At 52.1% G+C, this 124275-nt stretch overlaps 3 protein-coding genes and 2 long non-coding RNA genes across 9 annotated transcripts; 2 read left to right on the plus strand and 3 right to left on the minus strand.

The window, feature by feature from the left end:
* Positions 1–8117: 8117 nt before the first annotated feature.
* On the minus strand, positions 8118–23187 carry SLC2A10 (solute carrier family 2 member 10). Of its 3 annotated transcripts, none has more exons than XM_019458259.2 (5): positions 23072–23187; positions 14709–15989; positions 14134–14256; positions 11789–11924; positions 8118–9525 (listed from the first exon to the last, which is right to left on the minus strand). In XM_019458259.2, the coding sequence occupies exons 1-5, from the start codon at positions 23073–23075 to the stop codon at positions 9447–9449; spliced, it is 1623 nt and encodes a 540-aa protein (XP_019313804.2). In that variant the 5' UTR covers positions 23076–23187; the 3' UTR covers positions 8118–9446. The 3 variants fall into 3 exon arrangements, with proteins under 3 accessions (XP_019313804.2, XP_019313805.2, XP_019313802.2); XM_019458260.2 differs by lacking the exon at positions 23072–23187 and adding an exon at positions 18584–18801; XM_019458257.2 differs by lacking the exon at positions 23072–23187 and adding an exon at positions 17618–17888.
* Positions 23188–28869: 5682 nt separating this feature from the next.
* On the plus strand, positions 28870–31969 carry TP53RK (TP53 regulating kinase). Its single transcript, XM_019458265.2, has 2 exons — positions 28870–29210; positions 30781–31969. The coding sequence occupies exons 1-2, from the start codon at positions 28928–28930 to the stop codon at positions 31257–31259; spliced, it is 762 nt and encodes a 253-aa protein (XP_019313810.1). The 5' UTR covers positions 28870–28927; the 3' UTR covers positions 31260–31969.
* Positions 31970–32364: 395 nt separating this feature from the next.
* Positions 32365–37107, minus strand: LOC109272326 (uncharacterized). Its single transcript, XR_002082411.2, has 2 exons — positions 37037–37107; positions 32365–33937 (listed from the first exon to the last, which is right to left on the minus strand). It is a non-coding gene; the product is annotated as an uncharacterized LOC109272326 (long non-coding RNA).
* Positions 37108–39412: 2305 nt separating this feature from the next.
* Positions 39413–45214, minus strand: LOC109272325 (uncharacterized). Of its 2 annotated transcripts, none has more exons than XR_002082410.2 (3): positions 44991–45214; positions 40650–40706; positions 39413–39525 (listed from the first exon to the last, which is right to left on the minus strand). It is a non-coding gene; the product is annotated as an uncharacterized LOC109272325 (long non-coding RNA). The 2 variants fall into 2 exon arrangements; XR_002082408.2 differs by lacking the exon at positions 44991–45214 and adding an exon at positions 43711–44228.
* SLC13A3 (solute carrier family 13 member 3) lies at positions 44319–118644 on the plus strand. Of its 2 annotated transcripts, XM_053890194.1 has the most exons (13): positions 44321–44492; positions 72161–72426; positions 75053–75213; positions 85334–85400; positions 88455–88637; positions 91313–91438; positions 94067–94165; positions 95137–95241; positions 99252–99349; positions 104380–104492; positions 110797–110958; positions 114154–114291; positions 117066–118644. In XM_053890194.1, the coding sequence occupies exons 1-13, from the start codon at positions 44382–44384 to the stop codon at positions 117240–117242; spliced, it is 1806 nt and encodes a 601-aa protein (XP_053746169.1). In that variant the 5' UTR covers positions 44321–44381; the 3' UTR covers positions 117243–118644. The 2 variants fall into 2 exon arrangements, with proteins under 2 accessions (XP_053746170.1, XP_053746169.1); XM_053890195.1 differs by lacking the exon at positions 99252–99349 and having other exon boundaries at positions 44319–44492.
* Positions 118645–124275: the final 5631 nt, after the last annotated feature.

The raw sequence follows: 124275 nt of genomic DNA on the forward strand, positions 1-124275 counted from the left end.
TAAAAAAAAAAGAGAGAGAGACAGAGAAGCAGGTCTTTACTGACATAACCAAGGCAAGATGAGGTGCTGCATTTAGGTGGAGTCTCGATCCATTGAGAATGTCCTTCCTTCTGAGAAGAGGGAAATTTAAAACAGGGACATAGCGGGAGGGAGGCAGGGATGGGAAGGACGCAGCTACAAACCCAGCAACACCAAGGTTCGGGGACAAGCAGCAGAAGCTGGAAGAGGCGAGGAAGGATTGCTCCCGAGACCCTTCGGAGGGAATTCGGCCCTGCTGACACTTGATTCCAGACTTCCGGCCTCCACAAATTTCTGTCGTTTGAAGCCACCCAGTTTGTGGTGCTTTATAAGGGCAGCCCTGGGGACATTAATACAGCCCTCGTCGCCACCTCCTGCTGATGCAAGCTGATTTGCACCCCCCTTCTCCCCGCCCACCAGGACTGGCTCAGAAATGGACGATTAAGCCAATCGGAACCAACAAAATGCTGGAAGGTGTTTGCTAACGTTCCCAGAGCACATGAACCTGGAAGGACGCAGCCAGAGTCGCTGCTGGAAGAAGAGCCTCTGGCCGGGCCCACCTGTGACCTTCTGAGCACAGATTCCCTTGTCACTTGCCTGTTCAGTTTCAGCTTCTGTGTAAAAGCTTTCCAGCCGCTGCAGGGAGTTAGAAAGCGTTGAATGGGGATGTGGCCCAAACAGCCCCAACGAACTGGGTTGTTATTTTTCCTTTCCTTGACCATCTCCTTTAAATTTTTTTTTTAATGTTTATTTATTTTTGACAGAGAGAGAGAGAGACAGAGCATGAGCGGGGGAGGGGCAGAGAGAGAGGGAGACACAGAATCGGAAGCAGGCTCCAGGCTCCAAGCTGTCAGCCCAGACAGGGGCTCGAACTCACAGACTGCGAGATCATGACCTGAACCGAAGTCGGAAGCTCAACCGACTGAGCCCCCCAGGCGCCCCCTGACCATCTCTTTTAATGAGCCTAGAAATGAATTCTGGATTCTTCTGGCCATTCCCCAACGCTACTCCTAAAGAGGGCAAATAATCGACGAGACAATGTCACAAACATGGATTCAAGACTTACCCACTAGTCCTAGCTCACCCTGGCCCCCGGAATAAGGGCCGGGGGGCGGAGATGGAGGGGATTCATTTGCTGGAGGGAACTGTAAGGGGCTCTCCTATGCAGAGACACTAAGACACGTTTTGGAGGAAATCTCCCACCCGGCCTGCTAAGCCACAAAAATTGGTCACCAGAGCCTCCTGTCACTGCCACTTCCGAGCTCCAGGGTTTGGCCATTTCTGTGGGATCCTGGGGGCAGCTGGTGGAGGGAGGAAGGGCCAGGGCCCGTTCTCAAGCTGTGGCTCCAAGGACCAGAGGACACTGAGCTTGCAACCCTTCTCCCGTCCCCAGTCGATCCAATTTCAGGGACTCTTACTTGGACCGACCAACCAACCAACCAACCCATAGTGGTTTTACAAAATATGGTTCTGAAATGAAGTTTGGAAGGGAATCTTTCTTTCAAGCAAAGAAATCGCCATAACTCTGGCATGTCAAAAAAGCTGGCATTGACCACAAACACCCAAGACTCAGGAAAAGCAACGAGTTATCGATCGTGTTGCTATTATCTTCCCGATCCTTCTCTGTTCTTCTTTTACTACATTGTTGAGACACACTCCTTTCTTATGACCATAATTTCATGAGACCGTTTTCTCTAGAGACGATAAAAAGATTATGAAATCTTTTCTGTAGCACGGTGGCTTGAAACTTGTCTTGTTATTATTGAGGTTATAGAAAAATTCTTTGAGATTCACAACTTCCTGAGATGCCGTGCTGGTGCCTTCCTCCACTGGGCTCGAGGTGCTCCCGGTCTGGGGCGAGTGCAGGGGAACTGGGGCCCCTCGACCTCCATGGGCGATGTTGTTCCTCTCTCCTCCGGCTCCACCGGACTCCCTCCAGCCCTGGTTCCATCTCCCTTCTGGCCTGGTCTGGGGGGACAGGCCACGGGTGGAGTGGCCATGAGGACCTTGACAAAGGGGCCCATTGGCCAGAACTTGGTCACATGACCCTTTCTCTTGTAAGGGAAGCTGGGAAATGTCATCTTAGGGGAATGGCCATGGAACCAGCTAAAACAACGGGATTTCTGTTGCCAAAAGGAGCAAAGAGAGAGGGGATTTGGGGGAACAGTTAGTCTTGTCTGCCACAGGGCTTGCTCGGATATCGTACTCGTCACTTTGGCTCGCTCACAGTGACCTGTACTCAGTCACTTGGCCACATCTGGCTGCAAAGGAGTCTGGGGGCTGCAGTGTTGGGTCCGGGCAGCCATGTTTCTAGCTAAACATCGGGGCTCTAGTGCGAGGTGTAAAAGAGATAACAGATATTGGGGGGCAGCATCTGTCCCATTTCTGACAACTTCTGCTCATCTAGTGAGGTATACGGCCAGGTTAGCAGCTGACAGTGGGGGAGACAGAAGGGATGGGAGAGAGTTCAGTCGGGGGATCAGAAGAAGCCGCTGAAGGAGCAGAGAAGTGTGCCTGGGCGCATTTGGGGGTTTTGGGTTGTTTTTTTTTGGTTTTGAGGGGTCTTTTTTACTTTATTGACAAATAATTGACTAATCGTTGTACCTATTTAAAGTGATGATTTTAGGGGCGCCTGGGTGGCGCAGTCGGTTAAGCGTCCGACTTCAGCTCAGGTCACGATCTCGCGGTCCGTGAGTTCGAGCCCCGCGTCGCGCTCTGGGCTGATGGCTCAGAGCCTGGAGCCTGCTTCCGATTCTGTGTCTCCCTCTCTCTCTGCCCCTCCCCCGTTCATGCTCTGTCTCTCTCTGCCTCAAAAATAAATAAACGTTAAAAAAAATAATAAAAAAAAAATAAAGTGATGATTTTATATACATGTGATACAGCGTGATGATTTGACATACATACGTGTCGTGGAATAAAAACCAGGATCGAGGTAATTACACACCCATCACTCACAGAGTTAACACTTTTACGTATGTGTAGGGACAATGCCTAAGGTCTACTCTCGGAAACTTTATTTTTAAACACTTTTTAAAAATGTTTATTTGTTTTGTGAGAAAGCAGAGAGAATGAGCAGGGGAGGGGCAGAGAGAGAGGGAGAGAGAGAGCATCCCAAACAGGCTCCACACTGTCAGTGCAAAGCCCGACGCGGGGCTCGAACTCAAGAACCATGAGATCATGACCTGAGCCGAAACCAAGAGTGGGATGCGCCACCCAGGCGCCCCTGTCAGCAACTTTCAACTACGTGATACGGCGTTATTAGCTCTAGGCGCCAGGATGTAAACAGAGCCTCAGAACTTACTCCTCTCGTAACTGAAAGTTGGTGCCCTTTGACCTCCATCTCCTTATTTCCGCCCAGCTCCTGGCGATCACCATTCTACTCTCTGTTTCCGTGAAATGGGCCTTTATTTCTTTTTTTTTAGATTCCACGTATAAGTGACCCCATACGGTATTGGTCATTCTCCGTCCGGCTTACTGTGCTTTGCATGGCGCCCTCCAGATTTAGCTACCTTGTTGCAAATGGCGGGATTTCCTTGATCTTCATGACTGAATAAGAGTCCCTTATGTAGATACATATACTGTATTTTCTTTATCCACTCATCCACTGAAGGACATTTAGGTTGTTTCCATATCTCGGCTATTGTGAATGATGCTACCTTGTCTCTTGGACACAGAGATTGCATTTCCTTTGTGTACATCCAGGAGTAGGATTGGAGGAACCCATGATAGTTCTATTTTTAATACCTTGAGGAATTTCCAGACCGTTTCCAAGGTGGCTGTACCAATTCACATTCCCGCTAACGGTGCACGAGGGCTCCCTTTTCTCCACATCGTCGCCAACACCTGTTAGCGCTTGCCTTTCTTATCACAGCCATCCTAACAGGTGTGAGGTGCCATCCCATTGTGATTTTGACTAGCATTTCCCTGATGAGGTTGGGCACCTTTTCATCTACCTATTGGTAGTTCATATGTCTTTGGAAAAAAGGTGTATTCAGGTCCTTTGTTTATTTTTAAATCGGATTATTTGCTCATTGGTTTCTAGGAGCTCTTTACGTATTTTGGAGGCTAGCCCTTTTTCAGATGTATGGTTTGCAAATAGTCCCTCCCATTTTGTCAACTGCCTTTTAAATGTATCGACTGCCGTGCAGAGGGAGTATTTGGAGGGGGAGTGTGAGGTTTGAGTTCAGGAATTTCAAGCGAAACCTCTTTGTCGCGTTGTAGGACTTCTACGTCATTCTCTGCCCACACACGAGCAGAGAGAGGATAGGATTAGAACGGCGGGGTCTGCAAAAGGGCGTGTGCGGGGATTGATTATAAGGTTGGGATGTGGGATCTGGGTTGGACGAGACGGACAGTGAAGGCTGTGAACTTTTCCGTGGATGCTGAAAAAGCAGTAAGGTTGGGGACTGGCATGTCGAGGTCAAAGGTCCCAGTGAGGTCAGAGAACTGTTGCCTTGGGGAGCATTAGAATATTAGCAGAAATGTTAGGATAGGGTGATCAGGAAGTGGGACATTTGAAAGAAAACATTGAAAGTATGCGTACTGTTGGGGCGCCTGGGTAGCTCAGTCGGTTAAGTGTTCGACTCCTGAAATCAGCTCAGGTCACGATCTCGAGGTTGCGAGACTGAGCCCTGCGTCAGGCTCTGCTCTAAGCAAAGCCTGCTTTGGATTCTCTCGGCCCTTCCCCCATTCATTCTCTCTCTCTCTCTTTAAATAAACTAAAAAATATAATGAAGCACGTTTATTGTTGAATGTGTTTTTGATGGAAGAGGTCGACATGGGACCACAGAGACTACCAGCCAGGAGGCCAGCCTGGCGAGGGGTCATCCAAGCGGATGTGGGGTCACGGGGAGGCCGGCAGGAGCCTAGGGAGGAGAGACTCAGCCATCTGCCTCCTAAGCCTCAGCTCCCTGACCCGCAAGACAAGCATGGAAGTTCTCCACCCCTCAACCCCGGTGTGACGATCTCAGGTGCGGCAAATGTTTGGTTTCGCATCTTGTCTCTTCTCTTCCTCCTCACCTCTCCCTCTGGATGGCCAGCCCTTCGAGAGCAGCAGGGAGATAATGGCAGCGTCTACACAGCCTTCTCCTCTAACCGGAGGAACCCGCGGCACTCCTTCCTCAGAGGACCGCGGAGACCTCGCTCTAAACCGGGTCCACAGTGACACTGAGAACGCTGCTCTCCGGGACAGCGTGTGATAGGAACAACAAAGGCCACCTGTCTCTGTCCTGATGTTACGGGTCCCTGACCGTCGGCACCTACCTGTGGTATCACCCGTGGCACGTGCAACGCTCCTAGGCTCACAAACGCCACGTAAATATGCGGCGTCCTCCTTGACGCCCCTCCAATATGGGAAGCTCAGACTTACCTCAGGGCCTTTGCACATGCTGGCCCATCTGCCTGGGATGCTTTCCCCCCTCCAGATCTTTCCATGGCTCACTCTAGTCCTTTACGCAAGTCCCTGCTCGGATGCCACCACCGCAGAGGCTGTCTCTGATTCTCCCAGCTAAAGCTGCATGCGAGCACCCCCGTCTCCCCCTTATCTCAGCAGTCCTCACTTCCTGACACACACCTGTCTCTCCATCCAGCCATCCATCTACTTTTCCTTCCTCCCCGTCTTTCCTCCCCTTCACTACTGTGCCCCAGGGTCTGGAACAGCGCCCGGCACACGGTAGAATTCAGTAAATTTGCATTTGATTGGAGAAATAAATTAATATAGTTTCTTTTTACTTTTTTATTGTTTTTTAATGTTTTATTTATTTTTGAGCGGGGGGGCAGAGCATGAGCAGGGGAGGGGCAGACAGAGAGGGAGACACAGAGTCTGAAGCAGGTTCCAGGCTCTGAGCTGTCAGCACAGTGCCCGATGCAGGGCTCGAACTCACGAACTGCGAGATCGTGACCTGAGCCGAAGTCGGACGCTTAACTGACTGAGCCACTCAGGTGCCCCCATATGGTTTCTTTTTAAAATACATTTAAGCTGAAAAGCAAATCACTTTTAAAAAAAAGTATTGGGTACGTAATCTATGTAGTGCCATTTGGCAAACAGCAGGGAGGTACTTTGTGATGGGCCCACATACGAAAAGGCTGTGCCTGAGACTGGGGTTTGGGAAATGCTTCCCTGAAGCTATTCTGAGATTATCTGGGAAAAGAGGAGAATTTCTCACTCCCTGCCCTGAACATCTTTGACCAGTCCCTGTGTCTTTTCTAGTGGTGCTAAAGACCCCTGATCACCTAGTAGGTACCGCACATTCTTCGATTTCTTTGGTGTCCTCCCCCCCCCGTTACGAACGGCCACCTGGTTCTCGCCCTCTCTATCCTCCTCACCCAGGGCCAGACGCTCCTGGGGGCTGCTGGGACTCAACCACTTCTGAGCACCTACTATGGGCCCAGCTCTGAACTGACGTATATCATCTCTAAATAGTAGGTAGTATTCTCCCCATTACACAGATGAACAATTACCCAAGTTACACACCTACTTGTGCCCGTACAACATGTCTGGGATACGAACCATTCTTCCCTCCGTGACGCTTTCCTCCACGTTCAATAACGCTCCCTCCAACTTACTCAATTCATGCTGCTTTGGCTACTCGATTTGCTTGGCATCGACTTCCAAAAGCCGCGACCCTTTACAGAGATTACGCTGGGAGCCCCAAGAATCCAGACGCAAGGGGGGCCTCAGAGGGAAAGGCCTCGAGAGCCGAGGCACGCACAGAAGGCCGTGAGTTAGCCACAGGCATGTCTTGTCGAGCTTAAACGCTATTTTTTCACTTAAGCATCGATTGTCACTATTAACGAATCGGGAAGTTTGGCACCCAAGTCTGAGTTGCTGGATTTTCTTGAAAAGCCAGACGGTCGGGCCATGACAGGCCCACAGTCCTCCACGGCAGCCACCAGCTGGAACTGGATGCCAGACGTCCCCTTTGGAGACAGCCTCTGTTTGCCCGGTTCCGAGGACAACAAGCATTCTCTATGCTGATAGGAAAGGGGAATTGAGAGAGGCTTGAAGACAGATTTGGATCTGAACGGCCCTCCAGGACAACAGATGCGAGCGGGTGCACATTTTACTGGGCTAAAGGATGTGTTCGTTGCACAGAAGTCACCAATAATCACACCTGGTTGTAAATATTCTTTATTACAAACTCCATACCCCGCCAATTAATTCCCACACGAGGGTTTTGCCAAATTCTTGTATCCAAAGCCAACGATCACTGCCCTGCAGCCACGACTTGACAAGATCACACTAGGAATAAACGCCCGGCGACAGAGGAGCCCCCCCCTCCCCACAGCCCTGAAGAACGAACGAGTGTAGTTTCGACATGAAACGCGGGCTGAAATTTTTGTTTACGAGGGCAAAGCAATGAAAATGCAGGTCAGATCGTGTTTGTTGTGTGGGGTAACAGCCTTCGAACACGGGAAGAATATTCCCTGAATTTGTTGTGCCACTCACGTGTCAGCCACAGACGCGACAGACGCTCGCAACGTGCATGGCTAACATTGTATCCATCACGCCCTTAAGCCTGGGACACCAAGGAAGCGGTAAGTCAAGCCCCCACTGGCAGCGCTCCCCCAACCCCCCCCCCCGGTGCCAAGACACCCCCCACGTGGGCAGTTTTGCGTGACCACGTGACGTCCTGCAGGCAGCATGGGGGGGGGGGGATGTCCCCATGTCTCTCGTAAGATACACGAGGAACCTCCAGGGCAGAGCGAGATGTAGCGAGATAAGGAAGTGATGGGTTTTTAGCATCTATTACTTTTGTTGTTAATAGAATTTATTGAAGTGTGAGCTTAAATAATTTAATTTCTCTAAATGGCTTTGTTCAACAACCAGCTGGCAAGAGTCCTAAAAACTTAATGACGGGCTCTCACAAGCTAGGCTGAGGGGCCTCCCGCACACCACTGGGTGCAAGAGAAGCATCTAGAACAAGAGGAGAGAAGCCGAGAGTCCAGAGTCCAGTGGCCACGGAGCAGGCACAGATGACCAAGGTCGTCCCACGTCAGCGCCCTGGGTCTGCGTTAGCTTTTCATTTGCCTCAGCATCCGGGAACTCATCTTTTTTGGTTTTTAATTTTTTAAGTTATTATTTTTGAGAGAGAGAGAGAGAGAGAGAGAGAGCATGCGTGTGAGCAGAGAAGGGGCAGAGAGAGAGGGGGACAGAGGATCCGAAGCAGGCTCTGTGCTGACAGCAGAGAGCCCGATGCGGGGCTTGAACTCACGAACCATGAGATCATGACCTGAGCTGAAGCCGGACGCTTAACCGACTGAGTCACCCAGGCGCCCCGGCACTCACTCTTGCCAGGCCCTTCCTCTGGTGACCTCTGGCCCGAGTTCCTTGCTTAATCTCTGACTCACCCCTCAGGGGCTGACCCTTAACAGTGTCTCAAAGGTGGGGGCCTCGGTAACTGAGGGTGAAGAGAAACCCCCCCAGGCCCTGACTAGCTGGATGGGACCAGCTGGAGACCCTCCTGCAGTCAGACAGGGGTTAAATACACCCCCGGGGGCCCAATCATCCCCATTCTGTAGATGTGGAAACTGAGGCTAGAGGGAGTTGTTACCCAAGGCGACAGAGGCAACACCAGCATCCAGGCTTGTCAGCCTCCAAACCCATCTCCTGTCCGCAGAGCTGTCCTGCACCATCCTGGAAACAGCTCCCAGGGCTTGCTTCACAGACCATGTCAGCTCTTGAATTCTAGTGCATACGATTCTGGAATTCTATTTACCATTCCCCTAATTAAAACTCACATCCCCTGAAGAGATGGCCGGCAGCTTGAGAGCAGGGCTCACGCTGAACCTGTGTTGAATTAGCAGCATTTAGAATTCCAGCTCATTGGCATCGGATGTGATCTTAAAGAACTCCTTGGTCCAGGTCCCCCATGGTACATATCGGGGAAACTGAGGCCCACGGTCATGTCGCGATGACACCAGGGAAGCGGGACTAGAACTCAAGCAGCCTATCACCCAGTCTGAGCTGCTGGTGACAAAAGCAGGCTCCCCTCTCACCAAAAAGTCCCAGCCGGCTGGAAAAAGAGAGCTGAGAGTATAGTGTACCCTCATCTGCATTTGGGGGTGATGCCAGAAGAGACTTCCTTCCAGGACTGGTTCCTTAGAGGTTCTCTGAGAAAGCCCAAGGAGCAAAGGAGACTCCATGAGATGTTGTCAATATAGGTCCTGCAGGGACGTGCAGAGACAATGGGGAAACCGAGGCAAGAAGGCACATCGTCAGGGGCCCTCAGAGCCTGAGATTCAAAACGAAGACTTCTAGGTTCTCAAATTTTCTCCTCTTTCACCCGGGGCCAAACAGACCTCTTCTAAAGCATGGGTGACTCTTACAGGACCACCTAGAACTTGTGCCCCAGGGGCCAGGCAAGCAGGAAGCTGGAGACTGTCTGCTAAAGCCATGGTTCCAGCACCTTCCCAGGCAGACGGATTCCTCAGGAGGCGGCAGCGACCTCGATGCGGGTGTATGGGATGCCAGCAGAGCTCTGCCGGGGGCCAAAGCTCAGGGCGAACCTGTCAAGGAGAGTCGCAGGGCGGGGGGGGGGGGGGGGGGGGGGACAGCGAGTGTCTCCATCTGTCTCTGATGCCAGGGCTTGATATCTGAACTCTAGGGACTAACTAAAGTGAGGACTGCCAGACCCTGTCAAAGCCCCTCACTTTGACCTGTCTCCTCCTGAGGTCATGGCAGACCCAGCTTCCTTTCCCCACAGGCTGGTGGTCCAGCCTCCGCCATGTGACCCCAAGTTACCAGCCTGCACTCCCCTCCCTCAGCTGCAATTACGTCCTGCTTTAGCCCAAAGCCGGCTTCCACCTGCCTGTCTGCCTCCTTAGCTCCTCATCCCAGAGGAGGCGGCTGGAATCTTCTCCCAGGAAAGCCCGTATGGAAGAGATGCCAGTGGCTCCTTCTATCAGATTAAAGCCCGTTTCGTGTGTGTGTATGTGTGTGTGTGTGTGTGTGTGTGTGTGTGTGTGATCTTTTTTTTTTTTTTAATGTTTATTTATTTTTGAGAGAGAAAGAGAGCGTGAGCAGGGAGAGGCAGAGAGGGAGACAGAAGATCCGAAGTGGGCTTTGCGCCGACAGATGTGGGGCTGGAACTCACCAACCATGAGATCGTGACCTGAGCCGAAGTTGGACACTCAACCGACTGAGCCCCCCGGGCGCCCCTAAAGCCCCTGTTTCTCAGCCTCCCCTGCAGGTGGGTGTCGCCAGGTTCTGTACAAAGGATGTGGGTGGAAGTGACAGGTGCATCTTTCCAACTGTGTCCCCCTCTGGCCCTCCCCTCTGCCGGGACTGTGGCGGCTCACCGTCCCGGGCTGTGTGGGAAAGGTAATACGGAAGAGAAGGCGGAACGAGCAGAGAGAAGGAGCCTGGGACCCCGGATGACCTCTCGGAGCACAGCTGCCTCCCCAGCCGTGTTCCGAGCAGCCAGATCCGTTTCCTAACCGACAGGGTTGGGCTGCTGAGGGGTCATCCAGAAAACAGGGGGTGTTCCCCTTGCAGAGAACAGTCAGGGGCGGGTTGGAGCAGGTTGGAGGCCGTTACACTGGACTAGTTCTGCATCCCTTCGGGGACCAGGTTGGGTGGGACTTGGCAGGCCGGGCAGCTGCGGGAGGCGAGTTCTAACTCACTATTAGAATGACTTATTTTTTAAAAATCGTTTAGGGCCTCCCAGGAATAGAACGGGCAGTCAGGTGCTGGGGACTCCTTTTACTACAAGAAGTAACCAGGGACATTTGCCAAAGGCATGTAGGATTACAGGTCCCTTCTGATGCCCCTATTCTTCTCTTCGCTTATTTGAATGGCCCAAGGCCCCACGAGGCTGAGATTCTCAACTCCTCGCTATGATCTAAAGACCTGCCACGATCAAGCTCCTACCAACTTGGATGGTCTGATCTTCTACCCCTCCTGCCACCCTCCCTCCCTCTGTTCCAGCCACTCTGGTTTCCTCGTTGTTCCTTGCATATGCCAGATACGCTCCCAACCTCAGGGCCTTTGCACTTGCTGTTGTCTTTGCCTGGAATGCTCCTCCCCCTCATCTTTACATGGCTGTCTCCTTCTCCCGAACTTAAATCGCACCTCCTCAAGGAGGCCTCCCCTCTCTGACCACCTACTCTAATTTGGCCACAACGCCTTGCCCCTCTGTCCCCCTCTCTGTGAAGCAGGCCTTCTCAACAGATTTCACTGTTTCCTTTTCTTCCAGCTACATATCACTCCCCAAAATGCTCTTGCTGATGCCTTGATGGGCTTGTTTATCTTCTGTCCCTACTCTCAGCCTCCTTTCTGCTTGTTTATTTAAGTCCCTACTCTCAGCGGCTCACTGTCTGTTTCCGAAGGCCCAGACACTGCCTGGCACAGAGTAGGGACTTAATAAACACCCACTGAACTGAGTAGATTAAGCCCACAATTCTCTGTCTGTGACTTTAAAAGGCCACCATTATAAAATTTTCCTCTATGCTTCTCTGATTCTAAGATGCTGCGACATTAGGATTTTACTATTCTAAGCTCATGTGATCCCATAACGACATGGTTTTAAAATTCCCATGAGCCGGGCCTTAACGTCACATGAAATTCTGCTGTAGGTAGAGATCAACAACTCAAGGGAAACAGCTCCTGTATGAGGCCAAGACAAAACTAACCGCACGCAGGCACTAAGAGGGTCAGGAAGAGGAGAAAAACGCTCCCTTGCACACAGAAAGTGTGAGGCCTAAATCCTGAACTGATTTGCTCAGGATCTGATGTGACTCTTTCCCAAGGCCCAGCCCTGTCCCCTCTCACCGTCTCCTCTGGAACAGCTGGTCTATCTCTGCCAGCGACTGGCCTTTGGTTTCGGGGACAAATACATAGATGAAGCCCAGGCCGAGGACAGCGGTCAGCCCGTAGAGCAGGAAGGTCCAGGACAGGCCGATAGTGCCTGGGAACAGGAGGGCGGGAGTGTGGGCAGGGGCCCAGCCCCAGCCCCACCCCCACCCCCACCCCCACCCCCGACCAGATCCTCAGAAATTCCACAAACTGGTTATTGGGTGAATGGATTGAGGATCCAGGGAATTGAGTTTTGCACCGCGTGGCCTGTGTCTGACTCCCAGACAGCTCCCCTGCCCTGGCCTCTCCCCCAGCCTCACCCAAGCCTCGAGTGAGGGCCAGGGTCTCGGGGCCAGCAGCCGGGACGCCCGAGGTGACCCTCGCTCCTTTGAAGCCTGTCAGCCCAAGCCGGGGAAAGGAGACGATGAGGGAAGGGCTTTGTTGAGGAAGAAACACAAATTATGTTCCAGAGCCATTACCATTCTCACCTCAGAGGCCATGACCTCTGAGCAACCTCCCTGACCAGCTTGGCCTCCATTTAATCCCCATGCCAGCCAGCAAGGAGAGAGCTGGCCTGGGAGTCAGGAGGGCTCGGGGCCAGTTGTCTCCCTACCTGCTGGCCTTGGGAAGGACGCGTTGGCCCATATGTGAAATGGGGGTGGTCAGGGTATGATACAATTCTCATCACTCCCTCCCTCGCCTCCCCCACCTCCCCATCCTCCCTCCCTCCCTTCCTTCCGCCCATCCTTCCACCCCTCTCCTTCCCTCCCCTTCCCTCTCCTTCCCTCCCTTGCCTCCCCTCTCCTCCCATCCTCTCGTCCTCCCTCCCTTCCTTCCTTCTTTCCTTCTTCCTTCCTTCCTTCCTTCCTTCCTTCCTTCCTTCCTTCCTTCCCCTCTCCTTCTCCCCCTTTCTCTCTCAGTTATTCCACATAAAGGGGATGCTCGAAGGCTGAGGCAATAGGAAGCAGCCTGGCTTCCCTAAGACTGGGGGTGGGAGACTGACACTGTGGGCAGATCCTTCTATCAGCCTTTCCCACAGGCCCCAGGGGTGGCTGTGCCTTTGAGGAGGAAATGCTTGGCTGCAGAAATGGGAAAATAACTGAGCCCTAAGAACTGTGCCTTGGGGCTCACAGTGAAGGAGTCCTTCTCACTTTGGCCCCGGTGACCAGTGGTCTTGGGCCAGGAGCATCTCAGCAACTCGGAGGTCCTTTCTAGGTGTTCTCGGCCCAGAACACTACCCCCCCCCCCCCCCCCCCCCCCCGCCCAACCCTACCATGGCTCAGACTGGGTTCGAATGCCAGGTAGGAAGAGATAGTTGTCATCCCAACTAGATAGAAGACAGAAGAAGCTGACAGGTGTGCATGAGCCTGTTTGAGCCGGTTTAGAATAAAAAAGCTCACAACTCCTATACGCCCCGGTCTCAGACACATTCTCACTAGTGTGGGTGTAGACTGGCACCCAATCAAGCCTGGAGACTTTTACATTCTGCACCAAGTCTGATTTAGAGAATAGTTGTCTTGCTACAAGTAGGGACTTTTCAAAAACTCCCCTGCTTTAACGGCAAGGGCCTTTGGGCTACGGTGAAGAAAATGGGCTTGTTGGGGGGGTACCAGAGCCCCACACTCAGGTCTCCAGACTCCCCCATCCCCCCACCGGGGGCTCGTTCCCTCCACTCCCACACCAGTCAGATGGCTTCCAGATGCAGGACTGGACGTTTCAGCTCTTCCCTCCTTCAGCCCCAACTCCCAACTGCCATTCAGGCCGGGCTACTCACTGATGGGGCTGGAATGGAGTAGAAGCTTCAAAGGGCGTGTCTTCTCTCGTCGTGGTTGCCTTGTCTCCTCCCCCCTTCGCACTAGCCCTCCTTTGCGGAGCCGCCCCTCCAACCTCTGTCCAGGCGGTTGGGTGAAGCGGTCCCCCACCCACCCTGACTCCAGGGGGTGGTATACACCCCAGGACGGGCATCAGAATCTTACAGCCCTCCAGGCAGGGATGGGCAACCCAGGACTTGGGTCAGAACACCGGGAAAGAAACGCTCTCCTTCCGCGGGGGTGCCCAGCCACGACATCTGCAGGTGGCCGTCTCGGCCACCACGAGGCCAGGCTGCCTGGGAAGGAAGCCCACCGCACGGCAGACAGAGCGGAAAGAGAGTGGAAGCTGGTGACAGCTTTGTGGCAGCCCGTGGGTCGGGGGTGCCTGACACTGGCCACCCTCCCGCTCTCCGTGACTTAAGACCAAAATCCTCCCTTTGGTTCATAAACTGGTTTGCACTGGGTTTTCTGGCACTTGACGGGACCTCGGAATTAGGTCACAGGACTCACCGATGAGGTCGAGGAAGGAGAGGCTGACGAGGAGGTTGCTGGCCCAGTTGAAGCTGTTACAGAAGGCGAAGGCTCTGCCCCGGATCTCCGCGGGGTAGATCTCGCTGAGGACGAGCCAGGTCACTAGGACAGGAGAGCAGGGCAGACTGGTGGGTTGCGGCGGGGACCGGGGCCTGGGACCCCCCAGTCCAGCGGGCAGCCCCCAACCACAGAGTGTCAGGCCCCCGACACCCACTCCGCCCGCTGCCTCCCTCCTACTGCGGTAAGAACTCCTTCTGAGTAAACCCCGAGTGAGCTATCCAGGGGCAACATTCAGGTCTTCTGAGGCTCGAAGCTTAAATAATTTGGGGGCCTTTGTAAGGAAAAAAGAAAAAAAAAACAACTAGGAACAGGAAATTAGGCCCCACCCTCCGAAGGAGTGCCCACCAAGGGGCACGGCCAGTGGAAGCTTCACTGGCCTCACGATCAAGCCACCTCTGCTGTCCTTCTGAGACCCTGACTGACGCGGTCCCCAACCTTTCCCGCTGGGTGGGGTAGAAGGCCGCAGAGTCACCTGCGAGAGAACCCTCACCTACCTGGTCCAAACCCAAAGGAGAAGGCGCTCACAAAGACCATCATACAGACCAGCGCGGCCCAGTGCAGCAGGACACTCTCTGGGGCAGAAGGGGGTGCCGGGGAGGCGGTGCTTAAGTCCGGCAGGGCCGGGGCCATGGGGTCCCCAGCTCCGGGAGGAGGCTGGATCGTCTCAGAGGTCGACAGGGCCGGCCTCCCTTGGTTCTCACTGGTTGTCGGCGGTGAAGGGGGAGCCATGGCCCTCGGCAGGCCGGAGTCCCCAGGGAGGCCTGACAGCCTGGTGGCATTGGGCACGGCCAGGCAGCTTGGGCCGGAGGCCATGGGCACGGCAAAGCTGACAAGGCCTATGCCACTGACCGACAGGGCCATGAGGGCACAGCCGGCCAGTAACAGGGCCCTGCGGCCCACTCGGTCCACCAGCCCCATGGCAGTCAGGGTCGCCAGCACCTTCACGGCCCCGAGTCCCACAGAGGCCAGCACCGCGGAGGAGCCTCCCCGGAAGCCCACCGCCTGGAAGATGGTGGAGGCGTAGGACAGCACATTGGGCTGCCCCGTCAGCTGCTGGAAAATCACCAGCCCCAAGCCCACGGCGGTCCGGCCTCGCATGTTCTCCCGCGCCCTGAAGAGGTCCAGGAGGGAGGATCTTGGCCTCGCCAGGCCCAGCTTGGAGGTCCCACCTCCCTGGAGAGGAACGAGGTCCTTGGGCGCTGGAGTCTCGGCGGTGCCAGCAGGGAGATAAAGGAGGCTGAGGGACTGGAGGAGGGCAGGTGCAGCGGCCCAGCTGAACATATGCCTCCATCCCCAGGGGGCGCCAGCCAGGGCGTAGTTGAGTGCATAGGAGAGCAGGATGCCCGCGGTGACGCCTGCCTCGTAGAGGGACACCAGCACGCCCCGCTGCCGCGGCCCCACCAGCTCTGACACATAAATACAGCAGGCCATGGAGGAGAGAGAGATGGCAAATCCAGCGGCCAAGCGCCCCAGGACCAGCCAGGCCAGGGAGCCGGCCAGGCCTAGGCTCAGGCTGCCCGCCAAAAGCACCAAGTTGCTCCCAAGGATGGCTCGTTTCCTGCCGTACTGGTCGATGAGGACGCCGCCCACCAGGGAGGCGAGGAGAGCCCCCAGGAGCAGGCTGCCCACCAGGAGCTCCTGCTCCGAGCAGGACAGCCCGAAGTCCAGCTGCAGTGGCAGCAGGGCACCCGATATGACTGCCAGCTCATAGCCGAAGGTCAGGCCACCCAGCAAAGACACAGAGGCACACAGGGGCAGGAGCAGTTGGGGACGGCCTGGAAAACAGAAGTGACAGGAGCAGAGTTCAGGACGGCTCCTTGCCAGAGCATCCGTCCGTCCAGCTTTCCCTCCATCTGTCAACCCCTCCATCGGTCCATCCAGCTACCCCATCAGTTACCCGTCCATCCATCCACCCACCCATTCATTCATTCATCCATCCATCCATCCATCCCTCGTCCACCCATCCCCTCCCTCCTTCACCCGCCCACCCCTCCCCCCATCTACCGTCATTCTCCTATCTGTCCATCTACTGTTCCATCCGTCCACCCACCAATCCGTTCATCCCTCCGTCCACTCCATCTATATTCACCCGTTGAGTTATTAATCAATCTATCCATCCATCCCTTCATCATCCATCCCTCCATCCGTCCGTCTGCTCCCTCTACCACATATTCATCCGTCCATTCCCTTCCTCTACCCCTTAATTCACCATCACTTATTTACTGATGCACCTGTCCACAGACACAACCATTCATCCCCCATCTTCGTATTCCACCCCTTCTGTACCCGTTCACACACTTACCCGTCCATCCATGCATGCATCCATCCAATCATTCAAAATTTTATTTATCTGGCATCTACAACATGCCAGACTGTGCTCTTGGGGCTGGCCGTACAATGGTGTTGTCGTTTTATAAAACGACAACACCATATATATCTTCAGGTGGTGATAGGAGTCACAGAAAAAAGCAGGGAAAGTGGGTTGAAACTGATGGAGGAACTCAGTTTTAAATAGGGCAGTCGGTTAAGGCTTCTCTAAAGAGGGAAGATTTGAGCAGAGATCTGAATTGAGTGAGGGTGAAAGCCATGTGAAATCTGGGAGAAGAACATTCTAGAGAGGGAACCGCAAACACAAAGGCACTGAGGCAGGACAGTTTTTGGTATGTTTGAACAACAACCATGCATATTAATAGCTAGTGCTTATATGGCACTTACTAAGCGTGTCTTAAGAACTTTATGTGTACTTACTCGTTGAATTCTTACCACAATCCTATAACATATTATTATTAGCATCATCCTTTAAGGCTCAGTGAGGGTAAGAAACCTTTCTCATGGTCACACAGCAAGTGGTGGCAGATGTAGCCAGAGAGGGCAGGCTCTTAATCGCTGTGCTATCAGCAGAGGTCAGGGTGGCTCCGGTGACAGGAGATAAAGAGACAGGAGAAGTAGGCAGGGGCCTGATCACGTGGAACTTTTTAAGTCGTGAAGATGGTAACGAATTTCATTCTTAGTGGAAGGAGGCAAGTCTTTGAAGGCTTGAGCTGGGCAGAGAGAGGTGATCTATGGTAGTCACCAGCACATGTGACTCCTGAGCCCTTAAAATGTGGTCAATGTGATTAAGGAACCTCAAGAGATGAGGTGACTTATCTCAGGTCAAAAGTAGCTGAGCCTAGATTCAAAGCCAGGCAGGCGGGTCTGGCTCCACAATCCACACCCTTCACCACTCCGTTACAAAACCTTGGCAAATGGTGATTTTGCTCTCTTCTCTCTTGCCTCTATCTCTCCCCATCTCTGTCAGGCAATTTTTGTGCAGGGGAAGGAGTTTCATAGGTGGAAGGCTCACCCCCCATTTCTGTTCCCCCTTCTCCCTCCCAGCCCTGCCCCCTGGGAGGTAACCCCCTACCTTTCCCTGGCTGGCCCCGCGTTTCCTGCTCACGACCCGTGAACAAACCCCCTAGGAAGATTGTGCGACCCAGGTCCTGCCCTGTCTTCGCCTCCCTTTGCCCCCATCTCCCTCGGTTCCTGGAGTTCACTGGCAGGAGGGAAGGTTCTTCCAGGCCGTGTGAAGCAATCAGGTGAAAACAGAATTTGTTTGCCATTTCCTCAGCTCCTCTTGAGTTGAAAGGGAACCCAGCCAAGGGACTCGGAGGCAAAGGTGACTGTCGACAGGTTCCGCTGGAAAATGCATCAGGGCGGATTCGGGTCATGGTGGGAACAGCAGAACAGCAACGATAATAGTGAGACAGAATAGTAATGCTACCGGGTGTCATTGATTGAACATCTCCCCCACGGAAAGACTTTAGTGCCTTCGGTTAACTCATCTTCATAACCGCCTCGAGGTGGTGCAGGTGCAATTGTCCCCACTTTACAGACGGGGAGGCAAGGCTCAGACTCTTCTCACAGGCGGGAAGCAACAGCGTCAGGCCTCCGACACTGATCCAAGTGGCTCCCAAACCCATATACTTAAGAGCTCTGCTGAACTGACCTCAAGCAAGAAGGACAATCAAGGAGAGGCGGGGTGTGAGGAGAACAGGGGTGCAGGTTCAGAGAGGGAGGGGAAATACTGATACATTAGCCCTCAGGGAAACCCAAGTCACAAAGCATAGTGAAACGACGGTGCCCCAAGAAACCACGAAGGAGAGGCCCCCAAGGAGTCAAGGCCATTAGAACGACGAGGGAAGCACATTCCCTTCCTAAAGCTTTCCATGGCTCCCATCGCCTGCTCGATCAGGTCCTTAGCGTGTCATTCCAGGCCCTACCCGAGCTGAAAGCCCCAGCCGAACGCCTCGGTCACTTTCCCACCCCGGCTCTGTCCGCACCTCCCCACCTGCCTCCCACAAGCCCTGCACAACTGGTTCCCAGCACACACCATCCATTTTCACGCCCACCTACCCCTCCTGCACTGCCTGTGCTCCCCACAGGTCCACGTATCCTTGTGGGTCCCAGCTCACGGTCACCTCCCAGAGGGGTCTTGAGTTGCACGTGTTGGGTATTTGGCAACCCACCCCCCCACCCCCGGCCCCAACCCCGTCCTCTCTTGGGGCTCTGGTCTTCTTTGCCCTTTGTCTCTCAGTCTGCTTGTTTGGGCAGAAATGGCCACCCCCACCTCCACCCCGACTGCCTCACTCCAGGGCCGTGGCCATGACCCAGATCTGACCAACCAGCAGGTTCCCAGGCCCTGGGCAGCGATGAAAACCACTTGGCTGAACCTGGACCAGTGTATTTGCTCACTGTAGTTTACCTGCTTAGAGCAGTTGGGCGCCATCTTCCCCCTTGGTGGGGGCGGGGAGTTGGGGGGGAGGATTCCCATGCCTGAGGCCATGGGATTTTCAGTGACTACCTTTTTTCTTTTTTTTTTTTAATGTTTTTAAATGTTTTTATTTATTTTTGAGACAGAGACAGAGCGTGAGCAGAGGAGGGGCAGAGAGAGAGGGAGACACAGAATCCAAAGCAGGCTCCAGGCTCCGAGCCATCAGCACAGAGCCCGACGCGGGGCTCGAACCCACGAACCGTGAGATCATGACCTGAGTGAAGTCGGACGCTTAACCGACGAGCCACCCAAGCGCCCCACCTTTTTTCTTTTCTTCCGACTTTTTAAATTTCTTTTTCTTTCTTTTGTTTTGTTTTATTTTGTTTTGGTTTGGTTTAAGCTAGTTCAAGGGAGGCCCTGGCTAATTCCTGTACGTCTTCCTCAACTTTCCAAGCCACGTCTTTCACTTCCAACCAACTCTGCATTCCCCCTTTATTTACTTACACCATCCCAAGGTTGCTGATGTGTCTTCCTTATTAAACTGGGAAGGGCAGGGACGGAGACTTCCAGTCTGTGCATCCTGAGCCCCAGCCCCGTGCTGCCGCCCAAGAGGGGCTCCGTAAGATTTCTGCCGAATGAACCAATGACTGAGCTGGGGACTAGGGAGGTGTCACTGCATGGCATTCCAGGGGCCTGTGTCAGATACATGTGAACCTAAGAGAATGCTCCAGGACAGCCGGAGGGGTCCTGTGAAAGCCTCAGTCCTTCTGCTCACAGCCCTCAAGGCTCCCGCTCTATTCTATTCTGAAAAGATGCCAAGTCCTGATGGTGGCCTTCAAGGCCCTGCAGGATCTGCCTGCTCTCTCCTGGCTCCATGCCAGCCAGCTTCCTTGCTGTTGCACCTCATTCCTGAACTCAAGGCCTTTTACCAGCTGTCACCTCTGCCAGGAGAGCACCCCCCACCCCCACCCCATTCCTTCCCTCTTTCCCTCTGGTCTTTGCTCAGACATCACCTTCTCATGAGGCCTTCCCTGGCCCTCCACATAAAACTGCAACCTCCCCATCACATCCAGCACTTTAAAAAAAATTCTTTTTAATGTTTATTTATTTTTTGAGAGATAGAGAGACGGAGCATGAGTGGGGGAGGAGCAGACAGAGAGGGGGAGGCACAGAATCCAAAGCAGTCTCCAGGCTCCGAGCCGTCAGCACAGAGCCCGACGCGGGGCTCGAACCCACGAACCGCGAGATCATGACCTGAGCCTAAGTTGGACGCTTAACCAGGCGCCCCTCACATCCAGCACTTCTAACGCCCTTCCCCGTTTATTTGTCTCCATGGTACTTCTCCCCTCTGGAAGAACAATATATTTTACATATTTATTGTTCTTCCTGACCAGAATATTGGCCCCAAAAGAACAGGAATTGTTTGTTTGTCCTTAGCTGTCTCCCTGACGCCGAGGACAGTTCCTGGCATTCAGCAAATACTTGTTAAATAAACAAGATGATGGAATGAAGGAACTCTGGGGGGGCTTAGGGAATCCAGAGAGAAAGGATCTGGACTCTTGGGTATTTGGAGACGTGTAGGGCCTGGAAGCAGCCACACTCCACAGCAAGTAGAGTAGATTCTGGCCCCCCAAGTTCGAGCCTAGCCTGGGTTTGGGAACTGCTCTCCCTTTCTATGAACTATCCGTCTACATATAGGTTGTATGTGAAGCTGTCTCACGCTGGAGGAAATCCCTTAATCCCCTAGGCCCCTCCCTGTGGAGGACAGGGCTTCCCAGGGAGAGAATCAGGGAGTAGAGGAAGGGGCAAGAGGTCGGGTTTGGGGTAGCCGTATCACCAGCTGCAAGTCCCCGGGAGCCCACAATGCCTTGGGGCCCTCCCCTACCGGAGATCTGCCCTGGCTTTCCCTGAAGCTCCAGGGAGAAGGCGGAGCAAAACTGAAATATGCAAATACCCTTACCGGGGAGGCTGGCCTCCAAATGTCCCAACACAGCTCATACTTAGGGAGCACTCACCACAGCCGGCCAGACCGCCGCTTCTGGAAGCTCTATCCGTATCAGCCGACTTAATCCCTACAGCAAACCTATGACATGGGCCCTGCTGTCATTCCCATTTGACAGATGCAGCAACCGAGGTACAGAGAGGTGAAGACATTTGCCCAAGGGGGCAGTTTTGTCAGTGACAGGGCAGAGGCTCACCTTGGCCAGTCTTTGACTCCAGAGTCCCAACACTGGGTGTGATGAAAAAGGAAAGCTCACGTTAAGTGACCGTTCGCCGTGGGTAGGTGGGGGGCCGAGCCCTTTTTGTGCATTTGCTCGTCATTTTCACAGCTGCCTTGTGATAAGCGTCTTGTATGTGGGTCGTTCCATAGATGAGGAAGCCGAGGGCCAGGGAGGTTGACAAGATGACGGACCCAGAGTGGGAGAACGGGAGCTGGAACCCAGGTCTATACACAGGACCCAATCCCTGAGAAAGGGAGCCCGGGAAAGCAGCATGGGGTCTCTGGGGAGGACAGAGCCTGGTGCCAGTTCGATTGTACCTCCCTCCTTCACTCCCACTCAGCCCCAGTTCTGTCCTTAGGTGATGTTCAGTCAACAGCTGTTGAATTAACTTAGGAGGCAGCAAAGGGGTAGGAGGGGCAGGTGCAAGGGACCAGGGTCAAGCTGAGTGTTCTTGGGAGGACCCCTCTGGGCCCAGGATTCCCTCGGGCGCTGGGGCAGTGTGCCTTGAGGATTAAGAGCATGGACTCTGGAGTCAGAGCTGGAATTGGTGACCAGTTGTGCCATGACTCTGCATGAGACGCTGGGTGGTACAGTGGTTAGGAATGCAGACCGGAGCCAGAGTGCTGGGTTCCATCCCAGCTTTTTTACTCCACAGCTGTGTGACCTTGGGCAGCTCCCTTAACCTCTCTGAGCTTCCCTGTCTACAAATGTGGATATTTGTCATATCTGTGTTGGATGCCTGTCTAGCTTACAGTCACTGTTAGCTATTACGATTCTCCACAGAATGATCCAGAGTTGAGTTTTTAAAACACAATTAGGGTCATGTTCCACCCAGCTTAAAAGCCTTCTCCAGCTTCCCCTGTCATTCGGAATAGAATTCAAACCGCTCACCATGGCCTACAAAGGCCTACACAGTCTAGCCCCTTGCCTAACTCTGACCTCCCTCCCACCCTTTTCCCCTTGCCCATCTGTGCTCCAGCTACACTGGCCTGACCATACCAGCTCACTCGTGCCTCAGGGCCTTTGCACCTGCTATCCCTCCCCCTAGAAGCTCTTCTTCCAGATCTTAGCAAACCTGTTTCTCAGCTCCAGTGCCTCCTCTGGCAGGCCTCTGCTCTCTCCCTACCTAAAGAAGCCGCCTCCCTCTCCAGTATCACATGACCTTATTTTGTGTGTTCCCCGGCATCCTATCACTCCTGGAGATTATTTTATTCATTTACTTGCTCATCCAGCTTCTCAACTGGAATGCCAGCTCCATGGAAGAGAGGACTATCGTCCACTTTGTTCCCCGCTGAGTCCCACAGTAGAGGGACAAATGACGGAGTGACCACACGAGGCTCTGGATCCAGAGAGAGACATGGAGATCCTAGTCCCCTGTAGCAACAAAGAAATTCTCTATTCCCCTTCCACGCACCCACCCAGCCCCAGTGCTGGATTCCAGTCTCCTGTCTCCCTCATTGAATATCTCGGAAGCAGAAGTTTCGCCCGCGTTGCTCACGGCAGCATCCGGAGGCCTGGCAACAGAAGTGGTCAGCAAACTGATGAATGAATTTGCTCCTTTCGGAACCTCGATTTCTTTATCTGCAGGCTAGGAGCGGTCTCACTGGCCGGGGGTGGTTGTAAGGCTTGGAGCGGTCAGGAGAGGGCCTGCCCTGGGTCCGCAGCTCAGGATCAAGTAAAGAGCACTCTCGGGTCACTTTTTTCTGGGCAGAAAGGAGCCTGGAAGGAAGTGCGCCCGCGTCCCCTCCCAGCGCGCAGCCAGCCAGGCCCGCGGTCCCCACCCGAGTGGGTGGTTGTGGGGGGGAGACGGTGCAGCAGGGGGCGGGGCGCGCACAGATGAGGTCGTCGGGGCTCCCCCCGCGGGCAGCGCCCGATCTCCACTTACCCATGGCGAGCTCGACTCCCGTGCGAGCGGGGGCGCCGGAGCCGGGGGCGCATCCCCCGCCGGAGTCCCCGCCTCTGTCGCCCGACAAACTTTCCGGCCCGCCTCCCGCCCTCCTCCTCCTCCTCCCCGCCCGCCTGTCCACAGCGCCACCGCCACGTCGGCCGGCCGGCCTTGGCCCCCTGTGCGGGACCATCCCGGCCTGGCTGGGGTCCCCACCCACTGTGCTCCTCCTGGCTCCCGCCCACTGTCATCCCTGTTGTGGGGGACCCCCACATGCTCCTCTCCCCTGTGCTCCCTGCAGCCCACATTACTAGTCTGGCCTCTCCAGACTAGTGTATACACACACACACACACACACACACTCATGTGTCTACTGGGACCGGGACACTCACATACCTGGTTCAGCCACTCAGACGTTCCCTGGATTCCCTGACCCTTCATTGGACAGTTGGGACAGTTGGGACACCTCCCAAGTACCCACAGGCACCGTGGTGGGCCTTAGCCACGGGCTGGAAGAACAAGACAGACTTTTTCTTTTTTTTTTTTTGGTAATTAAAAAAAAAAGTTTATTTATTTTGACAGAGTGAGAGAGCGCACGCAAGCAAGTGGGGGAATGACAGAGAGAGAGAGAGAGAGAGAGAGAGAGAGAGAGGCTGATGCCGGGTTCAGCCATGAGATCATGATATGAGCCGAAGTCAGACGCTTAACTGACTGAGCCACCCAGGTGCCCAAACAAGACAGATCGTGTGTATGTGTGTGTGTGTGTGTGTGTGTGTGCGCGTGTTCTTGTGGAATTTGCTTTCTCGTGGGGGAAGAGGAGAAGTACATGACTGCAGGAGCCAGAGACGCACCAACAGTCATTAGGGCTGGGCAGGGAAGGAAACCAGGCTGCTGGGTGTACAGGCCCAGGTGGCTGTTCCAGCTGGGGGCCTGGGACAGCTGCCCTTAGGGGGGATATCTGAGCTGAGACCTTAGGTGCCAGGCAAAAAGGAAGAGCAAAGGCGAAGGCCTCCATGGAGGGAGCTTGTGGAGTATAAAGAACAGAAGTGAGGCCATCGTGTCTGCAGCACAGGGGGAGGTGGGGAGAGCGGAGAGTGGAGGGAGATAGAGCCCGAGGGAGGGGCTGGTCAAGGCCAGATCGGTTAAGGCCTTGGGAGGTCAGGGTAGGGAACGTGGATCTTATTCCAACGGACACAGAAAGAATCGGGGAGGTCCAGTGGGTTACGGGGAGCAATGGCAGAAACAGGAGGACCCGAGTGATGGAGGCTGGTGGGAGGTGAGAGAGAGGCTGATGTGGACTAAGGGAGTGGAGGAAAGTAGGAAGATGGCAGATAGACTCAAGAAGGACTCACCGACTGGGAGAGGAGCAGCTTGGGACAGAGCTCGGTTCTGGCTGTGTGACAGTTAAGGTCCTCATTAGGCATCCATGTGGAAACAGGTAGGCAATTCCACATATGAGCTTGGAGCTCTGGAAAGGAGCCAGGCTGGGGACACCCCACTAATGCTCCTTCTCGAGCAAAAATGCACGTCTAAGGTCAGCACTCACACGGCCACAGGCTTCTCCAAACTCTCAATGCGTGTTCACACAAACACACTCGTCCACGGGCATCCACAGCCACACTCTCACCCAGCAGGGATCATGTGCACACACACACACACACACACACACACACACACACAGAGCCATCTCAGCAAAAAAAAGAAGCATCGACAACTCCTTCTGAGCCAGAGGACCCTTGTACAGTTCTGAAAATAATAATGCCTGGGGGCAGTTTGAAACATGGCTGCAAAATTCTTTGTTCCATCCCTTGAAATCTAAGTGGGCTTGTGACTGCTTCAACCAGTAGGTGGCTCCAAGTGGCCCTGCGTTGACTCCTGAGACTGAGTCACTGGGACAGCGACACCTGGAGCCCTGCTGATGTCTGTGACTTGCATTAAAGTCATGAGGGTGGGTACGTGCTTGCTGCCGGCCTCTATCTCCCCTAGAGAATAGAGAATCCCTCTTCATTTGTTTCCCCCAAATGAGAAAGGAAATTATCTGATTGGTCCTTTGGGCAAGCATCTTCGCACACGGCTTCCCTTGAAGGTGGGCAGGACCTATTAATTCATTTCCTAGACAGCAAAAGTGATGAATGTCATCTTAGAGATTAGGTTATAAAAGATGGCAATTTCCATCTTGTTCGTCCTCTCCTGGTGTCTCACTCACTCTCTCCGATGTCAGCTGCCCAGTGGAGAGGTCCAAAGGGCAAAAGGTGAGGGTAGCCTCCAGGCAATAGCCTGTGAGGAACTAAATCCTGCCACTGATGAAATAGTCACACAAACAAACAAAAAAAGTCTGTGACGATACAAGAAAAGGGGCACCAGAACTCATAAAAGTTGGATTTTCTCTGCTCTGAAAAGTCAGAGAGGGCCTCCCTGAGGAAGTGACAATTGAGCTGAGCATGGAAAGATGTCTGGATGGGCTGAGGCAACAAAGGGAGGGAAGAGCACTTCTGGCATAGGAAACAGCAGGTGCAAAGGCCCTGTCGCAAGAGGGAACCTGATAAGAATGAGAGACTGAGAGCAAGTGAATGTGTTTGAAGATCAGAGAGCAAACGGGAACTTGGTGGGAGACGAGCCTGGAAGAAGGACATAGGGTCCCACGCAGGACCTCGTGGGTCTTTAATCCTAAACACAATAGGGAGCCGATGAAAGGCTTTAAGCTAGGTTTTCCTACCATAGGAGCCAGAACCAGTCTGACCATAGCAAGCTTGGGACTTGCAAATATGTTTGTACAGTGGATTTTCCAAAGGAGGGGTTCAGACAGATTTGGTAACCATGGAGATGGCTATGTGGACACTAACAATTATGATAATGAAGCCACAAACTTGGGAAACCGGGCGTTATAAATAGAATTTGTTCCGGGTTTGCTTTGAGTAGTCTGGGCTGACGAAAGGTGCTGGAAACCACACTGTGCCAACACAAAGGGTCTGATGTCTGAAAAGGTGGCTCGCCCTGTGTGTGAACGGCGCGCACGGACTGCAGAGCTGAGGGCTGGTGCCATAGCAACCCTCGGACGAAAGGGCCTTTCTTCAGTATTTCAAACAGGGTCCCGATGATGGGAGAAGGGAAAGGAACATATGCAGCGTTGTCTGCCATACACACCCTCACAAGCAATATCTTATTTAATCTTAATAAGTAATTGCCACAGTAAAACTAATTATCCTCGTTCTGAGGATGATGAATCTGAACCTCGGAGAAATGATATTTGTGCCTAGCTCCCTTCCTCCTTGCTTCTAGAGCAGGTCTCTGTCTGTCCAGGCCCCAAATGCCAGATCCTGGGGCACCTGGGTGGCTCACTCGGTTGAGCGTCCGACTTCGGCTCAGGTCATGATCTAGCGGTCCGTGAGTTCGAGCCCTGTGCTGACAGCTCAGAGCCTGGAGCCTGTTTCGGATTCTGTGTCTCCCTCTCTCTCTCTGCCCACCCCCTGGCTCATGCTCTGTCTCAAATATGAACACACGTAAAAAAAAAAATTTTTTTAAATGCCAGATCCTTACTTTTCCCCACATCCTTTGCAGTTACAGCAAAGGCACGTGGGCCAGTCGTGGCCAATGTCCTGTAGAGGAAGCCCGTGTGAGAGGAGGGATGTCCAGCGAAGGGTTTTTTCCCAAATAAAGATGTAGAGGACGTAGCACCTCTCTTCTTTAGACAGATGTGTTTGTGTCTTCATATCACGTGTAGAGCTTGGTGGCCAGCTTATGACAATAAGATGACAAGTGTAGGGACCAAAGCTGAGGCTGGCGAAGGGCACGAGGGTAGAAAGATGGAAAGACCTTGGGTCCTTAAAATTAAAAAGTGACTTAAGGACGCTTGGGACCCCTTACTTCCTAAAATTTTGTTCCGTCAGATAATAAATGAGCATATTGTTTACCCAGAGTAAGCTATTTAGCTGACCAATCTGCTACGTTCAGCTTAAAATATCAAAACTATGGCAGTCTAGGGGTGCCTGGGTGGCTCAGCCAGCTAAGCGTCAGACTTAGGCTCGGGTCACGATCTCGTAGTTCATGAGTTCAAGTCCCGCGTTGGGCTCTGTGCTGTCAGCTCAGAGCCTGGAGCCTACTTCGGATTCTGTGTGTGTGTGTGTGTGTGTGTGTGTGTGTGTGTCTCTGCCCCTCCCCCACTCACACTCAGTCTCTCAAAAACGAATAAACGTTAAAACCCCACAAACCTATGGCCGTCCACTAATTGCACCCTGTTCTAATTCCTCCCCTACTTCCTTTTAGTAATAATCTCCCCAAGTTTTAGGTGAGCTCACGGCTGCCCTGCTAGAGAATATGTCTTCCAGCTTCCTTTTCAGCTTCAGGGGCTCCGTGACTGCATTCTGGCCAATAGGATGTGAGTGGAAGTGACGTGTGGAACTTTGGATCAAGTTCTTAGCTGCCTGTCCTCACCCTCATCCTCCTTCTTGCCAGCTGGAGTGCTGGACAGCTGGGATAGACTCAGAGAAGGTAGCAACGGGCTGAGGATGACCGATCTATACTTTTATATAAGAAAGAAAGGAAGCTCTCTCATAATGAAGCCATTATTTTTAGGTCACTGTGTTACAGCGACTTATCCTGGACCCTCGCAATAACCAAAACACACAGGCATTCAGTGGCGGTACAAGTCAGGGTTCTTGCTGGAAGCCACACGAACCACCTTGCTCCTGTGTTGGAGCACGGGCAGCCAAGACGTGGAGTAACAGACGGTCTTCCAAAGTTCAAGGTGGGTGTGGGTCTTCCAAAGTTCAAGGTGGGTGTGGTGTTGCCCCCGGGGACACAATGCTATCGGGAGGCCCCTTGCCTCTGAATAATGGATGCCGGGAGTCAACTTGATAGCTATTGTAGTAAGTCCTCCGTAAATAATAACAGCTTTAATCTATGGAATGCTTATTATGTGCCTGGTAATAGTCCCATGGGTTTTACCTCTAGTGACTCATTTAATCCTCACAAAGCCCTCTGGGATAGATATGATTCACAATCTTATTTTGTAGATGAGAAACTAAAGCATAGAGAAGGTTCAATAACCTGCTCTTGCTCAAACATGCCAAGCACATTTCTCCCCCGGGGCCTTTGCACTTGCTGTCCCCTCTGCCCAGAATGCTCTTCTTCCAGGCATCCATCCGCAGGCCTCAAACGTCACCTGTTCACAGAAGCCTTCTTCTTTTTGCATAGAAGCCTTCTTAACTGTCTTACCTTTTTTTTTTTTTTTAATGTTTATTTATTTATGAGAGACACAGAGCACCAGCGGTGGAGGGGCAGAGAGAGAGGGAGACACAGAATCTGAAGCAGGCTCCAGGCTCTGAGCTGTCAGCACAGACTCTGGGGCTCCAACTCCGGAGCCCCGAAGTCACGACAGAGCCGAAGTCCGATGCTTAACCCACTGAGCCACCCAGATGCCCCTTCACTACCTTATTTACAATCTTACCGCTACCCACTCGCCGCCACCCTCCACTCCACCAGGGTGACCATATAATTTATCACCCAAACCAGCACGCTCCGAAGAGCCAAGAGGGGACACAATCGGTAGGTATCCTATTTCCGGAAAAGAGCCGCAGAACGGGTGGCAGTTCGTCGACTCCCGACCGGGAGGCGGGGCCGCCTCGGCCCCTCGGGCGGCTCTCCGCGCGCTGCAGGCCAGAGCCCGGGAGGTCGAAGCGCTGCCTCCCGAGCGCCGCCGAGGGTTTACGGAGACAGCCGAGGACGTGGGAGGCGGGGCCACGTCCAGAGGCGGAAGCGCCGGCGCAATGGTGGCCGAAGAGGGCCGGAGGGGGTGACGTCACCGGCAGTCTCCGGAGAGAGCCGACGGGCCCCGAGCGGCGGCGCCGAGGCGCAGTCATGGCGGCCGCCTGCGCCGAGGCCGCGGGGAAGACCGAGGATCCGGCGCCGGAGGCCGCGGCGCTGGCCGCCGCCCGGGAGCGGAGCAGCCGCTTCTTGAGCGGCCTGGAGCTGGTGAAGCAGGGCGCCGAGGCGCGCGTGTTCCGCGGCCGCTTCCAGGGCCGCGCGGCCGTGGTGAAGCACCGCTTCCCCAAGGGCTACCGGCACCCGGCGCTGGAAGCGCGGCTCGGCCGGCGGCGGACGGTGCAGGAGGCCCGGGCGCTGCTCCGCTGCCGCCGCGCAGGTGAGGCGGCCCGGCCCGGGGAGGCCTGCGCCGCGCGGCCGAGGCCCTTTCCCGAGCGCCGCGCCTCGTTTTGCCTCGGTCTCTCTCTCTGCACCCGCCGCGTGAACTTCAGATGGGAAGTGTCGGCCTTTCTCCCCCGCCCCCCTCCCCCCGCCTTCGTTCATTTCATTCTTTGGCCTTGGCACCCGCGACGAGCACGTGTCCCGGAGCCGTTGCTCCTGGTTCAGTTCCCGGCTCTAGCTGTCGCTCGGCGTTGAGCACGCCGTTTGACTGCCCCGCGCCTCGGTTTCCCCATTTGCACCGTCTCGTCTCCGTGTTCGATCATTATCTTTACGTTCGTGACTTTTAAGAAGCAGGTGTAATTACAAGTACGAACTCGCTGCGGAGGCTGTCGGGGTTCCAATACCGACACGACCGCTTCCCATGTAGCCTTACAACAAATTATTTACGCTCAGCCTCAGTTTCCTCCCCTGTAAAGGGGAGTCGTGGTATGTTTGAGTGCGTGATTGGTACATAGCGCTCAGTAGATTTTAGACTCCGTGAACTTGTATATTGACTTTTTCATTAAAACACCGTCGTCCACCACGGTATATCCCTTGTCCTCAGATGAGAAACTGAGGCTCAGGCGGGGGAACTAATGCCCAAGGTTGCACAGCTAGTGAGTGACCCAGCCAGGCTCCCAGCCCGTAGCCTCTGACTCAGAAACACTGGCTTTTCAGTTTCACACATCCTTTCTTTCTTTTATTAATATTCGTTAGGCACCTGCTTTACCCCAGGACATTGTTAGGTGCTGGGTGAGCTGGAGGAAATTCGGTCGCCAACAAGCAGACAGATCTCTTGCCCTTGCTTGGATGTGATGAAGCTATTTGTGTGTTCCTATTTTCAGTTTTCATCTGCTCTAGGATGTAAGGTCCACTAAGCAGGGATTGGCTGCTTTGTTTCCTGCTGTATCCCCACTAATAGGTCTCCAGTATCTAGAAAAGTGTGGTGGGCCCAATTGTCATTCAATAAATATTCATTGAAACTCGAATTCAATGAATTCTTTGCATTACTGGAGGTATTGTTCCCGCATTATGGAAACAGAAACAGAGGCTGAGAGAATTGATGGGACTTTTAGGTCATACAACTAGTAAAGGAAGGCAACCAGGATTTGAACCCGGCCTTTCCGAACGCAAAGATGAATCTCTCAGCTAGCGCACTGCTTGGCCGGTTTGTGTTCTGGTCAGGTAGCACGACTCTGACTGGGCGATGCTTACCCTTCTAGGTCTTTGTTTTGTTTTTAGGGAGTAAGTATGACAAATGCAATCCAGTCATAAAGGGTAGAAAGGAGGAGGGAGTTTCGGCACTACTAAAGTTAGCCGTGGGGTGGCTTAAGGCGCAACCCTGCAGGGCATGAGCCGGGGAAACTTCCAGATGAGTTAAATTGTACTATTCTGCAGCATTCCTAAATTTTATTTTTTTTCCCTGAAATAAGCAGATATGCACTGTAAAAGTCTGGCTCAATCTTTGAAAATTAAGCTTAACATGAAGAGAGAATCTCATCCAATAACGATTTGTATCTTGATTGCAGGGATATCCGCCCCCGTTGTCTTTTTCGTAGACTATGCCTCCAACTGCTTATACATGGAAGAGATTGAAGGTTCAGTGACTGTTCGAGATTATATTCAATCCACTATGGAGACCGAAAAAACTCCCCAAAGTCTCCTCGGCTTAGCCAAGACGGTTGGGCAGGTTTTGGCTCGAATGCACGACGAAGACCTGATTCATGGTGATCTTACCACCTCGAACATGCTGCTGAAACCCCCCGTGGGACAGCTGAACATCGTGCTCATAGACTTTGGGCTGAGTTTCATTTCTGCACTTCCAGAAGATAAAGGAGTCGACCTCTACGTGCTGGAGAAAGCCTTCCTCAGTACCCACCCCAATACCGAGGCTGTGTTCGAAGCCTTTCTGAAGAGCTACTCCACCTTCTCCAAAAAGTCCAGGCCGGTGCTAAAAAAGTTAGATGAAGTGCGCCTGAGAGGAAGAAAGAGGTCCATGGTCGGGTAGAAGAGTCTGACAAGTAGCGACGTGCTGGCAATTTGCGTCAAAGGGAATTTGAAGGAAGGCTCCGAATACGAGATTAGACCTAAATAAAGGCATTGAGATCCTTTTGAGTGCTGTCTGTGATCATGCTTGTTCAGTGTCATTATCGTCTGCGGTCGACTGTTCTCAACAGCTTACTGTGGACAGGAAGACAAGTTCTAGGCAGAATTGGGTATTTAAAAGAAATCTAGAACGGGCTTCCTCTTCGGCCAGGCCGCGTATATGTCAGGTACCTGGGCAATGGCATTGCAGAACGTTGAACCACGTGATGAGAACGTTACTCTTCAGTCTTTTGGGTGATGTGGGGACAGAGTCTCAGTTGGTGACAGATATCTTTATCAACCCGCTAACCCAGCAGTTTTTTTGTCGTGTACATGATATACTCCCTCTGAAACCAATATAATGGGATACAGCCAGCATTTTAAAAATGAACTAGAGGGGCGCCTGGGTGGCTCAGTTGGTTGAGCGTCCAACTTCAGCTCAGGTCATGATCCCGCGGTTCATGAGTTCGAGCCCCGCGTCGGGCTCAGTGTTGACAGCTCAGAGCCTGGAGCCTGCTTCCAATTCTGTGTCTCCCTCTCTCTCTGCGCCTTGTCTGCGCGCGCTGTCTCCCTCTCTCTCAAAAATAAATCAACGTAAAAAATAAAAATGAAGTAGAATCATAGAACAGAAAATATCAGAGTGCCTTACGTGTATTGTTTAATAAAACTTGTTTCAAGTGTATGTATAGACGTACAGATACCCAGGGTATCTACTGGGTTTTGATGTAAGACACATTTCTTTTTGAGGGTCTTAGCAAAAAAAAGATGAAAAACACTGCTGAACTCCAATTAGTCTCGTTTTAAAAAAGCAGGCTCATAGCTTTCAGGCAACTGGAATTTATGTGATTTTATGCAGCATTGTTTTTATTTTTGTTGCTCCGTATTTCTATGATTACCTTGTGACTAAGACAAGTGACTGATCTAAAGTTCCTTTTAGTTTAAGTTCCTTTAGTAAAAGAAAGTGAGTTGATTTATATCACAGATAGTAAGTACGTAGAACAAAAGAGGTGAAATTACCTAGAAATGACTAGTTTGATAAAGCCTGGTTTAAGGGAAGGGGCAGGAAAACAGCAAAGATATGCAAAATGCCAATTAGCTTGCACTTAAAACCCCTCCCAGCCTCAGTCTCTTCCCCAGAGATGTGCGTCTGTGGGGAGGGAGGTATAATAAAGTGCCTCTCCTCCTTGTCTGCACCAGCCAGCAAATAAGTACTTTGAGTGCCTTCTCTGTGCCCCGTATCATTGGCTACTGGGTGCACGGGCAGTGAGCATTTCCGTGGGTCCAGGACTGTGTGTTTCCTTCACCACAGTCAGCCCTGTGCCTGTGGCAGATGCCCAGGAATGAATGAAAACTTCCCTTCCTGGGTACTGGTGACCAGTAGACAGGAGAGTGAATATCGTTGCCTGGTTATCACTCGTCAGATACCGACCGTCCCAGGAGTGTTCATATTGGAATTGAAACAACTCTAAGGTATCATCCCCAGTGTATCGACGGAGAACTTGTCCAAGATGTCACAGGTAGCAAGGGAGACTTTTACCTGGCTCCCGAGCCCGTGTGGCCTCCACTGATGCTTTAGGAAACGAGATGCTGGAAAGGATACACTTTTGATAGATCTTGACCTTATATAACGTTATTTTCCAAGAACTTCAAGGGCCCCAGGGGCAATGATGTTTTCAAGGAATACTGTCAACGTGACTGAGAGCTGTCTGCCTCGGGGTGAGAATGACTGGTGGGCACACATGTGCAGGTAGTAAGTCGGGAAATACCTAGAGCTCGCCGCGTGCGGGGCCCTGGAGCTAGAGGGAGACCTAAGACTGCCCTTACTCAACGAGGAAACAGTGACATTAGAACTAGTATGTGAAGGAGAGCCGGGAGCACCTGGGTGGCTCAGTCGGTTGAGCGTCCGACTTCGGCTCAGGTCACGATCTGGTGGTTCACGAGTTTGAGCCCCGCGTCGGGCTCTGTGCTGATGGCTCAGAGCCTGGAGCCTCCCTCGGATTCTGTGCCTCCCTCTCTCTCTGCCCCTCCCCTGCTCGCGTTCTGTCTCAACTTATTTTTTTCTTAATTAAAAAAAAAAAGAACCGGGAGGTGGGGGAGCGTGTCCCAGGCAGAGACCCATGAGGGACAAAGTTGGTAAAGGAGGGGCATCCCTGGGCAGCAAGGCCAGGGTGGCCAGTTCGCAGCGAGCAGAGTAGAGGAAGAGCGGGAAGTGAGATCAGAGAGGTGGGTGAGGACCAGCTCAGGGGCCTTGTCACGAGCCCGGGTATTGTTCTCAACGCGACTGGCGGTTTTAAACAGGGAGGCATCTCATTTACGTTTTCAAGGGATCACATCGGGAGAAAAGGCGGTAAAGGGGGGCTGGAGGGGAAGGGAAAAGCCTTTGCAACTGGCCGGGTCAGCGACAGTGGCAGCCTGGGGCAGAGGCCTTGGCGAGCGTGCAGCGATCCGCTCGGGCCCGTTGGTGCGTGTGACACGGTGGCCAGCACGGTGGAGGCGGCAGTGCTGGAGGCTACAGTGACGTTTGCAGGCATCGAGGGCGAGGGGGGTCCTGGAGCAGCCACACATGTTCCCAGGAGAACTGTCCATCTACGTACTCAGGCCCTGGCTCGGGATGGGAAACAAGGGATTATCACACAGTCCCAGGCGAGCAGTGGATTCCATCCCTCCGTCCCTCGTTCAGCATCTCACAAAGGACCAAGCAATCCTCTGCAGTTCCAGATCCCTCAAAGTCCACGTGGGGACAGCTGGCCCTCTGCAGCGGTGAGCCAATGGCACTGGCAGCTCTGTGTGAATTCCATCTGGAACCTTCCCAGACGCGGCTCATAAACCTCATTTTACAGACGAGGAAAGACGCTTCACGATGCAAACTATCATGTCTTAGGGTCACACAAGTTGCAGGGCTGGGATTCGAACCTCCATTTTTAACAACAGCCGTCCGCTACTGAGTGGTTACTAAGTTCTTTGCGTGCATCAACCTATTTTGCAGAGGAGGCAATTGAGGCACAGAGAAATGGAGCCTTGCCCAGGGGCCACGCAGCTAGTGAGTAGCAGAGCCGGGGAAATGTGATGTGATACTGAGATGTGTCCAACACTGAAGAGGACACAACGCCCACATCTTCTAGAACATTTAAAAGAGCTCTTGTGGGGCGCCTAGGTGGCTCAGTCTGTTAAGCATCTGACTCCGGCTCAGGTCGTGATCTCACGGTTTGTGAGTTCGAGCCCCGTGTTGGGCTCTGCACTGACAGCTCAGAGCCTGGAGCCTGCTTCGGATTCTGTGTCTCCCTCTCTCTCTGCCCCTCTCCCGCTCGCACTCTGTTTCTCTCTCTCCCTCAAAAAGTGAATAAACATTAAAAAAAAAAAATTTTTTTTTAAAGACCTCTTGTGACTGCGGGCCACAGCATGGAGCCACCCACGTTGGGCATAGTGAATGCTTCTTCAGTGTTCTCGTTAGGGGAGCTGACCACGCTCGCAGCATGTGCCGGCCGAGGGGACCCGGGCACACCTGCACTAGTGAAGGGATGTGCACGTAATCTCAGCTGTGACCGAGAAAGGAAACCCGAATCCTGATCCCGGTTCCAGTCCAGCTTGTTTACAAAACCAGGCGGGCACCTTGTGGGCCATCGTTTGCCAAGTTGATTTTTTAAGATACTGCATTAAAATGTTTGTCTTGATTACTGGGTTTTTAGGTGCCGCCTCGAATTAGTACCCTGGTAAGAGGCTCGCTCACCTCATCCTGGTCCTCACCCGGCTGCCACTGACCGCTGGAACCCCCGGCTGTGGGAGCCCAGCTGACAGGGCCCTGGGAATCTCCTCCTTGAGTCCTGAATTCAGAGTGCCACAACTCCAAAGGACCCAATTCCCCTTTCCTGAGCCCAGACGAGTGGCCGTCCTGGCCAGCAGAGGTCGCCAAGTTACCGTCGTTATCCATGCAGGGGAGCTTCCTTCCCCTTCCATTCTCCTCCTCCACTTCCTTTTCTCTCTCCCTTCCCTCTCTCTCCCTCCTTTCTCTTCTTCTTCCTCTTTTCGTCCTATCTCCCTACCTCGAGCTTGGCTCACTTATCCGCCCAACGCCGAAACATCCCCGTGCGGCAGGCACCGTGCAAATCACCCAGGCTACAGTCAGCAAAGACGTGGGATGTCTGGTTCCCTCCTGCCCGAATTTTGTCATGCGCTCTCTCCCTTCCTCACGCCTTCATTCACTGGGTATTTATTCCACACCCCGGCTCTGTCTGGCTCTGTGCTGGGTCCCAAAGAAGCTACTGGGATGAGAAAGCCCACAGCTACCACCCTGGAGCCCCTTCCCCTCCCCCTGCACTCTGCTGCAATCAATGGTTTCCCCACTGCTCCCCACTGTTTCTGCCCTGCCCATTGACCCCCCAAAACGTTCTTCCTTATAAAGCAGCCAGAGGCACCCTTGTAAAGCCAGTTTATGTCACTTGTCTAATCGGAACCTTGATGGCTTCCCATCCCATGTCTCCTTGCTTACCAGCTCCATGATGAGGGACCCCCTCACCGCGCCTCTCTGAGCCTCGGTGTCCTCATCTGTAAGATGGACCCATTTTACAGATGAGGAAGCTGAGTCTCAGAGATGCTAAGCGACTTTTCTAGTCATCAGCCTGTAAATGATAGAGATTGTGCCGGGCACTGTCTGTTGCCTACCCAGAGCCACACTCTTTATTCCTTCTGGACAGAACCTCTGTTTGTCCAGGTATCTATTAGGTGAGAATGGCTTCATCTCAGGGAAGGTCAGATGGTCCCTGATGTACAGGTGGGCACGTGGCTCCTTTCTGGCCAATAAGACAGAAAAACGAATCTGCAGAAGTTGCTTCTGGGGAAGATTTTCTTTCTTATAGAAAGGGAGAAGGTTGTGAGAATTCGCTCCATGCCCTGACCCCAACACACCCGCACCAGCATTTCCTGCCTTTAAATGCAGTGGTGATGAGTGGAAGTTCAGCAGCCGTTTTGGGGCCGGGAGGCCGACGGTAAAGCACCTGCGAGGGGAAGACAAAGGAGTCAAGAACGGGCAGGGTGTGAGTGCGTCCTTAGTGACGCGGGAACTCGGAACTTTCTTCCCTGACTTATTATTTGCATAAGTAAACATCTTCAAAGCCGAAGCTGCTTTAGTTGGGTTTTCTATCACTCGAAGCAAAAACATTCCTAACCAGAACAGATACAGATCCCCGTCCCCACCAAGCCACATGCGGGGTCACTGGCATCTGGCTGCCTTCCCCGGCGCGGGCTGGCATATCGGGTGGCACAGGCCCCTCGCCTGAGATCAAGGTGAAGGAGCCACGGCAGACAGTCTCCAGCCCCTTCTCTTCCAGGGCCGGAAGGTGAGAACCCTGGACAGAGATTCAGCCTGTGCGAGGCCTGGCCAATGTGCCCGCAGCTTCCTCTGTGTGTCTGGCCCCTTCTGCTGTTACTCTGCCCCCACTTGCTCACGCTGTTCTTCCAACAGACAGTCCTGCCGCTATCTCAGGGTCTTTCTCCCTGCTGTTCCCTTTGCCCGTGACACTGTTCCCCGCAGACCTCTATGTGGACTCCTCCCGCACTTCCTTTAGGCCTCTGCCGGATACCACTGTGAGAGGTCCCCCGGGAGCACCCTCTATAAAAGGTGACACCCCCCTCCCCAGCCCTCCCCGCCCCTCCCCAGCTCTGTTTCCACCCTGTTCACCAGCACCTGCTATCCTTCAGATTCACCTGCTCGTTTGCATCCTGCTCGCTCCGTGGGCAGGGGGCCATGTTTGTCCCTGGCTCCGGCCGTGGTTTCTTACAGTGGTGGCTGGAAGGTAGTAGGTGCTCTGTAAATATTTCCTGATGGCAGTGGAATTCCCTCATGCAAGCGTAGCCTGCTTGTGGGAAAGAAAATTCATGGGGCCACATGAGCCTCCCTCCCACTGCCCGCCCCCCCTCGCCCCCACGTGCCACCTACCCACAGTCTTCCCTGCTGGAGGCAAAGCACAGTGTGGCCCCGGCCTGCAGCTTAGAACAAAAAACATTCAGAACCCTGGGGATTTGGTGCCGATCAAAGGCTTCCTCGTGTTTGTAAACCTTCACCCTCTGCCCAGGACACAGAAGGTTAGGGGCGGCCCAGAGCCCAGAGTTAGCCGCGGTTCCAGGCCAGGGGACTCTGGGCCTGCCCCTTCCCCGTCGCGAGGAAAGGCCCCCCACCGCAAGGCCGAGCAAGGGTTGAACCCAGCCAGGGATCTAAAAGGGGTAACTAATCCCACCCCCAGCCTGAGGCCCACCTGCCAGCCCTTGGATTCAAAGCCAATGTTACTCTTGGAGCTACGGAGGCCTGACCAAAATGTCACGCTGAAAGATGCTGATAGTGATGCAGCTCAGCGAGGCGGGGGGCAGGCGGGGAGGCTGTGAGTTCTCCCTTCCATGGAGGGGGAGTGGGAAGCTGGTGCCAGCATGCTCTCCCCTCCCCCAGCCTTATTTGTCTTCATAGCACTAAGCACTGTGGGATATGTGATGTATTTCCCTCACTTATCTTATGACAGAGCAAATAGAAGGGAGGCTCCGTGAGACCAGAGACCTTGGTCTTGCTTATTCACTGCTGTAGCCCCTGCGCCCAGAATGACACCTGGTATACAGTAGGCGCTCCACGAATACTTGTGGACGTGGGCCGCCCGGGGGGCTCCGTCACGTAAGCGCCCGACTCCTGATTTCAGCTCAGGCCATGATCTCACAGTTTCATGGGATCGAGCCCCGCATCGGGCTCTGGGCTGGCACGGCAGAGTCTGCTTGAGACTTTCTCTCTCTCTGGCTCTCTGCCCCTCCCCCACCCACACTCTGTCTCTCCAAATAAGTACATCAACTTAAAAAACGACTTGTGAATAAGTGGTAGTCATGATTTTGGTTGATGGTCACAATAGTAAAGTGCGACAATTTAAGACAGGTTCAAGTTTTCAATGCTTACTGAACCTCCGCTATGTTCCAGGTGCTGTTCCGGGCACTGGGGATACGATGAGGATTAATGAGGACTCCCGGTTCTCGTGGAGTTTAATCTAGTAGGGAATGGTTTGAAGCGATGACTCGTGCTGTGAAGGAAAGAACTCGGGGCAGATTCGACATAGAGTGTGTGACGCAGAGTGGAGGAAGGTTACGTTTCAGTAGATTGGGGGTGGGGGGGCGCCTCGGAGGAGGTGACGTTTGAGCAAAGACCCACGGGAGAAGGAAGCAGCCACTGAGATGGGATGATGCGGGGACGTGGGGGGGACATCCAGGCGGAGGGAGCAGTCCGTGCGAAGAACCTGGCATGTTCAAGGGGCAGAAAGGAGGTCGTGAAGAGGGTGGCAGGCAGTGATTGAGGGGAAAGCAGGTAGGACGTCAGGTCAAAGAGCTAGGCATGGCTCGATCATTGATGTCCGTGCCCAGCACAGTGCTTGGCACATAGCAAGCCCTTAATAGCTGGGCTGGTGACCGTAATCAGTCGATCACATCGACGGTTATTTTCCTCTTAGAAATGGGGAGGGGCAGTGGTGGTGCGGATCATTGGAATTTCAGCCCTGTCCGTGCACTAGCTGTGTGACCTCGGGCAAATGTCTTAATCTCTCGGAGCCTCAGTTTCCTCATCCATCTAACAGACAAGCCTAGTAGGGAATGAAAATAAATGCTGGTCAGACCATCCATCAACTGTGGAAGTTCTTTAAGAATTTCCTCCCACTTTGGGGCAGGGGGACGGGGGAGGGGGCTGGGTAGGTCATAGGTCAATCGGTTACGCTTTGGCTCAGGTCATGATCTCGCAGTTCATGAGTTCAAGCCCCGAGTCCGGCTCTGGGCTGACAGCTCACAGCCTGGAGCCTGCTTCGGATTCTGTGTCTCCCTCTTTCTCTGTCCCTCCTCTGGTCATTCTCTCTCTCTCTCTTTCTCTCTCTCAAAAATAAATAATAATAATAAAAACACTTAAAAAAAAAGAATTTCCTCCCACATTCTACTTTCTCAGTGTAAAGGGGGAAGAAACAAAGACAGGGAGTTCGTGGGTCCAGCCTTGGAGCCGCTTTTCCTCCTACAGGGGCTAAGGTCCAAGCCATCCAACTAGGGGCCTCGTGTTGTGTGACTCACCTTCCGTTAGAGGCTCTTCTTTGAGGACTCGGCCTATGCAAGTCCTGGCCGATCTCTGCCACCTGCTTCCTCTGTGACTTTGACCGCTTCTTCTGCTGCTCTGCCCCTACTCGCTCACTCTGGGTGAGAAAAATAACAGCGGTAGTAATAGTTACTTACCTATTGTTACCTATTAGTTACCTAATAGCAATAGTTAGTTACCTATTGTTGTTGTAACAAGTTGCTCCAAAACTTAATGGCATAAAACCACCGTTGGTTATGCTCGAGGATCCTGTGGGTCAGAACTCTGGAGAGGGCAGCACGGGGATGCCTGCTTCCTGTTCCACCACATCTGGGACATCGGCCGAAGGACTCAAAGGCTAGGGGCCGGAATCATCGGAAGGCTCATTCGCTCATACGCCGGTTAGCCCTTGCTGGCTACTCGTTAGGAGCCTGGCTTACTCTCTGTGGACCCCCGACCCTCAGTGGGAAGAGCGTCCATCACGTTTAAGAGGAGCATATGGGAGGCGCACGCAGGGTGGGAGAGAGATAGGTGCCATCCGGGGAAAGCAGAATCTGCCACGAGCTAAATGATAATAATTGTCACTTGCTGAGCACTTACTATGTGCAGGCACTCTGCACCACGGCCTTGCTTATTAATTCTTCCCACATCCTTGTGAGCTACGCCCCCTTCGTGTTTCCATGCCAGACAAGGAAACAGGCCCACAGGAGTTAAAGCTCTTGTCTAGGGTTGCATAAGGAGCCAAGCGGTACGGCTGGAATTTGAACGTCGCTTTGCGTAATGCAGGGCGACGGACGCAGGGAATGCGTACAGCTTATCCTACAGATTAAATGAGTTAAAACATGTAAAGTGCTGAAAGCAGTGCCTGGCACATAGTGAGTGCAGTATATTGCCATTATTATTATTATTATTATTATTATTATTACTATTATTATTCCATTTGAGCCACTGGAATAATAGGGAAACCTCTGCCCTGATACTAACTACTTACTGTCCTCTTAATCTCTTAGCTCCTTCCAGAACAAGAGAGCCAGTCCAGGGGCCCTGGGAGCAACATACCCTGGTCCCAACTGCCTCCATCAGGCTTTGGGGAGTGACCACAGTTTCTATGACGTCAGCTGGACTAAGTCCCCAGGAATAGTTTTTCCCGTTTGGAAAACTGTCCTCCCACCCCCGGGCTTTGAATGTCCAAAGTGCTCCCTCTGGGGCCTCACCCTTTATCCGAGATTGTCTGACACTAACCTGGTTGGAACCTTTGATGAAGCCGGTTAGGGAGCTGCTCAAGGTCAGGTGCCCGATCTGAAAGGACATGGGAGAAAGTTTCATCACAGCCTGCCAAGGGCCCATTGGGAAATAACTTGCCCTACGGGCTTACGGGCAGCATGGCAACGTGACCCACCTAGGAAGCGGGCACTGCCCCTCTTTCTTGTCCATATCGCCATCTTTGAATGAAAAGCGTTTAAATTTTATTTGTATTTTTATTTACTTATATATTTTTAGAGAGACAGCACGAATGGGGGGAGGGGCAGTGGGAGAGAGAGAGAGAGAGAGAGAGAGAGAGAGAGAGAATCTTAAGCAGACTCCATGCTCTGCGCGGAGCCCGACACAAGCCTCGATCCCACGACCCTGGGATCATGACCTGAGCTGAAATCAAGAGTTGGATGCTCAGCTGACTGAGCCACCCACGTGCCCCAAAGCATTTAAATTTTCAGTGAAAAGGATGCTCATTAGAATGGCCATCGTAAAAAAAAAAAAAAAAAAAAAAAAACTCGGTTAATAATAAGTGTTGGCAAAGAGGTGGAGAATTTAGAACCCTCCTCCGCTCTTCATGAGAGCTCTAAAATGGCGTGGACACTTGGGAAAATGGTCTGGCAACTCTTCAAAAGGTTACATACAGAGTTAACAAATGGCTCACCAATTCTACTCCTAGGTATAGACCCAAGAGAACTGGAAACATGTCCTTACAAAACTTTGTACAGGAATGTTCGCTGAAGCATTATTCATAATAGTCAAAAATGGAAACAACTCAAATGCCCATCAACTGATGACTAGACAAATAAAATGTGCTTTATTCACGCAATGGAATATTATTTGCCCCGTAAAAAGGAGCAAAGCACTGACCTGTCATGCTAAGTAAAAGAAGGCAAACACAAAAGACCATATATTGTATGATTCCATTTATGTGAAATGTCCAGAACAGGCAAATCTGTACAGACAGAAAGTAGATGAGTGTTTATCTACCATTTGGGAGGTTGGGGGGTAGGAATTGGGGTGACCATTAATGCGTATGGGGTTTCTTTTTGGGGTGATGAAGTTCTCTACAACTGATTGTAGTCACGATTGCCTGTGTGAGTATACTAAAAACCATTGACCTGAACACTTTAGATGGGGGAATTATATGCTCTTGTTATTTAAAAAAAATTTTTTTAAACATTTATTTTTGAGAGACAGAGAGAGACAGAGCACAAGTGAGGGAGGGGAGGGGGGGGACACAGAATCCAAAGCAGGCTCCAGGCTCTGAGCTGTCAGCACAGAGCCCGATGCAGGGCTCGAACCCATAAACCGTGAGATCATGACCTGAGCCGAAGTTGGACGCTTAACCGACTGAGCCACCCAGGCGCCCCTACTATTAAGTTGTTATTTTTCAAATGAGAACAGAATATGCCACTCTGCTTAAATCCCTACAGTGGTTGCCTTATCATCGCAGCGTGGGTACAACTGTCCTCACCCAGGCTTTCAAGATCCTGGGTTGTCTAGCTGCTGGCTGTCCTGATCACACCTCTGCATCCCAGGTTCTGGATCATTCTAAGCCACCCGGTTTGTTCCTGCCTTGGAGCCATTGCACTTGGCTTTTCCTTCTTCCGGAAGGAATTTTTCATTTCGCTTGAGTAAACACCGTGCTGATCGGGATTGCCGAATGGTAAGATAGACGGGTGTTTAAAGAGAGTGATGTATTGTTTTCCAAAGTGGTTGGCTAAGTGATCATTTCCAGTAGCCATCTGTGAGGCTTCCAGTTGCCCTAGAGTCTGGCCAACACTTCACGTTGGCCTCTGTTTAACTTTGCTAGTCCAGTGGGTTCGTATCACCCTGAGATTTCAGTTTGTATTTCCCTGATGGCTTGTAATGTTGAGCATCTTTGTATGTGCCTAATGGTCATCTGTAGGTCTTTTTTTTTTTTTTTTTTTTTTTTGGTGAAGTGTCTTGAAATATTTTGCCTATTTTGAAATCGGGGTGTGTAACTTCGTATTATTGAGTCGTAATAGATTTTAGAATAGAGATACGAGTTCTTTGTGTCAGATATAGTTTTGAAGATATTTTTCCTGGATTATGTTAAATTTATATTTCAAATGCTCATCTTAGGAAAGGAGAAAGGTGTAAAACCAATGATTTCTAGCTTAAGAAGCTAGAAAAAAAAAAAACAAAAAAACCAGAGACAAATAAGTCCAAAGTAAGTAGAAAGAAGGAAATAATAAAATAAGAACAGAGGGGCTTCCCCAGGGAAGGTGGAGCAGACCTAGTTTTCTCTACTCTTCCTGTGGAGGACGATTGGGAACCCTGTACCCAAGAATACTTCAGAGAGTGGAGAGGTGAAGGCGGGGACTTGGGACCCAAGGAACAACCTGGTGATGGGTTTTCTTTCTGCCGACTCTCTCTCAGACTTGGAAGCCGCAGGCAACCTGGAAATGCCAGCAGGAGCTGCCAAAGAGCCCTGACGAAAGCGAGCGCTCTGTAGCCAAAGGACCAGGAAAAGTTCAGCCAAGAGAGACCACTTTTAGACAGAACCTTCTCTACTCCAGCTGAACACCATGGGGAAAACATGGGAGCTCGCTCCCCCCAGCACAGGCTGAGTGAGGAGCCCCGACTTCGATCCTCACCGGGCTACGACCCTGTGTGCCAGCTTCCTTCCCAGGGTGGTGTCAGAGGAAGAGGAGGAGGGGGCTGGGACTTGTGTGCTCCCTGGTTAGTAAGGAGCCTCCTCTCCTGGCACCCCCTTTCCGTGTTTGCTGGTTTTGGTAGAAGGATGGAAAGACAAGCGATAGCCTGGGAGGAAGTGTTTGCAAACCGCCTATCGTATCCAGCGTATATAAATCACTCTCAAGCCTCTAAGACCACAAGGCGATGTGTCTACACCTCTATCAGAAGGGCTAAAACAAAAAAGTAGGGACAACACCAAATGCTGGCAAAGATGTGGAAAAAACTGGATCACGGATTCACTGCCAGTGGAAATGTAAAATGAGGCAAACACTCTGGGAAACAGTTTCGCAGTTTTCTTTAAAAGCCAAGGAGGCAACTACCGTATCACTCAGCAGTTGTGCGCCCGTGCATTTGTCCAGGAGGAAGAAAACGATTCCTTCCTCCAGGCTCCGATCGCCAGACGGCTCACCCACCCCGGGAGCAAAGCAGAAACTAAATCAACAGCGGGGACCCCCGCCCCGCGCTGGCTCTGTGCCAGGCGTCGTGCTAGGCGTCAGCGCGCCATCCCCCTCAACCTTCCCAACAGACCTCTCTAGTCCGGCAGAGGCCACGATCATCATCGCCCCCACTTTCTGGACGAGTAAACCGAGGCTCCAAGGCCGTTGCTCGTGGCCACGCGGCTAGGCCGTGCAGAGCCCGGATTCAAACCCAGGGGAACGCTGACAAGTGCTTCCATCCTCGCCTGGTCATGACCAACCGTTTAACGGGGGCGGTAAAAAGCGTGGAAAAGGTGTGGCCGCGGCCGCGGGTTAGACCCGAGGCCACGCTGCCCGGAGGGCCGGAGTCTGGTTCCCAGTTCCTGGGCCTGACTTCCCTTAACTTCGCCGGGCCTCTCGCCCCCAGGCCCAGGGGCGCAGGCACCACCCTGCAGGGGCAGGAGAAGGCGGGCCCCCGAGCGCAGTCCCCTCCCCGAGCCCTCCCCCGGGCTTTAAGCCGGAGCAGGGGAGCGGGGCGCGGGCAGTCCCGGGCTGGCTCGGTCCGCCCGGCGATCGCGCGGATATGGCGGCGCTGGCGACCGTGGCCAAGAAGGTGTGGAGCGCGCGGCGGCTGCTGGTGCTGCTGTTCGCGCCGCTCGCGCTGCTGCCGGTGGTCTTCGCCCTCCCGCCCAAGGTAACGCCTCGTCCGTCCGCCGGGCGCGCCCCCCAGTCCCGCGCGCCTGCCGGCCCGCCCCCGAGGTCCCAGACCCGACCGATTTCACCAGAACCCCCCGCCCCCACCCCTCGACCCTCTCCCCCTGTGCCCTGCCCCCTCCAGCCCTTTCCGGGCCGCGCCTTGGAGCCGGAGTCCGGCCCAGCCTTCGGGATGGTTCCCCCCAGTCTGTCGGAGCGAGTTCTCTTTGCTGGGCTCGGCGCGCGGGGCGCCGGGTTGAACGGGTTGAACGCTTCCCTAGATGATCCCAATGAACTGTTCACGAAGGCCAAGCTGAAGGGCCTGGGGCAAGTCACTTAGCTACGCTGGACTTCGGTTTCCCCAGATGTAACAGTGGAGGCAGCGACGGCGTTGGGGCAGATATTAAATAGGGCAATCTATGTACCTCTCTTCGAACTGAGCCTGGCCCACAGGAAGTGCCCGCTGCCCCACTGGCGGGGCTGATGCCAGGCCCCTCACCTGCTTCCAGCAGGCCGAGAAACGAAGAACCCCCTGGAGCCAGGCGCGGCCCTAAGCTTTGCCTTAAAGCGCGTCGTTTTATGTCATCATTTCAGTGCCCCTCAGGGGGTGAGGATTATTTATCTCCTTTTCTAGAGAAGAAAAGTGAGGCTCAGAGAGAGGAAGTGACTTGGTCAGGGTCACATGGCTAGCAGCTGAGCAGGGATCCATTCCCTGGCTTGTCAGAAGCCGCTCTCAAAGAAAGCAATCCCTCGACCAAAGGCTGCAGATTGAGGTCGGGAATGTCATGATGAAAGTCAACACCAATGGGGGCTGGGCAAAGATGGGTGTCACAGGTCCCTATTGCGTCCCTCACTGGTACCCAGCCCTTCTGGGGCGTCACGGGAGGGCATAGGACAAGGCTCTTACCTCCAGGAAGTTGTTTCACTATCTCTCAACCTGAGACTAAATGTTCATAAAAAATAAAAGCAGAGAGAGGGTGTCAGTGGTACATCACCCAGCACCCGCCAGCAGAGACCAGGGGAGCTGGGAGAGGTATTCGGAGAGGGCTGCCTGGAGGAAGGGGTCCTCCCTGGGCACAGGGAGTGAGGAGGTGATACCAGTTGGTGCCAGAGAGACCCAGAACTAATGTACAAACATGGTCTTTAGTGTGGAATTACCTAAACGCTTCGACTTTTTTGACATAGAAGAGAGAAAGACAACAAATGCCCGAATAAGGATTACGTCACTTTCAAAAACCGTCCCGTTCCCAGCCAGGCGCTGACCTCAGGATCTTAGTCCAACCCCCTTTCTTCTTTGGGTCTCACTTTCCTTGTCTGTAAAATGGGGCCCTCGTGGTGCTGGCTTCTGAGAATTGATGTGAAAGGTTGAGCGAGGAAGTTGCCTCACTTTATGGGGCATCATTAGGGGAAGGATGGATGGGGTCTGTGATGTCCCAGGTGGAGTCCCAGGGAAGAAAAGACAGAAACACCCAGGGTCTTTCTCCTCAGGAGGGGGTTCTGCAGGCTTCTGTCTGCTCTGCCCTCCAGCAACATCCATGAACTCAGGGACGGATCCAAGGGTTATGGGGCCTGAAGCATACAGTATTTGAGAAGTGCCTTTTAAGAAAAAGCACACAGATTTACGAAGAGAAAATTCAGTATAGGGCTGGGGAGGGGCTCAGAAGCTTAAGCTCCATAAGCTTCGAGGTGAATCCACGTCCATGGGAATCCTAACGTGCACAGGTGCAGAGAGCCTGTAACCTTCTGCAGGGGTGGTAGGCCTGATAAGTAAGGTGTTGTGTTGAGTGCTTAACGCTTAGTATGTGCCAAGCGCCGTGCAAAGAGCTTCTCAGGCATCGTCCTATATAATGTGCACGCACCCAGGGAGACAGTTCTGTTAGCTTCCCTACTGGCCAGCTGAGGAAATGGACCTCGGCAAGGTTAGGTGACCTGCCCGAGGTCACACAGCCTGTACAGAGCCAGAATGCAGGGTTTGTACTTCTCCTCATTGCACTGTATAGTCTTTCTTCAGTTGTGATTGAATAAGTCTTTCGTGTTCCCTGCAGATCTTGGTGGGGACGCTTTGTGTGGCCTGAGATGTCACTGCCTGTTTAAGTGGCTGATAAATGGGGGCCTCCCAGGAGGCAGGTCTGGCTCTTTGGGGGGGGGGGGTCTTAGCCTCCCTCAAAGATCTGTATCCCATACTCAAAGCCTCACCCCTGATAATGATATACTTACTTACTTACTTATCATTATTTTATTCTTGGCTAGTAACTGACATGTTTCTCAACCTGCTGTGCAATGTGAATTACGCATCCTTAGAGAACATTGAACAGAGAACATGGCCGTTTTTATCGATCTGGGGCAGACGTTTAAAGCAAAGAGTGGGTGTGCTAGGCAAACACAGCTTCCAGACAATTTCTGTAGTAATCTTAACCAGTTTCAACCCTGTGCTAACCTCCCCAAACAAAGCCTGGGCAGGGGGCGGCTAACAAAAACTTTCTGTTTGCTGTGCAAATGTAGCTTCGAGGCAAGTGTCCTTGGTGTCCGCTCCCACTCCCAACGTCACATTGCCACTTCGGAGCCTCTGTCCCATGGAAATTCTGGAACCAGCACCAGTGCAGGTTATGTTGTACACATGGGTTCCCCCCAGACTTTGCAGATATCAGGAAAAACGATGGAGATGCTTGGGCATTTGCCATCTCCCCCTCATTGGGTCTTGATGCTGGCTCCCAGCCACCACTCCTCTGATGTTCTGGGAGTCTGTGTGGTCGACAGGGTTGGCCCTCAGGCACCTGTTTCCCCCGGTGGCTGGTGAGCCGGTCTGCGGGGAGGTCAGGGTTAATCTGAAGAGCGGATGGGAGGGGGGGAACAATTCTTGCATTATGTCCTCCTGGCTTGGAACGGAATGCTGTCAGCAGGGATGAAAGGAGTGGGATGCCCTTCTGGAATGCAGTGGTTGCAATTTCCAGTTCCACTGGAGATCCTGGCTCTTGCTACCACAGGGCTGGAGACTTAGGAGGTCAGGATGCTGCTGGAGGGACCACCCCAAAATCTTCCAAGAGTGGCCATTCTGGGAGAGGGAAGTTTAGGGACTGGCCTTGGGCGGCCAGTGGGGATAGATGAGGCTGTTAAGGCAGCTGGCAAGGGAGCGCTAGCCCCATGTGTTTGCAGGGAAGTCTTGCCCCCTTTCCTACCTTACAACCCACACCCACCGAAAGCAAATGTAGCCAGATTGACCAGGTGGCCAGGATGAGCTCTTGTAGTGGGTACTCACAGGTGACTCTTTCTAAGGACACTTTGAAGAGGAGTCTGGGGATATTCTAGGCAGGACTGCTACAAGCTGTGTTGTTGCACAGGCTGTGCACTGCGCAAGGGGCCTCGGGTCGGCAGTGAGATTGAACCACCCTGCACTTTACCTGCCAAGCGATGTATCCTGGTGCAGTTCTAGATCTGCCTGAGGAAGAGCTCCCCCCCCCCCCGCCCCATCCTAATTTGCACAAAGGTATCAAGTCTGGCTAGCAGCAGACTTGTTCTGAGATGGTGGAAGTTTTTAGGCAACGGTAGTACACGTGTAAGGTCAGAGGCCCTTTGGCATTTTCCTAATTCTTGTGGGTGGCATTTAGGTGGGTTATGAGGAAGAATGGTCATTTCATTCCCGGTTTGGAGTCTTGGGAATCAGAACTGGATTCCCCTTCCACATGCCTGCTCTGTGACCCCGGGCAAGTCATTTTACTTCTCTGGGCTTCATTTTCTTCACTGACAGTGTGGCCACAAGACCACCGTCCTCCCTGGTTATTATTGGGCCCAGTGAAATCATATACTGTGCGTGTGCCCTTACTTCCTGCTTTTAAATTCAGTGCTCAAGGCATGTGTCACCTCTCCCGTGCTTTTGCTGGAGAAACGGAGACCCAGAGAAGTCAAATGACGGACAGAGCACCAGCCTAACCACCGAGAAGACCTGCCTTTGGGTCTTGGCTCTGAAACTCTGAGACTGGAGGCTTTGCATCTCTGAGCCTTGGTTCCCTCATTTGTGAAGTGAGGACTCACACCCTTCCCAAGGGCTTTACAAGACTCAATTAAGAGAACATACAGAAATTGTCCCGTGGGGCACCACACGTAGTGTGGTTTCTAATAACTGTCAAAATGTTTCCCCACTTACCCTTTGCTGACTTACACGCCTTTCAAATTTTAGTGTATTTACTCTTTCCATCGCCTTAAGAAGAGGGAGTAATGACGATCCCCATTAGTACAGATGAGGAGAACAAAGCACAGAGAAGTTAGGTAATGTTCCCGAGGTCACACAGCTACTGAACATTATTTTGGTCACTTCTCTTGGTCCTGGGTCTTGGAAGATAGGATGGCCGGGGTTCTCAGAGACCCTGACTCTTCCCTTAACAGGGGCTTCCCAGAAAACCCCACAGACCCCGCCCTGTGGGTCGAGAAAGTTCTCTGGCCAGATAGTGCCCTGCTGCTTTTAATTTGTATCCTCTCATTGAACCCAGAGAGCTTGGACAGGGAACCCCCCAAATGGACTAAGGTCTGATTTAGCTTCCGTCATCCAAATACCACCCACAACATTTTTGCCAGATCCCCTTTACCCCGCTCAGTATTACCATATTCCTGTCACCACCCCCTTCTTTCTTACATTACTACTGCCTTACTCCCCCTCCCCTCCTTTTCGAAAAACTTATATACAGTGACTTAAAAAGGAAACTTAATGCCAAGACCATGTATGGGAAAACCAGGATCACAAATGACTAATAGAAGAAAAGTAGCAATAAATAACTCTGCCGTGTTGGTGAATTCTGGCTGTATCCTCCTGCCCGCTCGAAGCTGAGGGCCTGAGACCCGCCCTCTCTGTGTTGCACAGGGAGGCAAGCGGTCAAGGGAGGTGGTAAAGACAAGTCAGTACCGAACTGAGACTCTGTTTTGGAAGGAACGAGAGGGAGGAAAGAATCCGAAGAGTGTCTTCACCCCGCCCCACTGAAATGGTTCCCCACCTGATAGATGGATTTGCTCATAGTCCTTTCCTCCCAGGGTTTCGTGATGACGAATAAGTTCATGTGCAAAACTGCATCTCAGACACACATAAATTTTGTTTCTTTTGCGTTCTGTCCTTTACACGCTTTTTTCCTGGAGGGATCTTTGAGGCTAATTGGGGGAGGGGAAAAGGGGAGATGCTTGTGGTGTTTGGCGGAATGAGCTGCATTGAAATGGTCAGTCCTAAGCCTCAGTCTACTCATACGGAGATTGGGTCTAATCATACTGGGATGAGTTCATATGCTTGAGGCACTTCGCCAAGTGCTGGCTCTTAGTAGGCACTCAATACATGTCAGCTGTTGGGGCACCTGGGTGGCTCAGTGGGTTAAGCGTCCACCTTCAGCTCAGGCCACGATCTCACAGTCTGTGGGTTCGAGCCCCACGTCGGGCTCTGTGCCGACAGCTCGGAGCCCGGAGCCTGCTTCGGATTCTGTGCCTCCCTCTCTCTCTGCCCCTCCCCCGCTCGCACTGTCTCTCTCTCTCTCTCTCTCTCTCTCTCTCTCAAAAACTAAATACACATTTTAAAAAAATGTTTAAGTAAATGTCAGCTGATATTACAGCTACTGTCACGATGTTTCAGGACTTGGGGATCATTCTAGTTCAACTTCCGCAAAGAGGGAACTGAGGCCCAGAGTGAGTGAGTGACAGGGTGGGGTGAACTTCCTTCCCCTCTCTTTGTCCATTGATCCAGCCATCATGTTTCATCTGACACTATTTCCTTCTGTCTTCTGTGGGCCCTCAACAAAGAATAAGAACAGCTCATATTTATTGAGCATTTAACCAGGAGCTCTGGTCCCCTCGCTCCCTCTGCTCCCACATTGACCTTGCTCTTTCTTAAATACCTCAAAATTGCTCTCACCCCAGGGCCTTTGCACTTGCAAAGACCCTCTGTCTGAATTGGTCTTTCCTCAGCTATCTGCAAGGCTTCCTTTGTCACTTCATTCACCTCTGCTCAAAGACGAACCTCCCTGAGGTCTTCCCTGACCTCCCTATCTAACAGAGGAAACAAAAAATCCTTCACACTCGTTGTTTACTATCTCTAGGAATTAGCTAGCCCTGGTAGGGGCTGAACTTCCAGGGTTAACAAGGTCCCAAGATGTCAGAGCATCAAATTCAGAGACTAGAAGACATGCTTGTTTCAATCTCCCACATTCTCCCCTCGCTGTAGTCCGGCCTCATAGGCCTTCTTTGGGTTCTTCAAACCTACTGAGCGTGTTCCTGCCTCAGGACCTTTGCACCTGCTGTCTTCTCTGCCTGGTATGCCCTTGCCCCTGATCTTCCTGATCCTTCTGGATCCTTCTGGTCATTCAGATCTTAGCTCTAATAGCATCTCTTCTGAGGAGTCTCCCTTGATTACTCCTTCTCAAGAACGCTTGTCCTCCTTACCCCCCAAACAACTCTCTAAACCAGCCTTCTGTTTTATTTCTTTCGTGGAATTCATCCCAATCTGAAATGGTCATTATATGTTCCCCGTCTGCCTCCCCAGCTAGACTATGTAAGGGAATGGCCTGTTCCCTACAGCATCCCCAGTGCCTAGGACAGCATCTGACATATAGTAGGTACTCAGTTAACAAGTGAATGAATGAATTTGGATTTGAACCCAGGTATCTCTGATTTCAGAAAACATGCACTTTTTTTTTAATTGAAATTTTTTTTTCAAATGTTTATATTTGAGAGAGAGAGAGACCACAAGCAGGGGAGGGACGGAGAGATGGAGACAGAATCCGAAGCAGGCTCCAGGCTCTGAGCTGTCAGCACAGAGCCCGACACCGGGCTCGAACCCGTGAGCCATGAGATCATGACCTGAGCCAAAGTCAGATGCTTAACTGACTGAGCCACCCAGGCGCCCTGGAAAACAGGCACTTTGAAAAACCGCAGACTGCTGCCCATTTGTGGAAGACTGGAGCTGGAACCAGTATTCCCAGCTCTCCTTTTTTTTTTTTTTTTTTTTTTTTTCATTTGGGAAGACTGAGGCCCGGAGAGGGCCTGGAGGGGCTTTCGCGGCCTCTCCCAGCCCGGTGGCCCCAGAACCCTCATCTGTGCCCTTACACGCTCTCCCGGAGGGTCTGACCCATTGCCCACACAGGCCCCTGGGCCTCGGAACTGCTCCTCTGAGGCCCGGCCAACTTTCCACTTTCCTGGAGCTCCAGCCAGGTGTGTAAACAGGCCGATGCAATTCCTGGTGATGCAGCAGGGAGCAAGATCGTCCCCTGACCAGACTCAACAGGACAGTGCCCTCTGGACTGATGAGCAGGATGTTCTGACACCCCCCAGACCCTGAAGACACAAAGTCAGCACCTTAGCAAGGCCGGACACGGCCGGGCCTAAGCCAAGTCACGCACGCGCTCCCGAGTCACCCTCTCTGGCTAGGACGCATCAGGAAAGAGACGCACAAGGCCACAGTTCAGAGCACCTCCTGACCAGTCCCTTCCCTTCCCTGAGCCTCAATCTCCTCACCTGCAAAGTGGGCATAATGACACCAACCTGCTGGGAAGACTTGAAGGTGTCTGATGCATAGTAGGTGCTCAATAAAGGAGCCTGGCTGTTACCGTTATCTGCATAATAGGGGTACCAGGCTCTTGGCCCTGCTGCCTGTCCCTGAAATTTACAGGCGAGGGGCAACGAAGGGGAAGGAGCCTGTGTTGTCGGGTCGGGGGAAGCACGACACACAGGACCGAACGGTGATCCCCAGTCGATAAAGAGGTTGGAAAAGGGCCTGGGGTGGGGGCACAGACCAGGGTGGGCCAGGAAGTGGGGTTTGATTTCAATCGTATTAAGCGCTCCTACGGGAATGTGCTGGTCCCTGGGAGGCTGCAGGAAACGAATTCAAGTTTGTCGATGTCCTGCCCCACAGGCCTAATTCATGGCCCCTTTTCTGTTCCCCAAGAGGCTCCTAAGAGTCACAGCCAACACCTCTCCAGCACGGCTCAAAGCACTCAAGATCCGCTAGCTAGCACATTTATGCTTCCTGCGGCTCTGCGGGGCAGGTGCTGTTATCGTCCACATTTACAGACGAGGAAACTGAGGCACAGAACGGTTTAGTCACTTGCCCGAGCTCCCAAGGCTTGGGGGTGGCAGAGCTGGGACCCAAACCCTGGCACTCTAGCTCCAGAGTCGGTGCTCTTAGGCACGATGGGTGACACAGGGGTAATGGACCCATCTTATAAGCGGGCAGGTCGAGGCCGAAAAGCGAAGCCACTTGCCAACACCTCACAGTCACTGAATGAGCAGCGGGACTGGCATTTGAGCCTGGGTCTACCTGGCTGAAAGCCCACACTCCTTCGTGGTCCAGTGGAGGCAAGGGGTAAGGAAGGGACTGCTGCGCTAGACTTGTTGGGGACATCAGGAAAAGCTTCCCAAGAGACACCTGTCACCCAAGTAGGAGTTCAGAAGTCTCTCGGGGAGCTCTCTGAAGACAGGAACGAACACAGGGGGTCAAGCATGACATGTAGGAGCTTGGCTTTCACCGCTCGGGTTAAATCCTGGCTTTTTCATAGGCTGTGTAACCTTAGGCCGGTCGCTTGGCCTCTCTGTGCCTCCCGTTTTCTCTATACGCAGGTATGATGATAATCGAGGATGTTTGTGAAGGTTTCGACAGACGTTGGCTGACTTCACGGACAAATCGCCTACTACGTTCTAGGCTCTGGGGCACGCTTTAAATCAGGGATTCTCAAGCATTTTGCTCCCCAGGAGACGGCTGGCGAAGTCTGGGGACATTAATGGTTGTCACAGCTGTGCTGGAGTTGCCGCTGGCATCTAGCGGGTGGAGGCCAGGGATGCAGCGAAACATCCCCCCGTGCCCAGGACGCCCCACGACTAAGTCCTCGGGCCCCAGACGTCGGTGGTGCGGGGCTTGAGAACCCTGCCTTCAGTGTGTTTGTTATTTTGATCCCCACCCCCCGCCAGCCTGTGAGGCAGGCGCGGTCACGTGCCAAGGCCACGAGGGGAAGTGCTGGCCTGTGGGCACACGGCCTGGCTGCAGACGGCCTCACGGGGCCGAGAGGGTTTGGAAATGGAGGGCGTTCCAGGCGAGACGAAACCCCGGCCACCCAGCCTAGCTCACAGACCAGCTCCAGGCAGGCGGAGCTGACCCGTTGTCCCCTCTGCCCTCGGGACTCTCGGCGGGCCGGGCGGGGGACAGCCACCTTTGCCTTGGCTGGGAGAAACAAGGGAAGCCCTTGTTCACTGCCACCCACAGCCTCAATTGTCCCCGAGCTTTCACAGGCTGCTTGCACCTTTCTCTCCTGACAAGCTGCTTTCCCCGCTGGCCGGGGGCCTGGAACAGAAGGGGGGGTGGTGAAGGAAGACAAATCCTGCCCCTCCCTGCTCCAGCCCCAAACACAGACGTGTAGACGGTTTGCTGGGGGGTGGGGGGGGTGTGTGTGCGAGGGGCGCCCACGCCCGGGACCGGGACGTGAAATGTGGGGACCCAGAGGACACGGCAGATGCCTGGTGCGGCACCCTGCCCACGGGTCGGCTCCCACCTCTTGTAGGGGACCCAGGGGACCCCGGGGACTGAGTCCCATTCTGAGAGCACCTTCTCACCCCCGCTGAACCGACCGTCAACCCGGGAGGCCTGGCTCCGTTTCCCGCTCCTGACCTTTTTCTTCGGTGGGGCCTGGGCCTCCTCCGGGCCTCGGCTTTCATCCTCTGGAAAATGGGTCCACCCACGATCACTGGGCTGGGGTGCCCGCCCCCAGAATCCCTTTCTGAGGTGGCGAGGGCAGAGTCATGAGAACACGAGCCCTGGAACCAGACTTCCTGGACTCTTCTCGCTCTACCCCTTCCTGGCTGTGTGACCTCGGACAGGTGACTTAGCCACTCTGTGCCTCAGTTCGTCCTCCGTAAAATGAGGACACTGCTAGGACCCACCTCATAGGGGTGCTGTGAAGATTGGCTCATACACCTTAGAAACTTTCGGCTGTGCCTAGAACATAGGAGGTGCTACGTTCACGTTTGCTAGTTGTGTATTCTTAATAGCGTTCGCGTTTACAAAGGAGCCCACGAATCCGGAGGTCTGGAAGTGCTTCACGGGAAGTGAGGCTTGCTCCCGAATCCTCTTGGCCTCCTCCCTTTCCTCACTGTGTGGGTTCTTGCGTCTTCTGAGCTCTGTTCCCTTCCTCGTAAGATGGAATAAGTTCCTCTCCCAGGGGCTGCCGAGAATATTAAGTGAGCTAGTGCTTATCAGAGAAAAACGTCTTTTTCTTATTCTTGGCCTGAAACCTGGAGCCCCAGAGGCCTGAGAAGTGAGGGATTGTGGGCAGTGGAGGGTCATTGTCAAAAGGGGCTTGGAAACTCCACAGGTCGGGCCTCAGCGGCAGGGGCCAGCTTCCCCCCGTCATGCACCACACCGGCCCCCAGGATGCCTGGAGCGGGGCCAGCTGGACCAGAGTAGGGGTGGGATGATGGGAAACAGACCTGAGAATGTGAGGAGCAGGGCAGACCCCCAGTGCCTGAAGGAAGTGAGGCAAAGTAGTGCTTGCAGGGAATACGTGGCCTCAGCTGACCCGGGATGGATGCCAGCATGGCCAAGAACTTGCTCTGGGAGTGGGGGGAGCACTTGCCCGCCTCGGTGTCCTGATCTGTCTCAGGGGCCTGCCTACCGCATGGGGCCATGGTGAGGATCCAGGGCCAAGAGCTTCGTATCCAGTAAAGTGCCCTGAAATCGCGGGGACCCTGTCTTGTTCACCGATGCACCTTCCCACACCTGGCACACAGTAGGTGCTTAATAAATGTGTCCACAACAAATACGGAATAAAAACGGGTATTTCTAGTTTCCTGTGTGCCAGGCCCTGTCCACGAGTGATGAATACGTTCAGTCAAACACTATTCATTGAACACCTACTGCATGCTGGTTGCCATTCCAGAGGAACGTGGCAGTGAACCAAATAGTCGTAAGTCTTTATACTTGTGGAACCGACGTTCTAGACGGGGAGACATTGAAAACACCCACAACGGGTAAATAAGTAAGATCTAAGATATGCCGGATAAGAAGAAGTACCCCGGGGAAATAAAATCGGGGAAGGGGAGTGGGAAGTGGACAATGCAGTTTTAGAGTCAGGAAGGTTTCGTTGAGAAGGGACATTTGAACGACTACCTGAAGGAAATGACACTTGAGCAAAGCTGGGCACATGTAAGGGAGGAGCAAGGAAACGGCAGGTGCAAAGGCACTGAGGCAGAGCGCGGCAGGTGTGCAGGAAACATCAAACGATCTTCTTGGGCCCTCGAGACAGCCCTTCCCGGGAGACAGACCCCTGGCCCCCTGGTCATGGAGAAAGTAAGCTCAAGGGCCGAGCTGGGATTTAGAGTCAGATCCTGTGCCAGCGCCTTCAGGCCGGAGGTCCCTTCAGCCGGAGAAAGGGCTTCTGTTCGTACAGGGTGGGGAAGGGGATCTGAGGAGAGCAGGGTGAAACGAAGAAGCTTAGGTGTACCCCTGCCCCATGGTGGGAACCGAAGGGCCCTCTGGACGGCTAGGGAGACAGGCCCAGAGAGGTAAAAAGAGCCACCCAAGGTCCCACAGTGGGCGTTGCCCTCTTTTTTCGGAACAGCGTGTTCTGTCCTTCTTGGGCCGAGTCAGGCCCCTGGGGCCTCGTGGGTCCCGTGGGGCTCCCACCCTCCCCACCTGTCTGTCTGGCTCGTGAATGGTTAGTGAAGCTTGGGCAGCTGTGTTGTGCGAGCTACCCCAGGAGCACTTTTAATGAGTGGCTCCAAGAGCTGGAACTTGTTAGAACATCTGCTAATGAGTCCAGGGGTCTGACCCAGTCCAGTTCAAAGGGAGGGTAGGAGGGTGAGGTGACTGCAGCCTTCAGGTCTCCCGAGGCAGGTCACTTCCTACCGCTTCTTCCTCTTCTCCCCCTTGCGTCTAGGGCCTGGATGGACACGGGTGGGTCCTGCTTCCCTGGGTGTTTTCAGGCCCAGGAGAGGGTAGGCGGGAGCCCTGGTTGCAAATTAGAGACCCAGACCTCCCGGCTGCCTCCACGATTTCCCTCTGGGTCGCCCTGGGCTAGTTTCTGACTTAACCTTCCGCGCCCCGGTCTCCTCCGGAAAATGGGCACACGGAACTCACCCTCAAGGTCCACGCTGCTTATCCTCAAGACTGAACAGACGCAGAGAGGGCGCGAACGGGCTTGTAGAAAGCCTTTCTGTTGAGGATCCTTTTGTTTTCTTTAATAGAACCTTCCAGACTGCGTGTAGAACCAAAGTCGCAGTAAGTCTAAGGAGCTCGGCCGCGCACAGAGTTGGTCGCTCAGTGCTGGCTGTTACCGTCACTGTCGTTCTCGGTGCTGAGCCTGGTCGAGGGCTCTGGGCTCAGACCATGTGGCGGGAGTCACACTTCACCCCTGGCTAGAAATCCACGTGGAGGAAAGAGTCACGGAACCTGTCTGGGCCTGTTTTCTCGTTTCTAAACAGGGTCTTGTGCCAGGCAGCTGAGTTAGTGAGTGTCAGAGGCATGCTTGGTGGCTGGCCGGGGCAAGGCCTCCGGAAACGGTAGCCGAGTTGGTCTCCTCTCCTGCTCACATTGAGGCAGTATGACCTTGGGCAGGTCGCTCAAGCTCTCTGAGCCATGGTAGACTGGGGACAGAGGTTGTGGCTGTGGCTGCCTCACGGGGCTGGGGGTAGGGCTAAAAACAAGGAGTCCGCGGGAACCCGCCTGGCGTGGAACAGCGTTCGGTGCATGTGGCCATGTCGAGTAGCGGTGGTATTGCTCTGAGGCAACGAGGGACAGTCCTTTGAGAGACTGGGGGCTGAGGGGAGAGAGGGGACATGCCCAGAGCGTCGCAGGCCTTTCGGAGAAGGGCCATGGCCACGTTCCCTTTGATCGCCCTCCCGGCTCTCTCAGGACGGCGTAATATGCCTCCTCGTTTACGAACGAGGACCCAGAGGCTCGGGAGGGACACGTGTCGGTCCAAGGCTTGCAGCGTGTTGAGTGCTGGACGAGGGTTTACTCCCAGGACCACGTGGCTCCCGGTGGCCTGTGCCCCTGAGCCGCAGCTGGCTTCATTCCCCCCCCCCCTTTTCAAATGGAGGCCTCGTGCCTAGATGCCTCTTGGCCTCTCTCAGGCTCTCTCCCGTCTTGCCAGGCTGGGCCTTTTCCCTGGGCCTGTCGTGTGTCTGCTCCAAACTCCCTTCCCTTTGGGGTCCATATCTGTGTCCCGCTTAGAATCACCACCTTTGTCCTTACAAATCATTGGGGTGAAATCGCGCATTTCGAAGGGCAAGAGAGTAAAAGAAAAGCAAAGGGGGCAAGACACAGAGCTCGTCAGTAACGGGGGACGTTTTGTGAGGTGCTAACTCTGCCATCCATCGCTCCCAGCCCTTCACCGACGTTAACTTAGTTTCCCCTTGAGACAAGAACTATGAGTCGAAATCCTTATCGTCACCATCATCCCTGTGTTGCGGATGAGGAGACGGAGGCATAGAGTCAAGTCACGTGCTCCAGGAAGCATAGAGGCAGGATTCGAACCCAGGCACCCCGGCTCGGGATGCCAACGGCGTGACTCATAGGGGCCTCTGCTTTCTGGGGGATCAGGCCCAGATTTCAGCCCCCGGGTCCTAGCTCCCCATGCAGGTCTTGTTGATCTCATCAGCTCCTGCCTCTCGGGGGCTGGCCTTCCTCCGCGTGCTGGACCATCCTGGCGACGGGGACGCCATCGCTCCTGTGTCACCTGTGAGCAAACCGAGGCTCCGATGGGGAGGCAGCCTGCTCGAGGTCTCTCACACCAGCAGCGATGGCTCCAGAGGTTCCGGTCACGGCACGGGCCCTGAGCTGGGGTCATGAGAGGATATGCCGGGAGGCTTAAGGCATGGTTTCTGCCTTGCTAGAGTTCGAGGCTTCCCGCAGTCGGCCCTGCGCACTCCTGGGGAAGGGGCATTTTCTGGGCAGCGGGAGGGCACCACCGTGGGCAGCTGGCCCCAGTCCTGCGCCCTGAAGGGCTGGCCGACCAGCTCTCTGCCTGGCATGGGGCCTCCAACCGGTGCCCGCTGAGAGCCTGGCCGTGGCTCAGCGCCCTGACAAAAATGCCCGCAGCGACCCAGCAGGGAGATGGGGCGCAGGAGGAATGATGGCCACAGACACAGTTTCTGGCCAGCGCCTGACCCTGCCCCAGCGAACAGACCGTTTGCTGAGTGAGAAGGGGCAAGCCTGGGGGCACCGGGACAAAAGTGGCCTCGTGTCTGCCTGGAAATCATTCCCCAGCTCAAAAATTAACCACCTGACACGGCATTTTCTTCTTTCTGCCCTACTCATCTCTGCGTATTTTGTCCGCAGACTTTAATCCCTGTAGTAACGGGTTGGCTAAATCCGAGAGGCTGGGATTTCTTTGGTGGGGGGTGTGTGTGTTGGGGGGGGATTATAAGGCTTCCTGTAAGAGATGGCTGGGTTGGATTGGCATGACTAGGTCAGGGTCAGGGACTCTGGTGACCAACCCCACCATTCGTGGCTCCCACCCGGGGCCAGGAGGGGCATAAGCCAGATGAGGCACCCACAGAGCAAAGTTTAAGCTGGGCTCTCCCTCATCCAGCCCTGCTCCCGACTCCTCTGCCTGGCAAAGCTCAAAGCACAACAGTCTTTCAATGAAGCAAGGTACAAGTTCCTCACCTCTCACTTGCTGTGTGACCTCAGGCAAGCCACTTTCCTTCTCTGGGCAGCCATCGTACCAGGGCTTAGGGTAGACCACGGTTTCTCAGCCTTCACACTAGTGACGGTGACAGCGCTGGGAACAAATAATTCTTCCTTGTGGGGCCGTCCTGTGCATCGTAAGATGTTTAGCAGCATCCCTGGCCTCTACCCACCAGGTACCAGTAACACCCTTTCCATCATGGCAGCCCAAAGTGTCCCCAGATAAGTGCCCCCCAGGGGACAAAAGCCCCCCCTGTTGAGAACCATCGAATCGAATGATCTCAGGGGGCGCCTGGGTGGCTCAGTCGGTTAAGCGTCCAACCTCAGCTCAGGTCATGATGTCGCGGTTCATGAGTTCAAGCCCTGCCTCGGGCTCTGTGCCGACAGCTCAGAGCCTGGAGCTTGGAGCCTGCTCTGGATTCTGTGTCTCCCTCTCCCTCTGCCCCTCCCCAACTTGTGCGCTGTGTCTCCCTCTCTCTCTCAAAAATAAACATTAAAAAACATTTTATGCAATGATCTCAGGTTCATGCTGGCTCTCATATTTTAAGATTTATTTTAAGAATGACGAATAGCATTTTTGAAGCCTAGCTTCAAGAAATTAAACCTGTATTATTAAGACTATAGTACCATTACTCTCTGATAACTACTAATAAATAAAACATAACAGCTCATATTTATTGAATATTCTCACATGACTATCACTGGGTAACTGCTTCTTCTATTACATAAAATAAATCACTCTCTGAGGTGGGTACTATTATTATGTGCTTACAGCAGATAAGGCAACTGAGGCAGAGGCCAGTTAAATAACCAGATCACACAACCAGAGTGTGGAAGGATTGCATTTCTAATGCAGGCTTGCCCAATCCCGATGCCCGTGCTATACTTCTGTTATGTAAAAGGATTAGAAAATACAGATATACAAAAAGCAAGACCGTAGTTTCTGGGAACAAGATTGCTAGGTGGGAGGCACTTCTGGTTTAAGTTGGTGGCATCCAGCCTTTTCTATTCCATTCACCTTTCTGAAGCGGTCTGCAAGCAGCAACAAAGAGCAACAAACAGAACATGCCGTCGCGAGGAAAGGCGGCAGTCCCCAACGCTGCCCCGGGTGCAAAGAAGGGCTGACGACGGCAGTGGGGTTTGGACCCCACTGCGGGACACCAAGAGCGAGGCGAGAGCCTTCGCGGTTCCTGGGCAGAGGGCAGACTCTCCCCAAGCAGTTTTCGACTCCCTGAGCCCTGCTGGACGCTGGCGAAGCCTGGGGCACACGCAGCAGGGAAGGCTGAGTCCCCGAGACCCATGTGACAACACAGATGAACTGGATAAGGAGGCTCGAAGACCCTCGGCAGGAAGTAGGATGCTTTAAGGGGGCAGGAGGAAGACAACGGATGGATGACGACCAGCTGTATGGTTGTAACGGGTCTCGTTTTCTCCGTCGAAGAGGCGTAAAGCCCAAGGAGACCCCAAAGAACTGGGACATTCTTGGGACTTCACACTTAGTCCCCACAGTGAGCTCACTGCCTAGAGCAGAGACCCACTCCAGGGCAGTGCCGGTGAGACAGGGTTCCGAGAAAATTCGCAGAAACATGCCTAGACACCTGCTGCCTCGGCTCCCCCCCACCCTCGAACATCCCCTCTCCCCACGCCTGCCTTTCACAAAGAACTCGTCTGAAAAGAAGAATGCCCCTCATTCTGTGTTGATGTGGAGGAACCAGCATGAAAAATAAAAAGACAGAGGACATCCAGTAAAAAAGGAAACAATAAATGCTGAAGCGGCTGTGGTACCAAGTAGGAGAAACTACCGAACAGACGTTTCTCTGTGAAATATGAAACATAAAGACATGATGGCCTTCCTAAAATAAATCTCAAGATCAGGAAATCAAAGGGTCAAAGAGGAGACCGTGAAAAGGAGAAGGGCGTGGGGAAAAAAAAAAAAAGCCCTGTTCCGGAAGTGGGTGGGAGAGAACAAAATCAAGCCGTTCTAGTCTAAAAGCCATACTAGAAACCGAAAGGTGGAAAAAGATTAAAAATATAACCGGGGACGTGATGTCCAGGTGGAAGACTGAACAAAATGAGGCAGAAAAGAAAGAAAGGATGAGAGGAAAAATGATCAGTATGGAATCCAAAGGAAATCTGACTTCCGCCTAACTGGTGTGGCTCAAGGCGAAATAAGGAAACAAACAAAGGAAGCAGAAAACAGCACAACTCCCTCCACTTACATCCCGATGAGCCCCTTGTAAGTTGAACATATCGCGAGTCGAAAATGCGTTTCCTGCACTTAACCTACGGAACGGCACTGCTTAGCCCGGCTGCGCTCGGAACACTTACATCAGCCTCCACTTGGGCGAAGTCATTGGACACGAAGCCCACTTGATAATGAAGTGTTGAATATGTCAGGGGATTTATTGAATACTTTAGTGAACATGGAAGGCAGAACAGTCGTATGGACGCGCCGTGGTCGCGAGCGTGTGGGTTGTTGACCCTCGGGATCGCGGTGGCCGACCGGGAGTTGGGGTCACGGCCGCTGTGCAGCGTCACGAGAGAGCCGGGGAACATATATGGCCCGTGCTGGCGGGAAAAGATCAAACTTAAGAACTCAAAGTACGCTTTCTACCGAACGTGTGTTGTTTTTGCACCCTCCTAACCTAGAAAAATCATTAAGTGAAGCCATCGTACGTTGGGGACCGTCAGTATTAGAATCTCTAATAGCAGAAAACTGCCCCGAAACTAAAGGAAAAATATGCAGATTTTGTCTCCCAGAAAAAAGTAACGTATAGAGACTCATCAACACTGAGATGTGTATGTCATGGTAACATTAAGGGACTAGAGGGTTAAACAAAAAAATCTTCTGGCTATCCAGGCAAAAAATTCTGGTGAGCTATAAGGAGGAAGAAATCAGGCTGGCCTCAAATTTCTGCACTAGAACAATGACATGTCTAGTAATCTTCACAGAAAGGAGCACACCCCCAGTGTGTTACAGATCTAGTGCTTGTGTGTATTCAGAGATTGTCTTCTTTAAGAAAAAACCAGGGTCGCTTGGGTAGCTCAGCCGGTTAAGAGTCTGACGTTGGCTCAGGTCATGATCTGGAGGTCTGTGGGTTCGAAGCCCGCATCGGGCTCTGTGTGGACAGCTCAGAGGCTGGAGCCTGCTTTGGATTCTGTGTCTCCCTCTCTCTCTGCCCCTCCCCTGCTCGCACTCTGTCCCTCTCTCTCAAAGATCAATAAACTTAAAAAAAAAAAAAAAAAAAAAAGACAAACCATATGTGTAGTTGAAATTTGGAAAGTAGGGAGAATAATGAAGAAATAGACATGTATTCATTCATAATCTCACTCCTAAAACAGCCTGCCCGACGGTTGCATATTCCAGATGCCTTTGCACACATCTCTTCTGATGGGATCCTCTCTAATGTAACATCCCCGGGTCATTATTATTATCGTCAGTCGGCAGGTGCAGGAACTTGGGCTCAGAGCGGTCAGTGGCTTGCCTTCAGAGCTCCATAGTGGAACCACCACACCCGGGCTTCCTGGCCCTCGAGCCCATGAGCATCTCCATCGAACACAACTTTCAGTGATGATGGGCATTTCTAGCTGTTCCATCCGGAATGGTAGACCCTAGACCCTAGTCTCAAGTAGTGAGCTGAGCCCCTGAAACGTGGCTCACGTGACTGAGACACTGAAATTCTAAATTTCCTTCTGTTTCAACGAATTCAAACTTGCAGAGCAGCGTGTGGCCTGAAGCTCTGTATTTGGCCAGCCCGGCCCTGGAGATCTCTTTGGCATTCTTTTCCCTTCTAAGAAAAAGGCTGGCCACTTTCCGTTCAGCATCCCCCAACCCCATCCACATGAAGTTCGCCCAAAGCCTGGCCCGTGAGTCAACCGTGATAACCGGGACCAGCCAGAGCTTCTGGCACCTGTCTTATTGGGCCGCAGCCTCCTTCAAGGGCATCCCCACCCCTGGAGGCTTCCGCTGAGTTGCGCCAGCTTCTAATGGCAGAGGGGACGGGCCAGGCAGCTGAGAGATATTTCACCTGAGGCCATGACTCCCTCGACCGTGGGCCACCTCAGCAAGATGACCGACCTGTCCTGAACAAAGTGGCGAGGAGGCCAGTTGCTGACTCAGAGATGACCCAGAAAGGGAGTCTGTGCAGGACCAGACACCTGCCCCAGCCAGAAGTTAAATTTCAAAGGAATGAGGCCTTGGGATCACGTGACTCTGTGCTTCGACCCAAATCTGCCCTTGAGGGATCAAGGGAAGTCTCCATTTGCAGACCAGCAGAAGGAGTCTCCGTGCAGCCAAGTGGCTGGTCTGAGTTCATGGAAAAGAGGACCCAGACGCAGAGGTGGGACAGATGTGCTGTGGGCTGGAATAAAATCATGGATCCACCCGGACCCTACTCCCTGGGCCATTATTTATTTAATCTTATTTTTTGAGAGCGAGACAAAGCACGAACAGGAGAGGGGCAGAGAGAGGGAGACACAGAATCCGAAGCAGGTTCCAGGCTCTGAGCTGTCGGCACAGAGCCTGACGTGGGGCTCGAACTCACGGAGTGCGAGATCATGACCTGAGCTGAAGTCGGACGCTTAACCGACTGAGCCACCCAGGCACCCCTCCCTGGTCTACTGTTTAAATGGCAACCAGGCCCGGGTGTGGTGAGATCTGCTTTTGAATTCTGCCTGGTCCTCAAGAGATCACTGTTCCTCACCAGACCTCCGTTTCTATAGCTGTAAAATAGGAATTTTAAAAGGGAGTGGAGATTTTAAATATAGTGTCCTAGGATCCCTAGTACTCTGTAAACAACTTGATATTAGATTCGGATTTGGGTCCGTGTAAGCCCTTTTCTGGGATTTTACACCAATGAAAACCATTTAAACTAGAGATCATAAACCGGTGACCATGGGCTTGCTACTATTTGCCGATGTGGGCTTTTTGTTTTTGTTTTTGTTTTTGTTTGCCTACACTTTGCTCTTACGAAGTAAATCTTTTAAAACTCTGAGCTTCCACATAAAAGCACAGTTTCAAGCTTCTTTTGAAAAAGCAGGAGATCTGGCATCGTGGGGCTCATGTTCTCATCAACCGGGCAGCAGTCGGTGTTCTTGGACAGGCCTGTACTTCCCGTGTGTCGCCGTCCCCAACTCCTCCCTGCTGCCCTCGAGACGCTGAAGCCCAGCGCCAGCTCTCATTTGTCACCAAGCTTGGGCTTTTCCACTCCCCTTCCAAAGGGATGGCTTTCTGTACCTACAACACTGTCAGACTTGAGGAAACGATGTGATGTTTCTCACACCAGCCCACTCCACTCACTCACTTGTCGCCCGCCCTTGAGTTTAGATCCCTGACTCGGATCGTTTCTTCATTCATTGAAGAGATATCCATTGAGGCCCTGGAGATAGACGTGAACAGATAAAGGCAAGAGTCCTGTTTGTTTGGAGCTTAGGGTCTGGTTGGGGGAAGAGAGAACAGGAAGCCAGCAAACGAGAAATACTCGGGTTAATTGGGAAGCGCTTGACGAGAGCAAGGCCAGACAACATGGAAATCAGACCATAATCGATAGCCTGGTCAGAGTGGGACTCCCGGAGGAGGTGACCTTTGAGAGGAGGGCCAAACAACAAGCAGGAGCCAGCTGCACCCGTGGTCAGGGTTGAGGGGACCCAGCAGAGCGGGCAGTGGGTGCAAAGACCTGGAGGCAGGAACTGGCTCGGCCTGCTTGGTCTCTGAGAGCCCACCACTTAGTGTGTACGTAGGCAGCCCCCCTCTCCAGGCCTTGCCTGCACGCCTCCTGCGCGATATTTGCTCTCTGGAAGTCGGTTCCGTCCTCAAGGCCTGGCAGGGATGGGGGGTGAGGGCCAGTACTTATTAATTCCCCGCCAGATGTCTGGCATCCAGCTGGTGATTGTGAACCCAGTTGCCCACAGGAAGCTGAGCTGGGGCAGGCAAGCAATTTGGGGTCACCTCGGCCCTGCTCCAATCCCTAACTAACCAGCAAGGTAATGAAACACACTCTTGACCCACTTACTGGCAAAGCCCCATGCCGGCCAAGGATCAACTTCCCAATTCCCGCCATTTGCCTCGGGTCACCTCCCCAGCTGACCTGTGCCGTATCTGGAGTGTTCCTCCGCAAAGGACTATTGTTGACATCTTGGCGAGAGCACCCAGGGTGGTGGGGGTGGGGGGAGAGAAAGAGGGAGCGAGTAGAGGGAGGAGAGCGAAAGAAACAGAGGGAGAACAGGGGAGGGGAGGAGAGGGAGAGGGAGAATACAGGCCTGGGACTCGGAGCCTTTGAAAGGCAACCCTTACAGCCAGAATTTACCGGAAACCTCCCCCCCTCCACTATATAATACGCGGTAATTGTACACTTCACCAAAGGACCTATAAGATGGCACCCCCGAAGCAGATGTATTTGAATGTTCACAGAAGCTTTACTCGTAGTTGCCCCAATCTGGAAACAATGCAAATGTCCGGCGGCAGGAAGACGTACAGATAGAGGGTGGTGTGTGCCCAGGATGGAGTAGTACTCAGCAGTAACAAAGAATAGACCGCTGACATACACAGCCACGTAGAGGAGCCTCATGGGCATTGTATGGAGCAAAAAGCATACAAGCTCATCCTGTCTGATTCCGTTTAAGTCCCAGGAGCACGCAAAACCCATCTATAGCAGGGAAAATCACAGCAGCGTTTTGGGAAGGGGCATAAGGATTGACCTGAAGGGGGCAAGAGGGAACCTTCTGGGGGTGATGGAAGCGTTCTGTATCTTGAAGGGGATGTGATACGGGTGAGTTCATTTGTTAAACCTCACATTGTACACTTAACAGCGGATGCATTTGGGGCGCCTGGGTGGCTCAGTCGGTCGAGCGTCCGACTCTTGATTTTGGCTCATGTCATGATCTCACCGTTGGTGAGTTCGAGCCCCTCCTTGGGCTCTGCGTTGACAGTGTGGTGCCTGCTTGGGATTCCCTCTCTCTCCCTCTCTCTCTGCCCCTCCCTGCTTGCTCTTTCTTTCTCTCTCAGAAAATAAACTAAAAAACTTAAAAAAAAAAAAAACCAATGGATGCATTTGATGGTATGTAAGTTATAGCTCGTAAAGCTGATTTTTGAAAAGCTGTGTTTTGTTTTGTTTTGTTTTGTTTTGTTTTTCTCTCCTGCTGTTGCTCTAAAATGTATTCAGCAGGGGATGTTCTTCTGTGGTCACTGGGATAAAAACTCCTGCAGACCTCGTGACTTCTCCCATCACTGTTGAGAAGTTCTAAAGTCCTCTGGTTACTTTAATACACAAGCACGGTCTCAATCCCGAGATCAGAACGGGCAGTTCCAGGTCCCGATTGAAACAATGAGCTTGGTCGGAAGGGAAGCCTTTTCCAGCCCCCCACCTGGGAGCTCCACAGGCCCGGAGCCTGGTAAGAGGGCTCTCCTTTAGGGTTGGTCCTCTCCCTTTTTCTGGAGTTTCTAGGTGTCTGACAGGCACTGTGAGAGAAGGCATGGGGGCAGGCAGAGGCAGGTCAGCGCCTGACGGGCCTCTCTGCCCAGCTGGCTGTGCCTTCTGGGCCCGGGGCCTGGCACATTCTCTGACACGTTCTCTTGTGAGCATCACAGGGGGTGGAGGTGAGAGGGTACCCACCCCCAGCACCTGCCAGAACAGTCCCCTTCAGGGATATGCTTTTCTCTGATAGGCTGCTCCCCTCCAGTGCTTGGATTTCCATGGGTCTGCTGCATATGAGCTCTTTGGGGGGCCCTAGAGCACCTGAAAGCAGACCTCCTAGGCAGGGCTTGAGTTCTGGTGAACTTCTCTCCTTGTGACCCACCTCCAGTCCTCCAGAAATACTTGGCCTTTACCCTTCTCGCCTCTTTGGAGTATGGGTCCAGCTAGGGTTGCCAGACGAAATAGAGTTGCAAAATTTCAGATAAACAATGAATAATTATTTTTGGTATAAGTGTGTCCCACATATGACATGGGCGATGCTTATGCTAGAAAAAAAAAAAAAAAAATTATTCATTGTTACCTGTCCTGGCACTGACTGGACGTTTGGGAACAGCCTGCTTAGCTTCTCCCACCTCCCCTTCCTGCCATAGCTTCAGGCTGAGCAGAGGCCCGGGAGCCAGCACACCTGGTTCTTATCCAGCAGGCTGCCTTGGTGGTCACTTTCATCACTCTGTGCCTCAGTTTCCTTATCTGTAAAACGGCGATCATCATGGGACCGACTTCACAAGGTCGTTCTGACAAGCGCAAGTCAATTGAGATAACAGTTGGGACGGGGTCTAACGCGCAGTAAGTTCCCGGTACGTGAAGGTGTATGATCAGTCTTGATATGGTGCTGGTGTTGCCATCATGCAAAGAGGGAGTGCGGTAGCCTCCAGTTAGCTTCTGCTCTGGAGGAGAGAAGCCATAATGGAAGGGTGAGGCTCCGGGGATGGGGCGTTGGCAGGGGGCGGGGTGGTTATTAGGAGCGTGCTCTTTACGAGAAGTGGGGCGGAGGCAAGAAGCAATGGCGGGCCACACATGGCGAGACCAGGCCAGTGGGCTCGAGGACTGGGAGAGGCTCCAGGGATGCCAGAGAGTCGAAGGATGCGGGAATGGAACAGGGGTAACCGTGGATCGTGCAGAGTGGCACAGAGGCGCATGCTCTGGACCCGGATCGCCTGGGTTCGAGTTCTGTCTCTACCTCAGCAACCCTGGGCAAGTCACCCGACTCGGTTGTCCCCTCAGTAGAGTGGAGAACGTAGTGCCTGCCTCCCAGTGACGGTGGGATGGAAGGAGTTAACGTGTGTGAATTGCTCAGCAGAGCGCACGGGCAACAGTAAGCACCTCGGTCGTTGCTAGTGTTCCTTTTACTTGGGAGTCCCTTAAATGCTTAAAGAAAAGAGGTTAAAATTAGAATTCCTGTCTAGACTAACTCGTTTGTGCGCGACAACATTACCCTGAGACTGAATGACTTCGGTCACAGCTTTATGTGCACGGCCGAATCGATGTCCCTTTCCAACCTCCCCTCAAAAGTGGGGGATAGTAATAGTATTTCTTATTGAATGAGTTCATACATGGAAAGTGCTGGAACTTAATAAACACTCAAAGCTGTTGGTGGTTTCGGTTGTCATTGTTCCTGTCATTCTTTTGCATAGTGACTCGAGGCAGGCTAGAAAAGGAAACTGGTTTTTCAGATGACTTTGTGTGTCCCATCAATGCTGGACCATTATGATATTCTCTTTTCTTTCCTTTTAGTGCCCTTGTCAGGATGACTCAGTAACAGGGTTACCCTGGCCTCACACCATGAATTGGGAAGTGTTCTCTCTCTCTATTCTCTGGAAGCACTTGTGTAAGATGTGTGTTACTTACTTGTTAAAAGTTTGGGAGAATTACCGTTGAAGCCAGCAAGCCTTAGAGGTTTTTTTGCAGGAAGGTTTTTAATAATCGATTCCATTTCTTTAATAGATACTGAAACATTCAGCTTTTCTCTCTCTTTTTCTGATGGTTGGAGACATTGTGTTTTCCGAGGAGCTTTTCTGTTTCTTCTAAGTTATCACATTTATTGATATAAAGTTGCTCATACAATCCATTTATTATCCTTTGGAAACTGTGAGATTAGATCAGTTTATGAGCGTGGGGCCCCGTGATGGGATTACAGCCTTTGGAAAAAAAAGTGAGCTTTCTGCGTGCACACAGCAAGTATGGACCAGGTGAGGACACAATGAGAAGATGCCCATCTGGGAGGAGAGCTGTCACCAGAACCCAAATCTGCTGGCACCTTGATCTTAGATCTTCTAGCTTTCAGGATTGCGGGAAAGAAATGCCTGTTGTTTGAGTCACTCAGTCCATGGTATTTGGTTATTTCAACCCCATGGTACATAAAACAAGATAGACGTGGCCTGTCTTCCTGAGCCAGCAGCAAAATTTGACAGAAAATAATTGTATACTTTAAAAAACAGTTGCATTATGGAACATGGGACCAAACATGGGTTGAAGAACGTCAAGTTTGCAACAGAATGTGATCCAGATTCCTGGGGTGTGGCGCGGGGGGGCGGGGCGTGGTGGTTTGCACGGATGTCCTGCCTAGAAGGTCACAGCAGCGTCCTGGAGCATGGGCACCAGCTCTCGATATCTGATTGCCAAATTGTCATAAATTTGGCCAGCCAGTTGTGAAACATAGATATTGTTTAAAATGAAATTATACGAACTTGTGATTCAATGTATTAAAACAGAGGTAATAGATACGCAAAGCTCACCACTTCCTGATTATTTTACTCTCACCTGTGGTTTTAGGATTACCAATATCTGCTTTATTTACATCAGTATGTGTGGAGGAAATGGTATGTAGCGATGCGATATCTCCGGGCTCATTCCAACGCTGTGTTCAGTGATGTCTCTTGATAGCTTGAAATCAACCACGTGGGGGTATTTACACCGTAGAAGTTGACAAACACCACAAATCAGGGCTTAGCTTTTTGTTTTGTGGCTTGTCTAGATTTACGAGAGTGATGGAAAATGGTAAAAGTCCAGATCAAACTTAACAAAGTGTGGCGGTCACAGCGGTTACATGGTGAATAGCCCACCCCCGCCCCGGCAAGATGAGGGAATATTCTTCCAGTATTTGAAAACTCTCACTTGATTCAGTAAAGAAGTGACTCGCGTCATTGGTGAATGAGTGAATTCCTGACATACTTCATTGGTTCCCTCTTGTCTTAATTATTAATGTAAATAAAAACATAAGCTGACATTCATAGTAGAACCAAATTCATTGGTCAATGAATGAGTGACTTCTTAGCTGAATTGAATAGTAATCAAGCAGTTTTACACACACGCGCGCACACACACACAGACACACAGAAAGAGCTTTGCAGAATGCCAGTTGTCCAACATTTACCATCATACCTCTGCTCCTGAGAGACTTGGTGAGCAGAGTCTGTGAGGGTCATTTGAGTTTGAGAAGAACCAGCCATAGGGGACCGTTCCATGATTGGCGGGGTCACATTTGCTGGTTAAAGGGCAGTGACTATGCCTCACTCATTTTCCTGGCCTCGACTCCCGGTCCGGTCGTTGAGAAAACAGGATGCGTCTTCGAGGTACGGAAATGGATTGTGGGTATATCTCACAAGTCTTCCCCAGCTCAGTAAATGACAACTGCTGAGATCAACAATTGGAATCGCTCCTGGTTCCTCTCTTTGCCTTACACCTCCTAACAGATTCTCCACACAGCTGTCAGGCTCTTCCTTGGAAACAGACCCAGAATTTGACCGCTTCTCACAACCTCCACTGCCCCCCGCCCCCCGAGACCCTAGTCACTAGTAATTTTTGCTTGGATGATTGCCAAAGACATCAGTCCCTCTGATCCTGCCCTTGCCTCTCTGTTAGATGGATTAACTCATCCTAGTGTCTGCACGTAGCTGATGCCTGGCCTGTGTGGCCGAAGGTATGTTCTGTTCAGATGGTGCCTGTTGAGATGGAATACAGGTCAATGTCCTGTGGACTCTGAATGAAGTCAACCAAACCTCCTGGGAGTGAGAAATAAGGAGCATAAAATGGCACCAGACAGCACCAAATTCAAGAAATAGTCTGTGTTTACTGGAACATGCGAGGTCATTGCCTTGAGAGAACATAAGAAAGTGAGGTCAGGACAGTAAGTAGCTTTATTCAACAGTGACCATGTGAATAGTAAGACACTCTTTATGATGGATCCTATGGGATACTGATGCATCAGAAGTGAAGGCATTGTCATTACTGCACTCATGTTTCTAGAAGGTGCCCTTGTACTCCTTTGCAGCTCTCCTTCCCCCCACCCCTCCCCCACCCCACAACACCTCCTGCCTGAGCCCTGACAACTGCTGATCTGTTTTGTTCCGGATCTTTAATATTACATTGTCAACTTGTCATAGGTTCTAATATTCAGCTGATAACAGTTGGGGGTACTTGGTTAAGAGCGATGACTCTGGGGGCACCTGGGTGGCTCAGTCGGTTGAGCGTCCACCTTTGGCTCAGGTCATGATCTCGCAGTCCGTGAGTTCGAGCCCCGCGTCGGGCTCTGTGCCGACAGCTCGGAGCCTGGAGCCTGCTTCCGATTCTGTGTCTCCCTCTCTCTCTGCCCCTTCCCCGCTCATGTTCCGTGTCTCTCTGTCTCTCAAAAATGAATAAACGTTAAAAGAAAATTAAAAAAAAAAAAAGCGATGACTCTGGAGGCCAACTACCTTGTTCTGCACAATCATCGCCTTGCTTGTGACCTCCTTGCATCTCTGCTTCTGACCCATAAAATGGGGATGCTTACTCCTCTGGGATTTTGTGAGGATTAAATAGTTCCTGGTACTTAACAGCCCAATAAATGTCGCTTATTCTTATTACTGTTTGCAGAGTGTGTGTTATGTGTTGGTCATTGTGCTGTCATGTAATGGATGTGCCAGCGGCCACTGCTTCACTCCCCACATCTCCCCTGGCACTCACCAGTCTGCACGTGCCCGAGATGCTCTGCACGAGTGTGTTCTCTCACCGCACGTGGGGCAGGCTGGAAATGCTGGAGAGTCAATGCTCCCAGGAGCAGCCTTCCACCAGTGACGGCCAGGAGTTGGCAGGTGAAAAGCCAGCTTCCTTGCCTCCCAGGAGGACAGCTCTGAAGCATGAGCTACACTCTCTCCCAGGGTCCCCCATCAGGACTGAGCCCCAACTGCCCACAGGGTTAATCTTCTCATTAATACCCAGTCTGTACTGGCTTCCTTCTGTTTCACTTCCCTGTTGCCTTTCCAGAACTTTCTGGGATCCTCTACCAACTAAACTATGTTCAGTCTTCATGCTCATCTCGGCGTCTACTTCTAAAACGACGGAGTGTTTCGTTTAATCCTCAATAGTCCTGTAAAATGGACAGATGTCGCTTCCCCCTTGCACACTTGAGCAAAATGGGGCTCAGGTGATGTTATCTGTTCAAGGCCGAAGCTCTGGGCACTCACGCTCTCCACAGCCTCCCTGAGGAACATGCTCTGATGGGCGCTGCCCCAGGACCTCTTCTTGCCCTGCCACCTGGGGCTCCGCTGACCCCTCCTGAACTACATCTCCCCCTTGCAGGAAGGCCGCTGCCTGTTTGTCATCCTGCTCATGGCGGTGTACTGGTGCACGGAGGCCCTGCCCCTCTCGGTGACAGCCCTGTTGCCCATCATCCTTTTCCCCTTCTTGGGCATCCTGCCCTCCAACAAGGTCTGCCCCCAGTACTTCCTGGACACCAACTTCCTCTTTCTCAGCGGTCTGATCATGGCCAGCGCCATTGAGGAGTGGAACCTGCACCGGAGAATCGCCCTCAAGGTCCTGATGCTCGTTGGGGTCCAGCCAACCAGGTAAGAGGGACCGCATCCCTTGGAGCCCAAACCCACCCTTCCTGGTCTGGTCCGGTCACCCAGGTCAACAAGCTTATCGTGTCCCACCTGCCATTGACTCATTCAATCCCCGGATGTTTCGCAAGCCAGCCACAGTGCTGGGCTCCTGGGTGGCTCTCAGAAGTGCATGAGAATCATCTGGGGAGGCCACCTGAAATGCATACCCCAGGCCCCACCTGGGGGGATTCGTGTCCAGTAGTTTTAGAGACGGCCATTTTAGCCGTGTGACTCGGGCCACTGGGGGCTGAATCCCACCTTTCCTGCTCTGAGAAATGACTTCACTCCTCTCTCTTTGCCTGTAAAGTGAAGGTACAATAGCTTAGACCTGTAAGAGTGCAGTAGGTCCTGGCCGATATCATCCTACTTTGCTATTTAATAGCCCAGATGCCAAGGCTGGTGGGGAACGGGGGACAAGATGGCCTTGGAGAGATAGGGTGGCAGGGTCCATTTCTGCAGGGCCTCAGGCTCCCTGGCTAGGATTTGAACTTTTGTTCTGAGAGAAATTAAACGACCTTTAAATAGGGTTTCAAGGGTGCCTGGGTGGCTCAGTCGGTTAAGCGTCCAGCTTTGGCTCAGATCATGATCTCGCGGTCCATGAGTTCGAGCCCCGCATCGGGCTCCGTGCTGACAGCTCGGAGCCTGGAGCCTGTTTCAGATTCTGTGTCTCCCTCTTTGTCTGCCCCTCTCCCGCTCCTGTTCTGTCTCTCTCGCTCTCAAAAAAATAAATAAATAAACATTAAAAAAAATTTTTTTAAATAGGGTTTCACTGTTCTTTTAATTTTTTTCTTTCTTTGCAATTTGTTGCATCTTAAAGATCCCTTGCTAGAATAGTGTTTTTAAATGTCTAAAGCTCACAACACATAGGATGGAAAAAAACAACAACCACAGCAAAAATGCAGTCACCCAACTAGATTTTTAAAAACACACATATTTGTGGGGCGCCTGGGTGGCTCAGTCGGTTGGGCATCCGACTTTGGCCCAGGTCATGATCTCGCAGTTGATGAGTTCGAGCCCCGCGTCGGGCTCTGTGCGGACAGCTCGGAGCCTGGAGCCTGCTTTGGAATCTGTGTCTCCCTCTCTCTCTGCCCCTCCCCTGCTCCTGCTCTGTCTCTGTCTCTCTCAAAAATAAATAAACATTAAAAAAATTAATAAAAAAAAAACCCACACACATTTATGATATAGTCCCATATGCACTCCATTACAGTAAATGATAAGATCTAGCGACTGACCTAATAACAACTACAATAACTCCCTCTAGTCCCAGTGTCAGTGATATTGCAAGATGTTCGCGACTATTACGACATGATATGAAAATATCTGTGATCTTAACTGGCAACCGAGTCCCAGGCACTTCTGCTCCTATTGAACTTTGTTGCCTTTGTCTATCCCCAAAGGAAATACTTGATTTCTATTAGATATTAATACAATAAAGACGCACCTCCCCCTCATTTCTATCCTGAATTTTATCCACACTGGTCATGAGTCTCTGCTTTAAAGAGTTCTAAGGTGGGGAATGACATGACTAGATTTGCATGAAAAAAACCACGCACAATTCCTCTAGGCTGCCGCGTGGAGAGCAGATGAGGAGCCAGACACTGGATGCAGCCTAGTTAGGAGACTGTTCTGGGCGTCCAGACGAGACAGGGTGACGGCTTGGACTGGGGTGATGGCAGTGGAGATGAGCTTTGGAAGCTCTTTGGTTGATAAAGTAGCCGGGGGTAATGGTTAGGGAGAAGAAGGTTCTACGTAACTCGTAGGTTTCTAGTATCGACCGTGTGTCCAGCACTCTGCCCGACTCTGTAGCTGTGTTTCCTCATGTCTGTGGGAGAGAGTCTAGCTGTAGAAGTGATTCCAAGAGTGACACTAGTCCAGAAATAGATTTTTAAATGCCGCATTAACATTCTAGAAGAAATCTCAATCGGTGGAGGAAGGAAAGGATTATTCAGTAAACGGTGAAGGTTGGAATAACGGGCTTATCCTTTGAACAAAAGAAACTACTTAGATCTTGCTTCGTACTATCCATCTAAACAAATTCCAGGTCGATTAAGAGTTCAACGTAAAGCGAAAAGATCATGGAAGGCGGATTCCTGTGGGTGGGAGGGGCCAAGCAGTGGCAGGCAGGCAGGGGGTCAGGGCCTGTCTGGGTGGGCTGATGAGTTCAGGGGAGTCTGAGGCGGTGCCTGGTAGGAATGGGAGGGGAACTGGGAGAGGAGGCTGGCAAAGGTGGTTTGAGGGGATACGGTGGAGGGTCTTGGGGGCGAACCAAGGCAATTTTATTCTGTAATGGAAGCCATCAAGGACTGGGGGACAAAGGGGAGAAAATTTCGGGGCTGGGTGCCTTTGGACTATTTTGCCTGGGGGACCCATGGCCAGGTGAATCCGTGGCCATGTGGAATCCGTTTTCCTTAGACCTGAGATAAGGCTGGCGAATGGATCTGGTCCCCACTCGGTCGCCTGGCTTGTCCCCTCTGGGCCTTGGCTTTCCGTCGGTAAAACGAGTGGCTGGATTCCTCAAGGTGGCAAAGTGGGACCAGAGGACCTCCTGGGCCCCCGTTCTGGATACGTCTCTAACTCCCTCTGTTCCCAGGCTCATCCTGGGGATGATGGTGACCACCTCCTTCCTGTCCATGTGGCTAAGCAACACCGCCTCCACTGCCATGATGCTGCCCATCGCCAGCGCCGTCCTGAAAAGTCTCTTTGGCCAGGAGACTCGGAAGGACCTCGGCCAGCAGAGTGAAGAGAACGCAGGTGAGGCTGTGGAAAGGCACCGGGGCAGCCCCCCGACCCAGCACGCAAGAGTGGGAGCAGGGTGTCCAAAAGTTGCAGGGGAAGGTGAAGCAAACGTACTTGCTGAGCACATATTATGTGCCGAGTGTTTACATAATAATAGTAACTGACAATCAGCGAAGTCAAACCTTGACACCTTTGTTTCTTTCTTGAATTGCATTCACTGAGTGCCTACTGTGTACCGAGTGACGAGTTCAACACTTTGCCTACACTGTCTCTTTTACCTCTCAAAACAACCTTATGAAGTAGGTACTATACTTACTCCTGGCTTCAGAGCATTTGAAGAGATGCTCAGCATCGCTAATCCCCAGAGAAATGCAATGTGCACAGACCCTGTAACCCGGAGGTTTTGCTCCTGGATGCACATGCCAGAGGAGTTCCGACGCAGGTCCACGGGGGGACAGTTGGGACGGCGCTCACTGCCTCGTACTCTGTGGTGGGGTGACTTGGTAGCCACGTGAACGCAATCACCAATAAAGGGGAAGGTGAAGTGCGTGCTGTTGAGCCCCATGCTGCTTTTAGGAGCAAAGAATTCGTTCTAGAAACGGATCTCACAGAACACAGTTGGGATTGAAAGAAGCCAGAATGAGAGACAGGAGACAATGCCATTATGTAAATTAAAACTTCACGCAAGGGGCCACTTTGCAAGAACATAAGCGGATGAGAGACTACAGATTAAACACATCAGCACGGTTGCTCTGGGAAGGATGGGAGTGGGAAATGGGAACCAAAGGGACTAAATAAAGAAGTAAATAGGGACGCCTGGGTGGCTCCGTCGGTTAAGCGTCCGACTTCGGCTCACGTCATGATCTCACAGTTCGTGAGTTCGAGCCCCGTGTCGGGCTCTGTGCTGACAGCTCAGAGCCTGGAGCCCGCTTCCGATTCTGGTCTCTCTCTCTCTCTCTCTCTCTTTGCCCCTCCTCTGCTTGTGCTTGCTCTCTCTCTCTGTCTCAGAAATAAACATTAAAAAAAGAAAAAAACCGAATAAAAAGAACAAAAGAAATAAAACAAAAGAACGGCCTTGTACAATAAGCAGTGAGAATGGGATGTGATTCACTCAAACGCTGGAAACTGTGTTCTTAAGAAAATACAAGTAGCCACTGGATTCTTAGATGACTAACCAAGGGCTCAGAGAGGGGAAGTGACTTCCCCAGGACACAGCAGATGAATGGCCGAGCCCAGCCTTGCACCCCGGCAGTCCGGTTCCAGCATGTGCTATCTTACCCATGGGACCAGCTGCATCTGTGAGAATGCAGGTAAATGTCTACCTACAAGTGGCTTGAAAAATAACGGTTTGTTTTCCTCAAATATCAAGACGTCAGGTGGAGTGCCTGGGTGGCTCAGTCAAGATGATTTTGGCTCAGGTCATGATCCCAGGGTCGTGGGGTCAGGCTCCCTGCTCAGAGTGGAGTCTGCTTGGGATTCCCTCTCTCTCTCCCTCTGCCCTTCTCCCCACTCACTCTTTCTCTCTTTCTCTAAAATAAAGAAAAGAAGTCAGAGAGAGGCAATTCCAGGATTGATTCAGAGACACAAAGATGCCAGGACTTTTCGCTGGCATCTCTGTGATTCCCTTGATCTTTCCCTCCTGGTTGCAGCAGCTGCCCTCTTCTGTCTGCTTTAAAATGTCTTCCTTTTTGGGGCGCCTGGGTGGCTCAGTCGGTTAAGCGGCGGACTTCGGCTCAGGTCACGATCTCTCGGTCCGTGAGTTCGAGCCCCGCGTCGGGCTCTGTGCTGACAGCTCAGAGCCTGGAGCCTGCTTCAGATTCTGTGTCTCCCTCTCTCTGACCCTCCCCTGTTCATGCACTGTCTCTCCCCATCTCAAAAATAAATAAAACATTAAAAAAAATTTTTTTTTTAAATAAAATGTCTTCCTTTTTATTTACATAAATGCAGCTTAAAAGGAAGCTTTAAACCAGTTCATGTGTGGACAGAAATCTCTAGTTCATCCCCAATATTGCGTCTGCCTTTGCTCTTTTAGTGATAGAACCCCCCACATGGGCACGTGGCTTTGCAGAGAAAAAGCTCAATTTCCTGGCTGCCCTTGCAAAGAGGCGTGGTCACGTGACAAATCTTGACCAATGGTATGCGAGCAGGGTGGTGCCTGCAGCTCCCGGGTCCTGCCCTTCCTGCCCTCCACTCCTGCTGGCTGGAATGGGACCTGACCTCGAGATAGGGTGGGAGGTGCCACCTGGGAAGCCACATGTTGAGTGACAGATGGGGGAGCTTGGGATCATTTTTCCCGGATAACACAACCAACGCCGTTCGTGAACCCCGGGGCTCTGAGTGCTAGCTGTATATTTTTTGAATACGTGTTAAAATTAATATGTGTGTTAATAATCTAAACAGTGATCCATGCACCGTCTAAGTTCATCTCGTTTACTGTGGTATGAGTATCTGCCTATGATGCAGTGAGGGGTTTTATTTTATTTCCACATCGGCCCTGCGAGCTAGGAACGATGAGAAGTACCTTCCAGGTGAGGTTCAGAGAGGTGAGGTGACAGGTCCCGAATCAATCACACTCTTGGTAAAGTAGCAGAGCCGGGATCTCTGCCAGGTCAAAATCTTCCAGGTGGAAGGGAAGAGATGTTCTACAACAAGAGGCAGAAAACTTATTGTGGGGGCGCCTCGGTGGCTCAGCGGGTTGGGTCCGACCTCCGCTCACAGTCCGTGAGTTCGAGCCCCGCGTCGGGCTCTGTGCTGCCAGCTCGGAGCCTGGAGCCCACTGCAGATTCTGTGTCTCCCTCTCTCTCTCTTTCTCTCTCTCTGCCCCTCCCCTGCTTGCAACTCTGTTTCTCTCTCTCTCTCTCTGTCTCAAAAATAAAAATTTTTTAAATGTTTTAAATACATTTTTAGAAAAAGAAAACTTACTCTGTAAGTGTCCAGATAGTAAATATTTCAGGCTTTGCTGGCCACACCATCACTACTGCTCAAACTCTGTCCTTGCAGAGAGAAAGCCTCCACAGGCAATACGTAAATAAGCGGGTGTGGCTGGGTTCCACTGAAATTTTATTTATGGTTGCTGAAATTACAATTTTGTGTAATTTTTACATCACGAAGTCTGCTGACTTTCTCCAGCCGCTTAAAAACGTAAAAAGCATTCTCCAGGCGCCTGGGTGGCTCAGTCAGTTAAGCGTCCAGCTTCGGCTCAGGTCATGATCTCACGGTCCGTGGGTTCGAGCCCCACGTCGGGCTCTGTGCCGACAGCTCAGAGCATGGAGCCTGCTTCGGATTCTGTCTCTCTCTCTCTCTCTCTCCCTCTCTGCCCCTCCCCCATGCACGCTGTATCTCTCTCAGTCTCTCAAAAATAAGTTAATGTTGAAAAAAAAATTTTTTTTTTTTAATGTAAAAACCATTCTCAATTGGCAAGCAGCGGGCCAGAGTCAACCCACAGGCCATAGTCTGCTCACTTCCACGGCTTCATCGGTTTTCGGACTGTTTCCCTTGGGCGTTGGGGCTTCAAGAGAACTGCCTCACGGTCACCCTGGAATGGTGACTCAGCTCCTTCTCCGACTTCTATCCCGGCTTCCCCACTTCCTCTGTTTTATACGCTGGGCTTCCGAGGAACGATCACAGATGTTTCCTGAGCACTTACTTCAGGCCAGGGTTCTTGGGGGCCTTACATCTGAATGACGTAGAACCAGCATTGACTCCATTTAGCAGATTGGCACCTGAGGAAGCAATTTAAGAAAAGAGGCTAGAGTAACCTCCAAGGTCACACAGCTGCACAACAGGGGCTCTGGTATTTTGAATCTTGGCTGGCTGACTTCAGAGCCTGGACTCTTAACCTCTGCTAGTCTGTCTTGTACACAAGATTTTTTTTTTTCCCCAAGAGTTTAGTGGCCAGGAAAAAAAAAAAAGAGAGCCATTTCCTTCATTACAAAGATGGAAAAATCTGAGATCCAGGAAGGGGAAAGGACTTGCCTACAGTCACACACAGTGTTGGGTGCAAGGCGAAATCCAGAATCTTCTCCCATATGCTGTAGGATGTCAGGAGGTAGGAGACCCTGGGAAGCAGGGGCAGATACCTACTTTCACAAGTGGTAGGATCAGAGAGCAGGATTGACTAATGATCAGCCCTGAGTCCTCAAGGAAGGCTAATTCCAGTGCAAAGAGAGATGTTCCCTTCCACCCAGTCTGTGTGCCCTGTCCTGGTGGCAGGCCATGAGTGAGGACAGCGGAGGAGGGAGTGGAGACTGTTAGTGGGCCAGGACGGGGGGGAGCAGGCTCCTGGGGGACCTAGGTCCATGAGGGACACCCAAAGCAACCACAAAGATGATAATATGAGCTCTCATTTCTTGAAGACCCACCAGCCAGACGTGGTGCTTAATTTTTCATACTCGTTAGCTCATTTACTCTTTTTTTTTTTTTAATTTTTTTAACGTTTATTTATTTTTGAGACAGAGAGAGACAGAGCATGAACGGGGGAGGGGCAGAGAGAGAGGGAGACACAGAATTGGAAGCAGGCTCCAGGCTCTGAGCCATCAGCCCAGAGCCCAACGCGGGGCTCGAAATCACGGACCGTGAGATCGTGACCTGAGCTGAAGTCGGATGCTTAACCGACTGAGCCACCCAGGCGACCCTCATTTACTCTTTATAACAGTACCAAGAGGCAGGTGAGCCCCATTTGACAGAGGAGGACACTGGGGTTCAGGGAAGCAAAATGATTTGCCCAAAGCAGCGTGGTTAGTTAGTTGCTGAGCTCTGTCTGAATCTAGAATCTACGATTGTAAAAGATGAGGCCGGCTTACCATCCTTCAAGATAACGTCATTCAAAAAGCAATGTTTTAGGCTAGGTTAAGCACTGCCCTCCTCCTTCACTCCTCATTCACGAGGCCAGAAGCGGGGGGGGGGGGGGGGGGGGGGCCTTCCGAGGCCCTTTTCTCATCTGTGAAATGAGGACACCTCCCATTTCGTACATATCGTTGGGAAGCTGGCATGAGATTCGAGAGCCTGGCGCACAGGATGTGGTTGATACATGGCGGTTGTATAAAAATCACTGTAAGATTTCCAGGAATAGGGGAGGAGCAGGTGATACGACCCTACCCCTTGATGCACCTTTAAGTTTCCTTGAACCTCTAGTGGAGAGGGATTTGTTTGTTACCCGTCTCCTCCACGGACCCCGAGCCCCATGGCGGCTTGCGTCAGTCTTTCCCGTTGCCGTGAACAACCTACACAGGTAGAGTGTTGTTCACCCAGAACGCTGTTTGGCACGTAGTAGGGGTTCAATAATTGTGTGGCGTTAATGAATAAATGAATGAATGGATCAGTTACGTCACTGTTCTTTTTAAGTTTTTCTTTACTTATTTTGAGAGAAAGAGAGAGAGGGAGGGTGCAGGGGAGGGGCAGAGAGAGAGGCGGAGAGAGAGAATCCCAAGCAGGCTCTACACCGTCAGCGCAGAGCCCAGCATGGGACTCGATCCCACCCACCCGGGTGCCCCAGTCACATCACTGTTCCAAACCTCAGTGGGTTTGGAACCTCCTCCATGAAATGGGGTGTGAATACTTATTACCCGGACTGTTGCAACTGTTAAATGAATTAATGGATGTCAACCTGCCCAAGCTTGGGGGGCTTTGATACAAGATACCGAATTTGATACGAGAACTCTTTCCCGAATATCCCAGGCTTCGAGAACATGCTATCCACACAGTTGGCTGTGCCAGGTGAGACCTGCTAAGAGCCAGGTGGGCGCTGTTGGAGATGGAGCGAGATTCAAGAGGTGGGGGATCAGCGGTCCTGGGAACAAGCCTGACTCTGCCACTGACCCACTGGGTCATCATGATCCAGGCTGTAAGCCGCCTCTCCGGGCCTCAGTTTCCCCAGATGAAAGGAGGACGGGAGAAACGGCCTAGCTCTCCCAGGCTCTTCTGAGGCGGCTGCAAGATTGCAAATGGGAAAGTTCTTTGGGTCCCTCAGGGATTGGTGTTATTTCGGCAAGACCTTACGTAAGCGCCAAGCTCCTAACCGGCCAGCCATTTTGGAGACCTGGCCCCCACTGGCCGATTTGCACATGGTCGCCTGGATCACTGCGGTCACAGGAGGCACGGGGGTGCACCCTGGGTAAATAGTTAAGAACACTCAGCATCTTGGTTTTTCGTGGTGTGTGTGTATGTGTGTGTGTGTGTGTTTTTCAACTGCATCCTCATGGGCTTTATTATCATCACGCTTATGAGGAAAATGATGCTCGGCATGTAAGTTTTTCATCTTGCTGACTTGTATAAAGAGGTAAAACTCCTTCCTTATCTCGTGCGCTATACTGAGAATTGCTGTTTACTGTTGTACCTGCACAGCTTTCTTTCTCTGCCTTGCCAATAGCAGGTACGGTCTCATATTGGGGCCCCCCAGCTCAGTTGCTGGTGGCCGCCAGCTTCCGTAGATGAGTGACAGGGGCCAGGTGGGGACTGTAGCAGATTGCCTGCGAGCACAGGCCCCTCGGAGGCTGTGGGCAGTCTCCCCCACCTATAACTTGGGGTGAGTGTTTTCAATGCTGGCTGCACAAAAGAATCAACTGCTGAGCTTTTAAAAAAATACCGAAGCCCAGGTTCCTCTCCCAAGCTGCTAAACCAGAGCTTCTAGGGTGGGGCCTGGACACTTCTAGGAAATTCTGCCATTCCTCAAGGGTGCCCAGAGCTGCCTTGGGTTGTGCCTGAGACATTAGCGAGCTCTGCTGAGGTCTAGATGCCGTGTGACAGCTGTGGTCCCAACCCAGGTAGGAAGTGAAGGGTACAGAGGAAGGTAGAGGTGAGTCGGGGCTGGGGGGTTACTGGGTCCGAGTTCTTCACGTCTGGCCTTGCCCTGGGGAGCGGCTTTGCCCACGATCGTAGGTGTCCTATTAACGGCCCTGACTTCCTGCTTCAATGCCCTGGCCTCTGGCCCCGCTCATTGGATGTGGCGGTTTGCTCCATCATAGGAGCCTTGGAACCCTCGTCCCCGTGGCCCAGGGTGAGCCGATCTGCATTCAGCCTTTGGACCTCTGCTGGCGATCAGCAGGTCCAGCCTTGGTAAAATGACAGTCAGCTCCCACAGATCCCACTCCCTGTAAATACCAACAGGGAAGAAACAGCCCAGCGCGGAGAGGGGAAGGGACTTCTTCCCCAAGCACATAGTGAAACAGGGCAAGAGCTGGGGCTGGAGTCGAGACCCTTCCTCCCAAACGCACATCTGCAGTTAAACAGCCGGAGTTTATTCTGGTTGCCCCAGTGAGAGAGAGCACAAGCCACCAGCAGCCGCGATGGCCTCCGTCAGACGCGTTACAAAAGACCTCTCACGGGCTGTGGGCTTTGGCTGAGGCATTTGTGGGCGTCTAAGGAACCTTGCTCTAGATTGAATGACATCAGGAGTCGGGGGCAATTGTACAGGTAAAGAAGTAGCAGCCATTCATTCGGCAAGAGAGTGTGTGCTTGGCATTTTGTGGCAGCAAGTGGCTTTGTGCTGTGACGAGATTATGCAGTGTCCTTGCTCTGTCTCACTTCATCAAGTCTCAGAGAGTGACTCTGTCTGATGTTGGCAAAGTGTAAGATGATTTAGCTCCAACAAGAGAACACATGGCAAATCTGGGCCAGACCAGTTCTGGACGTCGGGGGCCGATTTCTTATTCTTTCTCAAGAGTAACCCACATTTACTAAATCCTTGCTAGGGCTCAGATTCCCATTAAATTCTTTCAGTTGGGATCTGGTCAACTTTGGCTCACTACATCTAGCCCACCTCCTGGTTTTTTTTTTTTTGTGTGTGTGCAACCTATGAACCGAGCATAGTTTTTATATGTTTAAATGGTTGAATAAATCAAAAGAATATTTTGTGACATGTGACAATCGTATGAACTTCAGATTTCAGCGTCCAAAACTAAAGGTTTAGCCACACATATTCATTTATGTATTGTCTGTGGCCATTTCATGGCAGAGTTGAGTACGACAGAGACGTATGGGCCCCCCAAAACTAAGATATTTACTGCCTGGTCCTTTACAGAAGAAATGTGCCAATCCCTGCTTTATTTGTTTATTTTTGTGTTTATTTATTTTTGAGAGAGAGAGAGAAACAGGGTATGAGCAGGGGAGGGGCAGAGAGAGAGAAGGAGACACAGAATCTGAAGCAGGCTCCAGGCCCCAAGCTGTCAACACAGAGCCCATTGTGGGGTTCGAACCCACGAGCCATGAGATCATGACCTGAGCTGAAAGCAAACGCTTAACTGACCCACCCAGGCGCCCCACCAATCCCTGCTTTAAATGGTGTCTTAGTCCATTCAGTCTGCTCGAACAAAAATACCGTGGATTGGGTATTTATTTCTCATAGTTCTGGAAGCTGGGAAGTCCAAGATCAAGGTGCCAGCAAATTTGTTGTCTGGTGAGAGACTATTTTTTGATTCGTAGACGGCCGTCTTCTCTGTCTACACACGATGGAAGAGGCAAGGGAACTCTATGGCGCATCTGTTACAAGGGCACTAATCCCATTCGTGAGGATTCTGTGCTTGTTACGTAATCACCTCCTAAGGGCCCCACCTCCTAGTACCATCTCAGCGGGGGTCAGGTTTCAACATACGAGACTATAGCAGACTATAGCAGACTATAGCAAATGAGTCAGCTCCTTAATCCTCTTGACAACTCTAGAATTATTACTTCCATTTTATGAATTAAAGAACTGAGGTACAGCGAGACTAAGAGATTTTTCCAAACCCGGGTTTCTCAACTTCAGCACCGTGACGTTTTGGGTGGGATGATTCTTTGGGGGGGGGGGGGCTGACTTGTGTACAGGAGGATGTTTAGCAACGTTCCTGGCCTCCACCCACTAGATGCCAGTAACACCCCCGCACCCCCACTCCCACTCCCAGTTACGACAGCCAAAAATGTCTCCAGACGTTGCCCACTGTCTCTCGGTGGCAGAATCGGCCCCAGTTGGGAACCACTGCTGTAAGCTTCCATAGTAAGTGATGGATCCGTGATCTGAACCCAGAACCTGTGTGTTCGGCTCTCCGTCACACCCTCAATGCCCAGGGATAGGTTCTCTTGTTCTTGGTTATGGTTTCAGCTGCAAAAAATCTTAATCCCTTCAATTGTTCTTGTCTCCAAAACACTATCAAAGGCTTCCAGGGAGACTGACCTATTAGGCAAGGGGTATCTTTAAAAGGAAGTCAGATCCTGTGCTGACTCCCCTTTGCTCAAACACTCCCCTGGCTCTGCTCACATCTGACTCGGCGCCGAAGTCCTTACTGTGAGCCCCAAGACCTCCGCGTGACCCAGCCCACCTCCTGCCCCCGCTCCCTCATCCCCGCTCCTTCCCTCACCTCACCTCCTGCCACCCTCTCCTTTACTTAGGCCCCTCCAGCCCCAGCCCCACTGCTCTCCCTTCTTCTCAACACACCAGATACATTCTCACCTCAGGGCCTTTGCACTTGCTGCTCCTGTTGCCTAGAATCCTCTTCCTGTGACTGGCTCCTTTTTTTTTTTTTTTTTTTCCTCTTGGCTCCTTTTATCCTTGAGGTCTCAAATCAGCTGCCATCAGCTCATGGTGTCTTCTCAGTCGACTTGGTCACAGCCGCGCACCTGCTCCCCTCCCGACTCGGCAATCACTCTCCATCACACCACCCACTTTCTCCTACATCCCGACCTGAGATGTTCTTTCTTCATTGCTTGTCTGTCTCCCCTTCTGGAATATAACCTTCCTGGGAGCCGGGAGCCTGTTCTACATTATTCACCGTGTACTGCAAGCTCATAGCCAATAGCACATAGTAGGTGCTCAACAAATAATGAATGAATGCATGCGTGTATGGGAGAGCAGGGTGACTGACCCATTACTTAGAGCTAGTCTTTCGTAAACATCCCACTGCCAACGGCAGCTCAGGGGAGTCCGGCGCTGAGTTACCAGTCGTCTAGAGGACTTGCAGCATCACCCCCGTCCACAGGCCCAGGACCATCTCCGAATAGGAGTAGGTGGGACGGAAGGATGGAATCTCAGGTGCCTTTTTGAAAAGTTCAATTAACGGTATAGGAGGGGACCCCGAAGAAGCCCTTTCCGCTGACGACGCCAAGAATAGGAACACTCCTATCCACTCACCACATCCACTAAAGACGTCCTGTTCTTCCCTCCCAGCTGCCGTGCGGAGAAACGGGCTGCACGCGGTGCCCACGGAGGTGCAGTTTCTTGCTGGCACAGAAGAGTGAGTTCCCGGTGCACTCGATAGAGGACCCAGTGCTTGATCCGAGGAGATGATGACCAAGAATTCAGTGCTGCAAGCAATCCTCCCCCAGCCCCGACTTTTTCCAAATGACCTAGTGCCCAAGTTTCTACCATTCATCCCTTTGGCTTAGGCCAAAAAAAAAAAAAAACAAAAAAACAAAAAACAAAAACCAGGGCAAATGTGTCCGGCAAGGGCAGGGGAGCACATTAGGTCCCTAGAGGTCTGGTGCGGTGGCGCATCTGAGAGGAGGGGCCAGCCGAGCGGGAGCACGCAGCTACGAGACGGTCAAGGAGGAGAAGCACGCAGACAGGGGTCAAGAGGCTCTAAAGGCAAAAGTATCCTAAGAGACGATCACAGTCCTCACAGCTGTGTGACTAAGGAAGCCTCTCCGCCTCGATGGCGCGTTCAGTGCCCGATGTCCTTTGTATTTGGCAGCGTGCTTAAGAGCTTGGGGTCTGGGAGCCCTGCAGACCTGACTCTGGATCTGGTTCTGCGGCTCACCGGCTGTGTGATTGGGACAAGTCAGTCAGGTTGGTTTCATCCACCAATAGGTGGTCAGAAGGTGACACTTAAGCAAACACCTGTAGGAGGTGAGGGCCATGGGGGCCCCATGGGAAGAGCGGTCTCGGCGGAGGGGCCGGCAGGTGCAAAGGTCCTGAGAGTCCAAAGCGGCCAGGAAGCCAGTATGGCTGGTGGAGTGGATGGCAGCAGTTGGGGTCCGAGAGATCACTTGCGTGGTGGTGGAGAGGCAGACCGTGAGGGACGTCCTAGGCTAATGATGTGGCCTTGACTTTGAACGAGAGGGGAGCCAATGGAGGCTTTTGGCAGAAGAGAGACATGATCTTATGTCTGATTGTCTTATTCTGTGGCCTCCGCTCCTTCCTGGCACCATATCCGGGGGCTTTGAGTCCAGCTTTGGGATATGGTTTCTGTGAGTGGCCCAGCCACTCACCAATACATGCAACCTAGGAATCTGTGTGGGCCATCTGCCCATGCAGAGCTTGTGCTGAATCTATGGGAAAAGACTCAGTCCTCATTCTTCTAGAACTCTGTGTCCACTGAATGAACACCCCATCCATTGGATGGGGGCTCCATATCCATTGGAATGGAAGTCCCCTCTCTGGGCCTTTGTTTCCCCAACTGAACAAAGAAGTGCTTGAACAAGGTGAACCCTAAAGCCCCTTCTGCTCCCCATTCTCATCGTGAGGCTGAGTCTGGTCCCCTAGGCCTGGGGACCCACAGTTCCTGGCAGAACTTTCACCCTGAGAAGTCAGGCCATGACATCAGTCTCCAGCCGCCTCTTGTCTTCCCTTCCTTTTAGACCCCAAATCATATTCCAGTTGCCTTCCAGATAAGGGGCTTCTCATTAACAATTAAGGCCAGAAGATATTTGAAGTATCTTTGATTCCTTAAAAAAAAAAAATTGATCGGTTATAGAGGGACAATTGTTAATGTCATTCATTTAGAAAAATTTTGTAATTGCACAACGAAGAAGAATACTCTTTTTTTAAATGTTTATTTATTTTGGGGAGACAGAGACAGAGTGTGAGCAGGGGAGGGGCAGAGAGACAGGGAGACACAGAATCCAAAGCAGGCTCCAGGCTCTGAGCTGTCAGCACAGAGCCTGACGTGGGGCTCAAACTCATAAGCCATGAGATCATGACCTGAGCCGAAGTCAGATACTTAACCGACTGAGCCACCGAGGCACCCTGAAAAAGAATACTCTTAGACAAAAAGAAAGACGTACCCAGCATCTCAGTCCCAAAGACAGATTAAAACAGTTAAGGGAATACTATTCTAGACTATTTCTGGAAGCCTCTCTATGTACATAAATGCATTTTTAAAATAAAAACGTTGATAATGCTGTATATACTCTTTTGTAACCTGCTGTCTCACTTAATGGAACGTAGTCAGCATCTTTTCACCTCAATAAATTTATGGCAACGCCATTATCTTTTAATTATATAATGAACAATTCTTAAATTCATTCTTTCCCAATCCTCTTAACTGCACCAGAAAAACAACCCAGAAAATAGAATAAAGGAGGGAAAAAATTCCATCATTTCACGTCCAAGAAAGGCACCTTAAAAATAACTTTGTGTAGGGGCGCCTGGGTGGCGCAGTCGGTTAAGCGTCCGACTTCAGCCAGGTCATGATCTCGCGGTCCGTGAGTTCGAGCCCCGCGTCAGGCTCTGGGCTGATGGCTCGGAGCCTGGAGCCTGTTTCAGATTCTGTGTCTCCCTCTCTCTCTGCCCCTCCCCCGTTCATGCTCTGTCTCTCTCTGTCCCAAAAATAAATAAAAAAACGTTGGAAAAAAAAAAATAACTTTGTGTATACCATTCTAAATTTTTCTTAATACTCACGTATTCATCAAATATATGAATATTTTTAAAATAAATTAAGCAGTGCAGTTATGTACCCTTTTTCACTTTATATAATGGACATATTTTATCCTAATAAACATCCGTCTAGATCATGTGGGGGTTTTTTTGTTTTCGTTTTTGAGAGAAAGAGAGAGCACTAGCAGGGGAGAGGGGCAGAGGGGGAGAGAGAGAATCTTGAGCGGGCTCCACAGTGACGTGGGGCTCGATCTCACGACCCTGGGATCATGACCTGAGCCGAAATCAAGAGTCGGACGCTCAACCGACTGAGCCACCCAGGTGCCCCTAGCTCATCATTTTTAATAGCTGTGTTGGAGTTCCATCCAGAAAGAGGATCGTTTTGATCTATCGAATCCCCTTTGGATGGAGATTAGGGTTGTTTGTAATGTAAACTATATTTAGTGCCGTGGTGAACTCATACCCACGCCCGAGGCACCTGCCCAATTATTTCTTTGGGATTAATTCTGAAAGTAAAACATTTGAGCCGAAGGGTTGCACATCTTTAGAGGTTTTCCATGCCTGTGCCAAGCTGCCTTCTAGAAAGACCACTTAGTTCTCCCAACCCAAGCGATGCTTCCCCTCCCCGCCCCCCCCAGAAGGCCAGAAATTCTGAAATGTGTTCTGAATGGCTTCTCTTTGGGTTTGTTTAAAGCAAAGACTGCCCTGAGGCGGAGGCTCCCTTGGATCTTCTGGCAGACTGCAAGAAGGAGGGGGAATACCGCAGGAACATCTGGAAGGGTTTCCTTATCTCCATTCCCTACTCAGCCAGCATTGGGGGCACTGCCACCCTCACGGGCACGGCCCCCAACCTCATCCTGCTTGGCCAGCTCAAAAGGTAAAGGCAGGTGCTCCACGGGGCACGGGGGTCTCTGCTCCTCCCACCCCTCCTCCTCTCCTTCACTCAACATTCGGGGAAATATGTACCGAATGCCTTCTATGGGCCAGACTCTGGGGACCCAGCAGTGCACAAGCCCAGAGAAGGCCCCGCGCTGGGGAACTTCCATTTTGGTGGTGGAGACAAGCAATGAAGGAAAAGGCAGCTGGATACATATGCAACGATGTGATAAGTTATGGAATCAAATAAAGCGGGAGAAGGGTGCGGAAGGGACAGGAGTGGGTGCTATTTTACAGAGGCTGGTCAGGGATGTGCTGCCTCTATAGCAAGGTGACATCTGGGACCTAGAAGTTATGTGAGCACAGGAAGGAGGAACATTCCAGACAGGGATAACCGGCGTGGTCAAAGGTGAACGGCACAAAGACCAGGAGTGCAGAAGGCAGAGGGGAGGGAGTGTGGGGGGACAGAAGGTGAGTTGTTAGGACCCCAGCTTTTGCTGCCAGTGAGAGGGGGAGGCCAGTGCAAAGCTGAGAGCGAAGGAACGACATGATGTGACATCGGCTTTGAAAAACCAACCCCGGGGCGCCTGGATGGCTCAGTCAGTTGGGCGTCCGACTTTGGCTCAGGTCATGATCTCACGGCTGGTGGGTTCAAGCCCCACGTCGGGCTCTGTGCTGACAGCTCAGAGCCTGGAGCCTGCTTCAGATTCTGTGTCTCCTCTCTCTTTGCGCCTCCCCTGCTCATGCTCTGTCTCTGTCTCAAAAATAAATAAAAACATTAAAAAAATTTTTTGTTTAAAAACCAACCCCACTGGAGGCGTTGGGCTGTGGCCGTAAGGTCCCAGGAGAAGCTCTGCAACCAGGCCCCCGGGCCAGCAGTGGAGTGAGCCCTGCCAGGAGCTAGTCTCCCCATTGCCGGAGCTGTTCCAAGAGTGGCTGGGTGGCCGTCTGTCAGGGCGGGAGAATAAGAGAAGGATTCTCAGATGGCATATGACTTGTCAACTCCATGATCCCAAGCCCCTGGGTTTGAAGATGTAAGCAATCCCAGGTATTGCCAGATTCCGTTCCTACGATGTTCAGATTCCAGAATCTGAGAGGCAAGGATTCTAAGATCCCTCTGCAAAGGAAGGGAACATCATACGTTCACTTAGTCCACATGAACGCAAGTGTAAGCATTTGGCAAACACACACAACAGACGTATTTAATATTCAACATGGCCCCAAATGCGGGCCAGCTCCCTTACCCGGTACTCAGTCCAAGAATCATGGACTTCCTGAGATGATGGGGGAAAGCCGGCTGTGATGGTCTTCCTGAGAGGAGGTTTGCTATCACTTCCCATCAAAGTGGTTTTCATGGAAGATTCTGAGCACACCCGTCTTTTAACCTCCTAAGCCAATTTTCTTTCATTTGGAGAGAGACCGAGAGAGTGCGAGTGGGGGAGGGGCAGAGAGAGAGGGAGAGAGAGAACCCCAGGCAGGCTCCATGCGGTCAGCAAGGAGCCCAACACGGGGCTCGAACCCACGACACCGCGAGAGCATGACCTGAGCCGAAACCAAGAGTCAGGCGCTTAACCGACTGAGCCGCCTACGGGCCCCCGGAGCCGATTTTAAAATCTTAACTTTCCACTATATTCTCAGGTCCTGAAACCTTTTGATTTTAAAAGCTGGTGATAGAAACCAGTGATTCTCAGCCATGGGTGCATATCAGAGTCACCCTCCCGGGGTGCCTGGGTCTCTGTTGCAGAGATTCGGATTCAGGAGGTGTGGGATGAGGGTAGGGCTCAGCACTTTCCCAACTGACTCAGCCCGCTGCACGACTTGGGTTGTCTTTTCATCTTTGAGCAGGCCTGGCCATGCCTTGTGGGTTTTGGTCTGTGGCTTTGTTTGTTTTGTTTTGTTTTTAAGGACTGCAAAACAGAAAGCCAACATGGTCCTGCTTGCCACGTGGGGACAAGCTGAGTTGGGCCCTTTAGTGCCCTCAGTTAGAAGGAAGTACCAGCAAAAGGGCGTATGGGCTGGGAGGACAAAGCTGGGGCGCATCCCTGGGCTGGGCAGGAAAGATGTGGGCTCTGGGGCCTTCCGGGGCAGATGCTGAGTTGCAGGGTAGGGGGGAGCAGGGCAGGTGGGGGCCGTTGCTGTCAGAGGGTTTTCAGGCTGCCTGCCCACCCTGATACGAGCAGGACTTTGTTCCAACTTGAAAAGAAATTAAGGGAAAAAATGCTGGAGGCAGAAGTAAAAATATCAAATGTGAAGGATTTGGGGTAAATTACTTGTAAATCACATGCAAATCACACACAGCGTTTGACTGCATAAGCTTGGACCTTCTGGTCTGGCGGGAGAGGATTTAAAATGAATGCCAAATCATGCGGGGTTCTGATTCTCTAGCCAGGAGCGTGGGGAGGGTGGGGGAATGGTTGCCTTGAGTGTCGCCCTTGGCCTTCGCTCCCCAAATACATTTGATTACTTTACTCTGATTATATAGGTACACTGCAAAACACTCGGGAAGTGTAGGGGGAGAAAACTGAAATGCTTTCAATCGCACTGGTAATATTAAACGTACTGTTGTTTATTGTGTATAAACTCCCATGCTCTCGCTGAGAAATGGCTGCGTGTATATACGCCCTGTGCATCCGCGAGGCTGACCTTGGCCGGCTCTCATCTCCCCTGTTTCTCCAGTTTCTTCCCACAGTGCGATGTGGTGAATTTTGGCTCCTGGTTCATTTTTGCCTTCCCTCTCATGCTGCTGTTCCTGCTGGCGGGCTGGCTGTGGATCTCCTTCCTGTATGGGGGAATGACCCTGAGGTACCCTCATGCCCACCGTGAGCTTTGAGCCTGACGGGAGTCCCCGCTTCCTTCTCGTTGGGTAGACAGCGGTCTTCTCAAGTCTAGTGTCCTCCTGTGTAAACGAAGGATCGTCACTAATCTCATGTCACCTTCTCCCAGGGTGACTGTCGCAGAGACCTCACCTCCCGGGGATATGAGGATTATGGGTAGTGTGAGCTGCCTGCGAGGCCCAGACCCTCAGTTAATGGCCCCCATCGTCGGCAGTTACGGTTGGCGTCCTCCTTTAAGTACTCCCATTTTAGGGGGCCCTGGTGCAGGAGCTGATTTGGGGTGGCACGGGGCATTAACTAACATCAACTCATATAGTGCGAAAAAGAATCCCTTTATCAACTCCCATAGAGGGAAGCAAGCGTCTCTTGGGTGATGAGGACACCGTCCTGCCTATCTAACATTTCCGAACCCGCTTTTTAAACAAAGAACGAGTGTCAGTTCCAGAGACGTAAGCCAGCAACGGTATCTGGCAGAATGTAACGATTGCCCTGCTTTCGTGTGTTTATTTTTAGGATTACGTTTTTCTAACAAGCGACTCTCGTTTTCCATTGATGGGAGCGATATAAAATGTTCTGTTTACATACATAATTAAAGACGGCACTGATGAATCTATGTGGAGGAAGGTATTAAGCAAATATGAGCCAAAGGCTCTGATCATGGCGTTCCTTGACCCAGACGCCATCCGGAACTCCCCCCCTAACAGAGACTCGGGGTTCAAAGCCTGCATTAGCCCTGAGAAGCAAGTGCTGACCTCGGACTCAGATGCACCAGAGTTCAACTCACACTTGCATGTGACCTTGAGCAATTTTGTAAACCTCCCCGAGCTTTTCATTTCTTCACTTGTGGATTCAGGCTAAAAATTAGCTGCAGCAAAAGTACAGGCTGGATGAGGGGGGGTGTGTAGACTGCCCAGGACTGAGCCTCAACTAGAGCCCTTTTTTCCAGCCGACTTGTCTTCATCTAACAGACATCTGCGGGATGCAGCCACAAGAGGCCATGATGGAGGAAATGCAGTGGTCAGCGACAGGTGTTTCTGGGTAACAGAGAAGTTTCAGGCCAATGACGTGACAACATCTTCACTCGGCAACTATCTGCTGAGTACCCACTATGTGCCTGCTAGGGTTGTAGGTGTTGAGCGTGGGGCAGTGGGCAGGGCAGAGACCCTCCCTGCCCTCGGGGGGCTTGCACTCAAGGTGGGGAAGACAGACAGGGAGCAGCCAAAGGCAGCAGGAATGCCAGTCATAAGTGCCATGAAGGAAAAGACGGTGACATATGAAGGTGCACCCTGGAGGGCTCTCACCTAACGGGGAGGTCAGGAGAGCCTTCTTGGGGAAGGGACTTTTTTTTTAATGTCTATTTCTTTTTAAGAGAGAGAGAGAGAGCATGAGAGGGGAGGGCAGAGAGAGAGAGAGAGAGAGAGAGACAGAATCCGAAGCAGGCTCCAGGCTCTGGGCAGTCAGCACAGAGCCCAACGCAGGGCTCAAACTCGTGAACCGCGAGATCATGACCTGAGCCGAAGTTGGACGCTCAATGGACTGAGCCACCTCAGGCGCCCCAAGAAAATTTTTATGTAAATGAATTTCTCAATCCTTCTCATGTGGCTCCTGAATTTTCAATTACGGTTAGAAAGATTTCCCCATTATAGGAGTTGTAAAAAAACAAACAAATAAACAAAAAAACTCATGTTTTCATTTAGTTTTTTGTTTTTTTTTTTTACACTGAACTCTTTGATCTGTTTGGGTTTATTCTTAGGGTGCGATGTGAGGTTTGGATCCAACTTCGTTTTTTGTTCCAGATGGCCGCCCAGGTGTCCAACGCTGTTCACTCATTGGCACACGAAAGTTTTTAAAATTTGATAAAGTCTGATCTATCTGTCTTTGGTTGCTTGAGCTTTTGGTGTTATCTCTAAGAAATAGTTGAAGTTGAAATCGAAGGCCAGAAAAATTTCCCCCTGTGTTTTCTTCTAAGAATTGTATACACCTAGCTTTTATATTTAGGTCTGATCCCTTTTGAGTAATTTTTTTTTTAATATGATATGAGATAGGGGTCCACGTTTATTCTTTTTCCTGTGGCTATCCACTTGTCCTGGCATCATTTGTGAAAAGACTACTCTTTCCCCACTGAATGGTCATGGTACCCTTGCCAAAAGCCAGTTAAGCATGGAAGTACGGGTTTATTTCCACACTTCCAGTTCTAGCCCATTGATCCGTATGTCCAGCACCACTGACTGAATAGTTCATCGTTTCTACACCAGTCTGAGAGACCAGCTTTGTCGTAGATGCAAATCCCCAATCTATTTCTGGGCCTTTCTGTTTGTTCCATTGGTTTATTCATGTGACTGTTTGACCCCCTACAAAATCAGAAGCCTGGGATTCCTCTGATCACATTCACTTTTTTAGAAGACCATCCAGGCTATCTGTGGGAGGGACAGATTTTGGAAAGGCTTCCCCAGGGGTAGGAAGGCCACTCCCAGCGGCAGCCGGTTCTGTCTCCGGAACAGAGAGAACGAGGCTTGGCCGGGGCGTGGTGGGGTCGTTGACAAGTTAGTCGTACCTTTGCAGTGGCCGTTCCTAACCTCCCTGCTCTCTGTTCCAGGGGCTGGAGGAGGAAGAAGAAATCCGAGATCAAGACGGATGCAGAAGATAGGGCTCGAGCAGTGATTCGGGAAGAATTCCAGAACCTGGGGCCCATCAAGTGCGTGGTGTGGGGGTTCCTGGCGTGGGGAGAGAGCCTAGTGTAGACTTCACTTTCAGAAGAGTTACCTCCTGGCCTGACCATTGGATCCCTAGGGGCTGAGTCCCGGGAGGGAGGGAGGTCTCAGGACGATGGCCTGGGAGCCTAGAGGTGGAGGGTAGGAGGGTGGTTTACAGAGTCAGCCTTTTGCCCTGGTGCTGTCCAAACACTCTGAGGACCAGGAAGCCCCTCGGCGTGTAGTTGGGGTGGGGATCGGCTGCCCTGTCCTGGCTAAAGCACCCTTTCCCTTCCGGCACACGGGGTACCCCCTGCCTCGGGCAGCTGCCGGGACCTTTTTCAATGCATGTTTCCCATGTGGTGAAAACGCCTAGGAGTCAGGGGGCCTGCACCCAAGACTGGCTCTGCCGCCTAATTCCTGTGTAGCCTTGGGCAAGGCACTAACCCGCTCTGGGCCCTGCTCCCCCGTCTGTGAGATGAGCACCTTGGGTAGATGTTTGCTCGGACGTTGGGGGATTGTCTGTGTCTGCCCCTGTCCATGTCTGTCTGCCCCCTCTGTGCATGCAGTTATCTAACTTCCTCTGCGTGTGTGACTGCTCCCGTCTCACTACCTCTTGGCTGTTTCCTTCTTTTCGGTTTTTCTGCCTCTCCTTTGCTCTTTCTTTCTCTCTATTGAGTCTCCTCCTCCCCCCAACCTTGGGAAATTCCCAGAGGGAGTGATATAAATAGCTTGGGGGGACGTGGTGTTTGATGCTCAGGAAGGATCCTGGGGGAGTGTGGAAGCCCCTGGACGGGAATCCCTTACACCCCAGGATACCCTTCCCCTCACTCTGGGGAGTGAATTACCTCTTGCAGCTTCTCGGAGGCAGGGCCTGGGCCCATCACAGCCAGCGGGCATCTGCCCAAGGCCTTCCCAACGCTGTGGTCCGCCCAAAGCCCACCATCACCGTGGCGCCTGCCTGTCTGTGCCACAGGTTTGCCGAGCAGGCTGTGTTCACCCTCTTCTGCATGTTCGCCATCCTCCTCTTCTCCCGGGATCCGAAGTTCATCCCTGGCTGGGCCAGCTTCTTCACCCCTGGGTGAGACACGGGGGACCCGAGGGTGGAGCCCAATAGGGAAGATTCTGGGATGGGCCACCTGCGGGGGCGGGGGGCGGGGCGGTGGCTGGGTGTGTAACTTTGTCCCGTGTAACTATAAACAGCTCCATCCTTTACTCTCAAAAAATTCAGGTTCAGATGATAAAACGTTTGGGGTTCTCGCGTGTTAGGAGCTTCTGCCTTTGGAATCAGACAAAACTGGGCTCAAGCTTTGTAAGCTTGGCCACTCACAAATGGCGTACCCCTGAGATCATCATCCACTCATGCATTCTACATCTTTAAATGGCTAAACATCAAAAGATAAATGATATTTGTGACAAAGAAAATTACATGAAATTCAAAGCTGATCGTCTGCAAATAGAGTTTCATTGGGACACACAGCCACACCTATTCATTTATGGATGGTCCGCAGCTGCTTTCATGGTGGTCCGTTGGAGAAGAACATTCTGTAGGAGGCTGCAGGTGGCTTCTCAACGATTCTAGTTTGGACTTGGGTTAGGCTTGTCATGAAGGCGGATATGTCTTTCAGATACTGCAACAGGCAGTTGGAACCGTAAGCCTAGAAGCTCGGAGGAGGTGTTGGCTTGCAGATATAAATCTGGGAGTCATCACATCAATTTGGAATTTAAGTCCAGTTAAGGAATTGATGGGGCCAGCTAGGGAAAGAGTAAAGGGAGAGTGCAGAAGATTCTGAGGACCCCCAACATTTAGGAGCTGGGTGGAGGAGAGAAAGGGGAGAAGCAGTCGGGGAGGTAAGGTTTCGGAAAGCCTGGGGCAATGAACCAGCAAAGGCCAAGAGAGGAGAGCGTTTTAATAAAGAGTGAGCGGGCGACCACGTCAGATTCTGGTACGTCAGAACATGAGTAGATAGGAAATACGTCCTCTGGACTCGGTGAGAGCTCATGATTTCCCATCAGCACCATCCAGTAGAAATAGAACGTGAGCCACGGATGTAATTTTCCAGTTTTAGTAGCCACGTTTAAAAAGTCAGAAGAAACAATGAAATCAATTCTAGTCATATCGTTCACTTCACCCACTGTATTATTTCAACATGCGATCTACATAAGAAATTATTGAGATCTTTTACCTTTTTTTTGCACCAACTCCTCAAAGTCTGGTGTGTATTTTCATTGCAGCCCATCTAAGTTTGCTCTTGCCAGATTTCAAGTGTCCGCTAACTGCCGGCTACCATTTGGATAGAACAGCTCTACTCACCTAACTCTTGGGGCCTCGGACTCCCCCCCTGGTTAAATGGGTGCTATCAAGTCCTCATCTTTGTGGGTTGTTATAAGGAAGAAACGATGTCACTTCATCGAGCCAAGAGGAGAGGCTCTTACTTCCACTGTCTTCTTTTCCCAGGATGTAGATGCTTTGTTCTTTTTCTCAGATGAAAGACGGGTGTTGTAAACATGGCAACAAAGCAAAGAGAATGAAAATCACCTAGAAACTCAGTCTCCAATTTCTGACACACATCTTTCCTGACTGAGACATGCCTGTCTGGGAACTGTTCTCCATCTCAATCCCATGGGTAGTTACAGGACTGTATACATTAGCCAAAACTCAAAAGTATATTACCCTTCAGATGGGCACGTTTGATTGCATGTTCATTATACTTCAATAAAGCTAATTGCAGAGATATATGCAAACCAGCTAAAAAGAAACCTATCTAAACAGAAGATTTGTTAACAGAAATGTGAGCACAGGAGACATATAAGTTGTGATCTGCTTTTTTTCTTTTTTGTTTAATCGTAAAAGTTATGCATAATCATAACAAATTCAAACAATGCTGAATTGAAGAACCAAAAGTTATTCTTCATTTAACCTCTGTAAATGAAGAGATTTTCACAATTAAAACTTCGTGTCTGACGACGTATCTGATATACACACACCCTCGCCCATAATAGTAGGTACACACAGACATATACGTATGCATATTACAAAAACTGGGAGAGTACAGTACTATAATCCTGGACAACCTGCTCTTTCTGACCTACTTCATTCTTTTAAAAAATTTTTTTTATGTTTATTCATTTTTGAGAGACAGAGCACTAGCAGGGGTGGGGCGGAGAGGGAGGGGGACACAGAATCTGAAGTGGGCTCCAGGCTCCGAGCTGTCAGCCCAGAGCCCGACGCCGGACTTGAACCCACCAACCGCGAGATCATGTCCTGAGCCGAAGTCGGCTGCTCAACCGACTGAGCCACTCAGGCGCCCCTATTTTATAAGTTTTCAAAATGTTTATTTATTATTTTTGAGAGACAGAGCATGAGCAGGAGAGGGGCAGAGAGAGAGGGAGACACAGAATCTGAAGCAGGCTCCAGGTTCTGAGCTGTCAGCACAGAGCCCGACGGGGGGCTCGAACCCACAAACCATGAGATCATGACCTGAGTCGAAGTCGGACGCCCAACCGACTGAGCCACCCGGGTGCCCCTACTTCATTCTTTTTAAATGCTCCATAGTAGTCTATAGAAGGAGAGCATCTTAATTTATTTAGTCAATTCCTTTTGGATTGTGTCTAATATTGCAAATAAAAAGGTTTTATTTGCAAGATACCTTCATTGTACTTCTATGTCAATGCTTAACAATTGATATTATCTTATATCTTTAAAAAAACAGATGCAGGGGCGCCTGGGCGGCTCAGTCGGTTAAGCGTCCGACTTCAGCCCGGGTCACGATCTCGCTGTCCGTGAGCTCGAGCCCCGCGTCGGGCTCTGTGCTGATGGCTCAGAGCCTGGAGCCCGCTTCCGATTCTGTCTCCCTCTCTCTCTGCCCCTCCCCTGTTCACGCTCTGTCTCTGTCTCAAGAATAAATAAACATTAAAAAAAATTAAAAACAAACAGATGCAGGGCATTTCATTATAGAGAAACTATTATATATACATTGTTGTACACAATTTAGTTACACGTGTCTGTACTAAAACTCTTCCTTTTTTTTTTTTTTTACTCTTATCCATCATGAACATCCCTGTTCATAGTCTATGTACGACAGTCAAGTTTCCCTGAGGGTAAATTCCTAGAAGTACAATGACTGGATCAAGGGGTATTTACATGTATTGAAACACGTTGCCAGCTGCCCTCCAGAAGGTTAAACCAATTTATTTTTATACCATCGGTATATGCTTTCCAACGTCCGCATTAGATACTATCCTCACCCTTTCAGGTTTGGCCTGTTAGCAGACAAATGATACTCCAACAGCATTTTGGTTGATATTTCTCTAACGCAGCGATAATGGCCATCTTTTCCAGTTTCTTGGTCACTTGAATACTCTCCTTCCCAAATGTGTGGACTGAAAGGGCTTTTGTTGACGTGTGGCTCTGTGCCTCATTGAGTTTGGAGCCAGACGCATCTGGGTTCAGTGCCCGTCTCCCGCATGGACCATGGCCTGGCCTCGAGCAAGCTGCTTCTGCTCTGTGAGCCTCAGGTGCCTCATCTGAGATAGAAACTGTGTGGCCCCGAGAGACTTCTGTGAGCCTGATGTCTCCGCAAGAGGCGATGTGGATCCTTGAAAGGTGGTATTAGATTTCGAGGGGCTGTGAGGCTGCCCCCATCTGGTTTCTGCTGGCGCGACCGGGCCGCGTCTCCGTGCCGTGAGCTGCCCCTCCCAGGAGGAGCGCGAGCAGAAGCGGAAGAAATACCTAACAGAGTCTCAGAGAAGCCTTGGTTGTGTGATCCACGGGAACTCCGCAGATCCCGTATTCGGTGGTGCTCAGATTCTGCGCTCTGTGGTCAGGTCTCTCTTCCTGGGAGGGTCAACATTTGTTTGTCTCAGCAGCATCTAAGTACCCCGGGGGGCCGTGCATAGAAGGCTTTTGCATCACGGACAGTTGCATCCATGCTGAGTGCAGGCAGGACGCTGTCCAGTGGCCCGGAACGAGGCCCCCCTCGCAGAGAGCTCCTAACTCCCTCCCGCAAATCCTCGTTTGCAAATCTGCCAAACTTTTTGGCCTGCTGCGATGCCCCCGGGGTCACACGCTTTGGGGCCTTGTCATTGTAGGTTTCTTTCCGATGCTGTCACTGGAGTGGCCATTGTCACCGTCTTGTTCTTCTTCCCGTCCCAAAGGCCCTCTCTCAAGTGGTGGTTTGACTTTAAAGGTAAGGGGTCAGGGCTGGGGTCTCAGTGGGCTCAGTGACGACTGTGGCCTGAAGCATGGTCATCAGTGGCCCAGAGGCAGGGCCCGCGCCTGGGACCCGAGCCCCATGGCACTAACCTGCTTCTTCCCTTCTCTCTGTCTGAGCCATTACCTTGTCTGGGGCACTTCGGGCCACCACAGGTGACAGGGGGGGACAAGAGTCAGCAAGGAGAGCCGGCCCGATCCAGCTGGCTGGCTGCTTTGTACAGCCCACGAGCTAAGAATAGCTTTGACATTTTTTTAATGGTTGAAAACAACCCACAGAAAAATATTTCATGACACAGGAGCATTACACGAAATTCAAAGTTCAGTGTCCATAAATAAAGTCTATTTCTTCAATAAGAAATTTGTGGACATTTATTCTCCTTAGAATTATATATAGAATAGCCTTGATTTTGCCTCTTGGCTCACAAAACCCACCATATTCACTTTCTGACCCTTTTGTAGAAAAACTGTGCCGCCCGTGGGCCCGAGGCCGGAGCTGTGACTCAGTTGCCCAAGGGGCTGGACGTGAGGCTCTCAAGCCAGGTTTCGATGGCTAGGAAGTGGTAGAGACGGGCGCACTTCTGCCTAACGGCATTCCGGGTTACGTTCAAAGGATGCTGAGTCCCCCAAACTGGCCTTCAGGTGGCCAGTCTGTGACCCCGCTGGGATGGTTCCCAGCAGGTTAGCCCCTGTGACAGAGGGATGGGGCCAGTGGAATGAGCTCAGCACCAGGAGTCGGGAAATAGGGTCGTCATCTATTTTATTTTATTTTTTTAATTTTTAATGTTTATTTATTTTTGACAGAGAGAGAGACAGAGAGAGAGAGAGAGAGAGAGAGACAAAGTGCAAGCAGGGGAGGGGCAGAGAGAGAGGGACACAGAATCCGAAGCAGGCTCCAGGCTCCGAGCTGCCAGCACAGAGCCCGACGCGGGGCTTGAACCCACGAGCTGTAAGATCATGACCTGAGCTGAAGCCGGACATTTAACCGACTGAGCCACCCAGGCGCCCCGTAATCTGTTTTCTATCGTTGAGACAAAAACTAGAGTAATAGGTGGGTTAAGCTCCAGTTTCAGGGGAGGGGGTCTGAGTGCGGGGCATAAGGTAAGGATCAGTAGGGAGCCGATTTCACAGGGCCCTAGAAGCGGCTGTAGCAACAGAGCGAACACTGGGTCCAAGGAGCCCCGGGCAGGGGGCTTTCGGACCCTGCACACGGGCAGGATTCGTCTCTGCTCTTCCGACCGGCTTTCCCCATCATCCACACTGGGTACCACGTGCTGACCTCTCCATATTTCTCCAGCTTCTAAGCTTTGACCTCCTTATAGCCTCTGCTTCTTTACAGCTCCTGCTTTTTGTCTTCTGTAACTTGGGTTCCCCTACGGTGTCTTCTCTCTTGTAGTGCCCGCCTTCGCCGGACATCCACAACCGCAGCTTCCTGCCTCCTCCCTCCCGGCCCGCTCACGTCCCCTCTGCTTGCGGCCTGTAGCTCTCACCGTAGCACCCACTGTCTGTCCGCTTCCCGTGGACCTCCGAGAGTGAGACTCTGCCTGGTGTGGCTCGTTCTTACGCAGGCAGCTCTCCCGCGGGGCCACTCCTAGCCTCCTGGATAGCTGGCCTGTGGACCGGTTGCCCTTGATCGGGTCCCATCCGTGCCTCTGTCACCTGTGGGGGGTGGGGGGAGGCTGAAAAAGGCCAGGCTTCCTCTCAGCCGGGGCTGTCAGGAGGGCACTGTGACATAGATGTCTGGTATCCCAGCTCTGCTGCTGATGTGCTGGGTGACCCTGAGTAAGTTCCTAGGATGTCTGGGCCTTGTTTTGCTTTCTTTTTTTTTTAATTTTTAAAAAATGTTCATGTATTTTTGAGAGAGAGAGAGAGAGAGACAGAGTGCAAGTGGGGGAGGGGCAGAGAGAGAGGGAGACACAGAATCCGAAGCAGGGTCCAGGCTCTGAGCTGGCAGCACAGAGCACGACGCGGGGCTCGAACTCACAAGCTGTGAGATCATGACCTGAGCCATAGTTGGACGCCTAACCGACGGAGCCCCCCAGGCACCCCTGGGCCTTTTCCACTTAGAGAATGAACATGTCCCTTAGGCACTTTTCACCTCTGCCTTTAGTAGTTTTCTGGAACAGGGGTTGCAAACCAAATGCCCACAGGGAGGTAACAGTTTTGGATGCAGCAGGCGGGGGGGGGGGGGGGGGGGGGGGGGGGGGGGGGCGGGGCAGGAAAATGGGTTCCGTGAAACCGGGCCCTCCCTGTCCAGCTTTCCTTTTGCATTTTTGAAACAGAGACCAATGTCTATATCGTGAGGAAAACGGCAGCTGAGGATGATCTTGAGTGGCGAGATCCTTCACATCAGGGCACTGTGGGGTCTGTGGAAATCTGGCAAAGCCAGTACCCTTGAAATAAAGGGGCAGCTGTGACTCAGTTTCCACCGAGTGTCACCACGCGGGAAAGCTGAACTGGTTTCGCCACATTTGCTGACTTGTCAAGGGAAGCACAAAACTTTATGCAATCGCCCTGATTTGAAGCGTCAGCAACTGATTTCAGTGGAAAACCACAGCGTGGACCCACAACAGTAGCGTTTAAAACGCGTCTGCGAGTTGGGTCTGGTCCACGGGGGCACAGCATGCCCCCTCTGTGGAGGGTTCTTCGGGCTGGAGTGTCTGGGGCTGCCTGGCGGGTGGGGAGAGGGGACTCCATGAGCTCTCCTGTCCTTGGGCTACCGGTGGGCCCCGGGCAGACTTGGCTGAAATGGTACATTCCAGCACTTAGGACTTACACGCAGCCCGACAGAGTGGCCAGTTTCCATGGAGAGCAAGTGACTTGATCAAGGTCACATGGCTAGCGACACAGAAACAGGAGGTGGAACCCAGGCACCCAGGCCAACCCAGATTTTCTGATCATGCCTGCTGTCTTCCATTCTTCCCCGGCTCGGAGTTGCCCTTGTATTTCTGTCCCTTTATGGTCACTCGACAAGTACAGATGCGGTGCCTGCTATGTGCTGGGTGCTGTGCTTGAGGATGACAATGAGGACGATGGCAATGGTGACTTCCATTTCCTCTCTGTCCACCAAGCTCTTCTTCCAGATATCGCGTGACTCACTCCCGTCACTCTACTCAGACTCTGTCCAAATGTCACCTCCCCAGAGAAGTCTTCCCTGACTACACTGTCCAGAAGAACATCCCCTCCCCCTTGTCACTCTTCACCCCTTTACCCTACTTTCTTGCCTTCATAACACATTACATTTCCTGACATTGTGAATTTATTGGTTTCTTACCTGCCTCCCTTCCTGGAATGTAAGTTCTCCAAGGCGGGTGGGGGGGGGGGTGATTTTTTTTTTTTTTTCCTGTTTTGGCCACTTCTGAATTCCCAGTGTCTAGAAGAGTGCTTGACACCTGATAGGTCCTCAATTTATATGTGTTAAATGAATAACCAAGGACTTGTTCTGGGCCACACCCTTTGCACACGTGGACCCATTTCCTCTCCCCAGTGGGTCTCTGAAGTGACGTCCCTAGCTCAAATCGCACAGCCGGACAGCCCAACGGACGGCAGAGCTAGGATTCAAATCTAGTTCAGATTCAGGGCCTGCTCCAGATAGCAGGCTAACACGGGGCGGGGAGTGTGAGATTCACATAGTTGGAGGCTCTGTGCTTTTAAGAAACAGCAACAGGGCGCGATTGGGTGGGAAACTAAGGAAGCCGATCATGGCGATCATGGCGAAGGTTGAGTGCAGCAGGTGGCCTCTTTAGCACTTACCATGTAACTCATTGAATCTGCATGATGTTAAACCCTCCGTCAGGGCCTTTGCTTTTTCAGACCTTGCCTGCCTCTTTAATGAAATTATACTTTATCGCCTGAAGGCAGAGGACTGAGCCACCCAAGATCTCCAGCTTTCGCTTCCGGTAATCACAGTGTACAATTTGGAAAAAGCTGAAAAGGAGGAACAAAATGTCCACGGCTGGGTGACCCAGGAATTGTCCTGGGAAGTCGGGAACGGCCGTGCACGGGCCGGACCTGACCTCCTGCCTCCCTGGTGGCCGCCTCAGGGACAGTTTCGTTTCCAGAGTGTTCACTCTGCACCAGGCATCGGGCTAAGCCAGGCACCTAACATCAGCTGACGAGCGTTTTGGAGTGCACGCAGTGACACGGAGATTTGGCCGTGAACCAACCAGGACCCTCTCTGTCCACCAGCAGCTCTTCCATTAACCTCGTCAGTGTCCACGAGGGCCCCCCCCCCCGGGACTCTCTCTGTGCCACGTGTCAGCTGAGGAAACGGGGGCTCAGACAGGCGAGATCACGTTCAAGGGCGTGCGGTGAGCCAACGTTGGAGCGTCTGTCTCCAGGCCTGTGCTCCCAGCACAGGGGTGGCAAACCTCGGCCCACGGGCCAAATGCACCCCTGCCCTTTCTAAGTAGGATTTCCTGGGGACACCGCAGTGCCTTATCTGCGTCTGTGTATATGCTACAGTAGTGGCCTGTTTGCAACAGAAGCTCGCAAACCTGAAGCAGCCGCTCCCCAACCCTTATAAAAGTTTGCCGATCTCCCCTCCCCGTTCTAACCAGTGCACGCAGACACTGCCGCTTTTGTAGAAAGAAAAATCATCCCATAACTCCACGGACCGAGGATACCCTTAGTTTCTTCCTTCCACTTTTTTCTCGCCCGCACCCATTCAGTTACAAAAAAGAGCCTTTTCTCTTGTAAATGAGGAGAAAGCAGCACTCCTCCAGAAGGGGTTTGGGGAAATTGAAAGGATGTCCTGCATGTACGTGGGGGGCCCCGGTTCCAGGAGGTTCTCACGCCGTGGGAGCCATGACAATGATTTTCCTTCTGAATAGAGCAGATGCCCCTCATAATGCTGGGGGGGGGGGGGTGTTTTTTCCCTAAAGCTCAAATCAGATGCTGGAACCAGACTGTGGCTCCCTGGGGACCCCCCCCAGCGCTGCCCCCACAAAGATGGGGCCGCGGGGGGTGGTGACCCTTCTTCAGCCTGAGTGTCCTCTCTCCACCCAGCTTCCAACGCGGAGACAGAGCCCTTGCTGACGTGGAAGAAGGTCCAGGACACGGTGCCCTGGAACATCATCCTTCTCCTGGGAGGGGGCTTCGCCATGGCCAAAGGCTGCGAGGTAAGAGCGGCAGGCGGGCTGCGGGCCTGGGGAGGTGGGCGCAGGTCGTAGCCCCAGCTGCAGGCTCCGACTCAGAGCGCCCGGGGGCTGTGCGGGCGCCGCGGCCACCGGGTCCCTCGTTTACCAGACGGGGACAACCAGGGGCTCCTACCTCACGGCGCCGCACTGAGGGCTGGGAGCTGTGCGGGAAAAGAGGGATAAGGTCTGATCCGGATTCTCAAGGAGCTCACGAGGAGCACACTGCTACTCGCGACTTCGGCTACTACCCAGACTCGAGGGGTTCCGCGAGCAGAGGAATAACGTCGTCTTGGGCTCGCCCTGGGCCAGGCCCTGCTCCACGTGCTTTACACACCCGAACGCGTCTAAACGTCCCAACAAGCCTCTGAGGTAGATGCCCCTGTTATCCCCGTTCGAGAGATTCAGACACCGAGGCACAGAGAAGGAAAGTAACTTGCCTAAGGTCACACAGCGATGCGCTCAGGATTAGAATCCGGGTCGTTTGGTGCCACAGCCTACGCTCTTAACCACCGTGGTAGAAATGTCAGATATCATTAGTATTAATTAGGGTTATTACGAATGTTGTTCTGGAGGGCTCTGGGAGCTGGGGCTGCAGCGGGGTGAGTGGAGCATAGAATTTCAGGAAGGGTCGCCTCAGTGTTGTCTCATCAAACGCTCACGCTGACCCTAGGGGGCGGGTAACATGTGTATTCCCATTTTACAGGTAGGGAAACTGAGGCACGGAAAAATTAAGCAGCTTTCTTAAGGTCATACAGTTGCATTCGGCTCAAGAGCGGGCGTTCCAACTCCAGGCAGGCTGCTTTCAGAGTCCCGCCTCCTCATGGCTCGTTTTGAAGAACTTCCCAAGAACAGGTTCCGCCTGAAGCGCTTTGCAAATAATGGACTCCTCTAACCTTCATCAACACCCCTGAAGTAGATGGATTGCTTGTCCCCATTTCAAAGATGAGGGAACTGAGGTAACTGGAGGCTAAATAGCTTGCCTATGTTCATGCACCCGGGAGATTGTTGGAGCCGGGATTTGAACCCCCAGCTCATGATCCTGGAACCCACCCCTGCGTCTCTCCTTGTCCGCCGAGGCATTTAAACCCACAACCAATTAAGGGTTAATCTGAAATTCAGATGAAGGAAACCTGAAATTGCCTCTTGGATTGCTTTCTTTCTTTAAAAAGTTCTTTTTAATGTTTTTATTTATTTTTGAGACAGAGAGAGACAGAGCATGAGCAGGGGAGGGGCAGAGAGGGGGGAGACACAGAATCCGAAGCAGGCTCCGGGCTCTGAGCTGTCCGCCCAGAGCCCGACGCGGGGCTCGAACCCACGGAGTGTGAGATCATGACCTGAGCCGAAGTCGGACGCCCAACCGACTGAGCCACCCAGGCGCCCCTTGTTTTCTTTCTTTCACTCAATTTTAATTTTCAGTTGCAAACAGTGATGCATAGAAGACATCCGTAGGTTATATGCTAGTAAGAAGCCTCCGCATGAGAAGGCAAGTGTCTGGATGGATCCCAATCCCGGCTCTCCCACTCTGCGCTGTGGTGCTTTGGGCAAGTTGCTAAACCTCTCTGGGTGCCGGTTTTCTCATCTATGAATTGGATGGAAGTTCTTCCTCTTCGGGGTTGTAGGACGTGACCCAGAGCAGACGTGTGCGAGAATTCCCCGTGCGTTCTCTCGGAATCCTCATTCCGTGGCCATTGTGGGCGGGGGTCCCAAGGAGCAGACTCCGGGATGGACATGAGTGAACAGGGGCATCAGCTTGGGCCCTCGAGGCGGCCCCCTCTGTGAAAGGGGGAGGAAGGAAGCAGGAGAGGCCGGGGGGCGGTGCCCCACGACGCCCCCGCCAACCCCACAGGGAGCACAGAGCTGAGCTGGCCCTTCAGAGACACCCCGATTGGTCTGAGGCTGCCCGGTCAGATCCCGGCATCCCTCCATCAGTCTGCACCGGTGAGCAGCCCCAGGAGTGACTGTGACCTTGGGCAAGATGACTCCCAGGCCCGAGACAGTGCTGGGGCCCCCGGGGCCTCCGGAGTCCGGAGTGCTAATCTGTCACCCACAAGGGTTTCACCAAAGGTCAGCTGAGTGGCCCGCTCAGGTTCTCCTTTTTATGACATGTAGATTTATTTTACTCATTTTTTCCCGACACATAACACGCACGAATACAATAATATAGACTTCAAAAGGAGCAAATGGATGGTTCAGCAAAAGTACTGTCTCCATTTCAGGAATCCTGAGGACCAGAGAGGTTAACTGATCAATCCTAGGTAACGCAGCTCGTAGGTAGCATAGCATAGCTGGGATTTGAACTCCTGTCTGTCTTGACTTTTCTCACCACTGCCTCCTCCTGGGGATGTATCAGGGAAGGCTTCCCGGAGGAAGTGGCCTGTTATCCGGGTCCCAAAGAGGCCATGCAGTGCAATGGGAAAAGGCCCGGGCTGTCGAACCAGACTGCCTGGGGCGGGGCGGGGAGGGGGGGGGGTTGCACGTCTTGTACCTCAGCTTCGTGTTTCAGATTCCTCATCTATAAAATGGGAATAATAATGGCGCCGTGCCACAGACTTGTGACAGTTATTGGATGAGGCGATGCCCATGGAGACCTCAGAACGTGGCCGACGCAGTTGGTTATGATGACCGAATGTGGGAGCAAAGGGGGAAATGGCGTGGAGGTTCTTGCCTGAGCAACTTGCCTGAGCAGAGGAGACGGTCCTCTACCCCAGAGGCTCCTCTGAGCTTGGGATGTGGTGGGAAAAGCCCCGCTCACTGGGCTGCGGGGCCACTGGCCATCTGGGAGGTCAGTCTGGCTCCTGGCCCGGCCCTGGGCGGTCGCCGGGGTTTCTGTTCAACAAGGCCTTTGTGTGGCAGCTGCCCGCTTCCCCCAACCCCGGCTGGTACCATCCCCTGCCCAGGCCCGCGCGGCCTGCCCCAGGCAGGACCAGAGCGCTCATGGCACGTCCCGCTTCTCGGCCCCTGCCCGGTACCCTCGCCAGGCCACAGCCAGGCCTCCTGGGGCTTACAGGTCCTCGGACGGGGTCCAGGGTGAGCCTGGGTGTGTGGACCCCCAAGTGCTGGTTCAGAAGGGCTAGAAGCAGATCCCGGTGCTTGCTTTGAGCTTGAGCAACTCACTTAAACCTGCTCAGTGTCCTCACTACGCTTCTCTCCCGCTGTAAAAACTGCCCATTACTCCCGATATATTCAGACTCTAGTCTGAAGGCTTCCTGGGCCTACACACAAGGCCCAGCATGGCCTGGCCCCTGCCTACCTCCCTGTCGTCGGCTCCTGCCTCTGTCCCCTGATTGGCTCCCCTCCAGTCTCACTGGCCCCTCGATGCTCCTCAGCTACCCTAGACTCATTTGCACCCCTGGACCTTTGCATCTGCTTTCTTTCTGCCTAATGCTCTTCCCTGAGATCTCTGAGTCCTGGCCCTTCAGGTCATTTCCAAGGTCACCAACTCAGAGGCCCTCCCTGGCACCATCTCTAAAGTAGCCTCACCTATAATCCCTCTCCCTGTTACCACCCCACTTATTTCCTTCCTTATTCCCTTCCCCCAAATTGCCCTGTTCATTTCTCGGTTGGTGTCTCCCTTACTAGAACGTCAGCGCCATGAGGGCAGGGATCATATATGTCTCATTCACTACTGTTCCAGCATCCAGAAGAGTCCTGGTACATAACACGCGCAATAAATATTTGTTGGACGTGACCCGTAAAATGGGCTGTTTTTAGCACTGCCGATATGATGTGTGGAAAGTGCACAGGGCTGATACATACCGGGTGCTAAAGCCAGGGGCACCTTCAGCCCTCGTCCTTGAATTGTGAGTACAGCTTTACCATCTCGTGAGTTGAAAATTGGTCTTCCTCTGGCACCTTTAAGCACATCTCATTTCATCTCCATCCAAATAAACTTATCTACAAACACATTGAGGTTATAGGAGCTTGAGAGTAAGTCAGAGTGGAGCAAACACTGTAGGCAAGCAGAAATGTGTTTATGCTCCCTATCCCTCATTTTCTGCTGGAGAGTCACCTCGATGATGATGGCCATGGTGATGATGATAATGATGACGGACGACTGACTGGCATTATCATGTCATTGGAGAGGTAGCCTGTTGAAGAAAGTGCTAGAGTCCCAGCTCAAAATTCCAACCCTAGGGCAAATTACTTCACTTACTCAGGCAAGTTACCACCTATGTGTGCCTCAGTTTCTTCAGTCATAAGATGGAGATAATTATACCACTTACCTCATGGAGCTGTTACGGGGATTAAATGAGCTAATATTAGCCCAGTCTTTGGACGAGTGCCTCGCACAGAGTGAACTCTACATTACGTGCATGTTGTTGAATTAAAGAAATAGTAATGAATCCTATCCAGGGCTTACTATGTAGAGGAACCGTGTTTTGCGCGTCTTTGTCTAATCCTTACCGCCAACTCCTTGAAGAAAGCGAGGGACAGAGATGTTCATCGATCTGCCCAACATCGTACAGCTTGTAAGCAGCACAGTGGTCTGAATGTTCACACGTGTGCAGGAAGCCTTCTCTTTTTCCTTTCCCTGGATCAAATTCACTGGTTCTCTTTCCCTAGGAATTATTATACAGAGTTGTATTCGAACCGCTGAGCCTGGTGTGTTTTCTGAGGCTCTTAAAGATGGTCAAGCCTCTCCCTTCCCATCCTGCAACATGGCCTCAGGCACCTCTTGACATCTTTGGGGGGCCATAAGGAACACAGTTTGACAACCACCGCACTGGGCAATTTCTGACTGTCTCCCCTTGTGACTCAAAGCTACTAATGACAGCTGGCACGTGTGGGGCCCTCACCAGGTACCCAGGCATTTTCCAACTGCTTTATAGATTAGCTCCTTTTCTCCCAACAGTAACCTTCTGGGACAGGCGCTGTTACACCCTCGTTTACAGATTTAAACAAAATTAAGGCACAGAGAGGTTAAGTTGCTTGCCCGGGACAGCACAGCTAGAAAGGATTAAGGTGGGGAACAAGGTCATTCTGATTCCAGAGCCCTTTCTCCTCATCCTCTGGGTATACAACCTCCAACCTTGCTTGTTGCATGGTTCCCCCTGGAACACCATGGCGCTGTGTGTTTCCAAGGAAACAGAGCTTTGATACCGAAGGGACTGGGAAAGGGCAGGCGAAGCCCTTTGGAGTCCCCAAGAGAACCCAAGGAAGCAGGGGGTTCTGCCGCTGCCCCTGCGGGACCGCCCTCTGACGGCAGAAGCTGAGCCAAGGACCCGTAGGGGCTGCGACCTTGGCCGGAAGCCCGCCACCCAGAGGCCCAGCCACTGGGAAGCTTTTGGCTTCTCATTCATCCACGTCATTAATATTCCTCCTCTCCAGCCTCTCTCCCTTAAATCGCGCACACGGCCGCCAGTCTCCTAGGAGTGGCCTCTGGGAAAAACCAGTGGCCCCATTTTTTCCTTGCATGGTTCCCTGGGCCAGGGGAGGGCTGAGACCTTGACTCTGCCACTCGCCATAATTTCTAGGCTATCAAACAGTGCCGACCGAGGTACAGATGTAAAAGAAGCAAGTTAATTTTACAGTCTCTTCTAGAGAAAAATATCTTTAAGCATTTATGATTCGTTCCTTCAAGGTAACTTTTAAGTCAAATTCTGGGGACAAGTATAGTATAGTATTTTATTTATGTAAATACGTAGGGTGCTTGGGTGGCTCAGTCGGTTAAAGCGTCTGACTTCGGCTCAGGTCATGATCTCTTGGTCTGTGAGTTCAAGCCCTGCATCGGGCTCTGTGCTGACAGCTCAGAGCCTGGAGCCTGTTTAGGATTCTGTGTCCCCCTCTCTCTCTGCCCCTCCCCCACTCATTCTCTCTCCCTCCCTCTCTCTCTCTCAAAAATAAACATAAAAAATTTAAAAAAGTAGTATGCTGTGTTCTAGAATCCATTATGAAATTTTAAGTTCTAGAGAAGCGGTAAATTTTCTTTTTTTTTTTTTATACGATTGGTTTAATTTTTTCTCAGCAGGAAAAAAAAGCGGTACATTTTCTCTTAACCATAAAAGAAATGTGTAAAGATCCTTTGAAAACACCGAAGCGTGCTGGTCTCAGAGGATACTGGGTTGCGAAAAGGGCTGTGGTAAAGGTTCACTTGATTGAATATCTGAATACCCCTGAGTGGAGTAACTCCTGAAGAAGTCAGCAGAAGAGAGCCTGGAGACCATTCTGTAGCACTGATGGTCACCACTGTGGTCCGTCCTAACGACCTTCCTGGGCCCAACCCTCGGGGCGGGGGGTGGCAGCTGGGGCTGGGCGGGCTCTGAACAGAGGCCCCCCGCCCCCGCAGGAGTCAGGGCTATCGGCGTGGATCGGTGGGCAGCTGCACCCCCTAGAGAACGTGCCGCCCCCGCTGGCCGTGCTGCTCATCACTGTCGTCGTGGCCTTTTTCACCGAGTTTGCCAGCAACACGGCCACTATCATCATCTTCCTGCCCGTCCTGGCGGAGCTGGTGAGAGTCCGGGGGGGGGGGGGGGGGGGGGGAGGAGGGCGCGGAGGGTGGGTGCTCCAGAAATCTCTCTCCTGCCACTTGGGAGCTCCGTGGGGGGCTACAGGTGCCATCGCCCTCTTCTAAACCGCATGAACGTGTTAGACCCTGATTTTTTTTTAATACTGATTTTTTTCTTTTTCTTATTTAAAAAAAAAATTTTTTTAACGTTTATTTATTTTTGAGACAGAGAGAGACAGAGCATGAACGGGGGAGGGGCAGAGAGAGAGGGAGACACAGAATCCGAAGCAGGCTCCAGGCTCTGAGCCGTCAGCCCAGAGCCCGACGCGGGGCTCGAACTCACGGACCGCGAGATCGTGACCTGAGTTGAAGTCGGACGCTTAACCGACTGAGCCACCCAGGCGCCCCTGATTTTTTTTTTTCTTTAAGAAATACACAGAGTAAATATTTTCAAAAGTGCACCCAATTTCTTCCTTCGGAGAGGTTTCTAGGAAGATAGAAATTGTCAAATTTGGATTCAGACGAAGTAGAAAGATCTGAGTAAGGCAAATAACCACAGAAGAAACTCTAATGGTAGGCGCAGTTCTAACCTCCCTCTAGAGAAGGGTTTCTCAGCACTATTGACATTTGGGGCCAAAGAGCTGTCTGTTGTGTGGGGCTGCCCTGGACACGGTAGGACGGTCAGCGGCCCTGGCCGCCGCCTGCTAGGTGCCAGCCAGGAGCTTCCCCTAAATCATGACAATCAAAAACGTCTCCAGACGTTGCCAAGCATCCCCTGGTCTGGGGTGGGGGACAAAACCATCGTCAGTTGAGAACCGCCACCCTAAAAAATCACCAGCCCGTCCTCAGAGGGTTAGCTGGGTGACAGCTAGCAGACCTTCAAAGGGCAGATCGTTCCCACCTTATTCAAACTATTTCAGAGCACGGAAAGACAGAGAAAGCCATGCAACCCAGGAATAAGGTTGGCAAAACGCAGACGCTGAAACCAAAGGACAGCAGAGCGGTGGGGGGAGGGGGGGGGCGGGGTGTAGTCACGACTCAATCTCACACGTAAACACAGATGCAAATAGCAAAATAGATCTGGGCGCGAACCAAAAGAACAACGCATCCCCATCAAATAGAGTCTATGTTAGGAATTTCAAAACTGATTAACATTAGAAACGATGGGCTTGGTTCTGTATTTAAATAGATTAGAGAAGACTTTAGCGCAGGATTATCTCAATAGAATCCAAAATTGATCAGATTAAATCAGTGTTGCAACTCCAGGCTTTGTGTGCGAACAGTAAGCGAACCAGGCACGCTTATCTGAGCCACTTTGTTTTTGGCTTTTGTCGGCTTATTTCAATTTGTAAGGGAGTTCGCACTGTATTAGCACACGGAGATGTACTTTATCCTTCTTCAGGGAATAGAGGATATTCTGTTACCAGTGGATGGCAGTGGGTTTATTTCAGATCTTCAGTGATGGACACGTAGGCTTGCTTCCAGCCTTTGCTGTGGTCCAGCAATGCTCACCGGACCTTTCCCTGTCTGTGCGCCTTTGAGTTCATCTAGATACGTTCCTGGATGAGATCCCTGGATCGGAGAGCTTGTGCGTGTATACTTTTGTTAGAAGTGGGCAAACTGCCCTCCAAAGTGGGCATGCCATTCTCACTCCCGCCAGTAGTGAGGGGAGGGGGGTCCCCAAACCTTGCCACGTGTGATTGGACTTAATCACACCCTTCACCGGGCTCTGAGGGAGCAGATGATTGGGAGAGATGCGACACTTCAGGGTGATGGGGGGAGGAGAAGCAGGGACCCAGCCAGGTCTGTTGGGGCGACTTTTGCTGGAGAAGACACTGGCACATCACACAGGCTTCCAAATGTTGCTTGTCATCAAAACCCAAACGTTTTACGTGTCAGGGGACGAATTTAGCACTGAGAAAAGTTATATGCTTTGGGTTATAAAAATTTGCCAGAGGGGCCAAAAATGTCCTATTTTATTTTATTATTTTTTTTTAATATTTTTTTAACGTTTATTTATTTTTGAGACAGAGAGAGACAGAGCATGAACGGGGGAGGGTCAGAGAGAGAGGGAGACACAGAATCAGAAGCAGGCTCCAGGCTCTGAGCCATCAGCCCAGAGCCCGACGCGGGGCTCGAACTCACGGACCGTGAGATCGTGACCTGAGCTGAAGTCGGATGTGTAACCAACTGAGCCACCCAGGCGCCCCTAAAAAATGTCCTATTTTAAATACAATAGCAGAGAAGAAACCCACGTGAATTGTAGATGAATATGTCATTTGGGGGAGGTGACGAACCAGTGGCCCACTGAACGAGGTCAACACACAGACATATTTGATTCACACAATCTTAGAAATCGGGAAATGCTTATCAACAGATGTGTCCTTGAAATCTGGTGAGGCCCCAAGTAAAGGTGTGGACTGTTTGGCTGAGGGAAGGACCAGGCAGGGGACTTGTTACTTTGTTTTACTATTTAAAAAAAAAAAAAAATTGTAAACATTTATTTATTTATGGGGGGGGGCAGAGAGAGAATCCCAAGCAGGCCCCACACTGTCAGTGCAGAGCCCGACGTGGGGCTCGAATTCATGAACCTGTGAGATCGTGACCTGAGCCGAAATCAAGAGTCAGACACTCAACCGACTGAGCTGCCCAGGCGCCCCAGGACTTGATATTTTAGAGCCATGGTTCTCTGGACCCACAGCAGCAGCAGGGAACTCATTTCGAATGCAGGCTCTTGGGGCCACCCCAGACCTGCTGAATCAGAAACTCTGGGCAAAGTGGGGCCGCCATGCCGTGTTTTAGCAAGCCCTCCGGGTATGATGCTGCACTCTCAGGCTGGAGAAGGTGTGTTCTAGATAAATCTTCCCAGCCCATCCTCCCCAGTAACATGCAGTGTGGCCCCAGGATGTCACTAACCTGGGGAATGTCCTCTCCACGTGTCCTTTGATTTGGGTTCTCTTCTTGTCTGTCTCTACTGTTGCCTGTGGATCTGCGTTTCTGGCTGTATCTCTCCTTGTGTCGTCTCCCAACCTGTCTTCTCGTCTGCTGCCACTGTTCTCTGCCAGTCTCCGTCTATGCGTCCCTGTGCGTCTCTTTCCGTGTCTTACCTGTTGTGGCTTTCAGCCGTCTCCATCGGTTGTCATCGCTTCTCTCTCTTTCCCTGCCGGGGTCACCGCCCCCGCCCCTGCCTCGGTCCAGGCCATCCGCCTGAGGGTGCATCCCCTCTACTTGATGGTCCCCGGCACAGTCAGCTGCTCCTATGCCTTCATGCTCCCGGTCTCGACGCCCCCCAACTCGATTGCCTTCGCCTCTGGACACTTGCTGGTCAAAGACATGGTGAGTCCTGGCGCGTCCCGACAGAGGCCCGAGACGGGGGGTGGACAGCAGGTGCCGGGCGAGACGTCTGGGCGGGACCCCTGTTCCCCCACCAAACCCCAGTGTCTGAATAAGTCATTCGGAGCCGGACCAGGGGGATCCGCTTTAACAGACACTCTGGGATGATTCTTGTGCTTGGACAATTTCAGGAAATGGCCTTCGTGATGACTTTCCAGAGTCTGCTCCAGGGACAAGGGACTTCCTCCCCTCTCTGGGCACTGCTCTCTTTTCTTACTTGTTCCTCCGGCTGCTCTGTGCCTGGAATCTTTAGGAGGGAGGAACTGGGGTAGCAGCAGTGGGGAGACCCGCCGGTGTGTTCCCTCTCCCCTCGCTCCCCTGCTGAACCCTCTCCTCCCTCCCTCCCCTGCCTCCCCTGCTGCTTCCACTGGCTGCCTGGGGCACTCAGGGAATGCAAATCCAAAGCTGGTGTAACTGAAGAGGGTGGTGTTCCCAGTCCTGGCTCTCCAGGCACAGATACCCCAGCAGGAGCTGGGGAGGGAGAGAGAAAGGGGTGGACAAGAGTGAGAGACAGAAAGAGGTCACAGAGCAAACAGAGAGAAGGAGGAGGCTGGTGTGCCTGGAATTGGGAAGATGAGACCAGAGGCCCGGGAGGGGAGGTCGGTGCACAGCATGCAAGGCACAGACTTAGGATATTATTCAGCGCACAGTGGGAGGACTTTCAAGGGATTTAAGCAGGGCAAGGCTGGGTCTGAGAGCCCAGGGGAGGGTCCCACAGGGTCAGCCAAAAGGGTCCTTGGCTTCACGCAGGACAGAAATCAAATGTGAGCCAGAGACAGTGAAAACAGAGTTTACTGAAGAGTATGAGAGACAGAGAATAATGGACAGAGTGTCTGGGAGACCCTCAGAATGGAGAGAAAAATGAGTCTCCTCGTTGCTCGGGGTTTGGGGTTTATACTGGAATAGGGTCTAGGGAACGCGTGTGTTCCTTTAAGAATCCGCTAGGGTCCAATCAAAGAAGAGTCCGGTAAGCCATAGATGTTATTCCATGAATCCCCGAAGATAAGGGTACGTGTTTGGGATCTGGCCCTTAGGTGTTATCAGGTGTTCGGGGCCTAGGACAAAACAGAGAATGATTCACTTTCTTGCTTCCCCCTCGAGGTGGGAAAAGAGCTTCTTGGCTTATTCAGAGGCAGAATCCGGAACATGAGGATACGGAGCCTGGCAGAAAAACAGCAGAGATGGAGACTTTCTAGAGTGGAGTCCCTTCAGCTGTCCGATGTCACAGGGATGTGGTTTCACTCGTGCCCCTCCGAGATGCCTTTGGCTGCCGGGTGGAGTGGACTGCTGGGGGCTGGGGGCCAGTGTGGAAAGGGAGGCTGCTTAGGGAAGGCAGAAATGGAGATGTGACGCCCATCCTGGGAACAAAGAGACACGAGAGAAATGGAGAGGCTCTGAGAGGTAGAGGCCCGCCAAGAGCACAGAGAGGGACAGAAAGATGCCGAGGGGCACAAGGAGGCACAGAGAGGCGCTGGCTCTGGAGGCTTGGGTCCAGACAGTGATGATGTAGGCAGTTGACGTAACGAATGTGGGACTAAGCAGGCATTTTGAGGCAGGCTCCCAGGAGCGCAGCCCTCCTCCTGGTCGCCCCAAAGCTTAGGCGTGTCCCCTTCCAGTCCTCCAAAGTTACCAGGGTTTGAAGGTACCCCCAAGAGCAAAGGCAGGATAGCACGACACAGTTCGACCTTGTTGCTTGGCATACGCCCTTCACGACTTGATGCCCTTTCCGCGAACCATCCGTGGCAATGTTTACTTAACAATTTTAATCAACTTGCATTTAAAAAAAAAAACTTAAGAGTATTTGAAAAGAAGAGTTTCCGCTGCAATCTGTACATGGAAAACTGGTAACGTATGCCACAGAAGGGAAGTCTAAAAATAAACGCAGACCAAAGAAAGCAAAATAATTACTTTTGCTCCGATAGCAATTGCCCTGGAGAAGGTTCTGAACCCCTCCTTGTCAAAGAGGGCCATTGGCGAGGAAGAGAGAGCGTTAAGGGCGTGAGGTGCACCCAAGGGAGACCTTCTCTGCGAGGAAAAGGTCCAAAGGGGGATTGAAAAGGGAGTCACTTGCTTACCGTGCAGTTCACAGCTGGGCAAGGCCAAGTTGGGACATCAGAAAACCCCGATGAGAAACAGGGATTTTCAGCCCCAGGTTGGACTGAGTGGCCCAGGAGGTTGGCCCCGGGGAAGAAGCAAACTTGTTCTAGCCACGTGTTCTAGCTTCTTAAAAAGGTCAAAACTTCCATCAGACAAACCTTCGCAACAAGTAAGTATAGCCTTAAGTAGACGTGTAGTGTGTGTGTGTGTGTGTGTGTGTGTGTGTGTGTGTGCGCGTGTGTGTTACTGGTCAAACCAGATCATTTGCAAGCTGTGTGACGTGGGTAAGCCAACTTCTCTGAGCCTCAGTTTCCTCTTCTGTAAAGTGGGAATAATAATAATAATCACCTGCGAAGGGTTGCTTTCAGGGTTAAGGGACACATCTGTGTGACAGAGTACCTGACACCTAGAAACCACTCGACGGCTGGGGACGTTTGCAGCTCTTTGAGGGACAGCCCAGGGTCATGTAAAGAGGGGAGGGTTGTGGGCATCCACCGGCCTCGTGTCCTGGAACCATCGCTTCCAGGCTGGGAGACCTTGAGTGAATGACTTCCTTGACTCTGAGTGTGGGTTTTCCCATCCGTACGATGACCCCTTCCTTACTCTGGGCTCCGTTTCAGGTGCGGACGGGCCTCCTGATGAACCTGATGGGCGTCCTGCTGCTCAGCTTGGCCATGAATACTTGGGCACAGACCATCTTCCAGCTGGGCACCTTTCCGGATTGGGCCGACATCCACTCAGCCAACATCACATCACTGCCGTCCGCCTTGCCCAACGACACATTTCGGACCCTTTGAGCCCCGCTCCGGGACTCTCTTTGGGCTGGGCCCTCCCAGAAGGCTTTTGCCATCACCCGCTGCTAGGAAACAAGCTCTCTGAGCTGTTCTGTGGCTAGGATGCAAAGGAGCCTTATTTCAGCAACCTGGAATGGTGTTTGTCTTAAACAGTTGGAAACGGGGGCCACCGAATCGCATGGGCACAACTGACATCCCCCACTGCCTGCTTTAGGTTTCACTCTGGAGAGATCATCTCGCCTTTAGAGCTCGCCTGCCTCACAGAGGCTTTTGGGGCTGCGCTGTGCCAGTCCTTCACAGGCGGTGTGTGTTCTGCTCGGCTGGTGCCCCTCCCGTGCCCGTCGTTTGAATTTTACCGCTGCCAATCCCCGGCAGCTAGGGTTATTTCCAATCCCTGGAGACGGGGGGAGGGACAGATGACTTCCTGAGGAGGTGGAGGCTGTGCAAAGCCTCCCTGCTGCTCCTCTGTGCGCCTGAGCACGCCAGGAGAGTTCTAGAAATCCCAGCTGACGCCTCTACCCACCCTGTTTAGGATTTTCCTGTTTAATCGAGTCAGTTTGACCGTAATTCTGGGGTCAGGCCAAGCCCGGGCCCTAATGTCTCACGAGTGGCCCAAGGTTCTTCCAGCAAGGACTGCCGTCCTTTGAGGGCCTTTGAGGCCATCAGCCCTTCCTCGTTCCAGCAGCTGGTCTTTACCTCCCCACCCACACCCCAGGGGGTAAGCATGTTTAATGAGCCAAGGCCACGTATTTCAGAGATGAGAAAAAAAAAAAAAAAAGTCAGAAGATAGATTGGAGCCTCGTAAGAGGCCAAGGTGAAATTTCTCAGGCAGGCAAAATATCGTAACCCTCTTCTCCAGACGGGGTCAAGGGAGACTCCCCTGAGCCAGTGGCTGGTGGGAGCTGTCCTAGAAGATGGGATCCCTCCCTGTTTCCAGCAGAAACGTCTGGGCATCCCCCGTGAACAGCACCGTATTAGGTCCCGTGGGTGCTCAGAAAGTGGAAAGAGCCGCCCATCGTTAGCCTGGCTCCAAGCAAAGGTGCCAGGAAGGGGTCCAGAAGCCTTATGTCTCCCCTTCCTACGCATCTGAGGGCTGAGGTTCTCTGGGCAGCGTGGGCTGGGAAGGCAGCACCCAGAGACTGAACTCAGTACAGTACAAGTGAGTCACAGATGTTTCCCTGGGAGCAGGAGGGAGAGAGGAGAGGCCTCCAAGTTGGAGAATGCGATGCATCTCTTCCCACGTGAGCACTTTAGTATTTAGCCACAGTTACAGCCCATGGGGGTTGGAGGCTGCTCTCCTGGAGAACAGGGGACGGGAGAAACCCATGGGACCTGTAACCTGATGAACTGTGATTTCGAATCCTGATTGAAAACACTATAAAATAAAGAATGTGAATCAGCAGTGGACCTAGAGGTTATTTGCTTTGTGGACATAAGAAAGTTTTAAAGCTTTAAAGCCACAAACTCCTGAGCTGGGAGTTCCACAGAATTGACCTCCCTGACTTAACTTCCTTATTGCCCTTCCCCCTCCACTCTAACCACATGCTTCAACTGTCCTGCCCCGGGGCCTTTACACATGCTTCCCGCCCCCCCCCACCCCGCCCCCCGCCCCTGCCAAGAACACTCTGCTGCCACATATGTGCTTGTTTCCTCACTTTATTCAGGCCTCTGCCCAAATGTCACCTCCCCGGAGAAGCTTCACTAACCATCTAGTCTAAAATCTTGCCCTCATTACTCTCCAGCTCCTTACTCTGCTGTATTTTTCTTCGTCGTGTTTAGTCAAGACACCGTATTGTGTATTTTCTAGAATATCAGCCTATCAGAATACAAACTTTATTTTGTTGAGTGCCGTAACTCGGGTATCTAGAATGGATTCTGGCACATAGTAGGTGCTCAGTAAATATTTGATAAATGAATCTGTACCAAAATTTATGAGCCAGCAATCTCGGCCTCCGATCTGAGGTCTGCTCTATTCATTTCTTTGTTCACTCCTTCTTCCACTCATTCATTCAACAATATTTATGTAAAACCTGATTATGGGCTCCTTCACTGTCCCCATCCACATGGAACTTACATTCTAGCTAAGGAGACAGGCAGTGGGCAGGTAAACAGATAAAATCACTCTGGGTCATGAGGCAGGGTAAGAAGAAAATGAAACTGGACAATGTGACCAACTGACTCAGAAGCTACTTCGGCCGGGGGTGGTCAGGGAGGACTTCTCCGAGGAGGTGGCATTGGCCTGAGACCAGGAGTCAGCCACGTGCCGATGGAGGCATGGGAGGAAGGTGGGCCGCAGGAGGGGTGCAGAGTCATTGGAAATACACATGAGACTCACGTCCGGAATGCAACGGGTGTCGGAAAGAGCAAATACAAAACAAAACATCTGTTTTAGTTAACTGGCTACATTAACAAACCACCCCAAAACTCAGGCCCCAGAACACAGCAGCTTATTGGCTTATGTTTCTGCATTTAGACAGAGATCTGCAGGGACGGTTTCGTCTCTGCTCCAGATGGGGTGTCCAGGGCAACTCAGCGGGGAGTTTAGCTGGACCTTGAATGTCCACGATGACCACGGAGGCTCCGGGGTCGTGTGGCTTCTCCAGGAGTCTAGCCCAGACCTCTGAACCTGACGGTGGGCTTCTCAGAAGGCAAAAGCAGTAGCTACACAGCCCCTTACGGGCCGGGCTCGCGAATCGAAGAACTCAATTCTGCCACATTCTATTGGTCAAAGCAAGCCAAGGGTTACCTGGTTCAAGGGGAGGGGAACAGGTCCCAGCCTTCATGGGAGGAGTGGTATCCACGTACAGAGAGGGGAAGAGGCTTGGCCGCTGTCTTTGGAAGACGCCTGCCCCGACACCCAGAGCAGGGAGAGATACGGCTGTGCCGTTCTGAAGCAGGGTGTCGAGATGGCCAGAGCTTGGTAAAGAGATGCTCGAACCCATTTGCAATCAGATAAATGCAAGTTCAACCAAGATGCCAATCCCACCAGTGGGAACCAGGAAAGGGAACGATACGCGATAGTGAAACAGAAGGAAACAGACGCCCTCCCGTCCTGCGGGGGAGACGATAACTCCTCACCGGCAGCCTGGCAAGCAACTGGGCAGTAATTAGGGGGAATTTGTTACCTGCGTTCCCTGTGGCCCAGTTTTCCTCCTTCTGGGTTCGTGTCCCGGCAAAATCATCCCATGGTTCCTACGGGGACAACGTAGGAGGATGTTTGGGCACCGCCATTTGAGGAACCCAGGAGCTGGAGGCCACCTAGATGACCACCATGGGGGTGGCAGTATTTAAGTAAAATACGGGGAAGCACACCATGGAAAGCACGACAGCCCGCAGAAGTGATGAACAACGGGTACGTGGAAGGACTGGATAGATACGCGCGTATTCTGGTGCAGATATCAAGAAATTAGAGAGTCAGGTGGGCAGAAGAACGGAAGTGGTGATGTCAAATGGAAAACAAGACGAATAAAAGCCACTAGATGAGGGGTTCAATGAGCCACTTTGGACTCCTGGCTCTACATGTGACAAGCTGTGTGACCCTGAGGACGTCCTTTATGCTTGGGGCTTGGGTTTCCTCATCTGAGAGATAAAGAGTGCGTAGTCAGGGTCTTGAAAGGAAATATATAAAGTAGCTAATTTGAGGATAGCTTAGGAACGGGTCTAGTTACAGGGTGTGGGCAGAGGACATGGAAACCATGAGGGGAAGTGCAGATCCTCGGTGGTGGAAGAGGGGTGAGGGAGAGGGGGTGGCTCCTTTACTCCTGGGACACATACAGCCCAAGACGACTCTGAAAGGGGGACACTGCCTCGGATCTTTCTCTTCAGCCACCCTCAGCTCTCCCACTGGCGCTCCCCATGACCAACCCAACTGTATCCGTCGGGGTTCTCCAGAGAAAGCAGAACCAACAGGATGCATATATGTGCATCCATATGTATATCCAGGAAAGAGTCCAAAGGCAATCCGCTGGCAGAATTCCCTCTCGCTCAGGGGAAGGCAGTCTTTTGTTCTACTCAGACCTTCAACTGATTGGATGAGGCCCACCCCATTAGGAGGGGGCAGTCTGATTTACTCAGACTCCATTGATCTAAATATAAATCTCATCCAAAAAGTCCCTCACAGAAACAGCTAGAATAACGTTTGACCAAATAGCCGGATGCTGTGGCCCAGCCACGTGGACACGGAAATCTCACCATCACACCTACGGAAGCCAGAATGCGGGAGGGCCCTCTGAGGCAGCCCATCCAGGTGAAGCTCCAGGGATCAGGGCAGGGAGGAGAGTGGAGACTGTGTCTGGAGGGGTAAACCGAGAAAACACGGCACGGAAGGTTTAGACCAAATCGCAGCTTGTAATCTAGCGGTCCCTGGGTCTGCCTCCAGCCCATAGTCAGGGTCTCTTGCCCCCTCTCGTGAGTTTTAAACTATTAATTGATTGCTAATATTTTAAACTCAGAAAATGTCACGTTAGAACCTAGTTTTGTGCTGCTCTTAGAAAAGAAAGTGTCAGAAGGTCTGGCAACATGGGACCCTATTGCTATCTGGCAACAGTAGTTTGGAGTTGAGTAGTGGTGGTGGGAAAACTCAAGTTGGAGGGTAAACTCTCTTGTTTGCCACAGTCCCCACCCCTCCTTAATGTCTTAGGCTGACTCTCTTCATTGTAATTTTTTTTTAAATTTTTTAAAAAATTATTTATTTATTTTTGAGAGAGAAAGAGAGAGAGTGCGAGTAGAAGAGGAACAGAGAGAGAGGGAGACACAAAATCCAAAGCAGGCTCCAGGCTCTGAGCTGTCAGCACAGAGCCCAACACGGTGCCCGAATCCATGGACGGTGAGATCATGACCTGAGCCAAAGTCGGACGCTCAACCGACTGAGCCACCCAGGTGCCCCAAGACTCTCTTCATTTTATTTATTTATTTTTAAATTTTTTGATGTTTATCATTTATTTTTGAGAGAGAGAGAGACAGACTCAGAGTGGGGGAGGGGCAGAGAGAGAGGGAGACACAGAATGTGAAGCAGGCTCCAGGCTCTGAGCTGTCAGCACAGAGCCCGACGCGGGGCTCGAACTCACGGACCATGAGAATGACCTGAGCCAAAAACGGATGCTTAACCAACTGAGCCACCCGCGTGCCCCAAGACTCTCTTCACTTTAAAACACAGATTTTTAGAAGCACCTGGGTGGCTCAGTCAGTTAAGTGTCCGACTTCGGGCTGGGTCATGATCTCATGGTTCATGGGTTCGAGCCCTGAGTCGGGCTCACTGCTCTGTCAGCACAGAGCCGAGAGCCTGTTTTGGATTCTGTGTCTCCTTCTGTCTCTCTCTGCCCCTCCCCCACTTGTATTCTCTCTCTCTCTCTCTCTCTCTCTCTGTCTCTCTCAAAAATAAACATTTTTTAAAAATTTTAAAAATAAAAACACAGGTTTTTAAAACAGAGTACAAAAAAGGAAGATAATATATCCCCTTAATAAATGTTATACTGATTACATTTCGAGAGGATACTATTTGGGAGACATTAGGTTGAATAAAACACCTCATCAAAGTAAATTTCAGTTTTTTATGTGGCTACTAGAAAATGTCTCATTATATACTCGGCCCACATTCTGTTTCTGTTGGATACTATTATCTGTTTGGTAAGACTTTAGCCGCCTCCCCACATTCTCAGACCGAGGGGGTGGTGGCAATATTCTATGCCCACAGGCTGTACAACTCAACGACTCCCGTGTTCCATGGACTACTGATTCTGACTCTGGACCTGAAGGCTCACCACTTCCTCTTCCTGTTCTGTCTTATGGTTCTGAATCTTCCACCCAGAAATTCCCCCCAACAAAGCTGCTTCTATTTCTGATGATTCAGAAGACACTTCTGGATGTAGGATGTGGAGCCAGGCCAGCTTTACAGAGGCAGAAGTGACTGCCTACATGTGCTGAGAAGAGCCAAAAATATCTTCTGCCCCTTCCCCCGCTGCACCACCGAACTCCCAGATCTTACGTATTCCTCGGAGGCCTTCAGGAAATGGTCAACATGGTCCTTTAACCGATCGGCTGTCCGGTCTCAGCACACAAACTGGGCGAATGCCGGGGTCTTCCGGGATGGCTCCCCTCGGACCAGCACGATGCCCTGAAATTTCCTGTGCGAGGGGGACCCAGGCTAGGGATCTGACTTGTGGGCATCACAGAGGCCTGTATTATCAGTGAGGTCTGAGCAGCCTGGGGCTCATGGAGGCCGAGCTGTCAGCCCAGGTCTGAGAAAGCAGGGCAGGAGTATTTGGCTGTTATGCCCTGGGTGCTCTGCATACATTATTTCATTGAATCCTCAAAGAATCCTAAGAAGTAGGTAGGAGTAGTCTCACGAGAGCAGAGTCCACACAAGTTCAGAGAAGGACAGTTTTCTTGTCCAAGGTCGCACAGCACAGGAAGTGCAAAGCTGGCATTCAAGTGCAGACCGACTACCGTCAGCCCGGGGCCCCTGCAGTTCGGAGGGACCCTCAGACGGCTCCCTACGTCAGCCCCACGGAGGCTTTCTGCAGAGGTTGTGAGTCGAGAGCCCTCTTGCTGGCTTCGGCCCACGGACCTGTTAAGGTTGGTCCGCACAACGGTCTTTTCTTTTTCTTTTTTTAATGCTGGCTTGAAAAACTTGGAGACTTTTACGCCCAAAATGGGAATGACGGGCATCTTCGGAAACATTGGGAAATCTGGTCATGTTGGGCCTTTGTTCAAGGGACCGGAGCAGGGTAGAAGCTGTCCTTTCCGAAAGGGTCTACACGCGGCAGCTCACTTCTGTTTCCGTGTGTTCTGCTCTGCCCCTTAGCTGGCCGGCCTCCGCACGTGCATGTGTTTCCTGCTCCCTGCCTGCTCTGTGCGCTCCATGTTTGGTGCCCGGCCTGAGCCCCTGGAGGGGCTCGTGGTCTGGGAAGGGTGTCAGGCCCTCCGAGGGCCACAGGTGTCTCATTCACTTGTGTGACTATGAGAATGTCACTTCCCCTATCCGGGCCACAGAACAGCCCCCTTCAGACCTGAGCAAGTGGCCGAGGCAACGTGTCCT

Source organism: Panthera pardus, unplaced genomic scaffold (genome assembly GCF_024362965.1).
Source record: "Panthera pardus isolate Hobbes unplaced genomic scaffold, ASM2436296v1 HiC_scaffold_25, whole genome shotgun sequence".
NCBI lineage: Eukaryota > Metazoa > Chordata > Mammalia > Carnivora > Felidae > Panthera > Panthera pardus.

Excerpts from the sequence above, each read along its gene's own strand:
- SLC13A3 (XM_053890195.1), top strand. The coding sequence starts at position 44,382 with ATGGCGGCGCTGGCGACCGTGGCCAAGAAGGTGTGGAGCGCGCGGCGG. Across the intron at positions 104,493-110,796 it reads CCATGGCCAAAGGCTGCGAG|GAGTCAGGGCTATCGGCGTG; the intron begins GTAAGAGCGGCA and ends CCGCCCCCGCAG. Across the intron at positions 114,292-117,065 it reads ACTTGCTGGTCAAAGACATG|GTGCGGACGGGCCTCCTGAT; the intron begins GTGAGTCCTGGC and ends GCTCCGTTTCAG.
- TP53RK (XM_019458265.2), top strand. The coding sequence starts at position 28,928 with ATGGCGGCCGCCTGCGCCGAGGCCGCGGGGAAGACCGAGGATCCGGCG. Across the intron at positions 29,211-30,780 it reads GCTCCGCTGCCGCCGCGCAG|GGATATCCGCCCCCGTTGTC; the intron begins GTGAGGCGGCCC and ends TCTTGATTGCAG.
- SLC2A10 (XM_019458257.2), bottom strand. The coding sequence starts at position 17,813 with ATGGCAAACAAATTCTGTTTTCACCTGATTGCTTCACACGGCCTGGAA. Across the intron at positions 15,990-17,617 it reads GCGGGGCCAGCCAGGGAAAG|GCCGTCCCCAACTGCTCCTG; the intron begins GTAGGGGGTTAC and ends TCTGTTTTCCAG. Across the intron at positions 11,925-14,133 it reads CTCCTTCCTCGACCTCATCG|GCACTATCGGCCTGTCCTGG; the intron begins GTGAGTCCTGTG and ends TCCTGTTCCCAG.